Source organism: Microtus oregoni, unplaced genomic scaffold (assembly GCF_018167655.1).
Source record: "Microtus oregoni isolate MIOR12 unplaced genomic scaffold, Mior012 000044F_ref0000062, whole genome shotgun sequence".
NCBI lineage: Eukaryota > Metazoa > Chordata > Mammalia > Rodentia > Cricetidae > Microtus > Microtus oregoni.
The window spans coordinates 6,097,408-6,222,771 of record NW_024543218.1 but is presented as its reverse complement, the minus strand read 5'-3'; the positions used below and the strand labels follow the sequence as shown (position 1 = coordinate 6,222,771).

General features: G+C 40.6%; 1 protein-coding gene across 1 annotated transcript; it reads left to right on the top strand.

Moving 5' to 3' along the window:
- Positions 1 to 15,223: 15,223 nt before the first annotated feature.
- On the top strand, positions 15,224 to 93,319 carry LOC121434724 (ATP-dependent translocase ABCB1). The gene is made up of 28 exons (XM_041633644.1): positions 15,224 to 15,349; positions 15,801 to 15,868; positions 18,807 to 18,855; positions 30,506 to 30,665; positions 38,944 to 38,995; positions 40,992 to 41,183; positions 41,964 to 42,135; positions 50,129 to 50,253; positions 52,969 to 53,140; positions 56,278 to 56,391; positions 56,920 to 57,030; positions 57,195 to 57,320; positions 57,410 to 57,613; positions 57,893 to 58,063; positions 59,096 to 59,257; positions 60,985 to 61,161; positions 61,934 to 62,080; positions 65,272 to 65,379; positions 66,990 to 67,067; positions 70,377 to 70,460; positions 75,261 to 75,464; positions 80,114 to 80,214; positions 81,790 to 81,930; positions 83,953 to 84,109; positions 84,549 to 84,746; positions 87,132 to 87,338; positions 90,498 to 90,644; positions 92,687 to 93,319. The coding sequence occupies exons 2-28, from the start codon at positions 15,807 to 15,809 to the stop codon at positions 92,891 to 92,893; spliced, it is 3,828 nt and encodes a 1,275-aa protein (XP_041489578.1). The 5' UTR covers positions 15,224 to 15,349; positions 15,801 to 15,806; the 3' UTR covers positions 92,894 to 93,319.
- Positions 93,320 to 125,364: the final 32,045 nt, after the last annotated feature.

Here is a 125,364-nt window from a genome sequence, read left to right as displayed (position 1 = left end):
CCTTGAGGTTGAACCCCATTATCTGTCTCTGGGTTTTTATTAGACATGCTACAGAACGTGTGTCTCCTGGTCTCAGAATTCCTTAGCTGCTTGTAGCTCTTTGTCAAGGGTTAAGGCCCCATGAGGTTCCTTCGTGGTTTTATGGGTACTGGTGTCTTTCTTGTTCAGTTCTTGTCTAGGTAGCCATGTTGATGGCATGGCATGGATGTAGGGTCTCTCACATTTCTTGGAGAAGCAACCTCACAGCAACCTTCCTGCTCTTCTGTCTCATGCAGTTTTCCCACCGCTTTTTCAGCTGCGATCCCTAAGCCTGAGTTATGTTGTAGATGTATCAGTTGAGGCTGGGCATTACGCAGTTACTTGTTCTTGGCATTTTAATCAGCTGTGATTTTCTGTAATGTTCTTAATCTGTTGCAAAAAGATGTTTCTTTGATGAAGGGTGAGACTTATACTATCTCTGGGTATGAGGGTAAATAGAATGCAGTTAGGAATTATATTGGCCGTTCTAGATTCTTCCCCAGGATCCTTGGCTGCAGTAGCCTTGGGTAGCTGGGTAGGTTTCTAATATTAGGCACAGTACTTTTTCCTGTTGAGCGGGCCTCAAGTCTAATTAGAAACCTGCTAGTTACTGCCAAGGTATGTGTGCCAGTTTTGTACCCTTAGGGTTATTATGCTGCCCTGGTCAGTGTTGTAGTTCATGAGCATCATAGCTGAGTAGACTATTGGTTGCTGCCCTCTCTTGGAAACTTGCATGGTACTGCTGGCATCACGAAGGCTGTTTCTCAGGTCTGATCCAGCTCCGGTCCGCAAGGTCCTATGTCCAAAGAACATGATGTCTCCTGCAACAGAGACTTACTTTCAATCTTGAGAGGCAATCAAAGCAACAGCAATAGTCTATAAAGTTTTGGAAATCTCTTGGACAATCCTGATCAACATCTCAAAAAGAGGCTGCTCATGCCTGGTTTTAATGTCTTGTTTTGTTTTTTTTAAGATCATCTATGGCTCTCGGGGGGGAAACATTGTCACCCTAGATATCTCTCACCTTGCACAAAAAGTAACCCAAAATGACTCCAAAACCTAAATGTGAAAAATGAAACCACCAGAAGAAAATACAGGCATTATCCTACAGGACATAGGAAGAGGAAAAGACACGCTATTGTAAGTGGGTGGAGCTAGGAATGATTATATTGAGGGAGGTAACCCAAATCCTGAAAGACTATTGCAGGGTCTCTTTTATCTGCAGTTCCTACGTCCAAATTTTCCAAAGTGTTTATATATCCTGAAGCAACTGCGGAAATTAGGAAAGTAACAAGAGACCATGGCAGGGGCCAGTATAGATGGAATAGTTATTTGGCTCTGTGACCCTGACGAGGGGATGAAGTGTCTTTTCATGGTCCAAGGTTATACACAGGGGAAAGAGTACAGATCGTGATTTAGGGCCTTCTAAGGCCTGGGGTCTCCAACTCTTATGAAGTGCTTTTTGGTGTCGTGATTTACAAACTCTGATTACAGAGTGTTAGTTCAAGATGTTTACATTGCTGGGGTCTGTTTTAACTGCTCTTCCATATCAGGGAGAATGTACGGCAAAGGGCCAGGTAGCTGTTTTAAGGCCATTGTCAGGCTATAGGCATACAATTTTTCTTATTCCTGGGCTCTTTAGGTACAAGTGATTCAAATGAGGATATGAAAAGAGGAGGCTTTAATCAGGGTAGGGGAGATAAAGAACAGTAAGGCTGTCCTCATTTTCTTTTATTGTTTTATCCCAATAACACTTATCTCCATCTCAATATGTTTTTCACACATGTATTTATTCACTTTTTACTCACTAATATTTAGACTCCTGCAGAGAGTGATTCATGTCTTGGTCATGAATGTACTAAACATACTTGACACATGAAAGGTGTTTGATTTTTATTCCTGAATCAGTGAAATGAACCTTGATTTTCTTTCCCAGTTTTACCTCTTTTATCTCATGTGCTCATCATTTACTCTGCACATATTATATTGTGCTTGAAAAAATTGAATAAAATACTTTCATCCATTGAAGTTTTGGTAGCCAAGTGAGAAGCACAAACACTGACATAATAATTTAGCAACACCGATGACAGGGTAGAGGTGTGGCCAGGTTGGTGGAGTTCACGCCTGCCTAGCATGCACAAGGCTATGGATTCAGTATTCATAAACCAGGTGTGGTAGCGGAGTAATGTGCTCCCAGCACTGACTCAGAAGATGGAAATCCTGATTTAAAAAAAGAAAAAAAAAAACAAGTACATGCATCATTTCTTCACATCCATGATACGTTTAAGTGGGAAAGAGGGCATTATTGGTTTTAGATGGATACCATAGGTTTAAAAAAAAGAAACAAGGACTCCTTGAGCACAGGGGTCACCTGTGGACATGAGAAAAACCCCGCTTCAATCAGTGAGTACAATCAGCACTAGCAAAGAAGCACAGGGGGTATTGGAACTGCAGTTGGACAGATAACACCGGGGCACCTGCTTCTTTGTCTCCTATATATGGTAAATTACAGTTTTATTGGTTATTTGAAAACCTTAAGATTTTGAGTAAAAGAGGATGGTTTGGGGGATATAGTAAAATGCTCAACCGCATGGTGGCCTCTCTGTCCTTCCTTTAAGGTCTCTGGGATGGCATGCTAAACAAAGGAGGGGTTGGAAAAGAGATGCAATGAAGTTTATGTGTAGATTGGACCACATGTTATTTTCTGTTTTTTTTTTTTTTTCCCCTGGCATCACTGAAATAGTCCATGGTCAGAATTGTTCTTCTAGTATTAAGTAAGGCTTGGTTTTGAACGAAAAGGAACTGAGGTAGCAGGCAAGGAGTCTAATAAGGTAGATTGTTCTAGAAAAACTTTGCGTTTACCTACTTAATTCCTAGGCCTTTGTTAACTTTCTGTCAACCAGCCATACTATAGAACTTAATTCAGACAGTGTTTATGAGAGCCTATATTATGTGCATAGACTTTTGCGGATTATAAAACTGGACAGGGTACTGAGCTTCTTTCCCTATTGAGTTACAGTGTGACAGATAAGAAACCAAACTAAAAGGACGAAAAGGGCCTAACACATGTTATGTTAGATTGCAGCACTTGCTTACTTAACAAATACCTCGAATATCTTTGGTCTGATATTTTGTGATACCTTGTTGCTCATGAATTTTGAAATGACATAAACTAAGAAATGTTGCAATCTGTGAAACGTCAATATCACACTTTAGTTTTCATTTATTAAGGTTTTGGTTTGGGGCAGATGTCTAGCTTCATAAAGTAAAATTATTTAGAATTGTTTGATCAAAACAAAGAGCAAGGAAAAGATTAAATTTTGTCACGATCTCAGTATTAAGTTTATAGAAATAAAATTTTCACAGATCATAGAAAAGTAGGAACCTTTCTCTACATTGATAATTTCCTTTTTGGAGATGCTAGTTTTACCAAGGAAATGTTTTTTTTATATCTGAGGCATTTTTTTTTTATTTTTGGCTTTTCGAGACAGGATTTCTTTGTAGCTTTGGAGCCTGTCCTGGAAACTAGCTCTTATAGACCAGTGGCCTTGAACTCGCAGAGATCTGCAGGCCTCTGCCTCCCAAGTGCTGGAATTAGAGGTGTGTGCCACTACCATGCAGCTGGTAAAATAAAACTTTAAAATTTTAAAGTAATAAGGTTTCTTTAACCCAGTCTAGCCATTTCTAAAAAATAAACTGCAAAAGCGTCAAAATAAAACAGAAAACATAAATATTGAAGTTTTCTGGGCATTGTTTCCATTGAAAGAAGCTGTTCTCTGTTCCAAAGAGCTAAGGTAAAGTTTGCCTGGTGAACCAATAATTAGACTGTCCTCAAACAGTTTATTTTAAACCCACAGATAATGGATCAGAATGTAAATACTCTAGAACATTTTATGACATAGGATTGCCAGGAGTAAACATATAGGATCAGTATATGTTAAAACAGCAAAAAACCTAAGGTGTAAGTCAAACAGATTTTGGACTGATCAGCCTCAAAAGCTTTATGGTTTTTCTGTGTTTTTAGTATGTCCTGGAGACTCATTCATGTGAGATATGCCCTTAACCACAGTACCTTTATCCCCACAACAGCAAGTGATTGCCCACTATGCAATAGATAGGACATGTGATTGTCCACCAAATGTAAATGTGATATATATGTATATTTCCACTGGCTCTGTAAGTCTTGGTGTGTCTTTAGATCGGCGTACTACTGAACTAGAATACTTTGGATCATGAATCAGCACAGAAGGCATTATATCTTGTTTTTTGTTCCACAGAACGTCATTGACTATATGAGGCTGTACAAGCCTGACACCTAAGCTAAGGTTCATGACCTCACTCCAGACTGCTACTAAACACACATTGCCTTTAGAAACTAGAACAACACCTTTCTGGACTGGCCCATCTTAACAGGCCCCAAGGCCACCTGGAGTATTGAGTCATTCGATAACTAACTCAGAAACCTGCTCATCAAACTATTTTAATATGTTTGTTAATTGTGACAGGTCAAAGTTTACTTTGGAAGATAACAACTGCTTTTTCAGGATGGTTTGAAGTCCTCATGATATTGAGTAGCTTTCCTTGGCGTGTTGATGAAGAAAAACTGAAGTTTTTTTTTTTTTCCAACAACTGCTAGGCTTCCTTAGTCTCCTTATTCCCCAGGGAAAGGTGAGTGCCTATCCGCCCTTTCCACAGCCCCACAAAGCAGGACAATCAGATGCGATAGGGATTCAAGTCAGTTTATTACTGTGAGAGTCAGCTTACATATATTAAGTGACATCGTGTGATGTGGGGGTACTTCCAGCCAATGAGAGACAGCCAAGCCCTCCCTCTGGTTGGAGGGGCATCAACCTAGATTTTGCTGTCTCCTCCTCACTCGGGTCCCTCAAACTCTAGCCAGGCTTTTCTCTGTCCTACAGGCCTGAGATAATTTTGGCCTAACAACAACAAAGCGATACACTATAAATTCAAACTTCAATATTATCTTAGTTAGGGTTTTATTGCTATGTAAAGATACCATGACCATGGCAACTCTTATAAAGGAAAACATTTGATTGGAGCTGGCTACAGTTCAGAGGTTTAGTCCTTTATCATCATGACAGGAAGCATGGTGACACACAGGCAGATGTGGTGCTGGAGAAGGAGCTGAGAGTTCTATGTCTGGATCCACAGGCAGCAGGAGGAGACAGAGAACTTGAGTTTCTGAACCCTCAAAGCCTACCCCACAGTAACACACTTCCTTCAGCAAGGCCACACCTACTCCAACAAGACCACACCTCCAATAATGCCACTTCCTAGGAGTCTGTGGGGGCTATTTTTATTCAAACCACCACAAATATAGAAGCATTTAAATTAATCTTTAATGATCTGAGGAAAATGTCAAAAGGAGAAATTCAGAGTCCAGATGGTTCTGCCTTAAGTACCATGTTACAAATAAAAAATCTCAACTGTGATTATGAACCCAAAGAAACATTAGGAAGTAACTAAAGCTAAGGGCTACAGAGTTTACAATTTTTGTGTGATACTTGCCTCAAATTTCAATCATTTCAGGATCTTAATTCCTTATTTAAAATGAAAAAAAATCATAATTGGTGTCAAGATTAAATTAAGAAAATACTCAATTATTATACAGTCAATATTATTAACATTTTACCTTCGTTTCTCTAGTTCAGGAGACACTGCTCTGAGGACAAAGACTTACAGTCTGACTTGGTTGCATATGCCTTTAGTCTCAGAACCTAGAAAGCAGAGGGAGGAGGGTCTCTGAGTTCAAGGCTAGCATGGTGTGTGTGTGTGTGTGTGTACAGAGTAAACGTGCTGAGTAACAGGAAAGAACAGGAAGGTGTGATCAGGAGAGAATAGAGAAAATAACAGAATACACAGCAAAACTCCAGTGATTTGGCTAAAGATAGGTGGATGCCTCTTGAAAGAAGAAGGCGAGAAATGGACGGAGGCTGGAGAACCAAGGAGGAGGCAGATCATATAGGGCTTCGGAACGTAACCTGAGAGCATGGAGCCCGTTCTACACTTAGCTTTCTTACATGAGGTGTGGGGACCAAAGTCATGTTCTCATTCTTACACAGCCAATAGCCCTGACTAAGGTACCTACCTCTCCAGCCCCATACATCAGAACTTGTACATTGTATTGTTTTAAACAACAGCAAGGTTGATGGAGAATAAGGAAAAGCTGACTTTAAGGACAACATGTCAGGTTTGGTGAAAACTATCTGATTGTAATATGCAATGGTCAAGGAAAATAAAAGGAACAAACTTAGCACGACAGAATATCCATTGTATATTAAAGCTTCTTCCTACATGAATACACTGCAGTTTGATATACAGTAAGTGTGACTGCAAGAGCAATGAAATCATAGCAACACTATGTCAAATAATAAAGGCTTCACACCTAAATATTTGGCAAAATTACAGAACTCTCCTCTTGGAAAGATAACAATCAGAATTTATCCAGGACCCCAGTTTCATAATTTATTTTAGAGTGTACTGTTAGCATCATCATTCATTTTCTATGTTAATATTATTTTGTGTATTTTGGAGATAATTTATCATTAGACTAAAAATGCAACTTATAATGAGCATGATTTCTTTCACTCTATTTCAAGTATTGTGCATTATAATAAACTCCAGACTTGTAATCCTAGGTACATGGAGGGAGACACTAGAAAGGTGAATACACTGTCTGCCTTATAGTCTGCCTTTTCCTACTGACTGCCTCTCTAGCAGACCCTGGGGAGTGACAAGGAAAATGGGCTGGCTTAGCTGGTCAATGGCAAAAATAAAATCAAGGTGAGAGAATCTCGACGGGAAGAGGAAATGGGGGCAGAAGGGCACTACCCTGTCCCTACAGCATGCACCCCACGCTTGCCTGATTGAAAGCTGACCACTAGACCTCCAAGCTCCACGTCAGAGAACCCATGTTGCTAACACGGCCACCTTCCTACCTGACTGTGTGGCCCTGGTTCTTTAGCATTTTAGGGACTCAGTGAAATGAAGGACTGTATGCGAGTCCAGGCGTCTACAAGCACTGGTTTGTGAGAAACACCCTATCATAGAAACCACGCTAAACAAGGTTAAAAGTCTTCACCTTTGAAGACTCCTAAAATGTTTACTGCACCATTCAAACTATCCGGCCGCCCTTTCCTCGCTCGGTTAAATGTCACTCCTTCAGCGAGGTCTTCCCTGTCCTTACTATTGACCTTTGACATCCTACCTCCCGACTGCGGCCAGACTCCTTCCCCCTCCTCCTTGTCTCCAGAGCACTTTCCACCTTTGAACACACTGATCACTTATTAAGCTTCGGTCTGATGGCCCAGATGCAAAAACCAAGAGAGCCAAGCTGAGGTTTGCGTTTGCTTTCATTCACTGCCGTGCAGTCTAGGACAGCATAAAAAAAACCTAGGAGGTGCTTACTCAGCGGTTAGCGCTGTGGAGCGAATGACTGCGCGCCTCATACAAACCTTTTCAGAACAGTGCTTACTAACGCATTGCAATCATAAAATGAGATGTAACCAATAATGAATCTATATCCTAGAACAATGTTTGTTACTTATGGAAGCATATTTTAAATAAATATATCATCTTAAATAATAAAAACCTGGAAAAATATAAACGCACAAACACTGGCTCACTGAACTGATTTGACCTTACTCTCAAGAGAAAGTTCATTTGAGATTAGGCAGGTTCAAAGTCTATGAATCATAAAGCAATTGAAAAACTAAACAGGAAATGATGTTTTTATGATGGCTGCCAGGAGTAAAAATATAACTTTTAAAGATAATGTTATATTTACATCAGGAATTTCTTAATGATGATGCCTAAGGGTAAAAGGTTTGGCTATAAACTGAGATAAGAATGAAATGGCTATTCACTAGGATTGCTACAACTGAATGGTAATTGAAATCTAAAAAAGTCCCTTTAACAGTCATCTTGAGAACAAATTTGGTAAGGGGTAAGAAAACTCTGTATACTATTTTATTAGTCATGACTTTTGAAACATGATTCTGCTATGTATCCCAAGCTGGCTTTGAGAATTTTTTTTTTTTTTCGAGACAGGGTTTCACTGTGAAGCCTTGGCTGTCCTGGAACTATCTCTGTAGACCAGGCTGGCCTCAAACTCACAGAGATCCACCTGCCTCTGTCTCCCAAGTGCTGGGATTAAAGTTGTGTGCCAACACCATGCCCAGCTGGATTTGAACTCTTGATCTTGAGTTTACCTCCTAAGTGTTATAAATGTTCACAACCATGCCCAACTCACATCTCATTTTGAGTTGAAAATCTTAATTAAAGTACTCCCTAGAATATTCACAATGGTAACAACACAACCACCTGCAAATTTAACTCTTCAATTACTAAAGAACTGCTTTTCATTCAGTACATTAGTTTACAAATGAGAAATCTGAATCTCAGGAAAAGTAAGTTTTCCAGTGTTTGAGAGTCATAACTTAGCTACTCTGTTGCCAGTTGCTTCAACTACTCTGGAAACTAAAGGATAAGGGTCAATGGAACCAAGGAGTTTGAGCCATCCAAAGACCCAAGACTCTTGAATTCAGTTTGATGCTGACATCCATATTGCCTACTAGCATGTTAGAATGTCTTTTGTCTGCAACCTTTTAGAAAGTTTTACTAAAAGTCAAGTTTTACTATTGGCATCACTCAACTCTGTAGACTCTGAAAACACACACACATACACATGTACACACACACACACACATACACATGTACACACACACACGTACACACACACACACACATGTATACACACACACACATGTACACACACACACACACACACACACACGGTCTTATTCCTTGACAGACATCACTGGCATCAACAGGCAGAGTTCCTTTGAATATTTACTCTGAAATGGATAGTAAATTAAATGGATAGTAAATTAGATGAGTAAATTCAGTTTGATTTGCAAAAACCAAACTCTTGGCCCAGGTGCTAACATTATCCTAATGATTTTAAACCCTAAATTCCTCACCTCACCAGAGCCTGAGGGCATTTGTGCCTGTCTGTGTCATCAACACCTAACAAAGTCCCCACTATACAGAAATCAATGATTTTAAGTGAAGGATCAATAAGGAAACGGCTTCCCGCTAAAGTTCTTCTGTTTGCTTGGACATATTTTAAGATGGAAAGTAATGCCATTAGTGGAGATTGATTTCCACATTCACTTAGCTGCTCATGCTGGGCTTTCAGTCAGCGTAAAAGGGGTACAATGCCAACTTCTAGGAACTTAAACTCTTCCAAGGTATGGCAATTAATTCCTTAAGGCACTTCCCTGCTTTAATCTTCGTCAAGTAGATATATCCAGTGTTTACTCTGGGAAGTTACAATCAGGTCTTTGGTCTTCTCCTTAAATCTTTGAGGAAATTATCAGTTAGGGGAAAAAAAAGCATCCAAGTTATATAAGCAGTTGATGGGCAAAAGCAGTGGGCATCTAGCCACCTCGGTCATCCTGTTTCACATGCTACACAGTTCTCTTTAGCTCTGTCCCTTTCCCTTCCTTTTATTAGAAATATGATGAGAAAAATGTGCATGAAAATTTCTAGGAAAAAGAATCCTCGGAATTCTGTGTCACTTGTTTTAGTTTAGCCTGTTCATTTTGGCCTTCTCCAGATATGAGTGGTTCTTAATAACGAGCAAACTGCATTGAGAAACAACGGGTAGGATTCTGGCCCCCTGCCTTCTCCGTGTGCTTTATAAAAAATCATCTTTACCATTTCCACTACGAAAAAAAAATACACTTTTAGTGCAGGAAAACTTCAAAATACAAGAAGTTTAAATTTTGAAAGCGTCATCTAATTTCCACCACTAGAAAGGAAGAGCCTTTGATGTTTCAGTGTGTTTATTTCTAGTTTTGCAGAGACTGGCTCACTTCACATAGTTCATATTATTACGCTGTCACAATTTCTCCTCGCCCTTTTCCTGGCAGCATTAGCATGGGTATTTTCCGGTGTTATTACAAACTCTATAAGTGATGTTTATATTCCTACTCTCTTTAACAGACCGTATCAGATGAAGGCAAGGTGGCTCATCACATCGGGGCACTTGTCATGCCAGCCTGGCAACACAAGTTCAATCCCCGGAGCCTCTGGAAAACTTGAAAGAGAATACCAACAATATAAGTGCCCTCTGGCTTTCGTAATGCACGCTCTCTTCCACAGACACCATATACTAACGCCCATACATAACAAAAGAACAAAGTTTAAAAGAGAGATTGTTATTTTCTCAGCCTTGCACATGTGGTTAAATATTGATGCCACTTCTCATTTTTAACAGAAGAAAATAAGGCAGAAATAGACGTATCTGTGCTTTATCCTTAATCTTTTACTTCTAATCACTTAAGATAAATTTCCTCAAATTGAATTAATGGATCAAACATATTTAAGATATATATTTGGCTACATTGTTTCTTTATTCATCTTAATGCCATCTTATTCTACTTTTATGAACATTCTATAGCCACACTTTTTCAAAATACATTTGTGCTTTAATTTGTGCTTCTCTGTAGCTATCATGAATATTTCAGTATTCAACTTTTTAATTTTTAGTGTACTAATTCCTTTTATATATGCATTGCCTATTTTTATTTTTTCCCAGTTATATTTGAGTCTTTGTATTATTCTTATCCATTTGCCTCTGGTTTAGCAATGTTGAAATCCACACACCTAGAGGCTGGGTAACTTGTCCAGAGCTATCAAGTGATGAAACTGGAATTAAACCTTCCTTAGCCCACTTCATTCTCAGCCCCATCCAAACTTACTCTTTTGTTCTACCAGTGTCTTAAAAGTCTTATAGTAGGTACAGAAGATAGTGCCTTCCTCAGGGGGATGATTTCCTAGTGGAGTTTGAAAGATAATACTAGAGGATCTTCGAGGAGATGTTTGGTGACAGAAACTTCACAAAGCTAAAGCTAATGCAGGCAGCTAACCTACTAGACCAACTTCAGTAAGCTGTTGCTAATGCTGCGCCCTCAGCACATGGTATTTTAATAATATATGCAATCTTTATGTGAGCCACAAATAACAAAAAAACCCATCCTCAGATAAAATTCTGGTATTTACCAAATTAAAAACAAAGCTAACTAGGAGTGGATGAAGGGTGGAAATCATCTCTGCCTAGAATATTTTATGAATCTTTCAACTTTAAATTAAGTTACTTTACAATTATCACCGTCTTACTTGAGTTGTGACTGCTGCTTTATAGGCCCAATGAGAGTAAGACAACCTCTTTGGAAATTACCAAATTTAAAAGTTTAGATTTTTCTTTAAACTAAAAAAAATCCAAATTTATTTGTTTGTTTGTGAGCATACATAGAGAGGTCAGAGAACAGCCTGCAGGAGTTGTTCTCTTCTACCCTGCGTGTTCTGGGAATTCCACTCATGTTGTCAGCTGGGTGGGAAGTACCTTTGCCCAATGGGAAATCTTGCCCAGACAAGAGTTTGGATTTTTCTGTAAAGCAAAGGACATGGTCAACAAGACAAAACGACAGCCCACAGAGTAGGAAAAGATCTTCACTAACCCCACAGCAGACAGAGGACTGATCTTCAAAATATACAAAGAACTCAAGAAATTAGACACCAAAAGATCACATAATCCAATAAAAAAAAAATGGAGTATAGACCTAACCAGAAAACTCTCAACAGATGAATCTAAAATGGCTGAAAGATACTTAAGGAAATGTTCAACATCCTTAGTCATCACAGAAATACAAATCAAAACAACTCTGAGATTCCATCTTACACTTGTAAGAATGGCCAAAATCAAAAACACTGATGACAACTTATGCTGGAGAGGTTGTGGGGAAATGGAAACACTTCTGCATTGTTGGTGGGAATGCAAGCTGGTACAGTCCCTTTGGATGTCAGTTTGGCGATTTCTCAGAAAATTAGGAAACATCCTTCCTCAAGACCCAGTAATACCACTTTGGGGTATATATCCAAAGGATGCTCAATCGTGCCACAAGGACATGTGCTCAACTCTGTTCATAGCAGCTTTGTTTGTCAGAGCCAGAACCTGGAAACAATCTAAATGCCCGTCGATTGAAGAATGATAAGAAAAATGTGGTACATTTACACTATGGAGTACTACACAGCAGAAAAAAATAATGACAGCTTGAATTTTGCAGGAAAATGGATGGAGCTAGAAAACATTATTTTGAGTGAGGTAACCCAGACACAGAAAGACAATTATCACACGTACTCACTCATAGGTAGTTTTTAAACATAAAGCAAAGAAAGCCAGCCTACAAACCACAATCCCAGAGAACTTAGACAACAATGAGGACACTAAGAGAGACTTACATAGATCTAACCTACATGGGAAGTAGAAAGTAGAAAAAGAGAAGATCTTCTGAGTAAATTGGGAGCATGGGGACCTTGGGGGAGGGTTGAAGTGGGGAAGGGAGAGGTAGAGGGGGGAGCAGAGAAAAATGTAAAGCTCAATAAATATCAATAAAAAAAAGTTTGGATTTTTCTAATGCAGGATTTTAAAAGCAATATGATGGTGATGTGAGTTAGGGTACAGTCATTCAATGTCCTTGTCACTTAGATAGTCGAATGTCTTTCACGGATAAAAGTCAGTTACATAGAAATGGGTGGACACTGTAATATTGTGAATCCTTTATTGTTAGCACAAGTGAATCATCTGCTTTGCACTGGGATCTTGTGATAGTCTTTTACTCTCAAGTCAAGTAAGTTCATCAAGGTGAACTTTGCTCCTCTTTCAGAATATATTAAATTTGAACTCAAAGTAGAAATAGAAGAGCTAGGAGAAGAGGAAATTAATTCTTATAGAAATCAAGGAAAGAGACACAATTCACAAGAGAGTCATGAGAAGAACTTGAATAATTAGAAATCTTAGGAGAACACATGTTAGTTTTACATTGCTGTCATGAAATATCCCAGAGAAACATTCAAAGCAGAAAGGGTTTATTTTGATTCATGATTTTCAAGATGTCAGTTCACAGGCCAGGCTGAAGAGCATCATGGCTAGGATTATGTGGTACAGCACAGCTGTTCACATCATGGCCCTCAGGAAACAAAGGGAGGCAATGAAGGGAGACTAGGAAAAACATAATTATGAGGATAGACCACCTTCCTGGAACTAAGTTCCACCGTCTAAATTTCAGTGAAACCCCAATAGCCCAGTAGAGTAGTAATTCACCACTGGATCAATCCACTCTTTAGGTCAGAGCTCCATGGCCCAACCACTCTCCAAAGCCCAGCCTCTAAATCCTACTGCATTGGGTCCAGGTCTTCAACACAGGGAGTTCACATGTAGGAAAAGCAAGAGGTACAGTGCACTGGCTGAAATGGAATGAGCATAGATGTGTTGGAGGAGATGGTCTAAGGAGGTGAGGCAGAAGAGTAGAAAGACGACTGTGCTACCGTCCTTAAAACCTAATAAATTCTTAGATGGGATGTAAGAGGCTGTTATAGCATTTCCAAAGCCGAGTCCTAAGGTGAAAAGTTTCATGAGATTCAAACTGGAAGGGCAAAAATGTCCTAGCTATAAGGGTGAAGGTGTGGGGTGGTACATGCCTGTACGCCAAGCATTCCAGTGACTCAAACTGGGATACTGCAAGTTCAAAGCCAATTTGGAAATCTATATTGAGACAAAAAATAAGGAGGGAAAGAAAAAAGAAGGATAGTTGTCACAGCACCTTCAAGCCCTGGGTCTGATGCTTTTTGACAAATGCTGTAGACCTGCTTCTCCCCGGGAACTGAGAACAGCAGGAATAACAACAACTCCATCAGTTCATGTGAGGATTAAATGAGTTTATCCTGTTGATGTGCTTGGTGCAGTTTCTCATATGTGACCAGTGCTAAAAAAAAAAAATGTTAGTTACTCTTGTCCCTTCAAGTGTGTACAGGACAAACATAGGAGAAGTGCAGCCTCTAGTGAGACAGCAAAAGCACCAGCGAGACTGGGAATGCTTAGATGAATGTGAGGATTTACATATGTTTGCCCTAGGTAGACTACAGGTGCTGTACATGAGAACAGCCAATTAGAAAAGAGAAAAACAACCCTCCCCCACCTAAAACAAACAAACCCAAACCAAGACGAACAAAACAACCAGTGAACTGCTAGAAGGTCTATAACAATATTAGTTTTTTTTTTTTAAATCAGTTACATGTACCCTCCCAAAAGAGTCAAAGCAAGGACGTTTTTGGGTAAAAAAGTGGAAAAAAAAATGGCTTTGAAATATATTAAAGGAAGAAATAACACTTTCACACTCTGCAGCAACAATGGCAGGGTTTTCTTTTTCTCAATGGTTGAAGCAAGTCCAGAGGCAAGGGTACAAGTTAGATAATGAAAGTTAGGGCTTACAAAACAACCACTTTCCTTAGGTTTTACAAAAGAATGAAACAGAGGAGTGAAAACTGCTCTGTGAATTTGAATTAGGAAGATTGCTTTTACTTACTGGCCAGTTTGAAAAAAGATCTCAGAACAAATATAAAAGGTGAACACAGAGAGAAATAGCGACTAAAGTAATGTGTTAAAATTATGTTTAGTAATCCAACTGAACTGTAAGAATTTCAAATGCCCTGGAGGAACACGAACATTGATTTGATAGTTAAAAGCTCAAATTTTCACATAATTTCAAATACCATTGCTACACCGTAATGATCCATTTATATACTGGAAATCTTCCTCTTTGTTTCTGGTTGGTTTTGTTTTTTGATAAAAGATAAACAGGTGTACCTGAGAAACTATGAAATATACTAAAGAACATCTTCCGCACAGGGATTCTTTCCAAGGAAGGGAAATTTTAGTGACTGGGCAGGGTCTGCATTGTTTAATTGACTATCGGATGTTAAGCATAGAAGGTGTCCTTTAAGTTTCCTCGTGCAGAGAGCCAAGTGCAGATCTGTACACAACTAACTCCTTATATGGGTGCGTGTGTGCCCATGTAGAGAAGCGACTCTTATAAGTGTGTCTCTGTTGATTCCTGAGATATGAGTTTGTCAACTCGACCTTTGTGAGGGGAGCCCAGGCTGCGCATTTCGTCTAGAAATCCAACCTGTTTCGCAATTTCTCCTGCAATAATCCTTGAGTCAAGCTGGGCCAGGAGCTAGTTAACCTCCTGGTCATGCTCGCTGACTGGGCGGGACTGTGTCTGGGCGTAGCTTGAGCACACCAAATGTACTCTCCTGTCCTCAGAAAGCCCGAGCACACTCAGGCAGCGGTTTCCAGGAGCCGCTGTCCCCATCTTCCCAGGCTCCACTACACTCAGGGTCGCATCTTACAAATTCCACGTCTTGGCGGACTTTGCGAAGGAAAGCGGAGGTAGAGACTCGAGAGGTAGGCAGTTCCCAGAAAGGGTTCCTTGCTCTGGATGCCTGAGCCTGGTCCGGGGGGTGGGTATGGGCCTCGAAAGTCCGTTGGGAACAAGTGGCCACATCTCCAAGTCGCTCCGGAAGCCACCCCCCCCCCCCCCCCCCCGGCGGTGTTTCGGCGCCAGCCCGGGGCGGTGGATCCTGCTGCCCGGCTCCAAGCCGCGGGCGGATGGAGGAGCGCACTGGGGCCGAGGGGACCGGGCAGGAGGGGCGGCAGGATTCAGAGTCCATAACACGGTCCACGTGAGTGACTCTAGAATTCCCCGGATCCGGGGCTGAGTTACTCCAGACCCAAACCAGGAACATCAGGGCGGGGCTCCTCCTCACCGCTGGGCTCCAGCTGGGCAGTGAGGTCAGCCTAGGCTCTGGAGCCCCGCGGGCATGTATTTGGCTGATGAACTGTGTTTTCTCCCCAGGTTGTGATGGAGCTTGAAGAGGACCTGAACGGAAGAGCAGACAAGAACTCGAAGATGGGCAAAAAGAGGTAGCAGGATTGTTTCACTTTCATACTTAACATGTCTTGTACATTTGAGCAATTAGTTTGTAGCCTCCGGGACTGCCCTAAATGATTAGTGGTTGGTATTTCAACCTCCAGAAACATAAACCAGTCCCTGGATGGAACTCCTCTGTTTGGAGCAGCCCTTCAGGTGTGTGTGACGAAGGAGGCTCCTGTTCAGCCTCCAGGCTGGCACCACTCACACCCTTTTAGTTTTATAACCTCAGCTTTATGAGCACTTTGGATCACTCGTGCACCTGTGCCATATGCTGCTTGGGTCTCTGCCGTGGTCCATTATTTTGCTTCTGATAAAGAAACTCTGTAGAAATCCCCTGTTTGTGGCAAAAGAAAGAGAGGCAAACGTTACATTTTGTTTAGCTGCCAATAGCTGTTTTTATATAAAGTGGTTGTATTACCACAGAAAGAAAGAAGCTATGTCTTGCATTCAGAATTCTCCGAAGGCTGATTAACTGATTAGAAATCCAAGGATGGGGAGAGGTAGGAATGTTGCTGGTCTAGAACCTGCTCACAAATTATCCTAGGCAGTCTTCAGCCCCTATAGTACCCTCATTGTCTGCCTGCCTATCATTCCCACAACTGTCTTAGCCAAGCAGATCCCAAGCATCCCTTAACACACACCCTAGAATGTCATCAGATACCCTCTTAGACCGAGAACTGACTGCCTGATGAACCCACCAAACACACTGAAGTGCGCTGGTCATGACTCTTCCTCTTCAGCCCATCAGAAGGGAGATCAGAGACAAGCTCTCCTAGTGACATATCCAGTTTGCGAATTCCATTACTCAGCGCTCACCTCTATCTGGACTCAGTCTGAAGCACATACAACCACAGTACAGCTGTCCCTTAAGAAAAACCAGTGTCACAACAAAAGGGGGATTCTATTTAAGAGATACTAAAGAAATGTGTTGTGTGAGCGCTAAGTCGGAGTTCAGTGAAGACAGAGAGCACACTCGAGAACTTTGTGGGTTGGATTCAAAGTCATCTCAGCATTGAGGTTAAGTTTCTTAGGTATGGTAATGATAGTGGAATGTCTGAATATTCTACTAATATTTCTAATATTTTCAGCTTAATAGTTTTGCAGAATCTTAACAATTTATAACACAAACACTTTATATGGATAAATAGTTGAATATTAGCAATTTATGAATCTAGGTCAATTATATACTAACCTTGACAGTTTTGTTGATAGAAAATGGAGAACTAATAATAGTACTACCTGGATTATATGCATTTACACACATTCTTCACAAATAGTTATTTGTTGTTTTTTGTTTGTTTCACAGTATTGTTCAAAACCAAGGCCCTGCGCACTCTATACAAGTGCTCTAAAATAATGGTTGATACCTCTGTAAAGACTGTGCTGATGGGGGTGGAGAATAGTCTAGGGCTGAGAACTGCTGTAAAACCGTACAATATCCTAAAAGTCTGAGAGTATCTTACAGTGTGGAGCTCAGCCCTGTAACTCGGAAGTTTAAGTTTTGGGTTTTGTTCCCACTGTGGGATTTCATTCTTCTGCAATCTTCTCCTCCCTGAGAGAAAAAAGTTTGCCTTCCTCAGAATTGTTTACACATTGTGTGGGGGATGCTTACTCAGTGCCTGGGATATTAGTATAACATCCCCAAATAGCATCGATTTCAGAGAACGGGAGCAAAAAAGGCATGGAATTAAAACTGGGCTGTTTATGGTTATTGTTCTCGTCTCTTTCTGGGTTCCGGGATACTGAATATGCCTGTAGAGAGAATGGGGTGAAATCAAACATGAAGATATTTATGTGTAGTCCGTCCATGGACATCTAACTCAAATGAAATGCAAATGACCTCTGACCTTTCCCTTTAGGAAGATTTTTTTTTTTTTTTTTTAGCACTGGGATGATGGTTCCGTCTGTAAAATGCTTGCCATACAAGTGTAAGGACTCGAGTTCTAGCTACAAAAACCCACATTAAAAAAAGCTAGGCTTGTCATCTGTGCCTGGGATCCCAAGGTTGAGGACCCGCAGTCTAAGCAAATTAGACTGTTGATTATTGCTGATTAGTCTAAGATCCAAATTCAGCGAGTGTCTGAAAAATAAAGTGGAGAGCGATTGCGAAAGGTACTGAGTTTTTCTTTTGAACACCATTTTGTCAAACAAAGAGAGAAGACAAATTTACTTTTTGAACTTAAAAATGCATGTAAAAGTAAGGCTTTCCATTCTAACAGTGTTTCTACAATAGAAATAATGAAACTGTATGGTGAGTTTACTTTTCATCCTAGGTGGCAGTTACGTGTACTGAAAATGAGTTAGGGAGTCATCTGAATCTGGGTTGAACCTTTATGTCTGAGGACAGCTTTCTGCCTGTTTACAGAGCATTGTTTCTAGACCCCATGTCTTCCCATAATGGCTCACTTAGTGCTGCACATTACCCTTTCTCAATCAGATTTCCTCTGAGGCTGATTTAATTATTCTGTTTCTCAGGCTGGTGTGCTCAGTATCTGATCATCGCTTTGCTCTATTAGGAAAGAATAATATTCAATCGATAGATAGGATGCCTAGTGATACAATTTACTCAGGTGACAATCAAGGCAATCAATACTAAAAGCACGAAGAATTTTGTAATTGGAATAAAAAAGTAAAGCATTACTGTTTGTGTGTGTGTGTGTGTGTGTGTGTGTGTGTATACACATCGTGGAAAATTAATAAATGTCTAAGGTACAAGGATCCCAGCTTTTACCAGTAGCCATGCTGGCTTCTAAGATATATGCAGACATATTTACATTTAAATCTCATGTCATACTATTAAGTTTTTATTGACTAATATAGACATGAATTTTGTCTTGTCGTTTAGCAAAATCTCTGTAAATTGATTTACTAATTTAAGGTTTGACATAATTTTTAAAGTTTTATGTAATTATTCTTCTGTATTTTCAGTAAAAAGGAGAAGAAAGAAAAGAAACCAGTGGTCAGTGTGTTTACAATGGTGAGTTTTGAATTTCTTACTACAATACTTTCAAATTTATCTCCTCCTTCTGTCCCCTAGAAAAGAAATAATTCATCAGTTTAGGATTTCCTTGGAGACGGTAGTAATGGGGAGATAAAGCTAGACTGGAGTTCTCCTGTTTTCAAAGGAAGGTTGTTTATAATTTGACATCTGGATTGTGACTTCATAGGCTCCCCTTGTTGCTTAGCAGACACACCTTCTTGTCTCAGCTTCAGTATTATCCTTATGAGTTACGCATCTGTGATCTATGGTCTCCATAGACATCTTTCCTTGTCGTGATCTTTGCCATCTAAAAATGGGAGATGGCTACATTGCGTGACATTTTTAATGCTCCTTACATCCTGGCAGGGTCAAAGTCCCCAATAGTTACAATAATAAAAAGTAGCAATGGCTTATTTATTATGATGATTTGGCATATGCCATTATTCCTCTGTGCTGAATGGCTGAAAAATGTAAAACTTGAAAGAATTACATAACTATTTAGTTTTTCTGGTTGCATGCTAGTTGTTTGGAAGCCTTTTAAAAGCTCATATGACAGGAATTTTATTTTATCTCTATTTCCTGGAGCACTTCCTTTTTTCTAAGGTTCCATGCAAACTTACCTGAACTGTTCCAGGCCTCGGAGCCTGGGAGAGTGCTCAACCATTTGATCTTGCAGCACTCTTATAATTCACCCATCCATAGGAGATGTTTTATGAAGTATGGAGAACTGGAAAGGTGCCGTGGAAAGTGTGTCTTTGTACATTCAATATAAAAATAGATTTAGGTAGGAAAACAGTTTTCTGACTTGAACTGAAGACTGGTTATCTTAGACCATCTACGTCTTCTTCTGCTTACATTTCTTCTTGCATGGCTCCTTTGGTTTCACATCTCCACTCCCCTTTTTGTCCTTGTCATTATTGTTGCTGGTGGTTTTGACACAAGGGCTCAAGTATCTTGGCCTCTAACTCCCTGTGTAGTTGAGGATAACCTTGAATCCGTGATCCTCCTGTGTGCTGAGGATACAAGCGTACCACGCAGGTCATAACAGAAATAATTCTTGAATCACCAAATGACAGCTTTTTGTTTTAGATTTTATTCTTCTTTAAAAAGATTTCATTCTTATATTCTTGCACAGGAAGAAACATTTATGCTAAACTTTTATGTTGGATTCATTTTTTAAATTTAATTTGTAAATTTACTTTGATATGAACATAGTTCTGTCTCATTGGGTTTTTGTTGTTGTCCTGTTTCGGTGCAGGCATCCACTCAGGGCTTGTGTGCGTGCTAAGCACACACCACCAGAAAGCTGCATCTTTAACACTGTAGTTTATTTATTCTAGTTTATAGGTTATAATTCCTTAAAGACTTGAAATTTTTATATTTCAGAAAATGTACCCTGACTGCTATACAGAGTTAGTGCTATCAATATTGAATTCAAGCCACAATGAGAGAGAGAAAGAGAAGGGGGGGGGGTACATACAGAGACACATACACACAAATAAAGAGTTTGCATGTGAAGTTGTGATAATCTCACATGTACAGCAATATGTACCAGACATTGTCACAATTGCTTCCCATACAAGCTTTTTTCATCCTTAAGCATTTTCTTGCCCCCAAATACCTATAGGATGAGGATGAAGGGAAAGTATCCTAAGCCTTTTGAAGAGGTGCTGTGTGACTTTCGTGTTGTTCTAGATACATTGATAAAACGCAACATATGGAAGAAAGGATTTCCTTCATATTTCAGGTTATAGTTTATCACTGAGGGAAGACATGGTAGGAACAGGAACAGAAGCCGTGGTGGAAAGTTGCTTACTGGCTTGCTTCTACCTCACATACTTTTCCTACACAGCCCAGACCCACCTGCCTAGGGATGGTGCCTCTCACAGTGGGCCAAATCTTCCTATATCAATTATCAATCAAGTATTTGCCCTACAGATGTGGTCATAGGGCATCCAATGGACACAATTCTACAGTTTGGTTCCCTCTTCTTGGATATGAAACCAACCAAAATTAGCTAATACAAGTATCTTTCTCTTGTCCCAAAGAGTTGATATAGAAAACCAGACCCTAACTGCTATATAAAACCTATAAACATAGGGATATAATCAGAAATTTTTAGGGTAAAATTCTAATACTATTATGATGTTTATTAGTAGTTTCTAGGTAAGAGTAAACTGTGTGTATTGAGGATTTCAAAGAGCCCGAGTGTAATGGCTTCTTAAGATGACTCAGACACAAGATAAAGTCCTGCTCACAGCTAAAATGTACTCAATTAGCAATAATCCCATCTGAGATAAACCTCTTTGGCTATGACACTGCCTCCCTGAAAAGCCACAGCTAAGACTTATTAGCAGAAGAATGCAAAGCAAGATCAGTAATGACAAAAGTCACTTGGTGCAAGGTTCAAAGAAATCAGGCATAGGCTCCCGGAGTTATCTACTCCAAACACCCACGTCCTCAGCAGGGCGTTGGTAATAGTAGAAGCACAGGGCTTTGTGTCGGTGACTGCTTCCGCCACAGGGCAAGGTCGCAACGATGCACAGGGCTTTGTGTTGGTGACTGCTTCAGCCACAGGGCCAAGGTTACAGCAGATGCACAGTGCTTTCTGTCGGTGACTGCTTCAGCCACAGGGCCAAGGTTTTCACTGGGGGCTGAGCATGAAGGATCTTTCCATCAAGTAGGCACCAAAATTGCAGCTTCACGAGGAAAGCAAGTCATTCAGCATAATCCACACTGCAAACTGGCCATGGTTACCAGTTGCAGTGATGGAACCTTCCCAGATCCACGTTCTAGATGGCAACCAAGTACCAACCATCTAAGTGGTTCTTTCTAGACATTCCTGAACTCTTTCTGCCTCCGGACTTAATTTATGTTTAGGAGTCTTGAGAGAATAGTTACAAAGAAAATAACTCCCTCAAAATTTTATACTAGGTTTCCCTTTATGTCAGGCCTAGTTTTAGTCTTCACAGAAACACAAATGTAGAATAAGCTTAAAGTCAAGTGGGGAAACTGGACACGTGAAAGCTAAAGCAGGCTAAACGCAAGTAGTCTGCAGTTCCCCTGAAGTGAACGCCTCAGAGATTACACGCGCTGCTATCATGAAGGCAGATTTTACTCTAAGCTGTCTACATAATGCATCACATTAGCCACCATCGCACTAAATAGACGATACCATCCATGTCAGGAACCATCATTTGTAAGTACCTTCCGTGTTTGACTTCAACCTGTGCTGTGTGAGCTCCTCTCGCCCTGATGCATTGCTGGATAAAATGCACACTAAGAAGTTAAGCGCTGCCGGGCGGTGGTGGCGCACGCCTTTAATCCCAGCACTCGGGAGGCAGAGGCAGGCGGATCTCTGTGAGTTCGAGGCCAGCCTGGTCTACAAGAGCTAGTTCCAGGACAGGAACCAAAAGCTACGGAGAAACCCTGTCTCGAAAAATCAAAAAAAAAAAAAAAAAAAAAAAGAAGTTAAGCGCTGAACTCCGAGTCACAGATACGGAGGGCCCAACTTTTGCCCAGCTCTGCATGTAGACTATTACTTTTTAAAACTGTAGTTGTTTATGACAGCTTACGTTTGGTTAACATGTAACCTTTCTGAGGCTGAAGAGTTCTTTGTTAGTGCTCTTATCTTCTGACCATCTGGTCACTGAAGACTTTGCCACCTGGCTTAGTGTCTTCCTTTCCACTCCTGATCCTCTTACTCACTGTGTGACTTTTATTGTCATATGAATAACCACTCCTTGACCTTTATGACATTAACCACCTCAAAAACCTATGGGAACTTGGATCTGTTCCCTCTTGTTTTTCATATTAATGCTGATACCCAGGATTTTTTTGGCGTGTTTATTTAGGCAGAGTCTTGCTGTGTTGTCCAAGCGGCCTTGAAATTAACTTATATTTCTTTTTCCTTAGAAGTAAGCGATCATAGGTGTGAGCCACCACTCCTGGGCCAGTTCTTACCACACATCACTTACTTGGACTTCGGTTCCTACCTCGTTTGCCTTTTCTAGGCCAAATAGAGCTATCATCATCTTCTTCTTCCACATCCTCATTCTCTGAACGGGGTTTTGCTAGAATGACAAGTCTCTTCAGTCTCTGTTGACAATCAGCTTGAATGTTTTAGAATTTGACTTCTATTCCTACCACTCACTCAGTTCAGTGGGCATTTGAAAACTCCGTCTGTCCTAGACACTGTCCTTGTCACTGGCCACCAAACTGTCTCTGGGATGATATGGTGTGGTTTCCTCCCAGAGTCACCTTCGCCTTTTAGCAGTTCCACACCCTTTATCCCCTGAATCATGGACGAGGCTGGCATTCATCTGCTTCTACACAGACATTTCCAAATTATGTTTGATCCTTGTGCAGAAAGCTCTCTCTCACATCTGTCTTCTGCCCACTTACAAGGATATTCTTTTCCAGTTGACACCACACCTTCCTTGTCAGCTTCACTTACCTACTCCAGCCACCCTTTTGTTTTAGTAACCTTGTTACCTCAGACTCGGTATTCTTTGACTCAGCTACAACATCCCCATTCATACTCTGCGTTTCTCAATTATATTTATGGGTTAGGACCTGGGTCCTCTCCTTCTAAGAAAGTGTTGGAGGAGGCCGCTTGTTGGTTCCCGGCTGCTCATCAGCTCAGCCCCAAAATAATCACACAGAAACTGTATTATTTAAACCATTGCTTGGCCCATTAGCTATAGCTTCTTTTTGGTTAACTCTCACATCTTAATTTAGCCCATCTCCATTAATCTGTGCATCACCACGAGGTCGTGGCCTACCAGCAAAGTTTCATCACATCTGTCTCAGGCAGCGGCTCCATGGCTTCTCTTGACTCTGCCTCCTTTCGTCCAGCATTCGGCTTAGTTTTCCCTGCCTAGGCCTGTTCCCCTATAGCTCTGCTATAGGCCCAAAGCAGATCCTTTATTTATCAATGGTAATCACACCATAGAGAGGGAAATCTCACATCAAGAAAACTTCTGTCTATAACGTCACGATCAAATATATCAGTTTCAGTTACAGTGTCTGGTTCCTTCTGAGTAGAGTTTCTCCTTTATTATCTCTCTTTTGGCACTGCATTCATTTTCTGCTGGGCTTCTTCAGAAGACACTGTTAGGTAGGCTTAAGATAAACTTAATGCTCTTCTGGTTCTGAAGTGAACTTAAATCAAGGCGTCAGGAGGATTTCATTCCTGATGGAAGTTCCTAAGATTGCGTTTCCCTTCCCATTTTGAGTTTCTAGGGGGCACTTACATTTCTGTGCCCCCTCTTGTGTCACTCACCCTCCTGCCTTAGAAGCATCTCTGTGATTACAGAGGGTCTACCTGGATGCCCCAGGATAATCTTCCCAAACCCATAACACTTATGGTCCATTTCATCATGTCAAACAATATAAGAAAGAGCATATCCCCAGACAGGGTCCCAGGGCTAGATCGTACACGTGTTAGGAGTAACCTCCTTTGTCTCTTGTTCCTGGTAAGGCTTTATCCTCTCAGCCACTCTTTCCTACAGTGTCCATGCTCCGGTTTTATACTTCTCAAGACCTACTTGTCAGAGTCACAAGAGATCACGTCAGTCCCTTCCTTCAGATGTTGTAATGCTTTTCTTCTCTACTTCAGGCTGGTAATGCTCTTTCCTTTCTACTGAAGGGGAATTTGGGAGGAAAAACCAAGCTGTTTTCTAATATACAAATCACTTATGGTATGAGTTGTCTTATTTATGAATTAATCATAGAAAGAGATTCTGCCCTTTCTGTTCTTACTGCAGTGTTCATTCTTTAATGGACACCAAACTCACGTCTACCCAAGCACCTTTGCATGAATACCAAACAAATCCACTAAAGAATCTTTGCATATGCTCTTCTGAATGCTTTGGGTTTTCTTGGTTTTTTTTGGTTTTTTTTTTTTTTTTTTTTTTTTTTTTTTTTTGGTTTTTCGAGACAGGGTTTCTCTGTAGCTTTGGTTCCTGTCCCGGAACTAGCTCTTGTAGACCAGGCTGGCCTCAAACTCCCAGAGATCTACCTGCCTCTGCCTCCCAAGTGCTGGGATTAAAGGCGTGCGCCACCACCGCCCGGCTGAAAGCTTTGTTTAGAGATCCCCACACGATAAACCACATCCTTCTTGTTACTGAGGTCTCATCTCAGGGAGGTGTTCCCTGAGCTGTCAGTCTGAACTCACTGACCCTCTCAGTCCCTGTCTGAGTTTGAAGTTTTAGCCTCTAAATGCTTAACCACTTCCTCACTTCTGACACTTCTTCCTGAATGTGTGCTCATGAGAGTGGGGTGTCTTTATGTTTTGTTCTCTTTTGCTCCTCAAAGGTCTAGAACAGTGTCTAGAGACTTAATAGGTACTGAGACACTGAGTGGATAGCGACCATATCTATTTCTAATTACCAGCTGCACACAGTTTAAGCTTTTTAAGGACAGGTGACATATGTTATCTACCATTATTGCCAGTACTAAGAACCAAATGCGAATCTTCTTGTACCTTATGAACAAGTTCCAAAGGTTGAGTGAGTGAATGAACTGCGCTGATCTTCCTCTCTAACCCAGGGGTCACAGTCAGGTCACACTGGTAAGCACACTGTAACTCTTATCTAAACTGTGTTCCTGCCTGTACTATCCACGTTTCCCTGGGACGATTAGCCTTCAGCTTTCCACACCACTTACCTGTGTTTTGTGCTCATGGTTTACTTTTCTGTCTTTTCTGTCAGCCTCTAACCAAGTATCTTCCATCTCCTTTTTTATTTTAAAATCCCTCAGCTGCACCCAGTTAATACCTTTATCCAGCCCTGTGTTGCACCTGATATGTTACAATTTTGTCTGCTTATTTTTTGACTGTAAATTCTTATTGTTATGTTTGCAAACCAATTATAGTGATGGGGTATTTTGTTTTTCATACTACCTTCTTGATAAAAATTTCTGCATTGCATTGTGATCTTTGTAACATCTGTGTGATTTTTTTATTTTTATAAATACCAAAACTGAGGCTCAAATTCTTTAAATTATAATATAATTACATAATGCCCCCCCCCCGCGCCATTCCCTGTCCAACTCTACCTGCCGGCCCCTTAAGTCCCTCACCTCCTCTTTATATTAACTGTTTATATATATTATACATCGATATGTTAATGCAACTTTCTGGGTCCGTTTAGTATTGTTTGCATGTATATGATTTCAGGACTGACCACTTAGTATTGGATAATCAATTAGGGGTTCATCCCTGAGAAAGACTAATTCTCCTTCTCTCAGCAGTTCTTAGTCCCCCTGAGTTCTTTGCCTGGAGGTGAGGCCCCCATGGAACTTTCTCCAATCATGTTAGCATGTTTATTGGTGCTGTCCTCGTTCAGGTCTTGTTTGGGCAAGTCTTACTGAGTTATCATGAGTAAAGTCTCCCTGTCATTTCTAGGAGACACACCCTCCCAGCAGATTTCCTGGTCCTCTAGCTCCTCCAATCTTCTGCCCCCTCTCTGCAGTGTTCCCTGTGAGACTCAAGGTTAATATGAGATCTTCTACTTGCACACCCCCAGTCTCTTTGCTAAAAAGTTGTGAAGTTGAGACATTTGATGGAAGTTTTCATTCTACTCAACGTTTTATTACTCCTTTCCCCAAATCTCATCCTTTCTTCCCGAAGTCACAAAGAAATTAGAGAAAGCTGACTTATCTTTCTGTCTCTGTTGCAGAATCCACTCTTAGCTTATTCATTCCAGTCTGAGATGAAGAGAAATACCTCTCCATGCTTTGTAAACCATCTTCTCTTTGCCAAGCCTTACTATGTAAAATGTCTAATATAAAAGGGTAGAATAGGAAACTTCAGATTCATACACACATCATGTATTGCCAGTGATTATTAACATGCTGCCTTGTCATGTTGCAGTTACATCCACAAGTTTCATGGTATTTCATACGTAGCCTTCTCATTTTATTAATTTCAACAGATTTTCTGTAAAACTTTTCCTGTAAAATATATTTTCCCTATTTAGCAAAACGAGCAATACTTCCTTAATATTATAATTTTTATATTGAAATTTCCAAATGATCTAATAATTATGTTTTATGGTTGATTTGTTCAAAATAAGTTAGTTGGTGACATCATCTTTAGAATGGCCTGAAAGGGATGAACCAGTGGCCTATACATAGAATGCCCCACCTGCTTATCTGGTTATGGCGCTTCCTTGTGACATCATTTGTTGTTTTCTCTTTAGAATGGCCTGAAAGGGATGAACCAGTAGCCTATAGAATGCCCCACCTGCTTATCTGGTTATGTCGCTTCCTTGTGACATCATTAGATTTAGTTTTCCATGCTTGCCTTTTTCTATATAGATGTTACATCTAAATGTTTTATTGCATTCATAAGAAACATTTTTAGTAAAAATATTACATAGGGGAACGTTGTATCCCTTAGCACTCAGGACTCTAAAGACATCAAATGTTAAGGTATTCCCCACCTGTTTAAGGTAATCTCTGATCACTTGTTTAACATGGTGGTGACAGCTTGTATACACCTCCCCTAGCAATGAAAAAGAATCGTAGGGCATCATGACACTGTCTTGCTTCATTTCCTAATTTTGTTTACTACAGCTGAGACCCTTTCTCAGGTTCCTGACACAATTACTTCCTTTATTTCGTAGGCTATTACCCTTGCTGACTTCCTGTGTTTTCACCACTTGCCTCTCTGTCTGGCTTACCTGTAAACTTAGGGCATCATTTGCACGGCATTCTTCCTGTGTTTTCACCACTTGTCTCTCTGTCTGGCTTACCTGTAAACTTAGGGCATCATTTGCACGGCATTCTTCCTGTGTTTTCACCACTTGTCTCTCTGTCTGGCTTACCTGTAAACTTAGGGCATCATTTGCACGGTATTCTTCTAGTTGCCTTTTCTTCTTCTCTTTTTATCCCAAGGTCAAGAAAAGTTAACCGTCTATTTCTCTTGCTTTGTTTCCAGATTTGTCTTTAGTCCACACATCCCTTAGTCTTTCTACACGAGCTAATCCACTCCTATGACTGCCACTGTAAAGCTCTGCCTCTGATGTGATGTTTTACTTCCTGGATAGCACTTCCTGGATAAGAATGCAAGCCATGCTCAGGAGACTTCCCCGCTCTCCACTACATGAGCTAATCCACTCCTATGACTGCCACTGTAAAGGTCTGCCTCTGATGTGGTGTTTTACTTCTTGGATAAGAATGCAAACCATGCTCAGGAGACTTCCCTGTTCTCCTTTTCAATCACTCGACTCTTCCAGTTTTCCCCATCTCCATGAAGGGTACTTAGTAGTTAATGCGCTTTATTTTTGTACTTTCATATATCAAACCTCAAACTTGAGCAACTTTAATCTTCTCAAAGCCCACTGGAATCTTTCTTGCTTCTGCTTGCTCTTATTTCTGGCTAGAATGCCTTCCATCTTGCTTCTGAACACGTGTTCATCCTTCAAAACTAGGAGGCAGCGCCATTTATCCTATGATGGATTTCCACAGGGGAGAGAATTTGACTCATTTGTTGTCTGTTATTTACTCTTGCTGCCAAAGCATGCAGAATGTACATTGCTGGTACTTTTTGCTTTGTCTTTCTCCTGCTCTTTAAGCTTTCTGAAGTTAGGTATCTTTGGCATATGCTCTGTAGCTTGTATCTGTCATTTAGTTAAATAGTCAGGAAATATGTGCACACATCACCTCCCTTGTTTTGATTTTGGCCAATGAGAAGTTCTGGAGGTAGAAAACTGAGGATGGTGGTAATGAGTGAAAGTTTTGCCTATCAATCACATTCCCTTCTTATTCTGAAGAGTCTGATATTTGGTGTATTTAATAGATTCTTTTAAAAAAAAAAGATAATTTCAGTCAGGCACTGGTGGTGCATGCCTGTAATCCCAGCACTCAGGAGGTAGAGGCAGGCAGATCCCTTTGAGTTTGAGACCAGCATTGTCTACGAAGCTAGTTCCAGGACAGCCAGAGCAACCCTGTCTTGAGAAACAAAAAGAAATAAAAACAAAAACTAAAAAGGATACTTTCTGCCTGATTATTCCTGTATATTTTTAAGGAAGAAGACAGTTGCTTAGAAACATGAAATATGCCCAGTCACTACTCTTTCCTTAAGGGTTTAATTTATAAAGAAGATGATGTTTTGAAAATTATGCCATTAACCCAGGCTTAATCTCATTTGGTTACATTTCCAAGATGTAATTTAAAGGCAAATACCTAATAACTATAACATTTAATGCATTTTTTTTTTTACTCCAAGCCTTAGGTTTCAATAATTGTTTCACAAAACTTGTTTTTGTTTGGGCTCCTGCTATGTGGAGTACCTCTAAGTACTAGCTAGAGCTCCTTTACTCCTTGTTTCTCCACGTGTCCTTTCAATGCTTATCCTCACTTAGTACCGTTAAGTGGCTTTCGGATTAGTTTCTGTTTCACTCTGAAATAAATATAAGCTTTAAAATCTTAGTTTCTGTGTTTTTGTGCTCCTAGATCCCTGGTCTTTTCTTTTGTTTACATTTCCTGCCTAGAGCTAAGGCTGTTTATCCAATTTCCTCCCTGTGTTAGAAAGCTCCTGACTATAGCTACATGTAGACACATGACACCCATCTGCTTCCAAATCTGTCTGTAGGCTCCCAGCCAGCTTGGTGCTGTCACCTGATCCCTATTCTTCAAGCTTCCTCATTTCCCACTTAGACTTTTTCCCAGTTTCCCTCCCATAATCACAAACATGCTACCTGTAGCTGAATGCCACATCACGTGACAGCCATTTTCTCAGGGGTTGTCTGCATACTCTAGCCTCGGTACTTTGTATTTTCATTTTCTCTTGCTTTTTTCCCCTTTCAGTTCTGCACCAGTTTCTTGAGTTATTCACAGTTGTGAAACAGCCCCCTAGACAGACCCTGTCTAGGCTCACTTTCTCTTTCTTATGCTGTTCAGCCTTCATCACTGCTTGGATCCAGATAAGCCTTGCTTTGCGTTTTGTGTCTTGCCAGTGACTAGAGAGCTGGTGTTAATTTGCAGTACATTCACTGTGATCATATTCAACTCTTAGCGAATGTTCTCGGGAAATCTGCAATAGTTATTCACTGTGATCATATTCAACTCTTAGAGAAATGTTCTTGGGGAATCTGCAGTAGTCGTTAGAGAAAGTGTTCTCAGGAAATAGTCATTCAAGTAAGTGCTTTTCTGTTACAAATATGTTGAATTATTTTCAGCTATAATAATATCATTGTACAACAGATCTTTAATCAAAAATGATTTTTAAAAAGTAGTACAGTGCTTCCTCAGTGGGGTCTTCAAGGAGACCTTTGGCATTCAGAATTTTTTTCCATGAAGTGGTCTCTACTCTTTGAAACTAGAACAAAGTTATGATACCTCTGCTATCAGCTCACTAACAACTTTTATAATTCTCGCACATAAAAAGACAAGACAGATTATTCTACTATGAAGAATGAAGACAAAACTTAATAAACGAATCAAATGCCCTTTTTTCTTAAGCTATTGTAGTAATAGGGTAGAGGGCAAAGAGGCCAAGGCAGGAGAGTAGCTTGAACCAGTAGCTAGTAATCTGAAAATAAAAAAAAAAAAGCATTTGGATTTGAAAGAGGATTTGGAGGTAGAGGAGAACATTCGCGGAAATGCCCGATGTCATGCCCTTGTTTTCTTCTCTCTCCAGTTCCGCTATGCAGGTTGGCTGGACAGGCTGTACATGCTGGTGGGAACTCTCGCTGCTATCATCCATGGAGTTGCACTCCCACTTATGATGCTGGTGTTTGGAGACATGACAGACTCCTTTGCAAACGTAGGAAACATGCAGCCAAACTTTACTGATGAAAGTAAGTATTGTTTGTGGTTCTGATTGTGTTAGAAGCGTGCACAAATCACTGACCTGAAGTCATTCTTTGTGGGGTCTTACTAAGGGTGCACTACTGTGTTTAGAGGTCTAGGTGGTGGAGGGGGTGAACGCCTCCTCATCCTTGTACGGAGCAGCAGAAGATGATACAGCATTAGAGTAACCAGTGGAAGTGTTGGCAGAGATGTGTAGAAATTGAGAGGTGATCTCTGAAATATATATATATATATATATATATATATATATATATATATATATATAAAGCTTCAGGAAGAAGCACAGAAATCTCATCAGGCCCTTGAATGGAAAGCTCGGATTATCACGAGAGGCTGTGGCAGACTGAACGTGGGTAAAGAAAAGATTCTAGGACGCTTCTAAAGCATTTGACCTGAGAAGCTAGAAGAACATCATCATTCTCAAATAAGTTGCAAAAGATGGAATTTCAGTAGATTTTAGCAGTAGTAAATGCCAGCAATTGTGGTTTGTTTTTTTTTCTTGTATATTTATTTTATTTGTTTGTTCTCAGTGGTCTTCATTTAAGCTGACAAGGACAACAATACTAATAGCTTGTATTTGTCTGAAAAATGTTATAGAACTTTTAACACATCATATTTTTCTTTTAAAATATTATAGTGAGGCAGATAGGGCTGATATTATTGCCCTCATTTTCCAGACAAGGATTGAATATTTATGAAGTTTTATTCTACAATTAGTAAATGGTAAATTTGAAATTCAATCTTGAATCTCCTAACTCCAAATTCAGCATTCTCTTTAATAACTCAGTTGAAGACAGTGGCTACTGTAAAGGACCAAGTATCCTATTGTTAAAGTAATTCATTTTAAACTCTAAACTTTATTATAAATTACGATTGTGTAAAAGTAAAGAATTAGGGTTTCATCTGGAAGGTGATTGTGGTTTGTATGTTGTTAAAGGTTAGGTCTTTAGGAGCAAATCCGGGAATGGAGAAATGGGACCAAGGAAAGGATAACGAGGTTTGTTAGAAAGGATTTGTGAGAAAGCATGAGATCCTGGGCTCAGGAAATGTTTGATTAAGATAGGTGCAAGAGTTCATCCTCAATACCAGGAAGAGGTAGAGAGTATTGTGTGCCAGAGTCCAAAGGCGAGTCCATGAGGAGGTGGGCTCTGAGGAAGCTCTCATGATAGCAGATCCTTTCCTTTGCCAGTGAGTTGTTCCAGTAAATTCAGACCCAGGGTTTGCCAGAGACCTGTTTCGGCGAGGTTGGGGATGGGGTTGGGGGCTGGGGAAAAGGAAGTTAGGACAGGATCGGAGGGTGAATCAGGATGACTGCTAACAGCACCAAATTGAAGAAAGACTACATCTTTTATACTTTTAACATAGTATTAAACTGGGGCAGGTGAGCTGGAGTGTGGCTGAGGTCAGGGGTTGTAGAATATAGCATTAACCTTGAGAATAGGCAACGGAGGGCACCAGCCTTATGTTAATGAAGGGCTGCAAATTCTGACTGCTTTCTCAAGCAGAACCTTTCCTCAAGCTCCCAAGAGTATGGAGATCCTTATCCAAATGCCTGACCTTGGAAAAGGACTTCTGGGGAGCAGACTATACTACAATCTCCTAGTCTTACCATATGGGCCTGTTCCCTTCATAAAACTCACAAAGGGAAGATCTAGAAGTCGTAGTCTTTTTCCATTATTCCCTCCCGTTCTGATTTCTGGATATTCTCTATGTTTATTAACTGAACTCTTGCTTTAATGGCCTCAGGCTCTGGATCTGGATTGTAAGTAGTTCATCCTTGGGATCAGGCGTGCCTAGTAAATCTCTAGCTTTCCTGTTCTTGGTTTAATTAGAAGGGCATAATGGGATTCTTGATTCCAAAGTGACAGGGATTTTTTTTTCCTAAGAATTATTTTGTTTAGAGAGGCTACCATTGTACACATTTTCATCTTTTACCAAAGCCTGAACAAAATCTCCTAAAGGCAAAGGCATTAATAGTGAGAATCACTAAAATTGAAAGTAAACAGGTACTGGAGAAGGGTCTGCAATGTTGAAACGCTGGACCTTTGTCAAGCAGCAATGGTCGCCATGCGGGCCACGTGAAAGGATAGTACCGAAACCTGCATATATTATATCTTCATATACATACATCTCCATGATAAAGTTTAATTTTTAAATTAAGCACAATAAGATTAATAACCGTAATAATAGAATAGCTATAACAATGTGCTACATTCAAGGCTGTGTGAACGTGGTCTCTCTGACTTTCTCAAAATAACTTACAGCACCGTTCTCACCCCACTTCCTCTTGTGATGACGTGAAGTATTACAGTCTCGTGGTTGGCTGCAGGAAACTGAAACCACAAAAAGTCTAAATGTGGCAAAGAGGCTTCTACACTTCAGTTTTCTCATGCTTTTGAAATTTGCTTCATAAGGACTGAGATGAGAGCAGGAAAGTGAACGGACTATTGGGAGGATTTGTATATTACACACCTGATTGGGAAAGACAGGTTAATAGCGCTAAGATTCAATCTTTAGGTCACCTCAGCCAAGCAGGGTTGAATTCTTACTAAACCAAACTACTCCAAGACTTAGGACTCAGTTGCCACACGGGGAAATGCTGAGAAGGACGAGGCTGTAGCTCAGTGACAAAGTGTTAGCCTAGCAATCATGAAATCCTGTGTTCAGTTCCTAGGACTACCCAAAAAAGAAATACCTTGAAAATAGATTGATAGTTCTTGACTTACAAAGTAGCATCAACATTTGGAATCTTCTTTTTACTTAAGGCTAGGGATTAAACCCAGGGCTTTGAAGGATAACATCTGGATTTCAAGTTTCTGGTGCATGCTGTGGACTCTTTCCCCTGGAAACGGGCGGGTAAATACTAATAGGGGCATTTAGGGAATCTTTGGTAGTTGTCTTGGGTTCTGGAAACTACTTTGTATTCTTTTTTTTTTTTTTTTTTTGGTTTTTTGAGACAGGGTTTCTCTGTAGCTTTGGTGCCTGTCCTGGAACTAGCTCTTGTAGACCAGGCTGGCCTCGAACTCACAGAGATCCGCCTGCCTCTGCCTCCCGAGTGCTGGGATTAAAGGCGTGCGCCACCACCGCCCGACCTACTTTGTATTCTTAAAGAACCTGTAGTTTACCTAAGTTTACTTACTTAAGTATTTACTTACTTAAATAACCTGTAGTTTACCTAAGTTTACTTCAATTCTGTTAATACAAATAATGGTTTGAGTTGGAAATTTTTCTTTTTTTTTAATATTTATTTATTATGTATACAATATTCTGTCTGTATGCCTGCTGGCCAGAAGAGGGCACTAGACCTCATTACAGATGGTTGTGAGCCACCATGTGGTTGCTGGGAATTGAACTCAGGACCTTTGGAAGAGCAGGCAATGCTCTTAACCTCTGAGCCATCTCTCCAGCCCTGAGCTGGAAATTTTTATAGTAGCTTTGAGTAATGTAAAATTTATATGCTTTTTCTCCCACCTTCATGATATTCAAAGAGCTTGCAAAACATCCTGGGTCAACAGCAAAATGTCATATTTCCTTTGTAACATTCACCCAAGGAAAGTCTTGAGTAGTCTTGAGTGTTTTCTGAGTTCTTTAGATCCTGTACACCCTATGTTCTGCAGCAAACTGCAGAGTTGGCTTTCTCATTGGCCTCTAGTAGAATAATCTCCCCTTACAGAATTCTCTAGCAGTTCAGCAGACATAATGCATGCATTTATGCCATTCTAACCTTTCCCTGTGTTTTGTGAAGTCTAAATACAAACACTGCTCGACCAGTGTGAGAGGTGTTAACTAGACATGTTGTGGACACAGTATGAGGGGAGAGTAGTTGAACTCAGCTGTCAATAAAGAAATTATTCACTTGTTGAAATTTGACCTAGCTTGGGAAGAAACTGTCAGGTGACTTTTTGAAGCTAGAAGAACTGACTTCTGATGAGCAACAATCAAGTGTGCACATCAAGTTCATCTATTTTCCTTGCTGAGACAAGACCTGAGAGAAAGCTCGTAAAGGAAGGAACTGTCCCATTTATTCCTACCTAGTGTCAGAGATTTTATTTTAAGTTTAGTTGCATCAGTTGCTTTAGAGCAGAGGAAAAATAGAAATTATGGTAGCAAGAGGGCATGAGGAAGGTGCGCTGTTCACCTCATGATGGCCAGGAGATGGCAGATAGAGGGACAAACACAGATACACGGGGAGGGGGAGGGTCCAGCCCAAGGCCAAGATACTCTTCAATGGCCCACTCCCAGCGACTTTACTTCCCTCACCTTCCGTTTCTTTCCATTAGTCCCAACCCGTTAAGATTCCCATCCTCCCCAAGAATGTCTTCAAAGTGTGAGTCCATCTGTGGATTAACCCACAGCTCAGGTTAGGGCTATCATGACCCATTCATTTCCACCAGCAAAACATGAGGTTTTTTTTTTTTTTCAGAAACGCCATATGTTATGTCATATTTTATGTAGTGGTCCTTTTTCTAACTCTATCATGTCTCGTATTGCTTCATTTCTCCATCACCTAGACATGAATTGTTCCTGACCTCTTTAAGGACACAAGTGACCTATGTATAAGGACGGACAGTGCTATGGTCTGAGCGCTTACGTCCTTCAACATCAACTGGGCCATCATGACTCTTGCTGTAAGCGTGTTGCAGGGCAGAGGCTTTGGAAGGTGGTTAGGTCTCGGGCGAGAGGATCAGCACCCAGTCAGCAGCCAAGCTCTCCAGAGGGGAGAAGAGCAGAGGTGGGAGATTGTAGCTGCTATTTCATCTGTGTCGCTGGCACTTAGCCCACTGGGCTGAGGACAGGCTCCCCTCAGGACAGATGTGTGGGAAATGGATCTCCTAGGCTAAAGGTCCAGTTTCTCCTGCTTGTGGCTGATGGAGCATCCTGAAATCCGGAATCATAATGTCTGAGAGATAAAAGAGGCCTGTGGATCATACATGCCTTTTCAATCAGCAAACTCTCCAGTGACATCTTAAGTGACATCTGTCACGAAAACGCACCAGGAAAAAGATCTCAAAGAGACAGCCCAAACTTAAAGTAATAGAGTGGAATCCAGAGCTGGGTTCTCCTCTGTTGGCCTGTTCTTCTGGCACCTTCCACGACGCTGAGCTCCCTGTGAGAATCCAGCCTTCTCGTGCCCCAGCTCCAGCCTGTGTGTCTGCCATCTTCCTCACCCATAGCTCTATCTGCCTTGCCATGTTCTAATTCTTGCCTGCCTTTACCCAATTCTCTGCATGGTGTCACAGTGAGTTTTTCAAAAGCAGAAAGCACTTCGGTCCCAGTGTTTTCCCATGACGTGTAATACGTTCACTTTGCATTCATTGGCTCTTGTGACATGCCCCGCTCAGCCCCACCTGTCCCATAAACCTCACTCTCCTGGACTTCAGCTCGTGGCTGACTTGGGGTGGTTCCGACCCCACCTGTTTGTGCACATCTGTCTTCTCACAGCGGTGGTATAGTTACGTCACTGCTGTGCTTATGGGAGTCATTACTCCCTGGTTCAGAGGTTGCTCTGCTTGCCTACTGTGACTTCTTGGGTGGGAAAAACACAAGGGATAAAAAGGAAGTTTGTAGACAACCTTGGCTAGAGTTTTCAGCAGTATAACCCTGTCTCATGAAATTTGGGACTTAAAGGAGGACGAACTCCCTGCTAGAACAGTGACGGGTGGGATTAGAAAGGGCGGCTCTCATTCTAGGCGTCCCTAGTGCCTGGAAACTAGGCCATGTGAAAGATGGCTTGAAAAACACCCTTTGAATTTGTGTTTATAGGAAAGCTTTTCCTCCTCAGAAATTGCTTCTGGAATAGGAGAATTGTTTCATTATTTAAAAAATGAAATGGTTAGTAACAAAAATAAAAAAGGATAATACTTCCACTATAACTTCAACTTCTCAGTAAGGAAAAATTACTAATGTATTCATGTCACATTTCCCCACCTTTTTAGTTCTTTATAATTTTTAAAATATTTATTTTTTAAGATTATAATGTAATTATATCATTTCTCCCTTTCCTCTTCCCCCCATATGGAGGGGGGAAGACCCATTCTTTTTCTCTTTCAAATTTATAGTCTCCATCTCATAAATTATTACATACAGACATAAATATTCCTAAATATATACATTCAAGTCGCATATTTTTCATTTATACTTTTCCTAAGTGCTCAGTAATTGACATTTCTAAACATTCTGAGGTGCTTCATTTGGATAAAACTGTAACATGATGTAATCCCTAAATGGCATTTAGTCATGCTGTGTACACGGTGAAGTTTCTCTGGGGTCTGACTTGAGTTTACAAAAGGCTGTCTTCACCACATAGAATCTGGTAGATTATTATCATGTTTATATTATGTGACTCTTAACAATACAAGGAGAAGAATTCTTGGATTAGCTATTTTTGATAAATTGTCTGGCATGGGTGGTGACTTTATTTATTTATTTATTTATTTATTTATTATTTTGGTTTTTCAAGAGAAGGTTTTTTAATAGCTCTGGAGCCAATCCTGGAACTCGCTCTGTAGACCAGGCTGGCCTCTAGCTCACAGAGATCCTCCTGCCTCTGTCTCCCCAGTGCTGGGATTAAAGGCATCCGTGGTGGTGGCTTTCTGAGACTGCTTTCCCATCTTTGGAACAGGCTGGGTCATAGTGATACAACTAGCTGAGCATGGGGACACAAAGAGCAAACATTGCCCAGTTTTTCCTCAGTTTCCACCCAGAGGAATGAGCGGGGCCAGCTAGAAGCGGTCCTGCTTTCATTCTTCATTGACTTAGAAATTTTAATCATGTGTCAGTTGCTATGGAATTCTGTGACAGGGTGAGCCACTATGCTATGGCGAAGTCATTTGAGAAGGGGTCATGTTTTGGCTTTTTTGTGAAGGAGATGTATTTTCCTGGAGGGAAAAATAGTAAACAATAATCAGGTTAAGAAAGAAAATGAAAAAAGTGCTGAGGAAAGAGTAGATAACGTAGACAGAATTGGAGAACAATAAATTCCTTGGTGTGCTCAGAGTCGGCTCTATGGAATGAGAGTTCCGGAAGGTGGGAATGGCAAAGGGCTGTGAGTTGAGTCTGGAAATTCGCATAATGAATGTGATATTTCAGAACCCAAGTGTGCAAAAAAAAAAAAAACCCTTTTATTTTATACAACATAATTTAAATTTTGAGTCCCTCTTTATCTAAAGTGGCAATTGTTTAGGATAGCTTAGATGTTTTAGTGTAGCTCTCACCTGAGACCAACATATCTGTGTTTTCGAGACTGATGGGGATTGAACCAAGGCTTAGCACATGGGCGGTCTCTACCACTGAGGTACACTCCAGCCCACAACATAACTGCAGATAAGAAGGCCAAATGATGTTTGACACCGTCCACACAGGAACTGACTCAAGCTTTTTTTGTTCCCCTCCCTTGTGAGCACTAGAATCTGAATTTCCCCAGGTCCAAGAGGCTCTGGGTGCTGTCCATTTCTGAGGTCTCACTCTGGGGTCTGCGTAGGTAGCCAGATACTGGCTTCTCTTTCCTGGATATTCTGAGTCTGTTCTTTTTGTTTGTTTGTTTTGGTTTTTGGGACAGGGTTTCTCTGTAGCTTTGGAGCCTGCCCTGGAACTAGCTCTTGGAGACCAGGCTGACCTCGAACTCACAAAGATCCACCTGCCTCTGCCTCCTGAGTGCTGGGATTAAAGGCATGTGCCACCACTGCCCGGCTAGAAGTTTCTTTATGGTACAGGATTGTTTTGGCTATCCTGGCTTTTTTGCTTTTCCATATGAAGTTGAGTACCATTCTTTCGAGGTCTGTAAAGAATTTTGCTGGGATTTTGATGGGCATTGCATTGAATCTGTAGATTGCTTTTGGTAAGATCACCGTTTTTACTATGTTAACTCTACCTACCCAAGAACATGAGAGATCTTTCTTTCCACTTTCGGGTGTCTTCTTCAATTTCTTTTTTCAAAGATTTAAAGTTCTTGTCATACAAGTCTTCCACTTGTTTAGAGTTACTCAGAAATATTTCATGGTCTTTGTGGATATTGTGAAGGGTGATATTTCTCTGATTTCTTTTTCAGCCCATTTATCATCTGTGCAAGGGGGGGGGTACTGATTTTTTTAGTTAATCTTGTATCCTGCTACATTACTGAAAGTGTTTATGAGTTGTAGAGGTTCCTTGGTAGAATTGTTGGGGTTGCTTATGTAAACTATCGTATCATAGTTTATTTCTGTATGCTGGGTTTTAATGGGAACCAACGAAACATCAAGTGTTTGTGTTTGTTTTCTGTCGTTCCAGTTGCATACAACCTTTCAGACATGCTTAGCGGCCTGGAGGATGAGATGACCACGTAATTATACATTATCCTTATTGCTATTACTCTTTTCTGCATTGCTATAGTTACTGTAATGTAGTTACAGTTTCCATTATAATAGTACGATTAGAAGTTTTGAGACTATTAGTTTTCTTGGAAGATCCATTATAAATATTTTTTAAAGCAAAGTGTTCATAACATAAAATGTTCTAAGTTAAGTTTGAACTTCAATTAGACTTACGTATGCACTTGCAAAGATGAAATAACATATGCAGGGGAATTAGAGGAGTGGAAAGCCCCTTAGCTATATTTGAATTCACAATAATTGTTTTCAATCGTTCCCTAGTGAGTAGTTTGCTTCCTGGCTGTTTCCAGTCATGATATAATGATAAGTAAGATAAGTAAACAGAAATTCTTTAAACTCATGCTAAATAGGAAAAAACAACATCCCAGAAGAAATAGAGTCACTCTGGCCTTAAATGACATGGGCAGACTTTTTATTTTGTTAATGATTTATGCACATTGACTTTTATTCTGTGGGCTAGCGTGTAACAGATGTACAAAGGTATGTGTTGGTGAATCAGATGATAATGGCTCTGTACTTTACTATGATTTCTTTGATAGTTGTAAAGAAAGTCGAGATACAATAGCATTTGGAAAGATGAAAATGAAATACTTATAAATATTTACTATAATGAGGCATATTTTTAATATAGGGGAAAGTCTACTCTCTTAAATAGTAAAATTTACGAGTCTTAAAATGCATTACAGTAAAGCACATCAGTATTTCATCATGTATAAGTTCTACTTGTTAAATGGAACTTGCTTTGAACTCTTTCTTGCATTATCATTTGCACAGTAATTAATTATACAGTTAACTATTAACTAAAATTTAATGTTCCAATAACATCTTTAATAAGTATAGTTTATAAGATACAGCTTGAATGATGACTTGCTTAGCAACATTCTGATAGGTTGCTCTTGAAGTTGCGAACATAACATAAAAGGCTAGTTGTGTGTTATACATCTATTTTTAAACCTAGTACTTGGTGTAAGCATTCTTATTCAAAGATGGCAAGTAAAGAACATTTTAAAATATGCCAAATGGCATCCTTTAGTTAATTTTAGGACATTTGCTTTGAAAGAGGTGTGGTTTGATGGTAGAGCATTTTCCTAGCATGGATGAGATGTGAGCTTCCATCACAAGCACCAGAAAAACAATTACAAGACACAGGGTTTCTATTTAACCTACATTCAGAGTGCTTAGTGAAGTCATGGGATCTTTAGCTATAGAAACACAGCAAGAAAACTCTTGCTCAGCTTTTCTAGAAGACCTGGTTAAATGTTTCAAGTGGGAGGGAAGCCATTTGATTTATTGAACATTTTAGATTAGCTCTCAATAGCCAGTTGAGTAGATAACACAGGATCACTATCAATTTTATTTGTCTGTCGTCTTCCAAGTTCTGCTAAACTTATAGTTCGAAAGATCAGGACACCATCTCCACCTCTTGATTCCACTTTCTGACAAGTCCATCACACCTTTCCATCTCCCAAGGTGCAAAGACCACCCTAAAGGCTTCATCAGTTGATACTGATGTAATAAAAGCAGACAAGACTCCAACTGTTCATGTTAAATTATGCGCCTGTACACTGGCGATCTTTCCAAATCACTGGCATCCTCTGAGTAGTTACAGTGCACCAGACCCTGGCCAGAGTACATTTCAGACATATTGTATTTCTTCTATTTTTTTTCATAATATAATGGAAGCTGGAGTTATTAAGCAGCCAGCCTAAGTTTACATTGTAGTTAAGTGAAGAGCTGGGATTTTCCCCAGTACAGCGACAACTGTTAACCATTCCTCTACATTAGTACAGACGTAGTTGCACGCTGACATAACAGTTCTGCTCCTTACAGCCCCTTCCTGTCTGTTAAGGATGGTGGGATCCCCAGAGAGCTAAAGAAGTAAGGCTCAGTTGTGTTCTGAGAGAGGAACTGGTCATCAAACAGCACTACGGTGTTCTTGTTTTTCAGGTACGCCTACTATTACACGGGGATTGGTTTTGGTGTGCTCATAGTTGCCTACATTCAGGTTTCATTTTGGTGCCTGGCGGCTGGAAGACAAATACACAAAATTAGACAGAAGTTTTTCCATGCGATAATGAGTCAGGAGATAGGCTGGTTTGACGTGCATGACGTTGGGGAGCTCAACACCCGGCTCACAGAGTGAGTACCTAGTTTTATGCTGAAGTCAGATACACTTTTGTTCTCAATGCTGTGAAGTAGATACCAGCTTCTGTTAGAAGTGTCAGTGTGTCAGTGAGCAGAGTAAAGCCTTGTGTCTTACACAGCTTCTTGTTCCCAGTGCACTGGCAGAGATGGGGGGCGGAGCTGCTGCTTGCCTGGCACTCAATGAGGGACCAGACTGGCAGAGTCAAATGCAGAGTGAGCAGAGCAGTGATTGCAGGGAGCAGCAGTGTGGTCTGTCCAGCTCCACTGAGTACCATCCTGCTGGGGCTCCATGGTGAGCAGAGCAGTGGTTGCAGGGAGCAGCAGTGTGGCCTGTCCAGCCCCACTGAGTACCATCCTGCTGGGGCTCCATGGTGTCCTTGGAAGACATTGGAAAGAAGGAGGGAGCTCCTGTCAGTCAGCCTCTGCTTCACAGAAGACACAATGAACTGAACGATTTGTGTTCATAGAGAACAGTGCCATATACACACATCTCTGAGCAGTTTGAAATCTCACAGTGAATTGTCTTAGACATCCCATGTCTATATTCTGAGGTCACGTTGGGCACAAAATACTATTAAGGACAAACCTCCCACTGGAAATGACAGCTTTCCTTCATCACGGCTCCCCAGATGTATTTGCCCAGGGCCAGGCAAATACAAAGATCCTAGGCACAAGTTAATGTGGTCCTTCCCAACAAAACAACACTAGTCTCAGTAGAAAAATCCTGTGTTTGCAGTTCTGACATTACTTGTAACACAATCTTTCTTCTTTTAGTGATGTCTCCAAAATTAATGAAGGCATTGGTGACAAAATTGGAATGTTCTTTCAGGCAATGGCAACATTTTTTGGTGGTTTTATAATAGGATTTACTCGTGGCTGGAAGTTAACTCTTGTGATTTTGGCCATTAGCCCTGTTCTTGGACTGTCAGCTGGCATTTGGGCAAAGGTAGGTGAAGTCTGTGAGTCCAGATTTTAAGCTCTTTCCATAATACCCATGGCTGTGAATTTTATATGTGATTTTGCACTTTCTGTTAAAACATCAGCAGACTAAGCTGATATAGCCCCATAGTGCTTCATGCTGCCCTTGGCCATGAGAATATTTGTAAAAAGAAATGAAAAAGAGGGAAGGAAATTTTAAGCTTATCCTTGACCTTCATGGGAAAAGATGTGACCCCATAAAGTCTGTAAACACCAATCTTGGTCTCTTTTCTATTGCTATGAAGAGACACTATAACCAAAGGAACTTATATAAGGAAGAGTTGCGGGCTTTCTTACAGTTTCCAAGGGTTAGTCCATCACCATCATGGCGGAGTACCTGGCAGTGGCCAGGTAGGCATGGCGCTGGAGCTGGGTGCTGGAGCTGGAGCTGAGGGTTCCATGTTTATCTGCAAACACAAGGCAGAGTGGGGTGTGGAGCCCTAACTGGGAATAGTATGGTTTGTTTAAACCTCAAAATCTACCCCCAGTGACGCATCTCCTCCAACAAGAACACCCCTTCTAACCCTTCCCAAACAGTTCCATCAACTGGGTACCACGGATTCAAATATATGAGCCTATTAGGGTCATTCTCAGTTAAACCACCACCATCATGAAGTATCATAGTGCCATTTTCCTCAGAAAATAGAGGTTCAAATTCAGGGAAGACTAAATGCCTCATTCAGTTTTCAGTTTTAGAATTTGTATATATATAGATTTGTTTATTCTGTAAACGGATTTTATCTTTTTGTCATAGGTACAAATGATTGTGTATACATATGCATGTGTGTAAATATATATAAAATTATATATATATATAAATTACATATATATATATTTAAATCCATTGCAGTACAACTAGTTGGTGGAAGTACTGTCCAGCCATGGAAACATGTAAATCTTTCGCCTCTAATTATCTCTTTCCATCATGAAGACACAGACGTTCTCTTCACTCCATTCACATGCCTCTCATAATTTTGTGGTTCATCTTCCATGTCTGGGTCAGCATGTAATTTATTTTATGAAATCAGTGGATGTAAGTGTAGCTATGTGATGGAGAGATTGGCTCAGTATTTAGATTTTCGTGAGGTTACATGTAATAAAAATTATAAGAAATGAAAATCCAACCAAAATGATACCTTACACATAGTAAGTCAGGGTGTAACTGGTGAGTTTTTGGATCAACCCCCTTTCTAACGGGTGCTGCTTTGTTATTGCAAACAGTAGCTCCCTTTATTAGGCATTTTCTAGGTTCACCAGATACAGCTGAAGCATAGGCATTTGCTCATTTAGCAGACAGAGTAACTGAAGTCCTGAATGCTGCTGATTTCCTACTCGGGAACACGATGGAAACGGTGTTACCGATAGTTATCAGCCGAAAGCTGGCAAAGCTGCTTTGTCTTAATTGATTTTTCTGTTTAGTAGAACATTGATCAAATTAGGTGCAAATTCTTCACAACAGAACTTAATGAAAAACTAAAGTATACTGATATCTACTCTTAGTTGGGAAAGCAGACCATTACTTAGTTTTTAATAATTAATCTTGCATTGCTTCTGATACTATTTATTTAATAAAGGGAGCCCTTGGTTATCTGTTGAGACTTTTATTTTTATCTATGCTCTTTGATAATCTTTTGATATGATTTTCTGCATTTTTTTTAATCTTGGGTTTTGACCATATTAAAAAGTATATGTGTCCTGCTTCCCTAATATGACAAAATGTCTAGAATGTGATAGAAAGGCCCCTGTCATGCCCTCAACCAGGGAATGCACATAAACACCCCCCGCCCACACACTTTACTGAGCCACACACTGAGGTGAATAAGATACTTGAATTATCAGAGTGTGATTTTAAAATAACTACCATAAAAATGTTTCATTTGTTTAAATTCCTTTAAGGCAGCAGCCAAAACTCACCAGCTAAAAAATAGGAAAATATTTAAAAGATAAAAAAGTTAGTGAACTGAGAGAGATAACAGCAAAAAGAGTTATGCTGTAGAATTGGTTCAATCTATGCAAAAGGAAATTATAGAGTATAGAATATTTAGAATAAGTGAGTCTGAAAGACAGAAAATGAAGAGAGCCTCAGGGTCATGTGAGACAAAATATTCATATCATCACCATGAGTCTCACAAGAAATGGAAAAGCGTAGAGCTTTAGGAAGAATTGCAGACACAGTGACTGACAAACACAATAATCAGATGTAAGAAATTAATCTGATCCTAAGAAGGATAAAATCAAAGAAATCCGTAACAGACTACATCATAACCAAAAGTTATCTTACAATAGAAACCAAAAGGAGCCGGGCGATGGTGGCGCACGCCTTTAATCCCAGCACTCGGGAGGCAGAGGGAGGCGGATCTCTGTGAGTTCGAGACCAGCCTGGTCTACAGAGCTAGTTCCAGGACAGGCTCCAAAGCCACAGAGAAATCCTGTCTCGAAAAACAAAAAAAACAAAAACAAAACAAAAAAAACCAACAACAACAACAACAACAACAACAAAACAATAAAATCAAAAGGAATAAGAATGTTTTTTGATAAATCAAAGAAGGAAAAAAATAATCCTGCATTGAGGAATTTGACTGATAGCAAGGTAAATCCAGCTGTATATAAAAATAATTATGTATTATGACCGCATGAGATTTATTTCAGCTATATAATAATAATATGGCACTTGAAAATCTGTATAATCTGCCCTACTATATGCTAAAGAAAATAAGTGATCATATCATCTAGCAGAACATTTGACATTATCTAGCACTCCCTGATGTTAACTCTCAGCAGGTAAGAATAGAAGAATGTCACTTCAGTCCTGTAGAGGCCACTTAGGCAACCCCCATAGATACCTGAATGGTAAAACGACATCTTTGCCACCAGATTGGGAATAAAACAAGGGAATCTATTCTGACTTCTTTTTCATTGAAACCCTGGAACTCTAGCTGTTGCCATCAGGCAAGAGAAGTAAAAAGACATATAGATTGCTGAGGAAGAAATAAAACTATGGATAACATGATTTTCCATAGAATTCCAAGGAGTCTACAAAGTAACCTACATAAAAACTGTATAGAAAGGTCACAGAATACCATATCAACTGCATTTTTTTCACAGACAGTGATGAACGTGTAGAAATTGATGCTGAAATAATACCTTTCACAATCATTCTGGTATAATATAAAACTTAGGTAATTTCTTGAAAATATAAGATCTGCATCCTGAGCTGGGCAGTGATGGTGGTGCACATCTGTAATCCCAGCACTCAGAAGGCAGAGGTGGGAAGATCTCTGTGAGTTTGAGGGCAGCCTGGTCTGCTAGTTTCAGGACAGCAATGTCTTAGGGCTTCTACGCAGAAACCCGGTCACAAAAAACAAAAAAGGATCTGCATATTGAAAATTATTAAATGTTTATAGGAAATCAAGGATGACTGAACAAAGAGGCATAGTGTAGTCATGATTTAAAACTCAGTGTAAAAAAGTTATCAGTTTTTTTCTAAACCAACTTATAAGTTGGCAATTTCTATAAATTTCACTAAGGACTTTTGTAGCCATATGCAAGTGAGTGTATCATAAAAATTACAAGTAAATTCATGGGCAGTAAAAGAGATAAAATGACATTGACAAGGATAAAATTGCAGAAAGAAGTCCACCTGATATTGCAAATTACTCTGCCATTACTAAAATCAATGGTAGACTAGACAAGCAGATCACAGAGCATAGGAAACCAAGAAACAGACCTGTGTAAATATCCAGCTAATTTTGCTTCCTGATGCTTAGGATTGAGTGCAGGGATTAACACAAGCTATGCAAGTGCTTTACCAGTGAGCTACACCCCCATGCCCAAGCCTCTGAGATCATATATGTATTGTAGAAGACAATGTATATATTATGCTTTCTGTAAACATTGTATGTATTATATATAGACAGAGACAGAGAAAGGGATATCAGATGGAAAATTGCTAAGCATCATTAAACCACAATGACATATCATTGAACTTATCCCAGAGTGGCTGAAACAGAAATGTGTAATGCCAAGTACTGGATCACTCAAAGAGTGGTGGCACAACTTTAAAAGCTAATCTTGTTATTGTTTAAGACCTAAAAAAAAAAACCATTGTGTGTAAGTGCTTTACTTGAATGTGTGTCTTAGTCCTGTTGCTGTGAAGAGACACCATGACCACAGCAACTCTTTTAAAAGCAGACATTTAATTGGGGCTGCCCTATGGATTCAAAGGTTTAGTCTAGTATAGTCATAGCAGGAAGCATGGTGACCTGCACGGAGACATGGTGCAGGACAAGGCACTGAGCTCTGCATCTGGATTAGCAGGCAGCAGGAAGAGAGAGACACTGGGACTGACTTGAGCCTTTGAACCCTCAAAGCCCATCCCCATTGACACACTTCCACCAACAAGGCCACACCTCCTAAAGCGCCACGCCCTATGGCCCAAGGGGGCCATTTTCATCCAAACCACCACAAGGTAAATACACCATGTTTGATACCGGCAGAGGCCAGAAAAGGATGCAAAAGTCTTTGGAGCTAGAGTTACAGTTGGTTGTGAGCTACCTGGTGTGGATGCTAGAAATCTAACTCGGGCCTCTGAAAGAACAGTACATATTCTTAACCATGGAGCATTTCCTCAGCCCCTCAACTGCTTCTTATCAAACCAAACACTCAGCTATTGTTTGACCTAGCAACCACACTCCCACGCGTTTATCTGCAAGGAAAGGAAGGGATGCTGACATAAAACCTAGACGTTATAGTTTGTAGCTACTATATTCATATTAACCCTGCCTGGATGAATTAGACAAACAGTGCGTGTCTACTGTGCAATGCCACCAACAAAGTATTTCTCATACATGCAGCAAGCTGTGTAGTCCAAAGAATTATATCACGTGAGTTGATCCTAGCCCCAAGAGTAACATACTATTTGATTGCATTTATAGAACATTCTTTTTGTTTTTGGTTTTTTTTTTTTTTTTTTTTTTGAGACATGGTTTTTCTGTGTAACCCTGGTTATTCTAGAACTCCCTCTGGAAACCAGGCTAGCCTTGAACTCAGGGATTTGCCTGCCTCTGCCTCCTGAGTGTGTGGATTTAAGGCACATACCACCTACAACATTCTTAAATGATATAAAGATGACTACAAATTAGTGGATTCTGTAAATTAGAGATGTTAGGAAGAGGAGAGGAAGGACAGAGGTGGTGGGGGCTATAAAAGCAGCTGACTTAAATGACAGTCACTCTGATCTATGTAGGTCACAATGTTTCCTAGGAATAAAGTCACATGTGTATAAATTGGTTAGTGTGAATAATTTTGAAGTATATTAGTGTTACATTCCTAGTTGTGGCTGGGCAGTGGTGGCTCACACCTTTAATCCCAGCACTTGAGAGGCAGAGATAAGCAGATCTTCATGAGTTCGAGGCCAGCCTGGTCTACAGAGCAAGTTCCAGAGCAGGCTCGAAAGCTACAGAGAAACCCTGTCTTAAAAAAAAAAAAGTCTGGTTGTGATAGTATTCCTGTAATTTTCAAAATGTTACTATTGGGGACACTGGATAGAGGACATATGTAATGTCAATGTATTGCTTTCTACATGTGACCCCATAAGTGTCTTAGAGTCATTAAAGAGCCCAAGGTATTTGTAAAACAGTAAAACAAAAGAGTACATTAAGAAATGGAAATACTGGATTTAAATGTGGTCAGAGCACCTGTAATAGTTTAAAATATTGTTTTTGAATGTATTAAATTGAATATAAAATTACCTATATTAGACACCTTTTAACTTTCCATTGCTTTATGTTAGAAGTTAATTGAAGGTGGATTTTTGTATCCCTGAGAAAAGATTAAAAGTTTTCTGACTTTCACTGAAAATAGCTTTTCTCCTCACGTAATATCTTGATTACAGTTTCCCCTCCTTTGACTCCTCCTAGCTTCTGACTGTCATTAGAAAATAAACAAGCTTCCAAGGGATAATAATAAAATGTAATAAGATAAAATCTAACACATTGGAATTGGACAAAGCAGACAAACTGAAGACGTGTCCAAGAGAAGGCACAAGAAGCAGAGACCCACTTGTTCACAGATTCAGGATTCCCATAAAAACACTGAACTGGAAGCCATCATATATATGCAAAGGACCTGGCGCAGTCTTGGGCCAGCACTGTGGATGCTGCTTTAGTCTCTGTGAGCTCAGATCAGCTTTGGCCACACTGGTTCAGAGGGTCTTCTTCTCCTGGTGCGCTCCATCCCCTCTGTCTCCTAAACTCTTTTTGCCTCCTCTTCTATGGGGTTCCCCAAGAAAATGTTTTCTTTTCTTAACAGATATGATCTCTTATGAGGAAAAAGATTTATACTAATTTTTTTATATTCATGTCTCCATATAATTAAGGAAGGGCATAGGTGGAAAAAGGTTTCTTGAATCAAGAAATATCTTAGAAAGATTAATAAATTAAAATAGCTCAATTTAATGCCTAATTCAAAAATATTAGTAACGCTGTTGGTGGCGGCCTCTGCTGTGAGTGCCACAGGGAGTAAAGAGAAAGGGAGAAGCATCCCTAAAGCATGTCATGTGAGCCCATGCATTCTACAAACCTGCTTGCTCGGGGACAGTGCTCACCAGCCTACCTCGGATCCAGAACTTCCAAAGATTCAACAGTGTGGGGCAGCCCTAACAGGATGACTTTGGGACATCTTCAAGGTCTGGATAATCAGGGGGATTTGTTTCAGGCATCGATGAAGACAGATACCTTCAGGATAATATCTACATATAGACATTATTGATAAATGTGCATTTCCCTTCATCACCCTGCTCCTGTGTCTATGGTTGCTCGTCTTGTTTTAGGATAATATCTACATATAGACATTATTGCTAAATGTGCATTTCCCTTCATCACCCTGCTCCTATGTCTATGGTTGCTCCTTGTTTCAACACACAAGAAAAGAAGATATGCACTATGAAAATAAAAAGGCTTTGAGTCTTTTGCCGACAAGAAAGAATTGATTCCTATTACTTAAATAGTGAGAACAAATTGCATACCCAAAGGGTGTAATGCTGTTAAGTCAGAACTTGGTGAAGTAGTTGTGCACAATACTTATTTAGATGGCTGATAACTTTGTCCTTCCTGTCCAGATGGTAACCTTGGTCCTTTCCTCATACAAACTGATTAAGCTGTTGTAATAGTTCAGATGTTAATTCAAGCTTTGACCACATGCACTCAGACTTGAATCCTGGACATTCCACTTGCTATCTAATTACTTAACCTGTCAAGTTTCCATTTCCTTCTATATAAGCTAGGAAAACCCATCTCCCTTTATAATTGCAAAGACTAAATGAGATCCTATGTTCTGAGGCAAGTAGGAGTGTGTTTCTAAGTGCTCAGGAATCAAACAGACAGATCAAAGAGCATCGTTCAAACAAAACAAAACAAAAAAACGTTCCTGGTAGATGACAATGTGCTCTTTCTCCAGGCATCACCAGCAGAGGAAACTGTAGCTTGGTTCTCTACATTCTTCTAGTCTCCCACCCTAACACTTCTGAAACAGGGTATTGCTAAGAGTTGCTGGGAATAACACATGTCCTAGCTATAAAACCATTTTCTATAATGGCTTATGATTATATTGTGGTAAATGGTAAATGTTTTCTTTTCTGAAATTTAACATCTCCCAAAGTTTCAATTGTTGCTTTGATGATTATCCATGAAATACTCAGTAGGAAATTTTGTGGTTCATCTAATTTGTTTTATGTCTTCATTGTCAAAAAAAAAAATAATGGAAGAAAAAGGAACTTGGGATACCTTAATGGTGATGTATACACATACACACACACACTCACACTCACACATATGCACTAATAGAATATCATGGCCAAAGACAACTGAAAGATTTTAATTATTCACAAGTATTAATATTCAACCAGCATTTGTTTATTTATAACTGCTAATATTTTAATAATCTGAAGTTGCATTTTTAAACAGATATTATCTTCATTTACTGATAAAGAGCTTCAAGCATATGCGAAAGCGGGAGCAGTTGCCGAAGAAGTCTTAGCGGCCATCAGAACTGTGATTGCATTTGGAGGACAAAAGAAAGAACTTGAAAGGTTTGAAGTTTTTTTCAAGTTGATAGAAATATTAATTTTGTGATTCCACATGCCATTTAGGATGGCAGTGTTAAATATGATATTTTTCTTACTTTCTTTTTTTAAAGTCTCTAGAATTTTTTCATTTTACTTATTTATGTTTTAATTTTATGTGCATTGGTGTATTGCCTGCATGTATATCTGTGTGAGGGTGTCTGATCCCTGGGAACTAGAGTTATAGACAATTGTGAGCCATGTGGATGCTGGAATTGAACCCCAGGTCCTCTGGAAGAGCTGCCATGATTCTTAATCACTGAGCCATCTCTCCAGCCTCATCATCTTCTTAAGTCAATATATATAGATATATATATATATAGGCATCAGTAAAATTCTGGAAAACTCACCATTGTACTTATATTCTTCTTATAGCTGCTATTCAAAGAATATTCTAACATTTTCTAGATGGTTAGTGCCATAAAATAGTGCCTAAGGCTGAAATGTGTTTTATGTCTCTGATGATCATTATTTGTCCCTTTATACTAAATCTGGAGTCTCTTAAGAGTAAATGAGTGTTGCCGGGCAGTTGTGGCACCCACAACCAAGGGTATGGGCTTGTCCTAAGGTGTGAATCTGAGGAGTTTATACATCTGTTCCTCTGTCTGGACGGGTCCTGGTGAGTGGATGAGAACATTCAAAGGGCGGGATCACAGACAACAATGGTTGTTAACCTGGCCTAGCGGTAGGGACAAGACGGTGATGGAAAGCTCTGGGAGTTGGAATTGAACTCAGAATTAGAACTGACAAGATTTTGTAAACTTTTAAAATTTTACATTTCAATTCATTCGCTGTGGGGTGCGCATGTCAGAGTGAGCTGGTATGTGCTTGAACATACACACGGGTGCACACCAGAGTCACAGGACAGCTTGCAGGAGTTGCTTCTCTCCTTCTACCGTGGGGTTGCATGAATCAAACTCAGGTTGGCAAGTTTGTAGGCAGCAGCCATCCTGCTGGCCACCGATTATTATTAAAGCAAACATATATATCTTTAGATTTTCTTTCTAGTTTAGCATCAGTCTTTGTCTGACTTTCTCTTCAAAATAGCTGGTGATGAGGAATTTACCTCTTTTGTAATAAAGATTTAACTATAATTGTGAAGGCCTTTAATTCAATAGCACAGTGTTGTTCTCAAAAAGTGCTTTCTTTCTGGGTATGGTGGCCTGTGCCTATCACCCTAGCACTTGGGGAGTTGAGGCGAGAAGACCCCGAGTTCCAGGCCACCCTGAGCTGTAAATAAGACCTTGACAAAGAATGCTCCCACACCCAAAATTTGTTTACATGTTTTTTTCCTCACTTGTTTCTTATAAATGTTTTTCCATTGGTACTGATTTGTTTGCTTAACCAAAAGTGCTACTTGCACAGTTATATAAATAGCTCCTTGCATAATTAACACTTTCTTCATGATAATTGAGAATGTTTTCTAGGCACTGTTTTGTTAATTACACATTCATTTTTAATTATCATTTCCCTGCTAGAGCCTCTAATGAATGGATGGTTTTTATGCCTGGCTTCCCATCAGTGACATGTTCATTTACAAGCTAAACTTTAAAAAGACCCATGTAAACACAGTAATGCTTGTTTATTTCTTCTTCTATCCCTTTATTTTCATTTATCTGTATCTATCTGGTATTTGTATCTACCTGGTATCTGTATGTGTTCCCTAAATCACAGCATTAGGAAGGTTGAGAAACACTGTCTTAAGGTATTCTCTAAGATTTGACCCATAAATGGGTTACAGAGCTATTGACAGGCTTTTTTTTCTGTCTTTGATGCCTGTTATAGTCTACCATCCTACATTTCCTTACACAACAGGGGACATCCATAGGAAGGATTATAAGCAATATGTACAAAGTATAAAAGATGAGGCTGCTAGTAAAAACAGCTATGGGAGAAAGAAAATTTCTATAGGTTATTTAAATGTAAAAATATTGTAGAGCATTTCATAGCTTTAAATATGCCCTTACATGTATTATCCTGTGATCAATCATTTCAATAATTCCAGAAGGAGACAATTTAGGAAGCAATCTGTCCAAAAGCTTCCCAAAATTGTAGAAACTTAAATGATCTTCTTGTGTTTAGGATTTTCTAACATTCAATCTTTTCTATTAATTAATTTTTAAAAATTTATATTTTGAATGAAAAATAATTGCTTTTTGTGTCTTCTCTCTTATTTATGAAATAATACACATTCTAGAAGCTAGCTAAACATCACTTCACTGGTTGCACTGTTTCTAAGGCTCACATAAAAAGAACTTTTAGGCTAGGCAGTGGTGGTGCACACCTTTAATCCTAGTACTCTGGAGGCAGAGGCAGGTGAATCTCTGTGAGTTCCAGGACAGTCTGGTCTACAGAGTGAGTTCCAGGACAGCCAAGGCTACACTGAGAAACTCTGTCTCTAAAAACCAAGGAAGGAAGGAAGGAAGGAAGGAAGGAAGGAAGGAAGGAAGGAAGAAACTTTTAGAAGACTTCCACAAGAAAAAACTCTCTACACACCCCAATATCACTTTCTACAAGAAGAGGATAAAATAGGAATAACATATCATAATGTTAGTATGTGAAGAAAATACATGTGTCCTATAGGGTTGGGCACATTCCAACTGACCAATAGCAATCATGTTACACTAACACATTTCCATAAGGTTTATAAGTCTACATAATTACTTCCCTTCTTTCTGCCAGGTACAATAACAATTTAGAAGAAGCTAAAAAGCTTGGGATAAAGAAAGCCATCACGGCCAACATTTCCATAGGCGCAGCTTTCCTGCTTATCTACGCATCATATGCTCTGGCCTTCTGGTACGGGACTTCCTTGGTCATCTCAAAAGAATACTCTATTGGACAAGTGCTCACTGTAAGTTACACATGAATCAAAAAAAGAAGTTCTAATGCAACTGGGTGGTATTGAAAAAAGTATACTTTGAATAAGTGTTAAATGCTAGAGATATGCATTTTAGGTTAAAGAGTTGAAAGGAAAGTAAATGCACCAATTTTGCCTGTAGATCTGTTGTACAATTTCTACTATGGCCTAAATATTAACCTTAGTGCCATTTCCATCTGGAGTTCCAGATCTCTTACATAGCAATGTAGGCTTTGGAATTGCAACCCCTAAATATCAACATTACCAACTTCTGCAGCTTGAATTTTCATTTGATGAAATTTTTTTCTTTGTATCAAACTTGCTACTAAAGTTTTTTACCTTTTTTCTAATTCACTATTCACACATAGAAAAGCATAGGTTGAATTTATACTCAAACTCTGTAAGAGTTCTAAATCCCATCAATTTGGCAAAATTAACCATCACAGTTCTACCCCTTGCCAACTTGATACCCAAATATATAATTTTTTAAGCCACAACATTCCCTTCCTTGTCTTTATAGGCTCAGAGCTGTCCCATATACAAAAGACATTCAGTCTGACAGTCTCAATAGTCTTTGTTAGTCCCAGCAATATCTGTTCAAAAGTATAAATATAGTCTCTTCTGAGACTCAGGCAGTCTTTTATCTGAGCCCCTATTACATCATATTTTAAGTTACATATTCCATATACATTGGCACAGAATAAATGTTCATATTCCAAAAGGAAAGCATGGAGATAGCAAAGAAAGATCACTTGCCTGAACCCAAATAGAGAAAATATCAAAGCCCACATTGCTATGTGAGGCATCTGGGCCTTCTGATGAAATCATCTTGACCCCGAAGCCTTGGATCGTCCCATCCTTCCGGTTTCTTCTCTGTGGTACTCATAACCTATCTTTTGCACCCTCTCTGTGTAACAGTCCTACCATCTGCAATGTCTTGGAGTCTCCATTTCAAGTCAGGCTTCACTTACAGCTTTACACGCGATCTTTCAGGGCCTCCTCGCTAGGAACCCAAACTTGCTCCACACTGCTTTGTCTTAGTGACTTTCTGAAACCTTCACACCCCTCAATCCATCACCCTGTGAATGATGCTATCAAGTCTGTTCCCAGTTCACGGTTTACTCAGCATCTTTGGACCACAGTTGCACTCACTGACCTCCGCATACCTTTCAGGCTGTTTGTAGAGACACACTCTCCTAGGAGGTTGGTTTCAAGCAGGGAACCCCTCAGTGGCATTTTCCGTTCATGCTTTCTCCTTTCAAATGGATTGAGGCCTTCAGTGGGCAGGGTCTTTTAGGTAATTCTAGATTCTATCAAGCTGACAATCAGTATTAACCATCACAATTATTTTCTGCATTTTAGAATTTAAGCAAGTGTAAAAGACTTTACCCTTGACATTATTTTATTTTAAGGTGTTGAAATTATTTGCAACCAAACTGAATATGTATCTTATTAGAAAATTCATTCTATTTCTTTGTCTCAGGCTAACCACAAAGAGACAGAGTTAACGACAAACCATAATTCTTTGAATCCCTTAAAGTAGTTCCCTTTCTTGGGATTCAGATATGTAACATGAATTTCATAGTTACTCCTTATTTTTTTGTTGTTGTTGTTTTTCTTATTGTTGTTTGAACTGTGCTTTATATGTGAAGCTTTTTAGATATGGACAGATTTCACCAAGATAGTTTTTGTTTTGTTTGTGATACTGAACCTGGATAAACCTAAATTGCAATAAGATATAAACTGCTTAATTTTGATATAAAGAATCTGATTTTACTTTATTTTACTGAATATTGCCTAACATACATTTGTACCACGGGTCTGTAGCCTTGACTCTAGAAACAGTACTTTCAATCTCATATTCATGGAGTCTAAAGCTGTTTCACAAACAGCGTTTAGAACGGAGACTGCAGGATTTGATATCAGACCCAATGGGTTCAAATTCCAACTACACTACCTACCAACTGTAAGGTTTGAACAATCATTAACACTCTTCAAATCTCTGTTACGCCTTCTGCCACATGTGTGACAGGATTCATGTGGCCTGCTTGTTAGTACTATAAAGAGTAACGAGCCGGGCGGTGGTGGCGCACGCCTTTAATTCCAGCACTTGGGAGGCAGAGGCAGGCGGATCTCTGTGAGTTCGAGACCAGCCTGGTCTACAAGAGCTAGTTCCAGGACAGGCTCCAAAGCCACAGAGAAACCCTGTCTCAAAAAACTAAAAAAAAAAAAAAAAAAAAAAAAAGAGTAACGAATACAGACTCACTTAGCAAAAGCCTCTTCCCTCCAAATTATTGAGCAAAATAATTCCTGAATGATCTAGAAATAATGGATGATGTTAGTTCCCATCGTCTTCCAACAGAGGTAAATAATGCTAAGCCCTTACAGACAAATATTTTTATTAAAGTAACTCCAAAACTTGGGAGATGAGACCCCATAAAGAATCAGCCCTTGGCCTGTGCTTTGTAACTTACAAAGTATTGTCACAGCCGGTGTCATCTGATACAACTGTGGAGAGAACAAATAGTCTTTTCTGTTTTTGTCCATGAAATGGAAGATTGAATTTTCCGAGAGAATGTCCTGCAGATGTGTAACTGGTAATACTAACTTAGGGTGTGCACCTTGGTCTCTTCACTTGCTCTTCAGTGTTGGTTTCCATTTCACAGCCCTTATGACCTAAATAAAAATTGTTAGTCATTGAAAAAGTAGAAAAATGTTTTATTGTAATACTCAGAGCTTGTATGTTGCTGCCTCACTGAAAAGGTGAGATTAATTCTGCATTGTAGGCTTAATGAAATTATGGAAAGTTTAAAAACTTTTTCACATTGTCAATGTTTATATTTTTCAGTTGAAAATATGTATTATCTTTCAGGAATATAGTGTGAGGTTTTGACATGTGTACAATGTGAAGTGATCACATGAAGCTAAATAATCTCAGTTTCTTCACTTTACATTTTGGTGGTGATATATTTGAAATTTACAATGATGAAATTTTAAGATTTTTCTTAACACCTGGTATTCTTACGTTGCGTTGACATTTAGAAGTGGAATTAGCTGTACTGGAGGAGAGAGGAAATAGGAGAGGACTGTGGTAAACGAAGTGACAGGATGGTTTTTCTTCACACGTTCAGGTCTTCTTTTCGGTATTGATTGGGGCGTTCAGCATTGGCCAGGCGTCCCCGAATATCGAGGCCTTCGCCAGTGCAAGAGGAGCTGCCTATGAAGTCTTCAAGATAATTGACAATGTGAGTCTGGCCTGCCAGCTTAGCCTGCTAAGAAAGGAGTTTCCAGCTGAGATAGTTCCTCTATCACTTTATCTTAGCTCATCAAAAAGTTCTTTATGAAGCCATTACTGTCACTCAGTGACCCCTTGTAGCGAGCTGCGTGGAGCCACACCTGATGGTACTGGCTCCCACCCTCCACGATCCTGAAAGCGAGTGTTCTCTATGATAATCAACTTCCATTATGGATAAAGCCTGACTTACGCTATTATCACGCAATGATTGTCAGCTGCTTGCATATGCGTGGACCTATGGGCAGTGCCCACCTGGCAATCCAGGGTTGGTAGCCCATGACTATTTAAGGGCTGGGAGAGGCTTGCCCGGGAAAAAAGAGGGAAAAGGAGAGAGAGGAGAGAGAGAGGGAAAAGGAGAGAGAGAGAAGGCATTGTAAAAAGGTCCTGAATAAACTGCAGCAGGAAGAGCTCTGGTGTTGTGTCATCCTTGCTGGCCTAGGTGAGCCGTGATAACCTCTGCCAATTTTCATCTCTATAGAAACCCAATATTGATAGCTTCTCAGCGAATGGGCACAAACCAGACAACATTAAAGGAAATTTGGAATTCAGAAATATTCACTTCAGTTATCCGTCTCGAAAAGAAGTTCAGGTATGGTGACAGTTTTCTGTTGCGTGGAAAGTTTCTAACCGGTTGTAGAGAAAAGCGTGTCTGTAAAATCTGCATGCTACCGAATTGAAATGCCAGCAAATACAATCTACATGCTTCTCTGCCTGGGAATTGCCCTAACACTAGCTTCTCGTCTGTCTTGGCAGATCTTGAAGGGCCTCAACCTGAAGGTGCAGAGTGGACAGACCGTGGCCCTGGTCGGCAACAGTGGCTGTGGGAAGAGCACCACTGTCCAGCTGCTGCAGAGGCTCTACGACCCCACGGAGGGCGTGGTGAGTGGTCGTGCAGCCAGCAGCGCTACCCTTGCCCATCGTTCTGACTCTGTGGTTCTAAAGTGTGACAACCACACATTCCGTTTCAGGTTAGTATCGACGGCCAGGACATCAGGACCATCAATGTGAGGTACCTGCGGGAAATCATCGGCGTGGTGAGTCAGGAACCTGTGTTGTTTGCCACCACGATCGCTGAAAACATTCGCTATGGCCGAGAGAACGTCACCATGGATGAGATCGAGAGAGCAGTCAAGGAAGCCAACGCCTATGACTTCATCATGAAACTGCCCCACGTGAGTTGTGCCTGCCCTCTGTCACCCCGAGGCTCATGTGAACTCAGGAAACTCCTGTGAGTTGGATGAACTTCCTTAGAGGGGAATTCCAGTTTACTGTGGATTTTCCATCGCTCACCCTATCGACTAGTGGTAGGTACTTCTTGCCAAGAACTGGACTGTGTTGCTGGCCAGGCTCCATTGATGATTACGTCCCAATTTGAAATGAGAGCTGAGGTAGTTTATTGCCTTACTACATTTCCTGTTACTTTAATTGTTTCTTTATCATTTTAATTGTAGAAATTTGACACCCTGGTTGGTGAGAGAGGGGCGCAGCTGAGTGGGGGACAGAAACAGAGAATTGCCATTGCTCGTGCCCTAGTCCGCAACCCCAAGATCCTTTTGTTGGATGAGGCGACGTCAGCCTTGGACACAGAAAGTGAAGCTGTGGTTCAGGCTGCTCTGGATAAGGTGGGTCAGCTATAATTAAAGGTTGAATTATAAGAATAATAGTATTCCATTGTTCATTCTTCTTAAACTTGCCTTAGAACAGAAACTTTTGATAGCTTCTATACCTGTTACTAAGGAAAAGCACCAGACTTCCTAAATGTTTTGGTTGTTGTCCAATTTCTGCTTCTTCTATATCTTTTAAAAAATATTTATTTTATAATTTATATGTCTGTGTCACTGTGTGTGTTTTCATGTGTGTGAAAACATGAGAAGAGGATGTTAAATCTTCTGAGCATAGAGTCAGTGGCGGTTATGAGTCACCAAATGGGAGTGCTGGGTCTGAACCTCTGCAAGAGCAAGAAGCACTCTTAACTACTGCCATCTTTCTAGCCCCACTTCATGTCCCTCTCTCTCTCTCTCTCTCTCTCTCTCTCTCTCTCTCTCTCTTTCTGAATTACAATAAATAAATTTTCATCAAAAGGCATGTCAATATCTTTTAATTAAAAATGAAAAACAGAAAATTAATAAAAACGGAAAATGGAGGCTCAAGTAAAAATTAGTCTTTGTTTTGATCATGAAAATTTAGAGAAATAACCCTACTAATCTGGTTTTGAGAATTTACAGTTTTGTTAACCAAAGGAAAATATGAGTAGCAGTCAGTTAATGTCATTTGAAGACTATGGAACTGAAAAGAGAAATAGCCCTATTAATCTGGTTTTTCAGTGTCAACCAAAAGAAAGATACAAATAGAAGTCGCTTAATGCCACTTGAAGACTATGGAATTGCAAAGCCCCTTTCTCCAGGAGAGGGTGCACTGTGTGATGGGGCTGGAGACCTTCTGGTCCATGCAATATCAGTGACAATGGCCAGACTTTGGTTTTTCGAGACACAGTTTCTCTGTGTAGCCCTGGCTGTCCTGAAACTTGCCCTGAACCCCAGACTGTCCTCAAATGCAGAGATCTGTCTGCCTCTGCCTCCTCAATGCTTTAATTAAAGGCAGTGCTTTCTGTTGTAATTATTCATGATTCGAAAACCAGGTTTCTGTGTCTCCAGGCTCGGGAAGGCCGGACCACCATTGTGATAGCTCACCGCTTGTCTACAGTTCGCAACGCTGATGTCATTGCTGGCTTTGATGGTGGTGTCATTGTGGAGCAAGGAAATCACGATGAGCTCATGAAAGAGAAGGGCATTTACTTCAAACTTGTCATGACACAGGTACAATGGAACTCTGGAAACGCCCTAATTTATTTTGTTCATTCACTGGTGTCAGTATTTTCAATTTATAGATAAGTGTTACTTTATTGTATAATCTTGGGACATAGGAGAAGAGTACTTTGGGATTTGTTAGAACATGGGCCTGCACCTTAGGTCTGATCCCATAGCTTAACCCAGGCCACATTACCCCCTCGCTGTCTTGAGGACAGTGTTAGGAAGTGCTGTACTTCTAGATCTTCAAGGCATCCCTTTCTAATAAACAAACTCAAGACACTTTGCAGACATTTCCCCAGCCCTGAACAAATCAAGGACTCTTTTTTAAATTTTTTTTGTCAATGACTCTTTTACACATAAAACCTAAAATAACTATGGCAGCAAAGACTTCAATGGCAATATAAGTCTGTAAGCTATACTCTAGTCTTGTTTCGGGACCCCAAAGTGCAAGAATAAACATATGTAGGGGATAAATATATTTATATTAAAAATTATTTTTAAAGCCTCACGTCTAAATAAATTTATTCAGAATTATTAATTGGCACAATCTTGGTTAATGTAATGCAAACCTGCAACATACCTTATACAATACTTTTGAAAATTATTTTTTAAGGATGTGATAATTGTTTGGGTCGTGAGAAGTTGAATTTTTCCATTGCCTTCATTTTCATCTTGTGGCTTTTCTCTTTTGATAAAGGGCCTTACATTTAAAACCATGTAAACAAATAAAAACAAAGAAGCACTGTACTGTAACTTGATGATTCTCAAGTTATGGTGCAAGGTTCCTCCGCACACCTTATCCCATACACTGTGCTGAACTAAGTCTTGTCATATAAAGTCCTTGCCACTTCTAAAGGGTCTGAAAACTCCATCCTTTTTTCGCCTTTTGGACCTGTCCAAGACTCCTCAGGGGGTGGTACTTTGAATGTGAGTTCTCTCCCCCCCCTCTTCTTTCCTCTTCCCCTCTCTCTCAATTTCATTCACAATGAAGCTCCCCTCTATACTTTAAAGGGAAGATTCTCTTAGTGCCCGGTTATACTTAGATCTCCATGAACTGCATTGTTCTGTCTAATTCTCTTCCTCCCACCCTGAGGGCTAAGCATAGCCTTGAGGACCCTTGGAATGTTTCAGTTTTCTTTCTGAATGGAATGCTGCTGCCTTACTATTTTTATATAACACTATCCAGTACTACTTTAATTTTTCTCTTTTGCAAAAGAGAGGAACCAAAGAAGCATAATTAAGGAAAAGTGGGGAAAAAAATTTAAGTTGACCTATGAACTTTATTAGCCACATGTGATAGCTATTTAACCTTAATAGCCACTGTGATTGTAAACATTGAACGATGAAAATGTACACCAAATTTTGAAGGCTTAGTACAAAAAATGATAAATTTAAAAAATAACGTTTTATTAATAGTCTAAAACGTTTCGATCTCTTTTGAGTTTCTATTCGCACACTGGTTCAAATGCGAAGTTGATTGAGCCATGTATTCCCAGAGAAGAGATGACCAGAGAAAATACGCAGAAGGCTTGCCATTTTTAATTCAGCATATTCACAAAAAATCATTAATGTTAGGGTTTTTTTTTCTCCTAACATATCATACATGAAGGGCTAGTAGTTTAATTTCATCTTTTCCTTTGATTTAAATAATTCAGTATTTTCTTGATAGTTATTTTCAATGGTTAATTTCCATTATTCGAGGTTAAACTATTCATATCTCTTATTTATTTTAGACAGCAGGAAATGAAATTGAACTAGGAAATGAAGTTTGTGAATCTAAAAATGAAACTGATAATTTAGACATGTCTTCAAAAGATTCGGGATCCAGTCTGATAAGAAGAAGATCAACTCGCAGAAGTGTTCGTGCACAGCAGGACCAAGACAGGAAACTCAGTATCAAAGAGACCCCGGTATGGACCAAGATGCAATGCTATGTTACAAATCCTCCTCTTGAGCCCTCCTAGTTGACTGTGCTTAAGCTGAAGGAGTGGGAAAAACAACATATTTTTTATAATCTTTTTGATTTGTTCTCCACGGTGTTCTAAAAACCTGAAATGGTGATGTTTTATAGTTAGTTTAGGTGTAAGATTAAAATTTAATACCAAGATGTTTAGAAATAGAGACTATGAGAGGTGTTTAAGTATTACTGTTTCTATTATGGTTATCCTTATTGGTCAATATTCTTATCATCTGCTGAATGCCAAGAATTAAATTTTTGTGGAAGCATCATTCATTTCTTAAAAAATAAAGAGGACCCAGACATTGGTGACACATCTTTAATCCCAGCAATCAGGAGGCAGAGGCAGGCAGATCTCTGTGAGTTTGAGGCCAGCCTGGTCTACAAGAGTTAGTTCCAGGACAGGTTCCAAAAACTACAGAGAAACCTTGTCTCGAAAAGCAATAAATAAATAAATAAATAAATAGGCACTATAATGTGTTATTGTGTTTGATGGCAAATATCCATCAACTGTTAAGGAATAAAAATAGGGTGAAAGTTATTTTAAAAACTTGTACCCATCTTCTTGTAAGCCCAACCCTTGGACGGTGAAGGCAAGATTAGACATTGAAGCCAGCCTAAAATCCATGAGACTCTGCCTCACCAGAACCCTCCACAGTGAGAAATCAGTGAGGATGTCTTTTAAAAACATAAAACTATCTTGTTGTAATGCATGTGTCTTCTAGGACGAAGATGTGCCTCCGGTTTCCTTCTGGCGGATCCTAAAGTTGAATTCAACCGAATGGCCTTATTTTGTGGTTGGTACACTTTGTGCCATAATAAATGGAGGCTTGCAGCCAGCATTTGCTGTAATATTCTCAAAGGTTGTAGGGGTAAGTGATTATATTCATTTTTACATGACTTATGACTCTAGACAAGTGAATGAACTATCTTCAATGCACACACATCTACACACATCTCTCTCTCACACACACAGACACACTCATGTCATAGAAGCATTTCCCTTTACATGAAACAAACTCGGATGAAAGTATAATTGAAGTTTGGTTTATAAGGACAATGTTGTAAACAACTTTTATATGAATTTCTATCTAGGGTCCCTAATTGTTTCTATTCTAGTGCCCTGGGCACCCACTCATTGACATAATCAATGGAACCGGGGAACTTAATCGCCCATGCTTGCCAACACTGAGCTCTGAGCCAAAGTCATGAACTGATCTGATGAACTTAACTGATTGATCCAGGTTGCCAATGGGCAACAAACTGGGCAGACAATGACCTGTTGTGTAAGATCCACACATGCCAGGACATGAGCAGGCCCTTAGACTACACTTACTTCCTCAGACTGAAACAGAAGGAAGCAGCTCAGCGCTAGTTAGCTTTTCATCTCTGGAGCACAGGTGAGGGCTTTTTCTTTCTTCATGCCACAGGGGACTGAACCCACGATCCACATATTTTAAACATGTGCTGCACCACTGAGCACACCCTTGCCATTTCTTGTTTTTATTTGGAGACAAGGTCTTTCTAAGCTACCAAGCTTGAGTGTAGCCCAGGCAGAATTTGAACCTCAGATTTGCTGCTTCAGTCCTAGAGTTTCAGATATGTGTTACTATGCTGGATTCTTAGAGAAGAAGTACAAGAGAAAGGGAGTTTTAGTTTGCTCACCATTTCCTAGGTTTCAGGCTAAAGTCATCTGGATCCATTGTTGTGAGCCCAAGGCAGTGCACTGTAGGGGCAGGAGCATGTGGCAGAAGCTGCCCCTCTTATGGCATCCAGGAAACCAAAGGAAGATAGGAATGAGCAAGGAACAAGGCATATTTTCCCAGGACTCCTTCCCTCCCTGTGCTGTGATCTGCTTTCTCTAACCAGGTCCTATCTTCCCATAATGCACATCCAGTTCTTCCAGCCATTGATGAGGCCTGAGCACTCATGATCTAATCACCCATCAATGACTAGACCCGCCAGCTAAGGAATAATATTGACCAAATGAGCCTTTTGTGGGGAGACTTCATATGCAAACTCTAACAGGATCCTTGAAGGTAGAAGCTCACAGGCTGGCTCTAGCTAATCTTAACAGCAGCATTCAAATAGCAGTAAAGTCCAAACGGTCATGTTCTTGGTTTAGTGACAGATGCAAATCGTGAGACATTGTACTGAAGACACATTTGCCTTACTGCTAAGAATCTTTTGCAGAAAGAAACATCGTCATAAGAAGGATAAAACAAGCACTATTCATTGTACAACCAAAAATCCATAACTCTTCTAGTCTACCTATGCCTTTCTAGATTAACACTCATGTTTAACATGTCACTCAAGAAGTGTTTGCTCACTGTCCAGTTTGTGTGAGGTATTTTCATGTGCTATGAAAATACTACAAAGAAGGAAAAACATCTGATTCTATGGAATACATTGTAGAACACAGGCCAGCAAACATGTTCTGTAAAGTGTAAGAAGAGAAAACATTTCTAGCCTTTGCTGGTCATGTGATTTCTACTGCAAATAAAGGTAAGTTAAAAATGGCTTTGCCCGTTTTTGACAAACAAAACAACCCAAAAAAGCAACCAACAGTGGTGCTTGGGTTTCCTCATTCTTCCTGCAGAGATCTATCTGGTGACTGATGGCCAGCACATTAGCTCTAGGACAGTAGCTAGGCAGGCAGCCATCTGCCTCACTGCAAACAGTGGCCTTTGGGTCATAAGGCCTGGGTGTCTGTGTTTGGCCCATCTTTTCCTGGCTCTCTTGAGTAAGTTAATATATGTCTCTGCTTCACTTTCTCTCTGTAAAATGGTGAAAGTAATATAACAGATGCCCCCAGTTGGAAGGATCAGTACATGTGCCTAGCATAGTACAATGTCTGAATGACTAATCAAGAATAATTGAGTTAATGTCTTCCAAAACTATTTTGTCCTTTTTTTTTTTAAGCATAAAGTTTTCTGAATTGGTTTAGGAATGTCGCTCTCAAAAAACTGACTTGACCCTTAGAAAGAATGATATATTTTCTTTCCCTGTTGAGTGACTGTGCTATAAATGCTTTCAGCTCCAAACATCTTTTTTGCACTTCTAACCATCTCTTGAAAGGTCTGTGTGAGGCCCCAGTCAGTTGGCTGCCACTGACACCTGACTTTGTGACTATAACTCCTACAAGATATACTGGGAACGGTACCTTTCTCTCTGAAAGGCTGAATGGACGGATGACACCCTTTCATTAGCAAGAACACACAAATATATTCTCTCCAGATACCTCGAAATACTATGAAGTGTCCACATAGTTGAGCTGGGGCTGTAGAGATGACTCAGTAAAACGCTTGCTGTGCAACCACACAGACCTGTGTTTGCTCCCCAGCACCAACATCCTAGAAGCCAGGGGCGGTGATGCACACACTTGGATTCCAGTGCTGGGAGACAAGAGGATCCCAGGACAAGCAGGCCAGTCATTCTAGCCCTTAGTTCAGTGAGAAATACCATCATACAAAACAACGTGGAAGGTCTGGAGATTTGGTTAGGAGCCATGACCCCTCTTCCAAAGGACCCACAGTTCCCAATGCTCAACTGGTGATTCACAATCATCTGTGACTCCAGTTCAAGGGGATCTGAACCCTCTTCTGATCTCCATGGGATCCAGGCACACGCATGGTGCACATACATACATGCTGACAAAAACTCATGCACAGAAAAATAAAATAAGGAAATCTGAAACACAAAGTGGAAAATCCTCAGCAGCCGCGTACCAGCTTGACCCTTGTCCCCCAGACACAGCTGCTCATCCTGACAGACATGACTTACATACAATCTGTTACAGGAAAGTCAGGAGGGGAGTATGTGCTTGATGTCTTCTTACAAAGCACCTGTTTCTCTAAGAGGAACACGAGTGCAAAGACTGCTGGGTGAATTTGTGAATAGCAGCCGAGTGCAGGTGCCCTGGAGGCTACTTTATGTCAGAAGCCGGCGCTATCCCAGTGTCCAAAGACTTCCCAGCTCCTACACTGAACAATCTGTGAAATGGGGGCAGATGTGGAATGTCTTCTTAGTGTGGAACTAACCACCCTTCAAATACTTTTTACAGGTTTTTACAAAACCAAGTGATGATGAAACCAAACGGCAGGAAAGCAACTTGTTTTCCTTATTGTTTCTGGTCCTTGGGATCATTTCTTTTATTACATTTTTTCTTCAGGTAAGTGTGTTATTCTCACTTCATCCACTCATGTTTAGAAACATGAATTGTCCTTATCATAAGATTATTCCTTTTTTACCATGGCCAATGATAGCCAGATTGTCTTTAGCCTTTGACTGCGCCCTCACTTACTCTTTCCCAACCAACCATGGCCCAAATGGAAACAGGGATGTAATATATTGCACAGGTTCTTCTGTCTAGTATGGAAATGGAAGGTGAGGACCCAAGTACAGACTTTGGGGTAAGCCCTGAATATGAGTTTGGAAGTACATTAAGTACATTCTGCTGGTCAGTTTGAATAGTTGGAGAAATGTCTTCCTGTATTCCAAAACAAACAAAGAAACAAATGAAACTCCCTAAGCTGGTCACACTGATTTAAAACTGTTTCAAAAGCTTATCAAACTCACAAAAGGAAAAGCAAGCGCAGAATGGAAAAATTATGGTCTTAAAAATCCTAAGAAATGCGTACAAGGTATTTCGCAGCCTGTAGACCATTTGGCTCAAATATAATTGTAAATGAACCAAATGTTCTTGGAGTGTATCATGGAAAAGCATAAAGTATGGACTTTGGTGTTAGACACATGTTTACAGACATGTTTTGCACATATACACAGTCTAGTAATTTAGACTGTCTAAGCCTCCGTTTCCTTATCTGTAAATGGGGGCAATGTTGCCTCTTGATAACTAAGAGAACTCATGTGACCAAGTGTTCAGATTGATTTGAGATACTATGTTACTACTTATTAAGTAAAAATCTAAGTAATCACTTAATGCATCAATAATTAGTCCACATGTATATTTTTAGCTGAAACTAAATAGATTTCCCTATTAAACGCATTCTAAATATTATTAGGGTTATTGGGGTTTTGTTTGGTTGATTGGTTTTGGTTTTTTGAGACAGGGTTTCTCTGTGTAACAGTCTTAGCTGTCCTGGAACTTGCTCTGTAGACCACACTGGCCTTGAACTCACAGAGATCCACTTATCTCTGCCTCAAGTGCTGGGGTTAAATGTGTGCACCAGCACCAGCTGGCTTATATTAGTATTTTAACAACACACATGTAAAATAAGCTCAGCTGGAACTAAATAAGTTACTTTATTTAATACATTCTGATATATTACTATTTTAACAGAAAAAGAAAACACTATTCTTAACATAGGAATACAAAAGAAAAATAGTATTCCTTCACCAAATACTTAAGAGCGACAGTGCCGGTAAGAGTGTCGCGGGTGTGTAAAAATGAACAGTTGCTCCACGTGACTGTGGTAAGAGATTGGAAGTGAGGCAGCTTTAAGTTGGTCACTTCTGCTTTGACAATTGGGATGGTGAAATACAGGAGAGAGAGCAGCTCCATCCGCTCTGGCTATGGTGCTGAGACTGTCTCCGATGACTGCAAACATATTAAGAGCAGGCAGAGGATTCGCGGACTTCCAACGTGTAAATACAGCTGGAAAGCAGAGACTGCCCAGCTGGTCATCTGAGAGACAGGCAGGGAGCTGAGTGAGAACAGGAGCTCAGACTGGGTCCCATCCTGCTCCACACTCTCACAGGCCTTGATTCCCACTGTGTATTTGGCCAGCCTTCTGTGTGACGCCTTCTCATTCTTCTTAGGGCTTCACGTTTGGCAAAGCTGGAGAGATCCTCACCAAGCGACTCCGATACCACGTGTTCAAGTCCATGCTGAGACAGGTACGGCTGCTGTGGCTTGCACCCTGGGGTCGGGGGAGTAGGAATTCTCTCTTGTGCTCCATGGACACAGATTATAGGAGTGCTGTCAAGTTCCTTAGAGATCCTGCATGGGTCTCCCTCAGCCTCCTCTGGAGGTGCTGTTGAGCCATTTGCAGATGCAGGCTGTGGCGCTGCAGTTTGGTGCAGGCAGGCACAAGGAACCAGGAGTTGAGTCTATTGTGTCTCCTAATAACTCTCCATCAGCTCTTATCTCAGCAGTGAGAGGCAGCATGAGTCAAGATGGTCCTCTATACCTTGTCTTAGCCCGAAGGCTGAGAAGTGTTAGGAAGGATCTTCTATGCTTTGTGCCCCTCTGCCACCTTCTCTTTCTTGCACACTCAGAACATCCTGTCATGACACTCTGAACCTGGAGATAGTTTGCACTCCTCTTGCCCAAATTCAGATTTGTTTTCAGGGCCCATCCCTCTCTGTTGAGATTCTTTGCTGAGGCAAGACAGAAGAATAATCCGAGTGAGTTACACTGTTATTAGCTGGTTATGACTTACTATGAGTGCCTATTGCTCTGTACATTCAGTTCCCCAACAACCGACAATATTGTTAGCAGTCCCTTTCAAACCTCAGCCATCATGAAAATGTTATATATAACCTTAAATCTTCTTTTTCAAAATGACTGGTTACCTCCATAAAACGATGCTCTTGATACAAAGGTGTCCAACATTTTTACACTAAAATGTGGTATTGTTATCTACAAACTTGTTGGACCACATTAATAGCATCCTAAGATGCATGAGACTCGTGGGCTATAGACTGGATATATCCACAAGCCGTCCCAAGAGACTAAAATGTAACACAGAGGTTGAACCTGAATCCGTCATGCTCACTCAGTCCCAGCACTAGAAAAATAGAAAGAAAGAAAGAAAGAAAGAAAGAAACCAAGAATGAAAAATGCCAGGGTTTTTTTGTGTGTTCAACTTTCTAGAAGACAGTCTTTTTTACCTCATCTGCAACCACTTACGTATTTCTAGAAATAAGTCTTTATTCAAATAGCTAGCTAGTGATAGTCACAGCTGAAGCAGAATCTGATGGGTGAGAGAGCACTGTTTTATGGGAGTCCCTCCCCTGGACTCTTCTGTCAGGTCATATATATCCTCTCATTTTTTTCAAAATTTGCCTCAAACTCAATATTAGCTGAGCATAATATTGAACTCCATCTCCCAAGTTCTGGAATCACAAGCTTTCAAGCTGTATTTATAACCTAGATTCTACTTAAACAATCTCAAAGCTGACCTCGCTACAGCACCAAATGCCCTATTACCCCATCAGCCTTCAGGCCAGCTGTCAGTCAGGTTCATTATGTGTTGAGAGCTGAGCGGTTGGTGTGTAGGAACAGTACAGACTACTCAAAGGAGCAGGCATATCACAGCCTCTGCTTATGAAGTATGGTACTAAATTTTGCAAGGCGTTCAAATCTAAATGGTCTCTTTTTTCAAGGATGTCACATTCCAGTGGTGGAACGCCTAAGTACCTGAGTACTAAAAAGTCAGTTGATACAGACTATAATGGGCCATTTTCTAGGTTTTCAAAATAAAAAGGTAGTAACTTCCTTAATACAAATTGTGAATTCAGGTAACATCTTAGAATCTAAAGCTATTTGTGACAGACATAAATTCATAATTGAAGATCACAATGTTTATTTTAAAATATATGAGGATGTGAGAAAGCTTAGCCATTAAAGGTGCTTGACCTGAATTTGATCCCCACAGCCCATGTGATTTGGAAGGACAGAACCGTCTCCCATAAACTGTCCTCTGACCTCCATACATGTGTCATGGCAAGTTCGTGACATACAATCAGTCATTAATAAATGTAAAAAATGAAAATATATGACGTTTTACAAATAAAATTCCTTTTCATGTTGTATGTGCATTTTAAAACCTAGATTGCTTTTGATTTGTTTTTAAATCAGTTGATGTATTCTGCCCTGACTAGTGATACCTATCAGGTTTACCTTTTCTCTTCTCATACTAATAAATGCTTCACACTTTAATATTTTCCAACTTGAACTTTTTATTCTTCTTGCCCTGAAAGGCTCACCACTTCATGTCTTCTCTCTCTCTCTCTTTCTCTCTCTCTCTTTCTCTCTCTCTCTCTCTCTCTCTCTCTCTTTCTCAAGACATCCTTTCTCTGTGTAGTCCTGGCTGTTCTGGAACTCAATCTATAAACCAGGCTGGCCTTGTACAGAGATTCACCTGCCTCTGCCTCCAGAGCGTTGGGATTAAAGGCGTGTGCCACCAACACCCAGTGCCATACCTCCTTACTCTTTATGTCTCTCTGCCAGTTGTTCAGACTCAGATCTTGATGACTCTCCTCTTTGTTTCATGCTGCATCAGCCTCCTAGCTGGTTTCGTTAACTCCTTCCTCATCCCAATCTAGAGGCAGCCTGGGTCTTCCAGGGGAGAGTCTCTATAGTTGCCAAAGGCCATGCATGGTATGCATCCCCCACCCACATCACAGAGGTCATCTTCAGGGCACCATAGGTAACTGCACAAAGGTTGGGGAGGAGAGACTTAGGGGAATCCCAGCAGGACAAATTAGACTACCCGCAGGATGAAATTCACTTGTGGGAGCAGATCAAGAATGCCTCGGCCTCAAGGCCTTTGCAAGTGTTGAATCTTCCTTCTCTTTGATGCTTTCATCCCTTCCTTCATTATGGTCTTTGTTCATGGTTTTGGAAAGAACTTCCCTGTCTCTTCCCTACTCTGTAAAGCAGCACCTTTCTCACCCCATTCTTTTTCTCCACCTTGTTCATTACTGTCTGAGATAGTGTATGCTTATTTCTGTGTGCCTTCCAGCTCTAGAAGGAAGTCTTGAAGACACCAGCAACTTTGCCATTAGTGTTCATTGCTCAGGCTTTAAACAACGTTGAGACTAAGACATACTTTGGGCAGTTGGAATAACCTATTTTTGTTTTTTTTTTAAATATTATTATGTATACAATGTTCTGTCTGTATGCCTGCAGGCCAGAAGAGGGCACCAGACCCCATTACAGATGGTTGTGAGCCACCATGTGGTTGCTGGGAATTGAACTCAGGACCTTTGGAAGAGCAGGCAATGCTCTTAACCACTGAGCCATCTCTCCAGCCCCTTTTTGTTTGTTTTTTAAATCCCTTTCTTGTCTATTTACTGTTACATCCTGAATGCCAAATGAAGAGGATATGAATGCTAAACAAAAGTGTCCCTGTCACCTTCCTCCTAGAGCTAAAGTCTCATAAGTAGGACTTTAAGATTACAAATCTCTTTGTGTTGCAGGATGTGAGCTGGTTTGATAATCCTAAAAACACCACTGGAGCGCTGACCACCAGGCTCGCCAATGACGCTGCTCAAGTTAAAGGGGTGCGTACTTCCTTTCTGTGGGTGTTCCTCTTGATGCTGTTTTAGGCTTAGCATGAAACTGACTTCCTGGTAACCATTTTTAAGATACTGTTACTAGATATTTGTATTAATTACTTTTCTATTGCTGTGGTAAAACACCATTACTAAAACCAACTTATAGAAGAAGGAGTGTATTTGGATTTAAAGTTCCAGAGGGATAAGAATAAATCATGGCAGAGAAGGGTGGCAGCAAGTGGTAGGCATGGCAGCAGGAACAGGACCTGGGAGATCACATCTTTAACTGCAGACACAAGCAGAGACAGTGACCTAGAACTGGTAGGAGGATTTAAACTCTCGCAGCCCCCCTCCAGTGATAAACTTCATCCAGGAAGGCTGTGCCTCCCTCTCATAATGCTCTCCCAACAGTACCGTTTGGTTGGAAGTATCACCTCAGCCCCTAACATACTTATACCCAAAAAAGTCTGGAATGTTTGGGTCCAGCTTCACCCCAGCCCCTGGGCACCTCTATATCCAAGGAGTCTTGAAATATTTGGTAAAAAAATTCCATTGCAGCCTCCTCCTCTGGGAGTTGCCTCAATCCAGACTCCACCTCTGAGAAAGCCCAACAGTGACCCCTCCGCAGAGAGGGTGAAGACCACTCCCACAGGCTATTTAAACTGTCCCCCAGAGAACAAACACGTGGCCTTCTGGTCTTCCTTTCCCCTCTCCGTGGTTTTCCCAGTCTTCCTTTTTCCTCTCTATGGTTTTTCTGTCTTTCTTCCCATCTCCTCTCTGGGGACTGGAAGGCCACCTGGGAGGGCTAGCATCCATTAAAGATGGGGTTTTTCTAATTTGGTTTGATTTAGTCTGATTTGGATTATTGTGTCTGGCAGAGAGATTTATTTTCTTTAAAAACCCTTCAAGTACCACCAGCTGGGGACCAAGTGTTAAAATGCCTGAGCCTTTGGGGGACATTTCTCATTCAACCCCCCACAAGTTCTATCCCACAAATGTATCAAATTCTTTACAGTAAATATGTTAAAATTCAAAAATTATACACCATATAGTTTATATATTATATACCATATAGTGTAAAGATTATATGCCATATAGTATATAGATTATATATACCATATAATATGGGGGTTATATACCATGTAGTGCATAGATTATACACCATATAGTATATAGATTGCATACCATATAGTGTGTAGATTATATACCATGTAGCGTAAAGATTATGTGCCATATAGTGTATAGATTATATATCATATATTGTATAGATCATATGCCATACAGTGAGTAGATCGTATACCATGTAGTATAAGGTGATTATATACCATATAGTGTGTAGATTGTATACCATATAGTATATAGATCATATACCATATTGTGTGTGGATCATATACTGTATAGGGTATAGATGATATACCATAGAGTGTATAGATGATTATATACCATATAGTGTATAGATGAATACTAGAGAATACTTACTTAGGGAAGGAAAAATTCTTGGCATTCCTACCAGGATCTCTGTTTTCCATGCTCAATTAATGTTTGAATTGATGTTAGAAGGAAAAGGGATAGTGTAGTTGTTATCTTAAGCTTAGGGGATATTACAGTTCAGTAGGAAACAAAAAAAAATTCTGAAAATCCATAAAAAAAATGTAAAGCACTTTAAAATTAGCATGGGCAGAAAGAAACTTGCGAAAATTATAGACCTGAAAATGTGCCGTTAACTCAGGCCCAGTAGATGAAAATACAAACTGTTGAACAATGAGGTTTTGATTGTTGGATGAAGTGACAGGTTCTCCTCTAGCTACAGTTTTCATGCAAAAGTCTGTAACATGGTGTTGGTCTCCACTGTGTGAATCTGGCTTGAGCCCTGTCCCCATTTTGTTTCAGCCTTCCTGAAAAGCAGAACTATACAGATTCCTCTGTCTAATAGATGGGACCTAATTGCAGGTCTCATTTGAAATTGAATATGATATTTGAAAGCACACATAACTGTGGAATTGCAGCACAAATCTTAAGAATTACTGTTCTGTGCAGCTCTTTTCACTTAAAGCAAACAACTGACAAACCCATGCTATAGATACAGGCATATAAACTTAAGAAAACAAACTGGACACTGAATGAATTTAGAACTTCCTTAAACAGACAATTGTTTTGCTCTTGTAGAATCTACACATTAGGTCATATTATCAAAAGGTAACTTGGTACGGGTTGGAGGGAGGCTATAGGACCAAAGGCAGCCTCCTTTAAGGAAGAAAGCCTTCAGTGATGTGGTATAATCAAGCAAGGAAGAAAGGAAGCATTCCTGCCTCTAAAGGAGCATTGCAATCAGAAGAGTAAGGATAAAGGACCTGAGGTTAGACCATTCCTACAACTCACAGCATAAAAACACCAGATGGAAGTGTGAGGAAGAGCACTAGTTTGTGGTCAGCATCGCATCAGGAATTGGATAAGAAGGCACTGGTTAAGGTTTAAAAGTGGGAGTTATGTGGCTGTCGTGTGACTAACAGCCAAAGGAGACAAGAAGAGGAAGAGAGAAGCTATTGAGGTCATCTAGAAGTCTCCTAGAGCGGCCGTAGCTGATTCCAGATATATTTTAAAGGTACAACCTACAGAATTTGTTGATTAGATTGGATGATGGATTCGAGAGGTAAAATGTTTGACCTACACAACTGAAAAAAAAAAACCACAAAGTTGTTCTTTAAAGAAATTGGAGCATGAGGGTTGGGGAAGAACAGAGGTTTATGTGTGACTTGATTAGTTGTGATGTTCACATTGGATGGCCCATTGGACATGTCAGTAAGACGGGACGTTTGTGTGTCTAGAGTTTAGCAGAGAAGTCTGGTCTGTCAATACTCACTTGGAGATTGTTTTCCAGTGAGACGATAGCTTTTAAAGACATGAAAAGATGGCAAATAAATCATGTGAAGAGCAAGTCTTGAGTTCTTAAGTCTCAGGGACTTGAAGATGAGCAGAGACTATCAGGACACAAGGACATAGAAGAATTATGTCACTGGTGGTGGTGGCACACGCCTTAATCCAACACTAGGGAAGGAAGAGGCAGGAGGATCTCAGAGTTTGAGTTTGAGCAAGTTACAGGACAGCCAGGGCTACACAAAGAAACCCTGTCTCAACAAACAAAACAAAAAGAGAAGATAAGATAGGTGTTCTGGAAGTGAAACCAAGACAGTGCGGTAAGGAGAGAGCTGACAGGCGGTACACGGGGCACTGCTGCTTGACCCAAGGACTGACAGGCATGGTGGGAGTAGAAGCCTGATAGGCCGGTCTTCAGAGAAAGGCAAAGACAACGATCACAGCTGGACATATGGCTGGAAGACTTTGGGCAAAATATGAAAGAGCCATATTTACATATTAACAGAAGAAGACATGAAAAGTTTACTTTCTACTTTTTGTATACTTTAAATTGTCAAAATTGTTTGATTAAAACATTTAGTTCACTTTGCCTATACATCAAGGAATTTATCATCTCTGGAACTATTTTGATTTGTGTGTGTGTGTGTGTGTGTGTGTGTGTGTTCCAAAGCAAGGCCTGCATATGCCTAAAAACTTACAAGCCCAGGGAACTGTCTCTACTGTCTCTACCGAGTCCAGGGTCGATGTTCTGAGTACTTCAGTCCTTCAGTAGCTTCTGTGTGGGATTGTAGATGCTGGATTATGCTGTGTTATCCATGTTATCACTTTCAGCCTGCTTTCCATTTCCTACTAAAAATTTATAAATGCTCATGGGAGTTGTAGTCCCATCTACTGATTATGTCAGGTAGGTATTAAATGATATGGGAAGGGTGGTGCCAGAATTCAGAATGGAGAAGAGGCTGTGGTTATTAATCAAAGAATCTGCTCAGTTTTGGAATTGGAAGATATTTGTCAAAAGTGACAGAGAGGGCCGATCTTTACTGAGACTAGTCAGCCATGCTTCTGAAGTGGGGAAAAAAAATTAGGACTAGTAAAGGATGTGTGCTATTTGCAGAGAAACTGGGAGTGGAAGCCACAGCAGGGACGTGAGATTGTATGTGTTACCAGAGAACTTCCAAGTAGAGTAGATACAGACTACACCACTTGCACTTGTGCTTACCTGACTAGATTAACTGCTGGTTTAGAGCTGGAAACTGCTACATAGTTATGAAAGCCACGCATCACGACCCTCCCCGTATTCTACCAAAGGTTCTGCTTCCTCTACACCATGGTTTCTAACTTTCAAATGTTCATTTTCCCCCCAAGAAAATCAGTGTTCCAAACAGGCCCAAATAAGAGTCAGATGGATCTCTGAGTATATAGACCAGCCTGGTCTACAGATTGACTTCCAGGACAGCCAGGGCTGCACAGAGAAACCCTGTCACGAAAAAACAAAACAAAACAAAAGGAAAAAATAGGCCCAAATATATTTGAACACCTTTATTGACACATACCTTCCTTAAATTATAAGCAGTTTTATACCTAAGCTATACCTACCACCAGTACCAGTTTAATAGAATTGCCAGATTCTTACCATTCTGATTGCTGGGTTTGGTTTAGTCATCTGCTTCAGTACAGAAACATTTTCTTGGTACTGAGAGATTAAAATAGATAGAAATATGTACTTGCATTTTGAATTATCGCTCTACATTCAGTATTCTTAAATCATGGAAATCTTCATTCTAGAAACCAAAACCTTCCTACAAGTACATCATCTTTCCTTTTATTTCATAGGTGAGAAGATTTTCATGAAGATGAGTTACTATCCTTAAAAATGTACTAGAACATATTTTAGAATATAAAACGTGTCCCTAATTTTCTCTTCTTTTTCAGGCTACAGGATCCAGACTCGCTATCATTACCCAGAATATAGCAAATCTTGGCACAGGAATTATTATATCCCTGATCTACGGCTGGCAGTTGACTCTTCTGCTTTTAGCAATTGTACCCATCATTGCCATAGCAGGAGTGGTAGAGATGAAAATGTTGTCTGGACAAGCACTGAAAGATAAGAAGGAACTAGAAGGTTCTGGGAAGGTCAGTTAAACTAAGTATGATTGGTTACCTAAGTAGAAATAATATACTTTCCAGTGATGTGTTGTTACTCTCTGTTAGTATGTTCTAACAATGTCTGTGTGTGGGTGGGTGGGGGTTCCTGTGGGTGAACATGTATGTGCATGTTGTGTGGAGATCAGAGACACCCTGGGCATCATTTCCCAGGTATGGACCACTTTGCATTTTGAGATATGGTCTCTTGCTGTTGGAGATAGGGTCTCTCCGACCACCCCTATGCCTCCTGCACCAGGATTACAAGCATATGCCACCATGCATAGCTGAGATGTTTTTAACCCAAGTTCTAGATGTCACACTCAGGTCTTTGTGTTTGCCAGGCAAGTTCTTTACCAACAGAGCCATCTCCTCAGTCTACGACAGTATTTTAATAGCTACCATTTGGACAACATTTATTATACTTATCTCAAGATTAGAATTTGAAGAACAGTTAGAAACATATCTTAAGTTTCAAATTCTGACACCTGTTTTTCAGGGTTTTGTTTGTTTGAAGCTAGTGGCCAGTGTCTTGTCTTCATATTCCTCCCTTCTCATCCACTCCTTTTCTTCTTTATATCATTTTTTCCCACCTCTTTCCTCTCTCTCTCTTAGCTAGTGTTTCTATTGCTGCGATGAAAGACTCATGACCAAAGCGGTTTGGGTAGGAAAGGATTTATTTTACTCACAGTTCATTATGAAAAGCATTGAGAGGAGGAACTCAAACAAAGGAGGATACTGGAAGTAGGAGCTGATGCAGAAGCCATGGAGGGGTGCTGCTTACTGGCTTACTTCTTTATGAATTGTTCAGCCTTCTTTCTTATTTTTTTTTTTTTTTTGTGGTTTTTCGAGACAGGGTTTCTCTGTGGCTTTGGAGCCTGTCCTGGAACTAGCTCTCTAGACCAGGCTGGTCTCGAACTCACAGAGATCCGCCCACCTCTGCCTCCCGAGTGCTGGGATTAAAGGCGTGCGCCACCATCGCCCGGCTCAGCCTTCTTTCTTATAGAACCCAGGACACATCATCCCAGGGATGGCACCATCCACCATGGGCTGGGCTTCCCCTGTCAATCAGTAATTAAGAAGATGCCTCGCAAGCCTGCCTACAGTCCAGTCATATGGAAGCTTTCCCTTTACTGAGGCTGCCCCTCTGATCACTCCAGCTTGTGTCAAGTTGACATAAATTAGTCCGCACACATTCCCCTCTATTCTTCTGTCTTCCTTTCAACCAGGCTTAAAACTATCCTCGTATTCTGAATGACTGGGGAGATTCAAAGTGGAAAAGTCCCAAGTGTATTTTTTCTCTCCGTTTTAGATTATTTAATATAGTTAGTTTAGAATTCCTCTGGAACCTCATCCCATGTTATATCCCTGCTCTGGCCCCAGAGCTGCTTTCTCCGCAAACAGCCCAGATCCTTTACCACCCTCGCTTTCTTTATTGTGTGTCCTCCCTTTGTCTCACGTCTGTGTTCTTTCCCCTCATCCCGTTGTTCTGCACACCCAGCTATTTTATTTTTTCATAGCTCAACAAAGATTTGTGTGTCATTCACTTGGTTCCCTGGAAAATGTTTTACTCCTTACATGGACTCTGTCAGATATATTCTATTATTACCTCATTTTTTCAGGTGAGGCTGAGGGACACACACACAGCACACGCTGCCTTAGAGCCAGTCACTCCTGGAACCAGGATTCAAACTCAGACAATGGTGCACCTATTAGCTAGAAATCCAAGTTCTGTTATGGTGGAGCATAGTGAGATGGCATATGCCTTCTGCAGAAATGAGAGGTCAGAACAGGATTGACCCCTGGCATTCCAGGTACCAAGAAACAGAGCAGGAGTTCAGGCAGGTGAGAGGGCTGTGGTTTCCAGACCAGGTGCCTGTGAGCCAGGCACCCCACTGATGGGAAAGGTGAGGAAGGTCCCAGAGACATTAAAGACACTTGGTTTCTCTGCATGTTGAGACCTGTTGCTCTATTTCCATCGGTTCTTTCATGGAAATGCTCAGACTAGCTTTAGTCTTTTCCAGCCAGGGTCTATGGAGTTCACCCTCTGGAGAGGTCCCATCAGTCTGCCATGGGGAACTAGCTAATCTTGGGGTCTGTCTGTGGTCTGACTCAGTACTGGCCCTGACTGAGGAATCCATGCCATGCACTTGGTAGTGCATGTGTGTGGAATCCCGGAGCAGATCAGGGTAATGGGAGACCCCACTCATAGCCTGTCTTTGTGGTGCAATGTCAGAACATGCAGATAAGCTCCGCTGTGCCTATGACTAGGGTTTGATACTGTTCTAATTCATTTACATGGGATACTGAGCAGTTTTGTGTAATATACACATTTATCATTTTAATATGGAATTCAAATTTAACCTCAGTCTATTTGGGGGAGAAAGAGAAGCACAAGTTTGTTTCTGAGACACACATTTTCCTGTCTTCAGAACAACTCAGTAAACCACCCCTTCAAAGGATACTGCTGTTTACTCTTCTTTGAACTTGAACTTCCTTCTTGCTAGTGATGATGGGGTCTCTATTGAAGTTGTGAGGACAGGACGTGGCTGCTTCTTCAGGCGTTTCCTAATTGTCTCACTGTGCATCGGATGAGAAGACTGTGCTGTGCAGCCACTACTGTCTTCACACTGCAAACTCTGCCCCAGCCCTGAGATTACAGGCATGCATGACCTTGTGTTTTTTATGTGTGTGGTGGCAATTTAAACTCAGGTCCTCAAGACTATAAAGCAAGCATCCTTACCCACTGAGCCATCTCCCCAGCCTAGCGATAATGTTTTATAATATTATTACTGATTCAGAAAACCTCTTCTCTTTCTTGGAACCATTATAATTCAAAATGTTTCTAATATGTATAAATGAAGATTGTCTTTGGGGAGTTTCATTGAAGTTCATAATTTCTTCCAACATCTTACCATCAGTACTTCCGGGATTTTCTAAAGTCAGTATGTATTATGTTTGAAATGAGCAAGCTTATAAAATAATTTTCTTCCTAATTACCTTCTTGGTGGGTCAAGATCAGAGAAAAATATTTTAATTTTCCAAGTAAGTGTTTTAAGAAATTTGTTCATTTTTTTCCTAGTAGTTTTTTGTTCTGGTCTTCAAAACTGACTTAATTTATTATGAAATATTTGCTGTTATTATTGATAATTTGTGTAAGATTCAGTGAGGTGTAAATGAGAATCCCCACAGATGGCTTTTAAGTAGCAAATTGCTAGGTTACTAGAATGTGTCTTTTCTAGGATCCGTTCAGATGAGTGAAACCACCAGACAGAGGCACAGAATCCGAACCAGACTTGCATTTTAGAAGAACTTTAGAGACCTTCTGGTCCATATCCCCCTTTCAGAGAAGCAAATGAGAGGCCATGGTGATGTGAGGTCCACTGGTGGTGAAGGCAAAAATCCCTCCCCATTGCCAGATGTTCTTGATGAGTCTCCATTTCTCTTCACAGAGAATTTAAACAGCGGTGACAGCTATAGTTTCCTAACTAAATAGCCTTGGGGCAGTAAATGCAATTAAAACACAACTAAATATTAGACACACTCTTGAAAAAGATTATATATCATGCTCATCAAAAGATGGTATTTAGCATGCCTTTGATCTCAGCAATCGGGAGGCAGAGGCAGGCAGATCTCTGTGAGTTCGAAGCTAGCCTGGTCTACAAGAGCTAGTTCCAGGATAGCTAAAGCTGGTATACAGAGAAACCCTGTCTCCAAAAACCAAAAACCAAAAGAAAAAAAAATCTGATACTTATTAAAAGGCAATTTATTGCTTTTGACCTCTTATCACTATGTTTATATATAAGGATATATTTATTACAATGCTATTTTTAATAAAAGAACTGAAGCCATTGTTAGTAATGACTAACTGCCCACAAGGTTAAGTAGCCATTAAACACTCATTATTAAGCCTGCTGTGGTTAATCCTAGCACTTTGAGGCAGAGTTAGGAAGAGTTCTGTGAGCTTGAGGCCAGCAAGTTCCAGGGCAGTCAGTGCTATTACACAGAAAAATCCTGTCTCAAAAAAACAAAAAACCAAAACCCCAACTCATTATTAATGTATATTGAAAGAGCTTGAAAAATATTGTTGAGATTGGTTAGGCAAAATGGAGAATTCAGTCTCATTTTGTTAAAGATATATGTGTTTAGGAAAAGCGTGTATAAGCTACTTTGAAAAATATATTAGTATGTAATTATTATTTTCATCACTCTCTGAACATCTTTTAAGCTTTATGGAGTTGTCATGAGTAACAGTTTCACAGAGAAAAAGTCATGTATAAATATCACATTTTTAAAAAAGTAACAATAAATTGTTTTTTAAATATCACATTCACAGAAGACAGACTCGTTTGAAAGCTGCCATGTGTCTTCAGACAAATCCTTCTTGCTTTGGTGCCCCAGCTTCTCTTTTTGTATGAAGGGCCAGACTAAATTACTAGGTCTCTCTTAAGGATGCAAAATTCAGTTTCATAAGTCATCATTCTTTTTCATACAGAAGATGGCTATCAATAAATAGTACACATATCGATAAATGGGACATATATCGATAAATGGTACATATGTAATAGGTTAATGCTATTAGTTGTAGAATTCATTTCCTGTATTTGACTTTGTGCCTGGTAATGGGTGAACTTTTACAGATCGCTACTGAAGCCATAGAGAACTTCCGCACTGTCGTCTCTTTGACTCGGGAGCAGAAGTTTGAAGACATGTATGCTCAGAGCTTGCAGATACCATACAAGTAAGAAGCCCTGAAGAGTGGGCCAGGGCTCTGGGGGGTTTTCTAGTGAGGACTTCCGTTTTCAGGATCGCTTTTGCCAAAAGGTAGAGTGAACAGAAGAAAGTACTAGAAGGAACGCCTGAGACTATCAAGAGAGAGGAAGAGACCTGAGCTTAGGCAGGGGCATCTGTGAGGTAGAGCAGTGAGGGCTGGTGACACTGGGGAGGACAGAAGAGGACCACGGGTAACGCCTCTGGTGTCCAGTCGGGATGATGACCCTGCTGTTTGCCGTATTTGGGGGGAGGGTTCTCTATGGAGGTGTTGTGGGACACTGAGGGGACCTCTCCAGGATACTTTCTGCTCCTTCCTTTCCTGGGGAGACCTTCTCTTCTCCCTGTACCCCAGCAGTACCTATGACAGCTCTGAAGGAAAGGTGACCAGGACACTAGCGAGCCCAGCCTCGGAGTCTCAGCTCCTCCTCTAGGACAAGGAGAGAACTAAACCTCTCTGAAGGTTTCCAAGCACCTTTGTCATGATCATGGCAGGCCCTCTTTTTCTGAGGAAAGAGAATATGAGCAAAGAGGTCAAGACCATGATGGGGACCCACTGAAACAGTTTATCTGAGCTAATGGGAGCTCACCAACCCCAGCCGGACAGGGAAGGAACCAGCATAGGATCAAACTAGACCCTCTGAATGTGAATGACAGTTGTATGACTTGGGCAAACTGAAGGGCCACCACTAGCAGTGGCACCAGGATTTATCCCTACTGCTTGTACTGGCTTTTTGAGAATTCATTCTCTTTGAATGGGTACTTTGCTCAGCCTAGATACAGTAGGGAGGGTCTTGGACCTTCCCCAAAGCAACGTGCCTTACCCTCTCTGAGGAGTGGATTGGGTGGGGTAGTGGTGGTGGTGGTGGGAGGTGAAAGGAACTGGGATTGGTATGTAAAATGAAAAACAATAGTTTGTTTTCTTTTAAAAAAATAAATTAAAAAAATCCAGTAAGAGGCAAAGACAAGAAGAAAGTTGGTGGTTTTAGCAGAATAGGAAGGTCAAAGGGCTGCCCATCCCCACCCTGTTCCTGTCCTCACCTCACACCCAAGATCCTTGTTCAGACATTCCTGGAATGTTAATGCTTTGTAAAGCCTCCCTGGCTCTAGGCACTTCAGTGCCTTTTGCTCCCCCCCCCCCCCAAACTTCCTGGCTGCTTTGTTGCTGTACACCTCCTCTAGATCCCCACAGGCAAGGACAGGCCTGCTGCTCTGCCACCCACAGCTGGAGGGTGTTGGGTAGAAGTGTTGATCCCCAAGTAGGGGGAGGGGGGGAGGACCATTCATTTGTTAATGTAAAACAGGCTCTTCTCAGGGTTACAGGTCTGGTTATAAACCCAATAAGATGTAATAGTCCTACACTAAAGACAGATTCACCTCTGCATCTCAGAGACGAAACCGGTTCAGTCAAAGGGCTCAAGCCCAATTCTTTAGGAATGGAATCCATTGTATCTGTCCCTCTTGTGTGTCCCTCCGCCAGCCCACAGGAAGTTACTTGAATGACTGAGAAATGAAGTGGGGTGAATTTGGGTTCTCTTCTTTCCAGAAACTCTTTGAGGAAAGCCCACATCTTTGGAATCACGTTCTCCTTCACCCAGGCCATGATGTATTTTTCCTATGCTGCATGTTTCCGGTTTGGTGCCTACTTGGTGGCTCATGAACTGATGACTTTTGATAATGTTCTGTTGTAAGTATTATGCTCATAATTATAATTTAACCCTGAAAGTAAATCTGGGATTGAGAAATTGTATGGTGAAGTATCAGGGAGAACATCTGGTGGTGAAGAAAGTGGCATTTTGCCCCTGAGAGTCCGTGTGACACTGCGGACACCCTGCATTTCATCAGACACTCTTCTATCCTGGTTGATTCACACATATCTGATCATTCCAGATCTGTGCCTAGACGTGTAGATTCAGTCAGGGCTCTCCAGAAGGCCATGCCTTTGCACAAAGGTCTTATGTATGTTCAGCAAGGAGATGAACCTTTCAGACAGGGCAGCTAAGAGGTGGGTGATGTGCCAACTGTTATTAAACATGAAACATTAAAGATGAAGAAACACATTCAGATATACTGATACAGACATATGCATGCATCCACATGCGTGTGCATGCGCGCACAGAGAGAGAGAGAGAGAGAGACAGAGACAGAGACAGAGAATAAGAGAGCATAGAAAGTTTCCCCATAAAGTGGGAAGATTACTCAGAAGCTGAAACCCTCCTTTCCCCAAAAGGGCTGGGTGTTTTTGTTTGTTTGTTTGTTTTTAAGTGTTATGGGTGGCCTTGTAACAGTTTGTCACTTCCGATTAGTCAGCTTAGACAAAGGGTTGCTGAAGTCCACAGCCTTACCTAAACACACCAGGACCAGCCTTGACCATATCTGACCAGCTGGCACTGGTCAGCTGGAAGGGGGCCTGCAGGAGGAACGGAAGTCTGCCAGCCTTTTGTCTTGGGAAGGAGGCTAAGGGAAAATCCAGAAGTTACCACTGTTATTATTTATCAGTGGCCCTTTTCCTTGTTTGTTTACTGGTCAGGGGTCTGACTAACTCTTCATCCCTCAGAAGCTGAAGGAATTTTTCAATGACAATGGAAGATCTAAACTAGAATTTTTCTTCTGTGTCTCTGCATACATTGAACATTATACTTTGGTCATGGGAAGAGAAGCCTGAGAGAAATCGCACTAGTGATGTCACCAAATATGTCGCTTGGTTGTCAAAATGATAGATGAACTTCCTGAGCTTCCAAGTGGCGGCAGGCCAGGCCAGACTCTTCTCCCTAATAAATAGTTCAACATGGTTAGTGCTGTTAAGAGTTTGCATTGCACCCCAAAACAGATAAGCCTGGTATTATAGTGTGTTAACACACCGTTTCTGCCCTGCTTAAGCATTGAGTTAGTCATACATTGTAGTTAAGTCAAGATTTAAATTGTTCACCTAACATACATGCATCCTGGGGGTTTGTGTGATTATGACCAAAGACCAAAGCCAGATACTCCTGGAACTGGGACATTAATTTGATCATGCTTTTGATTATTGTTTATTCCAAGATTTTTGAAGTTGCTTGCATGAGTCCCACATCATAGGTCAAGAATGCAGTGGTTTCGTGAAAGTGGCATCATAGCCGTGTATTTGGAAATAACGTTGTCTTTATTGCTTGGCTCACGTGATATCTAGGAATGGATAGTGGCAACAGTATGCATTGCCACAGTTACAGTGTGCAATAACCGGAAACTAAACTTCAGTGACATGGAACTATAAACATTTATTCTGCTTGGAGTCTCTGGGTCAGTTCTCCTTAGCTGAGCAGGGCATATTAGATCCTATTGTGATGGATGCTGTCTGCAGTGAGCTCAGTAGCCAGATCCAGTGAAGGAGAGAAAAATAGAGGAAGAAAACATGCTGAGTCATAGGACTGGAGCTGGCAGCAGGGATTTCCACCACATCCTGTCTGGGAAACCGCGCACAAGGCCACCCCAGGTTCAAAAAGGGATAAACAAATTCGTAACTCTCAGAAGGAAGGAGCAAAGGTCACATAAAAAGCTGAGGGTAACAGGGGAGGTGAAGGGGGCTGTCCTGCCGATGACAGCATGTAAGGGAATGAAAGGGCTTTTTATATTTCACCTTTAAAACTGCAATGGCTCCCTGGTTACAGAGTGCCACGTTGACCACACTGTGGCTATCACTGTCTGCACATGCCTGTCTTTTCTTTTCCAGAGTATTCTCAGCTATTGTCTTCGGTGCCATGGCAGTTGGACAGGTCAGTTCATTCGCTCCTGACTACGCCAAAGCCAAAGTGTCGGCATCGCATATCATCATGATCATTGAGAAAGTTCCTGAGATTGACAGCTATAGCACGGAAGGCCTGAAGCCGGTGAGTCTGTCCTCTCGGTGGATGATCCAGCCCTAACTTCTCAATGAAAAGATGCAAAGGGGAAATATAGTAAAATTGGCTTTAATTTTAAAAATTTGATGTTTTTGCTAAGACCTAGATGGGCTGATTTGAATAAATGTTAATACTTTGTATTAATAGTAATTGCTTTTATAATACAAAATTACAGAGAGATAATACTATAGAAATCCAGTTCATAGGCTTTTTTGTATGTAGCTATTCCAGTCTGGGAGAGTATATCAGTGCTGTATTGATAATTCATGCTGTAAAACCATTACCTCTTTAGATTTAGTTCCAGAATCAAAATGAAGCTTGACTATGACAGAAGCTCCCTTCCAACACCCGGAACTAGGAGTTCCCATGGTAGCCTGTGTTTTCAAGATTGTGGCGATCAAACTGTGTGTTACTGTTCTCATTTTAGAGTACATTGGAAGGAAATGTGCAATTTAGAGACGTCATGTTCAACTATCCCACCCGACCCGACATCCCAGTGCTTCAGGGGCTGAGCCTGGAGGTGAAGAAGGGCCAGACGCTGGCCCTGGTGGGCAGCAGCGGCTGCGGGAAGAGCACAGTGGTCCAGCTGCTGGAGCGATTCTACGACCCCAGGGCCGGGACAGTGGTGAGCACACTTTTGTGTTCAGAACGTTTCAGGTTTTTAATCATCTAAATGGCTGGAAGTGTTTAACCATTGGCCACGGGTTTTTTGAACCTTTAAGCCTAGCCTTTGTTAGATAATCTGACAGCCCAGGTGGCCAATCTATGCCAACTACACTGGCCAGTTTACCCAGCTTTACCCTCAACACGCTGTCCCCTGTCCTCTGTTGCAAGCAACATCTGACCACCTCTCTCCCTTGCCATGGTGAGATTTCATCTGACAGTGTAAGAGCTGGCAAGACCTGAAGTAGCCAGAAAAATAAAGAGTTGCAAGAGGTGGAAATGGGGTGAAAGTCGAGAGTAGGATGTATTTCAATGAAAATGTGGCTTGCAAGGACCCAGGATATGGAAAGGTGAGGACTGAGAAGTCACGATACAACATGGCCATTTGTGGGCGACTTCCACCTCTCACTCTGCTCTCAGTGAAGAGTTGGTAGTGTAAACAGGTCGGCAGGGATGAAGGATGCTTAGAGAAGGATGTGGGGATGAAGAAAATCAGGGTAAAAGAGGCAAGGAAGCACAGCAGCAGGAATGGGAGGCAGTCAGCGGACTGGTGAAGATGAGTCCCTAGCATCTTCAAGGCCAGGATAAGACAATACTACTGACCATACAGAGGACATCTTCCATGGCACAACAAAACGTACACGGCTCCCATAGTAAGATGCAGAGTGGCTAGGAGTATGGAGGAATGCCCTTTTGACTTCTCGACTAAAATGGTGAGGGAGAAATCAGGATTCCATATCCAACAAAACTCTGAGAGCCTTTGGGAAAACCATCCTAGGTGCTGGGCAAGAGTAAGAAATCTTACAGGGAGTAATGAATTTTAATGATTACAATGAGCGAGAAATAGGAAAAGAGCCAAAGAAACAGAATTCAGAGCAGCGAACTGTTACTATGTATGCGTTTAGCTATGAGTACTTGGAACATCGCAGATGCATTAGCAATGACCAGGGCTTGGCAGCACTAGTGACTGAGACGAAAAGAGAATTTTTTCACCTGCTGTCCATGGTTCTTTCAATTTCCCCACAATAAGTATTCACTGCTACTTTGCTTTTTTTTTTAAAAATCTTTGTTAATATTTATTTATTTGCTTATTATGTATACAGTATTCTTCCTGCAGGCCTCATTACGGATGGTTGTGAGCCACCATGTGGTTGCTGGGAATTGAACTCAGGACCTTTGGAAGAGCAGGCAATGCTCTTAACCACTGAGCCATCTCTCCAGCCCTACTTTGCTTTTTTTTGAAACAGGGTTTCTCTGGGTAACAGCTCTCGCTGTCCTGAAATTCTCTTTGTAGACCAGGCTGGCCACTTTTCTATTCTATTCCAACAGAGTTATGATAGGATGAAGGATTGTAGGAGCCAGACAGGTCAAGGACACCACAGAACCAACTAAGCTGGGCTCATAGGGGCTCACAGAGACTGAACTGAAAACCCGGGAGCCTGCATGGGACGTAGGCCCTCTGCATATGTGTTACAGCTATGTAGCATGGTCTTCTTGTGGGACACCCAACAGTCAGAACAGGTGCCGTCTCTGACTCTGTTACCTACTTTGGGACCTTAATAGGAGAGGAAGTACCTAGACTCACTGCAACTTGATATGCCAAGGCTGGTGTATATCCATGGAGGCCTGCCCATTTCTGTAGAGAAATGGAGGCAGAAAAGTGGATGGGAGGGTGTGTGTGGTTCGGGTGTAAAAACAAAAATAAACACACACACACATCATGACTTTACTGCATCAATTCTTTACTGGTTACAAGATCGCTGTTCTTTCCTTACTGCCCTTTCTATAAACTATTTTCTGAGAGTTCTGATTTCAGGTTTCAGTTTTATCACTGATGTTGGAACACAGGACTAAATAATGCTATTACTACATTCAAAATTAGTGAAATGTTGGCTCTCAAACTCTGATTAAATTCTCAAATATAAACAATTTATTTTGTTAAACATATTATTAAATATTTTTGTAAAGAGTTGTAAGGCCCGGCTGTTGATAGTTTATGCCTATAGTCTCTGTATTTGAGAGGCTGAGGCAGGAGAATTCCCATGGAGTCATTGCTAGCCTGAACCACTGTGTGAGTGCCAGGCCAGCCTGGGCTACAGAGTGAGACCTTATCCCACTCTGTAAAGTTGCAGAGGTAGTGAGAAACAAATCAAAGTACCTTGATACATACACATGAAAGTATAATAATTAACTCATTATTTTGCATGTCAACTAAAAAATCAACCAGAAAGCCTTTTCCTTAATCTTGCAGCAACCCAAGAGTTTTGTACTATGAAATAATGGTAGCTAATTGTCTAAATCTGAATTGTGCTGATCCTGAAGTTGGTCTGTGAACCCTCGCTCTCAGTTTGTAGACGGCAAAGAAGCAAAGCAACTGAACGTGCAGTGGCTCCGAGCACACCTAGGCATTGTGTCCCAGGAGCCCATCCTATTTGACTGCAGCATCGCCGAGAATATCGCCTATGGAGACAACAGCCGGGTCGTGTCCCAGGATGAGATTGAGAGGGCGGCCAAGGAGGCCAACATCCACCAGTTCATCGAGTCGCTGCCTAACGTATGTACCTTGGGCCTGGCAGTTAGCGGCTCCTCTCAGTTGTTCTTTGTTGCTCCCCCTCCCCATCCTGGGGATGAAACCCAGGGCATTGCACATTGCAGGCACCCCTAGGCCTGTCATCAGAAACCCAGAAGTCTGGCTGCCTAAAGGTAAAGAGAAATTAGAAATCAAAATATATCTTACCAGTAGAGAGACATCTACTCATACTTCTTATCCGAGTTAGAGGTTATGTTTGCCCAATCTCTTACCTGTCATTGTGAGGAGGCAACACAATATTAGATGTATTCAAGCAGAAGAGACAGGAACTTTGAGAACTGGGACAACCCTTAGGGCCATAAGCTCGAGAATACACGTTGGAACAGTCCTTTAGTTTCTTAGCTTTGGATCCAGCAGTTTCTGGTCTGGGGATACACGTGAGCATCCCCTCCCAGGTAAAGGGTAGACAGACCGCATCTAGTTTCCATGGACGCTGCACTGTTTCTGCAGAGAAAACAGGCACAGTCATTCTGTAGCTCCCCTCAGTGATCCATGGACAGTATGGAGTTAGGCCAGACAAGAGACGTCTGCCCATGCCGGAAAGAAGGGTCTCCGGATAGAGCTGAGTCACTGGGATGGCTGTGGTATTATATAATTTATAATTGCTGTACCATCCATTGTAGGGTCCTGAGCCACAATCTTAGAACTGACTCTCAACATCTTTCCTGGGCTATTATCTTATGGACTTCTCTCATTTCTTCCTGTAAGTTAGATAAATTGACCCTCTCACCTTCTTGTATATCTTCTTAGATCTGACATAAATATTATACACTCGCATATCCTCACTAGTTATGTTTGTCATTACAGGAAGTGCTCATGATAAAATAAGGCTTGGTAGCCTCAAACCAGCCAGACAAGTATGACACAAGGTGGCCCAAACACTTCCCTAAACTTTTGTCCTTTGGTCTTCTCACAAATAACTGCTATCCTCAAACACATTGCCTGGGAAGAGGCCTGCCCCTTCCTCTCCTCAGTGCTGTCTAGTCATGAATTATTAACAGTGTGAGGTCAAAGTACAGAATCCAGTAATATAAGAGTCACCAACTCTCAAAGCCTGAATGTGGATTAATATCACCGAGGAAGTTATTAAAAGTACGAAGTACCAGGCGCCACCCTATCTCTGGTGAAGAAGAATATTCTGGCCGTGGGGCTGAAGGCTTTGGGACTTAAAGCCGCGATAATACTGATGCAGGCTAAAACACAGAACCACTATAGCTATAATCTCTTAAAATGATTTTGTCCTCTGGTATTTGACAACAGCAAGGCCCCACCTCTGGCCTTGGATCTTTCTCTCTCTGTTACTCAGATCATCTCTGTGGACATCATGGTTTTTATTCTCAGTGTTCAAGACCAACCTGTTCTCTAAGCGCCCCTCTGTCAGTGATTAGACTGGAATCTGGCTTACTCTGCCCGTCTGTTTCCCCCTTCCTGTGGTCACAGTACTGTCTTTATGGACCCCACAAGAGTCACAGCTGAGTTCCTGCAGTCTGGTGACTCCACAGTCACATCAGAGCACCTCGATTCTGAGGCAGACACAGCTCAGGGGTGGGACCCTATCAAGCATCTGCCCAGACCTTACTGGGGTCCTTCTCTCCAGAGGCTGGAGAGATTGTTCTGTCATTAAAGTGCTTGCAGTCAAACCTGAGGCCCCGAGTTTAATCCCCAGCACCCAGGCAAAGAGAAAGGTGGGGTACAAACTTCTTATCCCAGCCCTGGAGAGGCACATAGAGGAGGATCCCTCAGAGGTCACATCCAGCCAGCCTAGCCTAGTCAGTGAGCCCTAGATCCCGGTGAGAAGCCCTGTCTCAAGAAAAGAGTGAACAGTTTCCAAGGAACGCAGCACAGGCACGCACACACACACGCACATGCACACACACGCATGCACACACACGCACACACACGCACAAACACGCACACACGCACACACGCACACCAATAAGAAAGGAGTACACATATAGAACATGAACTCAAGAGTCAAAATTCAGGTATAAAAATTAGAACCCACATTTTTATTATAATCTCAGCATATTCAGGGTTCAGATATAGGAAAAGAATGTTTTCTAGTTGAACACGATGCCACATCCTCTGAATACCCTATAACTTCTGTCTCTTACGTCATATTGACTAGTGGTGATTGCCTATGGTGGGAAACAGTATAGGAAGAATTTTGAATGACTTTTCAAGGTAAAATATTAAAGTATAATTCTTTAATATCAATTAATTAACATTATTTACTTGTTGGTGACAGTTCATAAAAACAAAGATCCAAATGCTAACATCCTAAAAATCTCTCTCTCTCTTTTTTTTTACTTTATAATACTTCACAGGGCATCAAGTACAGATTCTGAATAAGACAAGCTTTGATAATATCATACAGCTGTTTGAATTTCCCATAAATCTTGTCCTTAAACGTAATGGGACCAAAAGGTGAAAGATAGCATCACTGCAAAATTCCTAGACTTAGAAATTTTGGTCAGCTCACATAAAGCACACGGTTTTAAGGTATCTAGTTTTAGCCAGGATAAAATAAGGTGTAAGGTCACACATCTGTCCTCTCAACACTCGTAAGAGACAGGAAGAGTTCACGGACAGGCTGGTCTGTGTAGCGTGAGACTTCCCTGGGATACGGAGTGGGACCCTAGGAAAGGAGACAGAGAGTTCCCACGATCGCTTTGGAAGGAAAGGAGTCTGCTGCCATGCTGGACACATGATTTTGATCCCCAGGGAGGATCTAACCATTACAAATTGTCCTGTGATCCCAGACACACACACACACACACACACACACACACACACACACACAGAAACACAATGTAAAAACACATAAAAATAACAGGGATATTAAATTCACCATTTTAAAACTGTTTTGTTGTTCTCTTCAATGAACCATTTTAACTTGTAGGACTAAATTTTCTAGTTATTATATATACATATAAATATGTGTATACATATGTACACGCATATGTATATATATATAATGAGTGAGCTATAGATTTTGTTTTCATACTTGGATTTTGACTGTTAAATCCACGTTTTATATTATATATTATGTATATTAGAAAATTACATATTCTGTATCACACTGTGTTTGCACTTGGTCGTCAGCTCTGTTTTCATTCACAGAAATACAGCACCAGAGTAGGAGACAAAGGGACTCAGCTGTCGGGTGGGCAGAAGCAGCGCATCGCCATAGCGCGCGCCCTTGTCAGACAGCCTCACATTTTGCTTCTGGATGAAGCAACCTCGGCTCTGGATACGGAGAGCGAAAAGGTAAGGATTTGAGTTGAGTCTTTCTCTGCTACAGTAGAGAACGCTGAGCCAGATAGCTGATGGTTGCCTGTGTGGGCTCCCCGTGGAGTTAAAATCTGTCTGCAGCTGAGATTTAGGAGCCCTGCCTGAAGTGATAAAAGGAAGAGTAGTCCTGGGCCCTCTGTGTTCTGTGAAGTCTGCCTGCAAGCTGCATGCTGGCAGCAGGCTGTTCCTGCAGCCTGCGTCTCTGCGGCAGCCTGTGAGGAGCTGCAGGGAGACAGGGCCGAGGTCTGGCCGTGCCCTGGACACAGCTGCTTCCAGCTTGAGAAAGGTTAAGAGTCCGCTGTCTGAAAGGCAGATGCTCAGAGGACGTTTCTACTGCTGCGATGGCTTTGCCCTGTGCTCCAGCTTCCTGATGAGCTGTGGAGCCGACTGGAGGCCAGCTTGAGGGCTGCTGTGTGGCGAGGGCAGAGAGTTTTTGTAAATGGTCGGATGGACTCTGTTGACTGCCCTTACCTTATGTCAGACTTCTCTTGTCTCAGAACTCGTCCAAACTGGGGTTCACTTCTCTGGTGGTGAGACTGATACCTTGGTTTCAATCTGTGCTTTCACCTCCACCTCTACTGTTGAAGGCCAGAGTGTACAAACCCTGGGGCTGGTTATGGAGGGGACGATAGGAAGAGGATGGCCTTTATCCTAACTCTCTTGTGTGACTGGTCAACAGGTTGTAGTAATAAGGGCGGCGGGGCTGCATCCCCAGCACCCCAGCTGCCTGGCTAGCTTATGTCCGAAATAACAACACACAAACTGTATTCTTTTAATCACTGTTTGGCCCATTTCTATCTAGCCTCTTCTAGGCTAATTCTCACATATTAATTTAGCCCATTTCTAATCATCTGTGTAGCGCCCCTAGGTGCGCTTACCAGGAAGATTCTAGCCTATGTCCATCCTGGGTCGGAGCCTCATCGCGTGCGTCTGCCTGGGAGCGGGGCATGGCGTCTCTGCTGAGGCGTCTGCTCCCGAGAGGAGAGCTGTGGAGTCTGAGCTCAGTTCCTCTTCCTCCCAGAGTTCTGTTCTGTTTACTCCTCCCACCTATCTTCTAACCAATGAGGGCCAAGCAGTTTCTTTTTATTTAACCAATGACCTTCCTCCATCATTTCCCCTTTTCGGTTTAAACAAAAAAAAAAAAAGGCTTTAACTTTAACATAGCAAAATTACATATAACGAAACAGTTATCAAGTAAAAGTTATAATAATCTTTATCATAACTAAGGAAAACTATAACTATAGCTAACTATTCTTAACTCCATCAAAGACTCCAGAAAGATATAATACTACCTAAGCAAACAAGAAAAAAGCAACTTTTAAGACTCTAGAAATGACAGAGACATCTCGCTGCCTGGACAGTCACCCAAAGTTCTTTTGTACCGTTGGGGCATCCATCTTCAGCCTTCAGGCACATGGTATCCAGCAGACATTTCCATAAAGCAGGAAAATTCAAAATCAGTTCAGTCACTATCTGTTGTGTCCTGCAGAATGTCTCGCAGACTCTTTCATGAATCAAGAACCCCGAAAGATCATCTCACCTTAGGCAAGTTCAGTAGTCCTCTCTCTATGGGTTCTCTGTGTCCAGTTTATGCAATAGTCCAGGCAAGAGCAGTTTTTTGCCCAAATGGCTATCAAATTCCATAAGGAGCCTCTTCGATGCCCATCTTCCTCTTGAAGTAGATTGGTGCTGCCAGGAGCAGAGTGTCTCATTGTCATGAAAAGTCCTAAGTTATTAAAACATTTAAAATGCCATATTCTATAATCTTTGAAAGATATGAAGAATGCCTATCTAAAATATATCTATGTACCTCTAGAAAATCTTAACTAACATGATTACAAGCTTGACTATTATTATCCATTAACAACCTATATACATTACATTTTTAAGTGAACTACACAATCACAATACCTTAATAAAGATCAGAAATACATATACATATAACAAAATTGACCTTAAATCTCTATCAATAAAGCAAAATCTATAGTATTACAAATTATTCATATCTATATCAACAGGTGGTCCAGGAAGCCCTGGACAAAGCCAGGGAAGGCCGCACCTGCATCGTGATCGCTCACCGCCTGTCCACCATCCAGAACGCGGACTTGATCGTGGTGATTCAGAACGGCAAGGTCAAGGAGCAGGGCACCCACCAGCAGCTGCTGGCACAGAAAGGCATCTATTTCTCAATGGTTAGTGTGCAGACTGGGGCAAAGCGCTCGTGAACTGTGACCATGTAAAATGTTAAATATTTTTTAATATTTGAATTAATAAACAGCATTTAATCAAAGTCAAAAAGAAAGCATTTACTAGAATAGCTAGTTATCTATTTCCTGTCACAATGAAAAGCATTTCGTCCAGAGTGGAGTCTTCAGAGACTATGTATCAAAGGGACAGAAATAGATATATCACCAAATGGAGAGTAATCATTTAAATTGCACTATAAAATACATAAAAGAATTAAAAATACATGTTTGATAATATATACTTTTATTTATACTTTCTCATTTGTAACTATAATTGATTTCCTTGCTAAACAAATTGTATGTATCAAAAATTACTGAAATGTATTGTATATGTATACAAGTAAATGTATACTATATACTTGTATAAAGTATATATAGTAAAACTAAACTTTTATATCCTTTGAATTATCTTGTCCAAAATACATGTGAAATTATATATCTATCAGTTGGAATATTGTGGATTCTTTAGCTCTTAAGAAGTAGTCTATTATGGGGGGGCTGTCACTCTATGGGAAGAGTGCCTGATGCATAGACATGCGCACCTGAGCTCACATCCCTAGCACTTACAGAAGCAGGTATGGTGGCATGCATTTGTAATGCCAGTGCTAGAGGCAGAAGCAGGCAGATCCTGCAGGCTTGCTAAAATAGGGAGATGCAGGTTCAGTGAGAGACCTTGTCTCAAAAATAAGAGGAGAAAGGAAAATGAGAACATGTTGATATTGATGTCTGGCCCCTACACTCCTATATGGACTAGTATACACAAATGTGCACTCATGCAAACACATAACATGCACGTGTATGTACAAACAGACAGACACACACATGCTGGCTGTTTGAAATTAAAGAGATAAAATAAGAAAGGAAGAAGAGGTGCCCATCAAATTCATCAAATAGTGCTTCCACCAGTTTTGCCCAGAGAAGATTCATTTTGCTGCGATCGGCGGTGACTGCAGACTCATACTTAACTGTTGAATGGGCAGTCATAAATGAGATACCACTGCCTCCAAAGATCAAGGAACGTTACAGAAAAGGGGGCAGAAAGAATGTAAGGGCAGAGGAAGGCGCGAGGAGACGTATAGCATCCTGACATGAGTGCTACGTTCTTGAACTCATAGTAGCTGTGATTGTCTGTCTGCACAAGATCTACAAAGGCTGGATCAGTCAGCACGCTGACATCAGAGGGAAGGGGTCATGAGGCTCCATTTCGCTCAACGGGCTTGTATGCCGTTAGCGGGTGGCTGGGAATGGGCTCATGAGGCTCCATTTCGCTCAACGGGCTTGTATGCCGTTAGCGGGTGGCTGGGAAGGGGCTCATGAAGCTCCATTTCCCTCAACGGGCTTGTATGCCGTTAGCGGGTGGCTGGGAAGGGGCTCATGAGGCTCCATTTCGCTCAACGGGCTTGTATGCCGTTAGCGGGTGGCTGGGAAGAGAAAGACACTTTCCTCCTTGGTCCAGTCACTAGTAATGTATCATGTCCCAATTACAGACCCTCACCTGTGTTTCTGTAAGCAACCCCAATGGAAATTATTCAGTTTATCTCTCTCTCCTTCATTTTCTTTCTCTGTCTCTCTCTAACACAAATAAATCCCCAAAACATTAAAGGAGGACTAGCCAAGAAGATGAAGGGGATTAACAAGGTCAGGGAACGGGACGAAAGAGGGCACCTGGATAAATATGATTGAAGGATGTTATGGCCATGAACGAAACCACCAGAGTGAAAGGGAAAATGAAAATATCCCTAACTGTAAACAGGGGGATCTTATTAAAGGACCCTGAGGACTCTATTGGAAAATGCTTAGCTAAGTAGTTTCAGCAATCAGTAGCTTCTCTATACACCAATATTAGGAACATGCTGAGAAAAATCAGGGAAACAGTCTTATTTATAGCAGCCTCAAAATAAATAAATCAGTAACATGTAATACCTAAGAATAACCCTGGTCAATGAACTCTGAAACACTAAAGAAAGCCCTGGATGACGATACCAGAAGAGCAAAGACGTCCCATACGCACAGATCCTCAGAGCTCATCTGGTGAAGGTTGGCTGTCTTACCAAAAGTGACCCACAGCTTCAATACGATCCAAATCATGAAGTCAGTGAAATACTTTGTGAAACTGTGAAAATGAATCCTAAAATTCCTATGGAAGCCCAGAGATCGTAAGTAGCCAAAACAATCCTGAGCAGAAATAACAGTGCTGCAGTTTCATAATCCCTCATTTCAAGTTATACTACAGGAAAATTCTAACAAAACTGCACGCATTGATGCAAATACAGGCATGTGGATCAGTGTAATGGACTATCCAGAAATAAACTCATGCAGGTACCCTGTGTGACTTTTCATGTAGGTGTCAGAAAACACAAGTTAGGCAAAAGACAGTCTCTCCAATAAGTGGATTTCCTCATGTACAATGACAGTGGATGGCTCTCTGATGCTCTGTACCAACGTAACTTAAAACACATCAAAGGCTTGAATGTAAAAACCTGAGAGTTTGAAATTGCTAAAGGAAAATACACATAAAACACTTCAAGATATAAGCATAGGCAAGGACATGCTGAAATAGACTCCAGCAGTACAGATAATCATCAAAAGAATTGATAAGCAGGGTTACATGGAATTAAAAAGTTTCTTCACTGGAAAAAAAGCATCAGCAAAGTGACAAGACATCCTACAGGATGAATGAATACAAAATTATACACAAAATATCAGTCAAGAAATAAGTACACAAAATAAACAATTCTCAAAAGAAGCACAAATAAATACAAAATATGCAACATATATAAAGCTCATATGTAAGCTCAAAAGACATGAAATAACCATAATGATCTTGAACAAAAATAATAAAACTGAAAGTATTATAATAATTGACTACGTGGCATAGTACAGAACTATAGTAACAAAAATACATGGTTACCAGCATAAAAACAAACACATAGACCATTGGAGCAGAAAAGAGGTCTCAGGAATAAAGCCAGCCAACTGATTCTTAAGCAAAACATACAAGGGGGGGAGGAGACTTTCCAGCAAATGGATACCTGCATGTGAAAGACTGACGCTATAACCCTATCTCTCACATATCAAAATCCATTCCAAATAGGTAAAAGACTATTTCATATAACAAAACACCTCAAACTTTGAGTCTACTTGAAGAGAGCATAGGAGAAGTGCTTTGAGATGTGGACACAAGTAGCAGCCTCCTGGGTTTCTGATGCCCGTAGCTCAGGAAATAAACCAAAGCTAAGCGAGTACTATTCTATCCAATGCAAAGGCTTTTGCACATCAAAAGAAATAACCCAGTTCAGAAGCAAGCTAAGGCAGATCTTCCCCAAAGCTGTATGCCTTACCCTCTGGAGGGGGCTGGGCGGGAGGGTATGTGGAGGGAATGGGAGGAGGGGAGGAGGAGGAACTTGGATTGGTATTTTTTAAAAATCTAATAAATTTTTTAAAAAAGAAACAATACACAGTGGGAACAAAGTCTTTTCTAGCTATTTTACAAATGGTTACTAATCCAGATTAAATAAATCATTAAAAAGCAATAACAACACACCAAGCAATCCAATTTCAAAATTGAAAAATAATCTAAATCCATTTCAAAAATTGAAAAATAATCTAAATAGTGATTTCTAAAAACAAAACAAAACCAAACAACCATATGGCAAGACTCCTATGTATGGGAGTAGCTTGCCAGGCTTGTCCTTGTGATTTACAGAATTCACAGCTGGTTAGGACTGGTGATTGCTTTCTTTCTTGGCAGCATGCATAGCACCTTCAGAAACAGTGAGTGTTGGTCTCTACAACTGGCCACAATGCAGCCAGCAGCTGACTGTGGGCTGTGCAAGTCCAACTGATACATCTACAACACAGTCCTATGTGTTAAGTCCAGGGGAGATCTTGGACAAGGGGAAGAAAGAATGTAGGAGCCAGAGACTTCTGCTGTGAGATGACAGGGAAGGTATACCCATGAAACCTCACCATTATGTTCTCTTAACCAAAACCTGGACAATGACAACACCAGTTGACATACCAACATGGATGGGGGAAATCTCACATGGCCCCACTTTTAGATCAAGAGCTTCACGCAATTAATTGGAGCTGAGAAAGGGGAAATCAGTCTTCTCTAGGGATGAGGCCCCAGTAGGTTGACCAACCCCAAGCAGTCAGCTCTAATACATACACAAACATAAAAGTAATACAAAATGAACTCACTCAGCTCTCTCTCTCTCTCTCTCTCTCTCTCTCTCTCTCTCTCTCTCTCTGTGTGTGTGTGTGTATACATATATAAGTAACAATAATTAAATATGAAGTCAAGAAGGAGGGATATAGAAGGATTTAGAGGATGGGAAGGGAGAGGAAAGGACATAGTACTCGTATGAAATTCTAAAAACAAATAAAAATTTAAAAAGAATGACATGATCTCATTTTGTGGAAAGTGGATGTGGAGACCTGCAGGTTATACAAACTAGACCAGATTCAGAATAGATACAGAATGAAACTATGGGAGAGATGATAAAGGGGCAATGAGAGGGAAGGAGGGGTCTAAAAAGAGGGAGAGAGGACCAGATAAGGTAATAGGTAGAAAGGAGAAAGCAGACAGGGTGTTGCTCACACAAGCAGATGTATGGAAGCTCATGTGTGGCTTCTGTGTGGCAGAAAGGAGGACACACGTATGAAATATCTTCATGGAGCCCATTATTCTGTAACTCAACTGAAAAGCTAATAAAAGTAAAACTGGTTAAAGAATAGATGAAAAATGCTGACCATCCTCAATCCACCAGAAAACAGTAAGTGAAGACTACACCGAGACTCCACCTCACGCATGCTCAAAGGACTACCATTTTCTATAATAAATAAGAAGAGTAGAGTAGATGCTGTCAAGGCTACGGAAAGTAAGAAACCTTTATACACTGCTGGGGAAAATGTAACAACCATGGAAAACAGTATATAGCTTCATGAAAACATTAAAAATACAATTACTAGAGCTAGAGAGATGGTTCAATGGTTAAGATCACTTGGTGCTCTCGCAGAGGACGTGGGTTCAGTTCCCAGCACCAGTGTGTTGACTCACAACCATCCATAGCTCCAGGTCCAGAGGATTCGACCCTCTCTTATAATTTCTGAGGACAGCAGGCATGCATGTGGTGCACTTACATACAGGTGGACAAAACACTCATAGACATAGAATAAAATAAATAAATCTTTAAAAATACAATTGCTATTTGGTTCCGCTATCATTCCTGGGCATATATCCAAAGGGAGTGATTCAGCACATACCTTAGTTACTTTTCTCATTGTTGTGAAAAAAATACCTGGCAAAATCCACCAAAGGAAGTAGATTATTTTCATTCATGGTAATACAGGCCATTGTTGCTTGGCGGCATGCAGCAAGGGTCACATGGAACCTACCATCAAGAAGCAAAGAGAGATTAATGCCAGTGGTCAGCACCAGGGCATAGGATGTGGGAACTTTAGAGAAGACCCAAAAATGACCTAACAGTAGAAAAGTCTTGAGGTCAGCCCTCAGCACCCTCGTGGAAGGCAGAGATGAGGGATGCGCTATACTCCCAGCACTGGGAGGTACAGAGAGGTAGACGCTGAGCAGCCAACGTCATCTACTCAGTGAGCCCTAGGTAACAAAGAGAAAGTGTCAGAAAACAAGATGGGTGACCCCTGAGAAATGACATTTGTGGTTGTCCTCCGGCTTCCACATTTACCCTGCGTTCATGAACATACACAAAGAAATAAAACAAATAAAGAAAGTTATAAATCTCAACTAGTTGGTTCCTCTTTGCATCTATTTGACTTCTCTCCACTATTACCCACTTCAAGGGTGACAAAATGTGTGGCTAACAAAAGCAACAAAGAGTCTGTAAAGCATTTCCCAACACTCCAGTTTCACTTAGAGTCACAACCGCTTAGTCTTCCTGGATAGAGACGAAGACGGAAAGCTCCAGAATGATGAGCCAAGCGCCGCCTACTCAAAAGCTAAGTATAAATAAAATGGAAAAAGAAACCAGAACTGCTAAGTGGCCATCAGAATCCTCCTCCCTCGGAGCCTTTGACTTGTGCCTCTCTCTCAGAAGCTGCAAGTCTTGGAGGGAGTTGGGACATTGTTTGGGGCAGTAACTGGGAAGGTTAATGCAACTGACTTTTGGTGTCTTTAAACGGGTGCTACCTGGTAGCTTCAGTATCCCTAGTCAACAAAGAGTAGTTCAGGCTTTGAGCTGTGTTGCCTTAAACTCTCCTGAATGGTAAGGTGGTGGTGTCTTTACTCAAAGTGCTTCTCACGCCCTTGCTGGTCTCAGGATGCTCGTTTTCAGTCTTCTATGAGGTCAGTACAGATGCCCACGGCAATTCTTTGCAAAATTTTGTAGAAACCTGCAATAATTTGATGTTTGTTGACTGTTCTAATAAAACAGTTGGGCTTATAAAAATAATTTCTTAGTCAGGTGGTGGTGGCGCACACCTTTAATTGCAGCACTCGGGAGGCAGAGATAGTTTGATCTCTATAAGTTTGAGGCCAGCCTGGTCTCTAGAACAAGTTCTAGGACAGGCTTCAAAGAAACACAAAGAAACCCTGTCTCAAAAAACAAAACAAACAAACAAAAGATTTCTTCTGCTCAAAAGAATATGCCAAGTATGTTTACTAGGTGCACAGTTTCTAACAAACTATTTGAAGGGGAGAAATGGCCAAGTTCGGCAGACAGCCAGGTCAGACAATTTTGGCAAAAAGAACACAGGATGCTTCAGACACAGCTTTGATAACCACAGCCCAGGGGGGAAGAGCTGGATCACCGGAAACTACAACTTTGACTTCAAGGCCCTGGCTCCAGCCACAGAGAGGACCTTGCACATCTGCTCCAGGACAAGGACACAAAATTTAATGTTCCCTTTGTCCTTTCATCAGGACCATTAGAAACCCTGGGGTTGTCCTTGATCCCAACAACACAAGGATTCGCGACAATACTTTTCAAGATATTTCTGTAGACACACAAGAGAGATATATGTACTTGGTTTTTCTAGCATGTTTGTGACATATGGTCAACATACTCTTCATCAGTTTGTTACTATTCATTTGCATCTCTTTATAATGTATTCTTCCCTGTAAAAACTTTGGGTTTGTATGTAGTCAAGGTATTTTTTTCACACGTATTGTTGCTAGTTTTATAGAGTACCTGGGAAAGCTTTCTGTAGCCCTGAGTGATGAACACCCTTCTGTTTATCTCTAGTATGTTTATTTTCTTTTCGACACTTTCATATTTGAATTTTATAGAACTTCATGTGAGAGTCAGCTGACAAAAGTCTAATTGATGCAAATGGCCAATAGTGATACTAGCGCTAAATAGGATTTTGACATTGATTTATCAGATAGTAATATGTGTATATTGTGGTAGTTTGGGGAAAAGTCCTCAAAGGGAGTGGCACTATTAGGGGGTGTGGCTTTATTGGAGTAGGTGTGGCCTTGTTGGAGGAAGCCTGTCACAGCAGGGGTGGGCTTTTCAGTCTCATCTATGCTTAAGCCACACACAATGCCCCTCCCCCCTTCACTACCTGTTGCCTGCAGGCAAAGACGTAGGACACTCAGCTGCTTCCCTAGCACCACGTCTGCCTACAGGCTACCATTCCCACCATGATGAGAATGGACTAAACTTCTGAAACTGTAAGCCACCCCAATTAAATGTTTTTCTTTATAACAGTTGCTTTGGTCAAGGTGTGTCTTCACAGCAATAGAAACCCTAAGACATATATATTTGAGTGTGCTGAGAGGTCTCCTGATTTATCATTTGTGAGCTAGTAAGTACTGACTAAAGTCTCATATACCTCTTTCCTACTTAATGGACCTAATATTCTCTATTTGCTCTGTTTCAGAATGCTCGGCCAACAGCTTAGACTTACTTTTAACTAGCTTTTATAACTTAAATTAACCCATTTCTATTCTTTTATGTGCTGCCCCGAGGCTCATTTACCTCCTCTATGAACTGCCCATGTTGCTTCTTCTGTATCTGGCTCAAGACTTCTCCTGACACCCGAAACTCCACTCCTCTTCTTCTCAGCATTTTCTTTGTCCTGAAAATTCTGCCTAGCTTTCGAGAAATACACTTTTTATTAACAATGAGAGCAACACATCTTCCCAGTGTACAGAAGGACGATTCCACAACATGTGAGAGAGATGGGTCTTCCCAGTGTACAGAAGGACGATTCCACAGCATGTGAGAGAGATGGGTCTTCACAGTGTACAGAAGGACGATTCCACAACATGTGAGAGAGATGGGTCTTCACAGTGTACAGAAGGACGATTCCACAGCATGTGAGAGAGATGGGTCTTCACAGTGTACAGAAGGACTATTCCACAGCATATGAGAGAGTTGGGTCTGTCTGAGTTCAAGGGCAGCCTGGTCTACATAGTGAGTCGCAGGACAGACAGGGCTACATCTCAAAGAACAAAAAGAGAAAAAGAAAGAAAAGAAAAAAGGGCCATTTGTTTATGCAAGTAAACAGCCACCATCTGCCAGCACCAACTGTGTCCAAAAAAACAAAAACAAAAAAAAAAACAAAAGCATCACACAAGTCCCACTGAATGTAACCTCTTCAGCTGGGACTAAAGGAGACAGCACCTAAGGCTGAGATGTGACAGACACACCCACCAGAAGTGAGGACGCGTGCACAGGTGCTGGCTCGAACATGTTTTCTTCAGTCCATGCAGGACATTTAAACAGACACCAAACTGCCTGTTGCCCAGACAGACATTGATAATAAATATTAGTAATTAAGATTAGAGCAACAGAACCTGTGGATGCTATGAATACCACGTGAAACCAGGCATATTCAGTAAACTAAAGCCATCGAATTTATGTGGCGGTGAATTTGCTATTACTTAGTCATTTCTGCCATGATGGATGCCACCATGACCGCTAACGTTTCTTACCTGGCGCTCATGGTAATTAATTCCACTCGAGCCCAGAAGCGGGAAAAGACTGGGTGGGTAGATCTCTAGGAGGAGGACGTGGAAGAGCAGCACTCCCCGCAGACTGGAGCACAAGCAAAGTCCTGCGCAGGACAGAAGACCCTGGAGCTGCAGAAACAAAACTAGAGAAGAGGCTTGCGACACGTAGTGGGGTCAGGCTCCAGAGCTGTCGTATCAGGCAGAGGTGCTTGGATGCCACCGTCCAGGCAGCTGAGCGTCACAGAAAGGCATCCTGCTCAAATATATTTCTGGCAACGTTCAGAAGGAGGCTGTCTGGAAATTCGGAATGTGAACGAGAGGGATTGAGATCAGAGGCAAAAGCCAAGCACCTGGCCTGTTTTTTTTTTTAATATTTATTTATTACGGACACACTATTCTGTTTGCATATATACCTGTAGGCCAGAAGAGGACACCAGACCTCATTACAGATGGTTGTGAGCCACCATGTGGTTGCTGGGAATCGAACTCGGGTCCTTTGGAAGAGCACGCAATGCTCTTAACCACTGAGCCATCTCTCCAGCCCGCCTGGCCTGTTTTACAAACCTCATTTTTCCTTCTTATTCTCCAAGAAGGAGATCCTCGGTGGGCTAGACACCTTGCAGCCTTATTCTTTCATTAGCCTGTGGGGGACTGTAAAGTGGACAGGTGCTCAGAACTTTTTCCTTAGTAAACTGCAGAGTGTAAGAGAAGAGACGAAAATGGAAGTAAAAAACCGACAAGACAAAACCAACAGCAGTGAGTATGAATCCCTGAACAGCCTATCAAGCAATGCAGGTTGCCTCGTGTGAGACCACAGCACTGCTCACTCAAAAGAAACCCATCCATCTTGAATATACCACTGTTCACTTTGATGCTTCGTGATCAAGGTTGCTCGTGAACTCCAAGTGTCATAATTTAAGAAATGTTGCAGTCTTTATCAGTGAAGACTTCCTCTTATCCGCTGTGTTGCTTTTGTTTGGGGGTAGCAAAGATCACTTAGAATTGTTTGATCAAAGCAAAGAAAGGTTATTAGGTATAGTAATCAACCCCAGGAATAGTTGAACAGAAGCTAGTTTTGTAGAGATCAGTCAAAAAGAACAAAGGCTCTGAAGCCACAGTGCCCCAAGGTTAGGAGCCTGGCTGCGCTTCCAGTGGATGCCAGCTCAATGCCCAGCACCCACATGGTGGCTCACAGCCATTTGTAACTTCAGTCCCAGGGGATCTAACACCCTTTTCTGGCCTACATGGGCACTGCACACATGTGGTCCACAGACACACATGCAGACAAAGCATATAAAATGAAAATAAGTAAAAGTTGAAACAAAAAAGAACATGGCTCTAATACTGATAATTTATTTTACTATATCTAACCTTCCCCCACTTTCTGATTTTTTTTCGAGACAGGGTTTCTCTGTAGCTTTGGAGCCTGTCCTGGAACTAGTTCTGTAGACCAGGCTGGCGTCAAACTCACAGAGATCTGCGTGCCTCTGCTTCTCGAGTGCTGGGTCTATTTTTTCTCTTAACTAAAGAAATACAGGTTTATTCAGGCATGGTGGTGTTCGCATGTAATCTAGACACTAGTTGGGAGCAGGAAGACTAGAAGTTCAAAGTCACTCATCCATCTATAGAGTTTAATTTTGAGGCCAACTTTGGCTACAGGAACCACCCTCTCAAGCAAATAAGAGAAGGAGGGAAAAGAAAAAGAAGGAGGCAGGGAGCAGATGAAAAAGGGGAGAGAGCAAAGTCCAAGACTTATATCTAAGGAAAGATGTTTTTAATAAGATAATCATCTACATCTGATAAATAAATCATCAAAGGACCAAACTTAAACTAGAGAAGAAATATACAGTTACCTGGGCGGAGCTGTAGCAGAAAATTTCTCCCTGAAATTGGAAGTCATAGTGTGCTCTGAGAGTTGAATTTTTTAAAAAAATTAAAACATATGGGCCCAGCAAGATGGCTCAGTAGGTGAGGTTGCCTGTCACAGAATCTGGTGGCCACCTGAGTTCAAGGACCTCCAGAGCCTCCAGGGTAGGAAGAAAGAGCTGAAACCCCTAGGTTATCCTTGTGCTCTGTAAACAGGTCATATACTCATGCCTAATACACATACAGACACACAATCATGAATGAACAGGAATTTCTTAAAAAGCTAAATATATCTTAAAAAGTAAAAAAATAAAAATAAAAACCTACACATTGATAAAAATAAGAAACGGTTTCCTCTTCAGCCACCTGGGAGTGATTGCCTGAATGACATGTTCTAACATGGAAATGGTCACATGAAGTTTTAACACTCACTGAACAAGACTTCAAGTGAGGCAATTTTCACAAGCATTGGTGGAGACATTGAGAAGCTGAGTTGCCACAAAGAGGCACAATCTCTATGGGTCTCAGAGACCATCTGGTGACATTCTCAGTATTTGCTTTGGTAGAAGCCAGTGAGCAGCTAAATTAATACATTGAAGAAGGTTTCACCTGATAGTCAAAAGGATGTTAGGTCACACGCAGAAGTGGCCAAAGAATGAGGATTAAGGACTTAAAGGCAGCCCAGGGTAATTGCTCCTAGATCTGGAACATTACAGCTCTTCAGGTCACTGAGTTCTAATTATTCAATGAGCCTTGTAGAATCTTTCACACACATGTGGCCTGTTTTTCTGTTTCTCCCCCTGCTGGGAACTTCAGTTTGTTCCATGGTTCTCAAATAGGAAAAAAAAAAAAAAAAAAAAAAAAAAAGTCTACTGAAGAATTAAAGGGGTTGGATAATTTGGGAGAGGTTTGAAAAAAACTGTGTAAGTATTTTGAAAAGAAACTCCAGAATGATTCTGTGTGACAAAAACAGATGAAAGTTACTTATAATTTTTAAAAAGATTTTCAAATATCAAAGGCATGTTTCTATGGAGCTAAATAGTAATTGAAAAGAGCATTCCTGTTTTAGCTATTCTTAGGAAGCCATGAATGATTTCACTTTCTACTTAAGTCTTCTGTAACTGAATTCGGGGGTTTACATCTCGATGAGGCCCAAACCAGCAGAGTTTCAACATAAAAGAGGAGGAAGATTTGCTAGCTACCAGTAGGTAGAAACAGCCCTGTGACTATTACAAGAGCTGTATCCTTCACAGCCATATGGGGACGTGTTTGGGGTTAGCACATTGCTCCACATACCCAATTCAAAGAATATACTATTGAGCATGCTCAGCTTGCAGTCATGATTCCAAAAGGGACGATGGTAGATTGTGTGCAGCACAGCTATCTTCCTCAAGATGGCGGGTTGGAGCAGTTCCGGCTATGCTAAGCCTCCCTGATGAAGTTTGCAGCTCTTGCCAGACCAGGCTGCTGGATGTGTGGTGGCTAGCGTTCTCTGCCGGCTCTTGTCTGCCTTGTGGGATCCACGAATAAAGCATCTAGAATCTCCTCAGAGACTTCTTTCCTGCCAAAACTGTAGTGGCTACCAAAGGAAAGGCCACGCTGAAGGTGAGTCAGTATAGAAATTTCCCCATGGCCTGCCACACTGATAAGCTAGCACCTATGCCTTAACTGTGGTTGTTCATTTATCACCTTAACTCAAGCATACTGATCCCATTAACCAAATGCTTAACATGTTGCTATGGTTTAAAACTCTAAAGTTGGGTCTTTTTGTCTAAACTGACTTTGAGTTTTCCAGAGGGTTCCTAGAAATCCAAAAGACACTGAGCAGACCTTCATCAGTGTGATGCACCTACTCAGTGTTCTGGAGTTGTATGGATGTGGATTCCTAAAAAAAAAATCAAAGCTGTGTTAGTGTATGAGTTATATTCTAATATTAAATTGTTGTGTGCTACCAGTATTAAACTCCTTTCCTGATTATGAATGTCATCCTGCCTTTAACTACAGTTATTCTAAGTCATTTCTTATGCAGCTTCTAAAATAAAATTTATTTTATAAATAACCGAGTTTGTTTGTTGCTGTTATACAAAAATATTTCTTGGTTTAAAATTGTTACAAAATTGTATATAGTTTTGATCCTGTTAGTTTTGTTTTACATTTCATTTTTAAAAACTTTTTACCCAATGCCTGTCAAAATTCTGCAAAAGTACAACTCCTGTCAATAAGGCTCATATAAGCCTTTGAGTCAATACCCACTGCACAAATTGAATTTAACAGCAGACTACAGAATTTCTACAAAGCCAACACTCAAAAGACATAGGATTAAAGGAACCTTAAAGGAGATTTTTCTTGGCCTGTTGGAAGAGACATGGCATCAAAGATTCTTCACAGCCCTAGTTAAAAGAATCCTAATCAGCACAGCTGATCACCTGTGTTCACAACTCTTCATAGGACAGTTCCTGAATTCTCATTTCCCACCCCAAACGTGTACCAATGCCTTCTGAGGACATGTCTTGAGTGTGACAAACTCGTCGGATCCCCGGAATCTACAGAAGAAAGAGAGAACCAATTTCTGAAAGTTGTCTTGTGACACCAACACACACTACACTTGGGCGGGCCTATGTGCTGTCTCATATCTACACATGTCAGACATGAGCATGTGTTCATGTGTGCATATGAACATGTGCACACACATAAACACGTACACCAAATAAGACAATAGGACTAATGTCCGACAAGATAACACATTTGAAGGAGAGGAAACCAAGTCAAATTCTAGCCCTCTTGGCTTCTGACCCATTCTTCAGATGCCTGCAACATCTTTATCTGAAACTTAAGGAACTTACCTCACATATTTCAGATTTGCTTTGTGTAATTTCTCTTATGAACTAGTATTAAGTTGATGATCTTAATGAAATTACAAACACTGATGATATCTTATCTTCTCACTAAATATAATTTATTATGATTGTTTCCCTTTCCCAAACCTTATACCTTACTTAAACAGTCTCTATACTTGGAAAGCTTCACATTTTAAACAACTAATTCCACGTAATTCTATCACTATTTGGTATTCTTTAGATAAAATTTCTAGATTTTAAACTAACAAAACCATCACTTAGTTTCAAGTGGCAACAATATTCATATCATTTCTTGATCAAATAGTAGAACTAAAAAGTTCACTGTAGATAGTAAGTTTGGACTAGAAATTTTAGGACAGGAAATTTAAGTTTCTTGTAATAAAGATATTCTTTTTTTGAAGAGTAACATTCATTTTTTATTTTATTTTAAGTAACATTTTCCCCTCTCTCCCCTCCTCCCAGTCCCTCACTCCTGCTTCCCATCTACCCCTTGCCTTCCACTCTTCCTCTGTCTCCATTCTGAAAGGGGAGGGCCTCCCATGGGCCTGAACAAAGCCTGGCTCATCAAGTTAAGGCAGAACAAAGCTCCTTCCGGTGTGTTAAGCCTGGGCAAAGTAATCCAGCATGGGGAATAGGTTCACAAAAGCCAGCTCAGTCCCATGGACAGGTCGTGATCCCATTGCTAGGAGCCCTACAAAGAGACCAAGCAACGCAACTGTCATGCATATGCATAGGGCCTAGGCTGGTTCCACGGAGGCTTCCCACCTGTTGGTCCAGAGGCCATGAGCTCCCAAGAGCTCAGGTCAGCTATCTCTGTGGATTTCCCTGTCATGACACCCCTGGCTTGTATAATCCCTCCTTCCTTTCTTTAGCAAGACCCCTGGAGCTCTGCCCAGTGCATGGCTGTGAATCTCTACATCTGCTTCTATCAATTCCTGGAAACAGTATCTTTGATGACAATTAGGGTAGTTATCAACCTGATTACAGTAGATAACTATTTCTGGCAGCCTCTCCACTATTGCTAGGAGTCTTAGCTGGTGTTATCCTTGTGGATTCTTGGGGGTTTCTCTAGCAACATGTTTCTCCAAATGGCCTTCCCCCATCAAGACGTCTCTTTCGTTATTCTCCCCTTCTGTCCTGCACCAATGCAACTTTTGCCCCCAGCCCACCCAGACCAGTCTTCTCCCTCACATTTGCATCCCACCATATCCCATTTCCCCAGCCTTATTTTGCCCAGGAAATCTCTTCTATATCTGCTTCCCAGGGAAATCCATGCATCCCTCTTTGGGGCTCCCCTTGTTATCGAGCATCTTTATGGCTGTGGCTTGTAGGTTGGTTATTCTATACTTTACTCCTAAAATCCCCTTATGAGTTAGCAATTAAAGGCAGGCTCACAACCAAAATTATAAGGATATTCTTTAAGGAAGAATTCACTTTGCAAACAGTAGGACATCTAAGGGAATGCTATTTGGGGAAAAGAAAAAAATGGGACATTTGTTAAAAAAAATCCTGATTCTGAAAGATATTACATGATTTGTTTGTATATCCTAGGTTTTATGTAGATACATAAAACTCTATATGTACATATGCATGAAAGTAAAGGCAAACTGTCTAGGGGCTCTAAGAACACTAACATGAGGTAGGAGAAATAAGACAATAGGAGGGTAGGAGGCATGACCAAGGTACATTTGTGTACTTGTATGAACACATGCTTGTGAACTCAAGATTACGCGCAGAGAATATATGTGCATGCATGGGTATGGAACAAATTATACAGGACGACTTCTGAACTAAACAGTGGCAGCGCCTTCGCTTTAAACTCAGTAGCTATTGGCAATGGTGATACAGGTTCTGGTGGAAGCTTCACCCCAGCCTCTGGCATGGGATGTTCTGGTGGAAGTTTCACACCAAACCCCTCCCCCATCTCTCTCTGAATCCTGCTGCACCTCAGAAAGTCCACCAAATCATGACCCCTCCCCCAGAGATGCTCAAGACCACTCCCACGGTACTTAAACTGCACCCTAGAAAACAGATGCATGGTTTTCCCATCTTCCTTTCCCATCTCCTCTCTGGAGGCTGGAAAATCATTCTGGAGTGTTGTATCCATTAAACCTGGGCTTTTTCTAATTCAGTTTGATTTGGTTTGATTTGGATTGCTGTGTCAGTGGAGAGGCTTATTGAGATACAGAAACTTTTCAATACAGAAAAATCTAGTGGTTATGAAACAATGGTCATTTCTTCTTTATGTAAAAATTGGGGAAAGGCTGACAGTTGGGAACCCTACATGGGACTGAACTAAGCCCTCTGAATGTGGGTGACAGTTATGTGGCTTGATCGGTTGGGGGGCCCCGGTAGTGGGACCAGGACTTATTCTGGGTGCATGAACTGGCTTTTTGGAGCCCATTCACTATGCTGGGAAAACTTGCTCAGCCTTGATACGAGGAGGAGGAGTTTGGTCCTACCTGAACTTGGCATACCATACTTTATTAACTCTCCAAGGGAAGCCTTACCTTCTCTGAGGAATGGATGGGGGAGGGGGCAAAGGAAGGGGAGGGAAGCAAAACTAGGGCTAGTATGTAAAAATTTTAAAAATTAAATATGTATTATATATATTTAATTTATATTACTTATATGTATATATATAAATTTCTGAAAGAAAAAATGGGGTAAGGGTCTACGCAAGCTATGGAAAGCATCAGTTGTGAAAATAACACATGGGACTTGTTAACTAAAATACATCACTTTAGTTCTCAGGGTTCCCTGGTGTCTTAGTTAGGGTATCTATTGCTATGAAGAGACACCATGACCACAGCAACTCTTATAAAGGAAAACATTTGATGGAATGGCTTGTTTACAGTTCAGAAGTTTAGTCCATTATCATCATAGTGGGACACGCCAGTGTGCTGCCAGACATGGTGCTGGTGCTGAGGGTCTTTCATCTTAATGAGCAGGCAACAGGAAGTGATCTGTCTTACTGGGTGTAGCTTGAGCATAGGAGACCTCAAAGCCTACCACCACAGTGACACACTTCCAGTAACAAGGCCATACCTAATAGTGCCACTCACATTGGGGACCATTTTCTTTTAAACCAGCACACCTGGTAAGAAGGTCTTTAAGCTATCTCAGGCACAGTTATCCAGCCCTAGAAAAATACTGCTCTCCCACTAGAGAGGACATGGAAAATGTTACCAAAACCCACAGTAAATAGAATTTCATTTCCTCTTCTAACTATAGTTTTTTTTTAAAGAAGTATGACTATCTACACAAAGTCTATACAAACAATTTCTCAGAAGTCTGACCTGGTGCCTCTATTTGCTCTTACTAATAATATTTGGCATATGGAAAAAATAATTCAGTCTATGACTGTGTATTTTTCTAACTTCTATAATGGAACTATCAATTTATCTCCACATTTTAGGATCTGGTATAATAGCAAACAATAGAGCAAACCAAAAGTACTAATAATAGATACAAGTTACAATAATGAAGTCAATAAAAAAAAACTTTGAGGGTTGGAGAGATGGCTCAGTGGTCAAAAACACTTTCTGCTCTTCCAGAGAATCTGAGTTTGCTTCGTAGCAGCCACTTTGGTGGCTCACAGCTATCTTTAACGCCAGTTCCCTAGGTAACCAATGGCATCTACTGGACTCTCCAGGTACCCACACCTCCCTTCTCTCTCACACACACATCTTTCATAAAGTTACTTCTAGCCTCTTTCCATTACATCATACCTCTGTTATCAAAGTAGAATTTATAGGAGATAAAACATTTCATAAATCATATATGACAAGATAAACAGGAAATTTTCTATTTATTTATTTATTTATTATGTATACAATATTCTGTCTGTGTGTATGTCTGCAGGCCAGAAGAGGTCACCAGACCTCACTACAGATGGTTGTGAGCCACCATGTGGTTGCCGGGAATTGAACTCAGGACCTTTGGAAGAGCAGGCAGTGCTCTTAACCACTGAGCCATCTCTCCAGCCCCAGGAAATTTTCTTAATTGTAGGTTTCAAGCATATGATGATTCATGCAGAGGATGCGTGGGTGGCGAGGATGCCTATGTCCTTCATCCACCACTTTCTCCTCATGGGTCACATTAAGCTCTTTATTATCAGAACTTTAGGTAATCTGCCACTATGTGGCTCATGTAAATGATAGACCAGATGTAAAGATTGGAAAAAGAAGAAAAGAAAGAACCAGATCATAAAGGCTAATAACATTAGTAGGCTCTGGGAAATTTTAATTGACTTTAACATCTTCACTCATCTCCCTGCCTACACGGCCTCATTTGTGGATCCTAGACATGAGTTTTCCAACTCCATGGAAGTAAACATTTGACCTCCACATACACAGTGTGGTGCTTCGCCAATGGGAGTCATAGAGTGAAGTTCTCTAAAGAAGTTACAGCTATAGTTCCTGCAGACAGTTTGACCATAGCTGACTGGAACATCATGAATGTGGATAAAGAAAATCTAGGGTAAAATCCAAAATTGCCGGGAGCCACCCAGGTCCTTCATCATCACTACAACATTTTTGTCTAAACTGATAGTCTTGTAACTATTATGTAGTTTTCAGAATGCATCATTAAACTTAGCAGACCTCTAGCTTCCACATCCCTGAAGCTAAGAATGCTATAATTAACACCTAAAACTTACAAAAGAGGTTACCATGGTTTAATGTGGCTCACCCCACTAACATTCTGGTAGAATTTGTACATACATTGATTTATGACTTTCTTTTGTTCTTTGCCAATAAAAGTCCACATAATTTCTCTCACAGTGGGATATGTCATTCAGAGTAACTTGAATTAGCATCCCCAGCCATAGTCACTCATATTCGACTCAGAATAAAATAATGTATATCATTTAAAGTTACTATTTTACATTAAAAATGGACATTGTAGCCCAAAGCAGGTCAGCTAAGAAGACAATAACACACTCTGGGAATTAGCAGGGACACCTAAGCACAAGTTCATGGCACCCTATGCTGAACACCAGAAACAGTCTAATCAAGTATTTGATAGAATCACAAAGTACTTCTCTGGGGAGTCCTGATGCCCAGAGAAACCAGCTGAAAGATAAGACCCAGCTAGAGAACAGGACTGGCCTGGCCCTCACATGTACCCTGCATGTGCAAATAAAGATATAACCACTAGAACAACCTTTTCTTTTTCTTTTATTTTAATTGAAAATGGACAAACACATCGTATGTTCACTTTACATAGTGACAGTTTCTCTCTTTTTTCTTGTTATGATAACACTGTGCACATTCCTTCATATTATGGCTGGATGAGGCAACCCAGTAGGAAGAAAGGGTCCCAAGAGCAGGCAAAAGAGTCAGAGACAGCCCCCCTCCACTCATACTTTTAGGAGGCCCACAAGAAGTTCAAACTACATAATCATAACATAAATCCAGAGCACACGCGTGAGATCCCTACAGGCTTTCTGATTTCTGGCACAGATCCTGGGATCTCCTACATGCCCAGGTTAGTTGATTCTGCTGACTGTTTTCTAGTGGCATCCTTGACCCCTCTGGCTCCTACAATCCTTCCTTCCTCTCTTTAGCAGGATTTTCTGAGCTCCACCTAATGTTTGGCTGTGAGTCTCTGTCTCTGCTCTTCTTAGTTGCTGGATGAGGCCTCTGATGGCAATTATCCTAGCCTGTGGTCTACCAGTATAGCAGAGTATCATTAGGAATCATTTCATTGACTTTCTTCTTTTTTAAAAAAAATTGTTTTTATTGAGCTATATAGTTTTTTCTGCTCCCCTCCCTTCCACTCCCTTTCCCCTCTACTCTCTCCCATGATCCCCATGATTCAAATTTACTCAGGAGATCTTTTTCTACTTTCCATGTAGATTAGATCCAGATATGTCTCTCTTAGGGTCCTCATTGTTGTCTAGGTTCTCTGGCATTGTGAGTGGTAGGCTGGGTTTTTTTTATTTTTTATTTTTGCTATATGTCTAAAAGCCACTTATGAGCAAGTACATATTATATCTGTCTTTCTAGTTCTGGGTTACCACACTCAATATGATGTTTTCTAGATCCATCCATTTGCCTTCAAATTTCAAGATGCCATTATTTTTTTCTGCTGTATAGTACTCTATTGTGTAAATGTACCACATTTTCTTTATCCATTTTTCAGTAGAAGGGCATTTAGGTTGTTTCCAGGTTCTGCCTATGACAAATAATGCTGCTATGAACATAGTTGAGTACATGTCCTTGTGGTATGATTGAGCATCCTTTGGGTATACACCCAAAAGTTGTATTGCTGGGTCTTGAGGAAGGTTGTTCCCAATTTTCTGAGACATCACCATACTAATATACAAAGAGGGTGAACCGGTTTGCACTCCCCAGCAATGCTGGAGTGTTCCCTTTACCACACAACCTCTCCAGCATAAGTTGTCATCAGTATTTTTTATCTTGGTCATTCTTACAGGTATAAGATGGAATCTCAGAGTTGTTTTAATTTGCATTTCTCTGATGGCTAAAGATGTTGAGCATTTCCTTAAGAGTCTTTCAGCCATTTTACATTCATCTGTTGAGAGTTCTCTGTTTAGGTATGTACCCCATTTTTTTATTTGATTATTTTTTCTTTTGATGACCAACTTCTTAAGTTCTTTGTATATTTTGGAGATAGTCCTCTGTCCCATGTGGGGTTGGTGAAGATCTTTTCCCATTCTATAGGCTGCTGCTTTGTCTTTTGGCCATGTCCTTTGCTTTACAAAAGCTTCTCAGTTTCAGGAGGTCCCATTTATTAATTGTTTCTCTCAGTGTCTGTACTACTGAGGTTATATTTAGGAAATATGTGGTCTCCTGTGCCAATGCACTCAAGTGTACTTCCCACTTTCTCTTCTATGAGTTTCAGTGTGGTCAGATTGATGTTGAGGTCTTTGATCCATTTGGACTTGAATTTTGTGCATGGTGTTAGATATGGATCATTTTCATTCTTCTGCATGTTGATATCCAGTTATATCAGCACCACTTGTTGAAGATGCTGTCTTTTTTCCATTTTACACTTTTTGTTCCTTTTCAAAAATCAGCCATTTAGGTGTGTGGATTGATATATGGGTCTTTGATTTGGTTCCATTGGTCCTCCTGTCTGTTTTTATGCCAATACCAGGTTGTTTTCAGTACTATAGCTCTGTAGTAGAGTTTGAAGTCAGGGAACATGATCCCTCCAGAAGTTCCTGTATTGCACAGGATTGTTTTGGCTATCCTAGTTTTTTTTTTCCTTTTCCATATGAAGTTGAGTATTGTTCTTTCAAGGTCTGTGAAGAATTTTGCTGGGAGTTTGATGAGCGTTGCATTGAATATGTAGTTTGATTTTGGTCAGATTGACATTTTTACTATGTTAATTCTGCCTACCCAAGAGCCTGGGAGATCTTTCAATTTTCTGATGTCTTCTTCAATTTCTTTCTTCAAAGATTTAAAACTCTTATCTTACAGGTCTTTTACTTTTCTGGTTAGAGTTACTCTGAGATATTTTATGTTATTTGTGGCTATTGCATAGGGTGATATTTCTCTGATTTCTTTCTCGACCCATTTATCATCTGTATAAAGAAGGGCTACTGATTTTTTTGAGTTAATCTTGTATTCTGATACATTACTGAAGGTGTGTATGAGTTGTAGAAGTTCCTTGGTAGAATTTTTGGAGTCATATATGTAAGATATCATATCATCAACAAATAGTGAGGGTTTGACTTCTTCTTTTTTGAATTGTATCCCTCTTGATCTTTTTTTGTTGTCTTATTGCTCTAGCTAGGACATCAAGAACTATATTGAATAGATATGGAGAGAGTGGACAACCTTGTCTTGTTCATGATTTCAGTGGGATCACTTTGAGTTTCTCTCAATTTAGTTTTATGTTGGGTACTGTATATTGCCTTTATTATATTTAGGTATGTTCCTTGTATTTCTGCTCTCTCCAAGACCTTTATCATAAAGGGGTATTGTATTTTGTCAAAGACTTTTTCAGCATCCAATGAGATGATCATGTGGTGTTTTTTTCTTCAGTCAGATGAAGCTGACTTTATCATAATGAATGATTTTTCTGATGTGTTCTTTGATTTGATTTGCCAGTATTTCATTGAGTATTTTTGTATCAATGTCCATGAAGGAGATTGGTCTGTAATTCTCTTGTAGTAATATCTTTGTGTGGTTTGGTTATCAGGGTATTTGTAGCCTCATAAAAAGAGTTTGGCAATGTTCCTTTTGTTTTATTGTGTGGAACACTTTGAAGAGTATTGGTATTAGTTCTTCTTTGAAAATCTTAGAGAATTTTTTACTGAAACCATCTGGTACTGGGCTTTTTTTTTTTTTGGTTGGGAGATTTTTGATTACTGTTTCTATTTCTTTAGCAGTTATAGGTCTATTTAATTTGATTATATTGTTTCTATTTCTTTAGCAGTTATAGGTCTATTTAATTTGATTATCCAGTCTTGATTTAATTTTGGTAAGTGATATTTATCCAGAAAATTATACGCTTCCTTCAAGTATTCAAATTTTGTGGCGTACAGGTTTTCGAAGTATAACCTGATGTTTTCCTGGCTTTCCTCCATGTCTGTTGTTATGTCCCCATTTTCATTTCTGATTTTGTTAATTTGGATATTCTCTCTGCCTTTTGGTTAGTTTGGATAAAAGCTTGTCTATTTTATTGATTTTCTCGAAGAACCAACTCTGTATTTCATTGATTCTTTGTATTGTTTTCTTTGTTTCTATTTTGTTAATTTCAGCTCTCAATTTGATTATTTCCTGCCATCTAACCCTCCTTGGTGAGTTTGTTTCTCTTTGTTCTAGAGTTTTCACGTGTTCTCTTAATTCACTTGTGTGGGTTTTTCCAGCTTCTTTATGTAGGCATTTAGTACTATGAACTTTCCTCTTATCACCGCTTCCATTGTGTCCCATAAATTTGGGTATGTTGTGTGGTCATTTTCATTGAGTTTTAAGAAGTCTTTAATTTCTCCCTTTATTTCTTCCTTCACCCATTGATAATCCAGGTGAGCATTGTTTAATTTCCATGTGTTTGTGGGCTTACTGAAATTAGTGTTGCTGTTGAATTCTAATTTTAAGCCATGGTAATCTGATAAGATACATGGGGTTACTCCAAGTTTTTGTATCTATTGAGGTTTGCTTTGTTACCTAGTATGTGGTCAGTTTTTGAGAAGGTTCCACGAGGTGCTGAGAAGAAGCTATATTCTTTTGCGTTTGGATGGAATGTTCTATAGATGTCTGTTAAGTCAATTTTAACCATGACGTCTGTTAGTTCCCTTATTTCTCTGTTAATTTTCTGTCTTGCAGACCTGTCCAGTGGTGCGAGTGGGGGGTTGAAGTCTCCTACTATTAGTCTTTGGTTTGATGTGTGATTTAAGCTTTAGAAATCTTGCTTTTACATTGTATTTGGGGCATAGATGTTCACTATTGAGATTTCCTCTTGATTGATTTTTCCTGTGACTAATACAAAACGTCCTTTTTTCTCTCTTTTGATTGATTTTAGTTAGAAGTTTATTTTGTCAGATATTAGAATTGCTACACCAGCTTGTTTCTTAGGTCCATTTGATTAGAAATTTTTTTCACAACCCTTTACTCTGAGATGATGTCTGTCTTCGAGGTTGAGGTGTGTTTCTTGAATGCAACAGAAGGATGGATTCTGTTTTCTTTTTATAGGTGAGTTGAGTCCATTTATATTAATGAATATTTATGGCCAGTGATTGCTAGTTCCTGTTAAATTAGTTTTTGGTGGTGGTGATGTTATTGTGTGTGTTTTCCCTTTCTTTGGGATTGCTGCTGTGAGATCATCTATTGCCTATGTTTTGTGGATGTAGCTAACTTCTTTGGGTTGGAGTTTTCCTTCTAGTATTTTGTGAGGGGCTTGGTTTATGGCTAGGTATTGGTAAAACCTGGTTCTGTCATGGTATATCTTATTTTGTTCATCTCTGGTGATTAAAAGTTTTGCTTGGTATGGTAGACTAGACTGGCATCCATGGTCTCTTAATGTCTGCATAATGCTTGACCAGGGACTTATGGCTTTTATTGTTTCCATTGAGAAGTCAGTTGTAATTCTGATAGGTCTGCCTTTATATGTCACTTGACCTTTTTTTTCTTTTGGCCTATTTTTGCAGCTCTTAATATTCTTTCTTAGTTCTGTATGTTTAGTGTTTTGATTATTATGTGATAAGGGGACTTTTTCTTTTTCATCCAGTCTATTTGGTGTTCTGTAAACCTCTTGTATCTTCATATGTATATCTTTCTTTAGGTTGGGAAAGTTTTCTTCTATGATATTGTTTAATATATTTTCTGTAATTTTGAGCTGGACTTCTCCTTCTTCTATTTCCATTATTCTTTGGTTTGGTCTTTTCATGATGTCCCATATTTCCTAGAAATTTTGGCTAAGCTTTTGCTTGGTTTAATGTTTTCTTTGATTGATAAGTCTATTTCTTCTATCTTATCTTCAGTACTTGAGATTCTTCCATCTCTTATATTCTGTTGTTTATGCTTGCATTTGTCGGTCCTGATCATTTTCTCATATTTTCTGTTCCCAGAATTTTTTTTGGTTTGTGTTTTCTTTATTGTCTCTATTTCAGTTTTCAAGGCTTGAATAGTTTCTTTCTTATGTTTGACTGCTTTTTCTTGGTTTTCTTTAAGGGATTTGTTGATGTCTTCCAACTTTTTGTTTTTCTTTTGCTTTATTCCTTTGAGGGAATCTTTCATTCCCCTTTAAGGGCCTCAAACATTCTCTTAAAGTTATTTTACATCATTTCTTCTGTTTCATCTACACTGAGCTGTTCAAGTCTTGCTGTTATAGAGCCACTGTTTTTTTGTTGATGTCGTATTGCTCTTTGTGGTATTGAGTGTGTTCTTACCTTGTCTACCCATCTTTTCCTCTGATTGGTGTAGTTGGGGCTGTGTCTCTGGTGACTAGTTCTCCAGGTGCCAGTGAATCCAAGGCTCAGATAGTTGTTCCTCATGGTTCAGTCAGGGCCATGGTTCCAATCACCCCAGAGTTCAATCCTGGGGCTTGCTCAGTGTACTGCAACCTCTGAAGTCATTTGGGCCTGTTCCTAAGAGGGTCACTTGCTTGAGGCTGCTTCCACTGAAATTGCTGGCTTTGGTCTGCTCTGACAGAGGTGGCTGGCTTGGACCTGCTTCAGTGGATGTCCCTGACTAGGCCCTGGTCTTGCAGAGATCTCTGATTCAGGCCTGCTTCCTGAGTGGTTGCTCCCTTGTACCTGCTCCTGTGGAGGTCACTCCCCAATTTATTTTTAAAATTAGATTTTTCTCTTTTATCAGCAAACATTCTGCTTTGTTCTCTGTCTCTTTTGGTACCACTGAATACAGTGTTTAGACATCCCAAGAAACTGTGGCTGTCTCTACTGAATCCTTAAAAAAAGAGGCGTGATCCTGTCCCTATGAATCCTAAGACTGAATGCCTGACTTATTATTATTTTTTTGGTCATGTTTGGTTTACTACTAGGCTTCTGGGCTGTACAGCCTTTGGTTGCTGGCACTCCAGGCACCATGAGGGTGGCTTCCCTCATGTGCCACGGGTCTCCAGTTGGACCAGTCATTGGTTGGTCACTGCAGCAGTTCTGCTCTACCTTTACCCCAGCACATCGTGTAGGCATGAAAAACTATAGGTTTTGTGGCTGGGTTAGTGGTGCTCCAGTACCTCCACTGGAAGCCTTGTCTGGTTACATAAGACGGCCCATTCAAGCTCTGTATCCCCCATTTCTAGGAGTCCTTGGATTTCCATGGCACTAGGTTTCTACCTTGCCCCTGAAATTCTCCTCAGCTCCAGTCATTTTTCCCAGGACTCTCTCCCTCCACTCTCCCACCTGATCCCTCCTGTTCCCATCCCCAGGTCACCTGTGAAAGAGAACAGAATAGAGTGGAATAGAATAGAATAGAGTGGAATAGAATAGAATAGAGTGGAATAGAATAGAATAGAATAGAATAGAGTGGAATAGAATAGAATAGAGTGGAATAGAATAGAATAGAATGGAATAGAATAGAATAAAATAGAATAGAGTGGAATAGAATAGAATGGAATAGAATAGAATAGAGTGGAATAGAATAGAATAGAGTGGAATAGAATAGAATAGAGTGGAATAGAATAGAATAGAGTGGAATAGAATAGAATAGAGTGGAATAGAATAGAATAAAATAGAATAGAGTGGAATAGAATAGAATAGAGTGGAATAGAATAGAATAAAATAGAATAGAGTGGAATAGAATAGAATAAAATAGAATAGAGTGGAATAGAATAGAATAGAGTGGAATAGAATAGAATAGAATAGAGTGGAATAGAATAGAATAGAGTGGAATAAAATAGAATAAAATAGAATAGAGTAGAATAGAATAGAACAGAACAGAACAGAACAGAATAGAATAGAACCCTATTTTCAACAGGGCAGGAAGAACAACAAATTCCAAGTCCTACATTACTAACACAGCCATATTCCTACTTGACTGTGTTGCCCTGGTTTTTTTCTTTTGCATTTCAGTGGAATGTAGGACTGCATGTGATGGTCTCTATGATCTTTCCAAGCCCAACCATCTAGAAGCACTGATATGTGAAAAGCACCCTATAGTAGAAACCACGCTAAACAAGGTTAAAAGCTTCTATATTCAAAGATTTCCAGGGTCTTGCCCGAATCATTTCAAACTCTCCCCAGCTCCATTCTGTCTTAGTTAAATGCCACTTCCTCTAGCAGCATTATTTGTAATAACCAGCACCTGGAAACAACCTAGATGTCCCTTAACTGAAGAATGACTAAAGAAAGTGTGGCACATTTATACATTAGAGTACTACTCAGCGGTAAAAAAATAATGACATCTTGAATTTTACATGCAAATGGATGGAATTAGAAAACACTATCCTGAGTGAGGTAACCAGACCCCCCAAAAAATGAATATGGTATGTACTCATAAGTGGATACTTTGTTTATACAAAGGACTTTGAGCCTATATAGTTCATGGTCCTAGAGAAGCTAAGTAATAAGGTGAACTCAAAGAAAAACAAATATAGGCACACCTGGGAATTGGAAACAGAAAAGATTGCCTGACAAAATTTGGGAGCAGGGTGGCGGGGGTAAAAGAAAGGGGGGAAAGGGAGGGTTGAGGAGAACTTGAGGGAATGGGATGTTCAAGATGGAGTAAGAACAGATATGAGAGCAAGGAAAGAGATATCTTGATTGAGGGAGCCATTATGGAGTTAGCAAGAAACCTGGCTCTAGAAAAATTCTCAGGAATCCACAAGGATGACCCCAGCTAAGACCCTAAGCAATTGGGGAGAGGGTGCCTAACTGGCCTTGCCCTGTGTTCAGACTGATGATTATCTTAAATATCACCATAGAACCTTCATCCAACCACAGATGGAAACAGAGGCAGAGAACCACATTGGAGCACTGGACTGAGCTCCCAAGGTCCAGTTGAAGAGTGGAAGGAGTGAGAGTATGAGCAAAGAGGTCAAGACCATGAGGGGTTCACCCACTGAGACAGTTTGACTGAGCTAATGGGAGCACATCAACTCCAACTGGACTGGGAGTGAAGGAGCATGGGATCAAACTAGTCCCTCTTAATGTGGTTAACAGTTGGGACAGACTAAGGGACCACTGAAAGTGGCACTGGAATTTGTCTCTACTGCATGTAGTGGCTTTGGGGGATCCTATTCTCTTCGGATGTAAACCTTGCTCAACCTAGATGTAGTAGGGAGGGCCTTGGACTTTCCACAGGGCAGGGTGCCTTGTCCTCTCTTAGGATTAGAGGGGGGAGGGAGTGGAAGAAGGGGAGGGAGTGGAGGGAGTGGGGATTGGTATTTTTTAAAGTAATAAAATAATTTTTAAAAAGACAAAAAAAAAAAAGGAAAAAAATAAATGCCACTTCCTCAGTAAGGTGTCCCGACTGAGCTATTTAAATCTGTAGTCTTTCCTTATCTGCTGCTGCCTGTCTTCTCCCTCAAATTTGTCCCCAGAGCACTTTTTACCTTGGAACACACTGAATCACTTGCTAAACTTCTGTCTCTCTCCTAGTTGCGACATCAAACATACCTGAGCAGAGGTTTTGGTTTGCTCAACTTTGAATTCTAGAATAGATTGTAAAATCTAACAGGGCCCAATAGTATTGAATGAATGAATGAATTCCTAGTTTAAATTAAATTTAAAAATTAAATAACAAATTTAAAATAAAATATTCCCTGACTTAGTGCAATTGTAAAACTCACATGTAACCAACTATGCGCTGGCCCATCTGAACACCATCTCTTATTTATTATTTTAAATATAATATATTTATAATACACTTTAAATGGATTTTTCAAAAGTCTTTTTTAAAAAGTCATAGAGTAAATGCAGTCTCAAACTTTTTTGATCTAGTTTCCGCAAAATATATCATTTGAGAATAGGTAAATTCAAACTCTATGAATCATTAAGCCAATTAAAAAAGATCAAACATGGAATGACACTTGCACAAACTCTGCCACGTGAAAAGGTCAAAAGCCTTTTAAGGTACAGATTACTTCATACCGGAAATTCTTTAGTGCTGATGTCTGAAGACAGAAGATTTGGCCAGAAGAATAATGGTTAAATAGGATTGCTCCAATTAAATACTTATTGGATATAAAATGAATTTCCCTTTAGAAGTAATCTCTGAAATGTATCTACTGAACACACACACAAATAAGCTCATTATTTTATTTTGAAACACAGTATTTTGTAAGTAAACAACTCATCAACTTATTAACAAAAACTAAGCAAGAAAAATAGTCAGAACACCCAGTAACAGGTCACCATACATTCCCATGGCATCCAACAACTGGGTGACTTCAGTCCCTGTGAGAGCACATTACCCACTGTTGAATGACCAAACTTAAATTCACAACACCTGAAGTTCATTGTTTCCGCTTAATTCTGGACTGTCTTTTTTAATTTTCTAGCTGGTAAATGGTTTGCTGGATAAAATGCTTGCCACAGAAGCTTGAGAATCAGAGTTCAGATCTCCAAAACCCATGTAAAACCAGGTAGGAAGGGCAAAGGACCTATTGTCCCAGCACTCCGGAGGCAGGAACAGGCATTCCCAAAGCTCTGCATTTAGGGGAGACCCTATCTCAATAGAGGAGAGAGAGATTGAGGAAGATAACTTTGTGCCTCCAAATCCCACAGACCTACACTCATGGGAATATGAATGCATGTGCATGTACACACACACACATACACACAAACACACACACACAGGAGGGGGGGCATATTCTGAAGGGTGGTGGAGAAGACACTGAGCATAGTTCTTCCATAGCAGGAAAACAGAAGCCATAAGGAACTGCCTCAGGAGGTGGGTGGCCATGGGTGACCCTGGAAACAAATAGCAGGAAAAAGACAACATGGTGAAATCCACGAGGAGTGTGGGTAAGAATGCAAAGAGAAGAGGCAGGCCTGAGCACCTGGTACTCAGTACCTGATGCCCAGTTCATAGAACAGAAAGGGAATTTGGGCAGGACAGAAATCCCTGACAACAAATTGGCACCAGCATGAGGCTGAGGGGGAAGTTGTATGGGAGAATGGTCTGTATTCTGGCAATTATATTTTAAATGAATGTTGATTGGCCAGTAGCCAGGCAGGAAATATAGACAGGACAACCAGACAGGAAGTAGAGGCAGGTCAATGAGAACAGGAGAATTCTGGGAAGGAGGAAGCCCATTCCTCTGGAGTCCTGACCCAACCACAGAAGAAGCAAGATGTGACTGCCCCACTGAATAAGGTCTGAGCCACATGGCTAACACAGATAAAAATAATGGGCTAATAATGGGTTAAATACGTTATAAGAATTAATAAGAAGCCCGAGTTAATGGGCCAATCAGTTTATAACTAATGTAGACTTCTGTGTGATTTCTTTGGGACTTAACGATTGCAGGAACTGGGCAGGACAGAAACTCGACAACAGGAATTCTTCCCTCAAAGCAGGTGAATGACAGTCACAGGAGGCTGCACGCTGGGGACAAACAGCTTAAGTAAACATGTGACCTGGAGCCTGTACAAGCTAGCATCAGAGAAGAAACTTCATTATTTCTCTTAGGAAATGCTGAGGGCCATCTTGCAAAAGGAACTCTCTTCTAAAGATATGTCAAAAATATTATCTCGGTGTCATCACGGACGACTTGCTACTTTGACAGGGCAGCCAGTAGCCACACAAAATAACCTTGACTTTAGGGCATGCCTCTGACACAAACTTGTTGATGCTTTTACACTGTAAGATAATGTCTAGATTAGATCAATTGTCAATTAAGTTAATGTATTGTTATCCACTAACTACTTCATCCAACTCATGGCTTTGAAGCGTTACTCAAAAGTTGACTGAAATACTTACCCTCTCTGACGTGACCAGATTAGAATTTGGATTTGATAAAACCAAAACCAAGGATTTCAGTATGATCCTGTTATCTAATAAGAGCTGAGGTAGTCGTTCTATATCGGTAACATTACTGTCCTTCACACAAATTAATCAGATACTCATCAGAGGGAGGAGACTTCGTTATAGAATACTTAACAATTGCCAATGTCTCAGGATGCGCAAATTCAAGTTCATCTCTGCAAGATTTTGGCTCGTTGACAAGAAAACTTCACACCTGACACAGAATTTTTGGAAACAGAGGTAGCAGAACAGGCAAACTTGAGACTTGGGCTTGTTTGGGGACCAGGGAGATGGAGAGAGGGAGAAAGAAGGAGAAAAGTTTCTCTTTTTATAAGAGTTCAAGTAGAAAGATCCTACTTGGAGAACAAGTTGGACATACCAGAAAGAGGAACCCAATCTGTCGCCTAGGGACATCATTCCTTGCATGTTTTATAGTTCTCCTCTCAAGGCAATATGGGCCTGGGCTGTGAAAGCAGACCTGCCTTTCTGGACAACAAAGGACAAAATATGTAACTTTAATACTATTTGGTTTAACCTTGTAGTCAGCTACAAATTCCCCATTTGGCAAAGAATTCAGTTTGTGTCTAAGACAGGAAAGAATTAAGATGATTTATTGTCATTGGTTTACCTTTTGGCTGTGTGGCCAGGAAGGATTAAGTCACATCATTTTTGTTGTTGTTGTTATTTGTGTGTCTGTTTGGTTAGCTTTGGCTGGAAGTGAAGATTTAATGGTATTTACTATCATCAGCTTTGTGACCAGTTTAAAGCCCCTGCCTGTGGTTCATCTTTAACTTGCAGTTTGGTTCAAGCACATTACATGTCTTTACCACTGGCTGAAAGGCTACAGTGAGCTTATTCATGATGGCTGGAAGGCCAGCACGGAAAAATGAGTTATAAGCAGTGTATAGATTTTTCACTGTGGCATTTTAAACCCGTCTCCTTTTAAGGTTTTTTTTATTATTATTTTTATTTAATGTATTTTAACTCCCTGTCTGCCAGGGTATCACTACCTGTCTCAAGAAGCTAACATGCTGGGGTGTGTACTCATGTCCTAACTAGTACCCAAGAAGCCTCTGCCTACTCAGGGTCCTTCATTCCTTCCCTCATAACACTCACACAAGGGAGGTGTCTGTGTTTCTTTGTACTGGGATCTTCTCGGAGTCTTTTCCAGACCAGGCTAAGAAGTCCATCAAGACACATTTTCATTTCTTCTCACAGAACAGACTCTTTCAGATGTATTCAATTTGGACTCAAGCCAGAGAGCCAGAGAATTGTAGGACAAGCCACTCTAGAAATGATGGGAGAGACACAAAATTTACAAGAGGGCCTGAGAAGAACTTCCTGAAGAATTAAAGCAAGAAGTCAAGGAAAAGCCTTTGGGTTTCTGTTAATTTGTTGTTAATGAATACTCAAAGGAGCTCAGGAGAAGGCACAGCTCCTAAGTGCTGGTAGCACAAGTACAGCCTGAGTTTGGATTGCCTCTGTGCATGTTTCTAAGAGCTAGCATGCTCACATGTTTGTAATCCCAGCACTGGGAAGGGAGGCAGAAAAAAAATCTCCAGTGTTCACTGGCCAGATATCCCAGCTACACTGGTGATCTGCAGGTCAGTGAGAGACTCTCTGCATTCACATGTAATGGGCCCACAAACACATATGCACACTAAATAAAAAAACCCCAAGGGGAGCTAGGATTTGAGTATTCATCTCAGTATACAATTATGGCCTGTGAATTCTTCACAGTAGATTTATAAATCAAACTTGTTAGGTAATAGAACATAATCAATTTTCTAGATTTTCTAGATGTGATAGAATTTTTTAAGCGATTTAAAACTATATTACAAAGCTAAAACAGTCTAAGGAATATGGTATTTGTATTAAAAACAGACCATTGTAACTGATGGTAAATAAACCAGCTGATAATAAAAAATAATGATAATATTGATATAAAAAATAAGCATCCACACATTCTGTTAACTAAAATTTGATGTTACCAAAAGTACACCGAGTCTGCATGGTCTGAGGCTATAACAGAACACTCAGTAATTTATAGAGTAGATATGGGGGGGTCTTAAGCAGTGGCAGCACGTGTCTACTATGTGAAAGGCCTCAGGATTATCCTCAGCCTTGCAATCAAAACAAATAGCACGGATTTATTGAAGTCACGGGTCTAGGGGATGAAGTTCATGTCAGATGGTTGCATCTCCCAAGAGCCGGGTACTACACAGCAGAGCAGCTGAATAAAGGGTGGGAGGCCATGGGAAGAGCTGTCAGGACAGAAGGGGTGGTCTTCATTCATAGCCATTTGTTCATAAGTAATAAGTCCAGACCCATGAGAACAATATTCAGTCTATTCATGAGGGTGGAATATTTAAAAAATTTTAAGAA

What these genes read in the sequence shown, in the direction of transcription:
- LOC121434724 (XM_041633644.1), top strand. Translation starts at nt 15,807, where the DNA reads ATGGAGCTTGAAGAGGACCTGAACGGAAGAGCAGACAAGAACTCGAAG. An exon ending in TCTTCAAGATAATTGACAAT is followed by an intron (nt 56,392 to 56,919) that starts GTGAGTCTGGCC and finishes TCATCTCTATAG; the next exon opens with AAACCCAATATTGATAGCTT. An exon ending in TCAGTATCAAAGAGACCCCG is followed by an intron (nt 61,162 to 61,933) that starts GTATGGACCAAG and finishes TGTGTCTTCTAG; the next exon opens with GACGAAGATGTGCCTCCGGT.